Source organism: Perca flavescens, chromosome 14 (genome assembly GCF_004354835.1).
Source record: "Perca flavescens isolate YP-PL-M2 chromosome 14, PFLA_1.0, whole genome shotgun sequence".
NCBI lineage: Eukaryota > Metazoa > Chordata > Actinopteri > Perciformes > Percidae > Perca > Perca flavescens.
In genome coordinates this window covers 8,477,179-8,586,767 of record NC_041344.1, presented here as the reverse complement: position 1 = coordinate 8,586,767, position 109,589 = coordinate 8,477,179, and the positions used below count along the sequence as shown (strand labels likewise).

The 109,589-nt window shown below is 39.2% G+C and overlaps 11 protein-coding genes across 23 annotated transcripts; 7 read left to right on the top strand and 4 right to left on the bottom strand.

The window, feature by feature from the left end:
* Positions 1-703: 703 nt before the first annotated feature.
* Positions 704-15,610, bottom strand: daxx (death-domain associated protein). Of its 5 annotated transcripts, none has more exons than XR_003694274.1 (11): positions 15,019-15,610; positions 13,179-13,446; positions 11,910-12,341; positions 10,560-10,691; positions 10,328-10,444; positions 8,981-9,212; positions 6,542-6,711; positions 5,873-6,032; positions 4,664-5,236; positions 3,535-3,670; positions 704-2,692 (listed from the first exon to the last, which is right to left on the bottom strand). XR_003694274.1 is itself a non-coding variant. In XM_028597966.1 (10 exons), the coding sequence occupies exons 2-9, from the start codon at positions 13,422-13,424 to the stop codon at positions 4,704-4,706; spliced, it is 2,022 nt and encodes a 673-aa protein (XP_028453767.1). In that variant the 5' UTR covers positions 13,425-13,443; positions 15,019-15,610; the 3' UTR covers positions 3,533-3,670; positions 4,664-4,703. The 5 variants fall into 5 exon arrangements, 1 of the variants encoding a protein (XP_028453767.1); XR_003694273.1 differs by having other exon boundaries at positions 13,179-13,443; XR_003694276.1 differs by having other exon boundaries at positions 15,214-15,610.
* A 789-nt stretch (positions 15,611-16,399) lies between these two features.
* Positions 16,400-23,258, bottom strand: tapbp.1 (TAP binding protein (tapasin), tandem duplicate 1). Its single transcript, XM_028597967.1, has 8 exons — positions 22,849-23,258; positions 21,503-21,694; positions 19,975-20,223; positions 19,517-19,876; positions 18,787-19,110; positions 17,752-17,853; positions 17,456-17,484; positions 16,400-17,288 (listed from the first exon to the last, which is right to left on the bottom strand). The coding sequence occupies exons 1-8, from the start codon at positions 22,907-22,909 to the stop codon at positions 17,277-17,279; spliced, it is 1,329 nt and encodes a 442-aa protein (XP_028453768.1). The 5' UTR covers positions 22,910-23,258; the 3' UTR covers positions 16,400-17,276.
* A 3,424-nt stretch (positions 23,259-26,682) lies between these two features.
* Positions 26,683-36,034, top strand: LOC114568374 (class I histocompatibility antigen, F10 alpha chain). Its single transcript, XM_028597968.1, has 10 exons — positions 26,683-26,852; positions 27,827-28,093; positions 29,046-29,324; positions 29,647-29,949; positions 31,451-31,561; positions 31,785-31,802; positions 32,137-32,154; positions 33,025-33,075; positions 34,991-35,051; positions 35,130-36,034. Exons 1-10 carry the CDS (start codon positions 26,801-26,803, stop codon positions 35,137-35,139), a joined length of 1,170 nt encoding a protein of 389 aa, XP_028453769.1. The 5' UTR covers positions 26,683-26,800; the 3' UTR covers positions 35,140-36,034.
* A 1,769-nt stretch (positions 36,035-37,803) lies between these two features.
* On the top strand, positions 37,804-46,651 carry LOC114568375 (H-2 class I histocompatibility antigen, Q9 alpha chain). Of its 4 annotated transcripts, XR_003694277.1 has the most exons (8): positions 37,804-37,973; positions 41,066-41,332; positions 43,047-43,325; positions 43,833-44,135; positions 44,896-44,993; positions 45,453-45,470; positions 45,633-45,704; positions 46,620-46,651. XR_003694277.1 is itself a non-coding variant. In XM_028597971.1 (7 exons), the coding sequence occupies exons 1-7, from the start codon at positions 37,811-37,813 to the stop codon at positions 45,636-45,638; spliced, it is 1,131 nt and encodes a 376-aa protein (XP_028453772.1). In that variant the 5' UTR covers positions 37,804-37,810; the 3' UTR covers positions 45,639-45,942. The 4 variants fall into 4 exon arrangements, 3 of the variants coding, with proteins under 3 accessions (XP_028453772.1, XP_028453770.1, XP_028453773.1); XM_028597971.1 differs by lacking the exon at positions 46,620-46,651 and having other exon boundaries at positions 44,896-44,990; positions 45,633-45,942; XM_028597969.1 differs by lacking the exon at positions 46,620-46,651 and having other exon boundaries at positions 45,633-45,942.
* Positions 46,652-49,129: 2,478 nt separating this feature from the next.
* psmb8a (proteasome 20S subunit beta 8A) lies at positions 49,130-54,384 on the bottom strand. Its single transcript, XM_028597974.1, has 6 exons — positions 53,951-54,384; positions 53,436-53,577; positions 52,961-53,072; positions 52,233-52,362; positions 50,654-50,858; positions 49,130-49,669 (listed from the first exon to the last, which is right to left on the bottom strand). The coding sequence occupies exons 1-6, from the start codon at positions 54,098-54,100 to the stop codon at positions 49,581-49,583; spliced, it is 828 nt and encodes a 275-aa protein (XP_028453775.1). The 5' UTR covers positions 54,101-54,384; the 3' UTR covers positions 49,130-49,580.
* Positions 54,385-54,765: 381 nt separating this feature from the next.
* psmb13a (proteasome 20S subunit beta 13a) lies at positions 54,766-58,497 on the bottom strand. Its single transcript, XM_028597973.1, has 8 exons — positions 58,165-58,497; positions 57,827-57,914; positions 57,376-57,473; positions 56,701-56,841; positions 56,450-56,565; positions 56,029-56,087; positions 55,543-55,694; positions 54,766-55,168 (listed from the first exon to the last, which is right to left on the bottom strand). The coding sequence occupies exons 1-8, from the start codon at positions 58,224-58,226 to the stop codon at positions 55,057-55,059; spliced, it is 828 nt and encodes a 275-aa protein (XP_028453774.1). The 5' UTR covers positions 58,227-58,497; the 3' UTR covers positions 54,766-55,056.
* psmb12 (proteasome 20S subunit beta 12) lies at positions 58,063-61,722 on the top strand. Its single transcript, XM_028597975.1, has 6 exons — positions 58,063-58,358; positions 58,819-58,889; positions 59,728-59,859; positions 60,273-60,402; positions 60,476-60,620; positions 61,192-61,722. The coding sequence occupies exons 1-6, from the start codon at positions 58,311-58,313 to the stop codon at positions 61,317-61,319; spliced, it is 654 nt and encodes a 217-aa protein (XP_028453776.1). The 5' UTR covers positions 58,063-58,310; the 3' UTR covers positions 61,320-61,722.
* Positions 61,723-61,971: 249 nt separating this feature from the next.
* psmb9a (proteasome 20S subunit beta 9a) lies at positions 61,972-65,954 on the top strand. Its single transcript, XM_028597116.1, has 6 exons — positions 61,972-62,291; positions 62,529-62,596; positions 62,981-63,112; positions 64,017-64,146; positions 64,604-64,745; positions 64,930-65,954. The coding sequence occupies exons 1-6, from the start codon at positions 62,241-62,243 to the stop codon at positions 65,055-65,057; spliced, it is 651 nt and encodes a 216-aa protein (XP_028452917.1). The 5' UTR covers positions 61,972-62,240; the 3' UTR covers positions 65,058-65,954.
* A 221-nt stretch (positions 65,955-66,175) lies between these two features.
* Positions 66,176-72,268, top strand: tap2a (transporter associated with antigen processing, subunit type a). The gene is made up of 11 exons (XM_028597115.1): positions 66,176-66,765; positions 67,253-67,367; positions 67,475-67,605; positions 67,812-68,017; positions 68,367-68,564; positions 68,693-68,821; positions 69,130-69,318; positions 69,545-69,718; positions 70,212-70,371; positions 70,567-70,703; positions 71,637-72,268. The coding sequence occupies exons 1-11, from the start codon at positions 66,252-66,254 to the stop codon at positions 71,841-71,843; spliced, it is 2,160 nt and encodes a 719-aa protein (XP_028452916.1). The 5' UTR covers positions 66,176-66,251; the 3' UTR covers positions 71,844-72,268.
* A 13,595-nt stretch (positions 72,269-85,863) lies between these two features.
* On the top strand, positions 85,864-96,967 carry brd2a (bromodomain containing 2a). 5 transcript variants are annotated; one of them, XM_028597100.1, is made up of 12 exons: positions 85,864-86,151; positions 91,033-91,339; positions 91,595-91,732; positions 92,085-92,235; positions 92,394-92,590; positions 92,705-93,232; positions 93,633-93,761; positions 93,895-94,086; positions 94,195-94,457; positions 94,966-95,285; positions 95,488-95,616; positions 96,236-96,967. In XM_028597100.1, the coding sequence occupies exons 2-12, from the start codon at positions 91,061-91,063 to the stop codon at positions 96,361-96,363; spliced, it is 2,454 nt and encodes an 817-aa protein (XP_028452901.1). In that variant the 5' UTR covers positions 85,864-86,151; positions 91,033-91,060; the 3' UTR covers positions 96,364-96,967. The 5 variants fall into 5 exon arrangements, with proteins under 5 accessions (XP_028452901.1, XP_028452899.1, XP_028452898.1 ...); XM_028597098.1 differs by having other exon boundaries at positions 85,864-86,520; positions 96,239-96,967; XM_028597097.1 differs by having other exon boundaries at positions 85,864-86,520.
* A 4,325-nt stretch (positions 96,968-101,292) lies between these two features.
* Positions 101,293-108,971, top strand: hsd17b8 (hydroxysteroid (17-beta) dehydrogenase 8). Of its 2 annotated transcripts, none has more exons than XM_028597651.1 (9): positions 101,293-102,020; positions 103,270-103,472; positions 104,565-104,681; positions 105,486-105,581; positions 105,975-106,060; positions 106,722-106,794; positions 107,537-107,579; positions 108,667-108,741; positions 108,830-108,971. In XM_028597651.1, the coding sequence occupies exons 1-9, from the start codon at positions 101,975-101,977 to the stop codon at positions 108,847-108,849; spliced, it is 759 nt and encodes a 252-aa protein (XP_028453452.1). In that variant the 5' UTR covers positions 101,293-101,974; the 3' UTR covers positions 108,850-108,971. The 2 variants fall into 2 exon arrangements, with proteins under 2 accessions (XP_028453452.1, XP_028453451.1); XM_028597650.1 differs by having other exon boundaries at positions 106,722-106,806.
* Positions 108,972-109,589: the final 618 nt, after the last annotated feature.

The following is a 109,589-nucleotide window of genomic DNA, read 5'->3' as shown; positions in this document are numbered from 1 at the left end:
TTTGGTGCAAATGATGGATTTTGTCTGTCTCTAACCTCTGTTCAAGTCTAAAAAAAAAAAAAAAAAAAGAACATTTTTTCCAACAGAAGCTACGCAGGTTTAGGCCTGATTTTTAACTGTGCATGTTAAAGAGCATCTTCAGGGTCTAAATGCTCAAAGAAAATTGCAACAGCAACATTAATGCTATTAATTGGCAATACATAAATATTGCAATACGGCAAAAAAACTACAACTACAGATGCCACAATCCTACTTTTCCTTTCCTGATACCACAACTCAGGGTATCTGCTGATACCATGTACCAATATGATGCCAGACCCTCTTTTATCCAGATTTAAAAAAAAAAAAAAAAAACTGTTTACCTCACTGTTTGTAACACATCACAACATTTGTATCGTGTCAGGTAACATGAGGCCAAGGCTTGCTATGATCCCCCGCAATGTAATGAATGGAGCTGATAGTGGAAACACTGACATTTGTATTAACCTGCCAAAGAATTAATAGTCATGTTCAGTCCCATCATTAAGGCAGTATTGGTGCAATTTGTAGCTACAACTACAAATGTCGGTTGAAACAGCGGTGTGATCTGTGAGATTATCAACCTGAGGAGACGATTACAAAATGATTGGAATTAAATGAGTAAGAATAGCCAATTTATTCAGTTTAAGAACTAAGTCAAAATCCAAATCAGCAACCCACAGGCTGTATAAAAACATATCTTTTATTTATCAAAAATTAAGAAGAAAAATTTCACAGTGAATGATGGATCACTCCTCTGCATATATGAGGCCCGATAGATCATAGCTACATTCCAAGACTAGCCTACATTTTCGTGAAATTGAAAAGGCTTTTTACCCCCAAAATATAATTTTAACCTGTGGTACAATTAATAAAAATGGGATTCTGGAGGAAAAAAAAAGGTAAGACAGGATGAAAGTTGAGAAATTACCCTTCGACAAAAGACTTCTGTAACAGTGCTCAATTACAGAGGGACCAGCCAGACAACTAGTTATAATAAAAGGACGCATTAGACACTGGTCGGTCACACACACAAAAAAAAACTCTCAAATGCTAGAGATCTTAAGTGCAACACTATATTTAATAACTAGGAATAAATAAACTTTATTCTTAATGTAGAAACTATAACTAATGCCAAATTTATCTTAACATGAGGTGTATCGACAGGAGGGGACAGAAATTTAATAGCTGCCCCAACAACTCAGGAACATATTTTGTATGAAAGTGATTAATTGCAGGTCAGACTAACATTTCCTTCTAGTTATTACTCTCGGGTGTTTAGGATCCTTAACTGGGCCAGGTTTGGTTAAAACAAAGAAAATGGCATTGATGGTTTTGACTTTTGTTTGGATTTATACAAATAATTCCTGTGGGGAGTTGGGATTTGGGCTGGGCTTAAACTGGGGGGTAAATAAAAGTAGTTCTTGTAGCCGGGCAGAGGCAGAGGTCAGCGCCATTGGGACACAACTCTGTTTGAGATGCATTAAACAAGCTACTTCAATCCTAACTTCCGTTCTCTCTCTCTCTCTTTTTTTTTTTTTAAGCTATCTGGAAACTATCCAGCTATCCTGCAGCAGACAAAAGTCTGAATAAAAAATAGAAACATACTTTATTATTAGAAACCTGAAAATAGAAATACGTTTTTTGGAGGGGAAACATAAAAAAAAAGAAAACATTAAAAAACGTCAGGCTCCAATGTCACTGCTGCGGTCCACACGTTTCGCTGACAGTGGAGTACAAACCACCGCACAGCTCAGCGTCAACGCATCATAAATAGCGGGTAAAACAAAGTCCTCTCAAGATACCTTTACACAAACCACTACCTCCACTCTTTCCTTTATGAAAAGAAATGCATCTATAATACAGAAATGTAAACAAACTGGCAGTGAGCTAACGAAGCCCTTGCCAGTCGAGTGTCTGTGAAAACAAAACTCTCCCCTCCCCCTTCTGGGCCACGCGTCCGGCTGCACAGTACATGTTCTTGTTCTCAGGCACTGGGTTCTTACCTAAAATCACACTAACACACGTTCAAGTTGAGGGACAATCGCCCCAAGATAAGTGTTTTTAGCTCTGCGTTCGGAGAAGCACAAAAAAAAAAAAAAAAAAAAAAAAAAAAACATTTCAACGCTACGACCGACTGAAACGTTGCACTGACGGCAGGAAAACGCGGTGACGGAGCGTTTGCCTGCTTGGATCGTCCAATTAGTCATCTCTACCGCAAAAAGAGCGAGCCTTCCGAGGTCAACATCAGCCAACGTTTCTCTGGTCAGACTGAAAGGACTGCAGTGTTCTCTAAGGAACACAGCAGAAGAAGAAGACTCCTTGAATTTCCTCAAAAGATATGGTAATATGGAATCAAGTGACACGAGGTACATAATTAATTGTTGTCCCTGACTTCCACAGCCAAGAACAGCATTGTATTTTGTCAAAAATCATTTACTGTTAAGATCATGTTTATAACAGAAATTTCACAATTGTTGTTTGGGAAGAAAAAAAAAAAAAAAAAGTATGGATGCTTTTTTTCACTCTTCTTACGGTCCTTAGAAATGCATCCTCTCAGGAAACCGGATGTGGAAGAGTCTCGGAGTTCAGTGAGAGGTCAGAGGTAAAAAGGTTATTCTGAGTCCGACAGGATGATGATCTCATCAGGGTCACACTGGGTGGCCACGTTGACCTGGAAAACACACGCACAAATCTGAATTTATCACCATATAATTTGAATAATAAACAGGTGAGAAATGTGTTAAACTAAGTCTCGGAAGTAAAAATTTGTTTTAATAGTTATGAAAATTATATTTATTAAGAACAAAAGATACCACCACCATTATTTCATTTTATTCTTAATTTGAGGCCGTCTGGAGCACGCTCATAGGCTGAAACACATTTTATCTCCAATTCTGTTGTTTAAACTTTTTTTTTTCTTCCAGAAGGAAGCCTATTCGGAGCTGTCCTGGCTGTGAAAAAGCTCCTCGTTTGCTGTAAACTTTGGTGGAGAACGTCTACTTGTAGCAGGAAACAAGTTTGGGGTCGACAGGAAAATCTAATCTGCGTGAACATCAGTTTAAACTGATTAGTTTCTCTTTATAAAAAAAAAAAAAAAAAAAAAAAAAAGGGAGGGGTATTTTTTGGGTGAGAAATCAGTAAAAAACAAAAAAGAAGCCTCAAGTGAGTGACAATGTGATGCAAGATAAGATTTTTAATGAAAAATCACATTAATTAATGTAGTTGATGTGACCCAGATACGGCTGAGAAACACCTGTATAACATACTGTGCGAACAACCTGAGGAATTATATATTTTAGTAATATTATTCAGTTAAACACATTGTAAAAGGAGACACAGGGTTGTAAAAAAGATCAAGTCTAACTAATTAAGAGGTATGATTTTACAAATTGACACAATTGTAAAGTCAAGATCTGCACACCTGAAAGGACCAGATTAAGGTTTTAAAAAGTTGTCCCTACGTGCAGAAATATGCCATTTACACCAAAAATTCCTTTTTCTCTGTGCCCCCACCTTGTTTTTCTTTGGAGGCGGGGTCGACTGGGAGCTGCTGACCATTTCCTGGGTTGGCGTGTCTGCTCGAGTCGACTCTGCATGCTGCGGAGAATTGCAGCTGAAAACACCCATTTCCAGAGGGATATCTACCTCACTGGGGGGGGGGACGACAATGGTTGGATGCAGAGTGGGGTGGAGGGAGAAAGAGTTGAGGAGAGAATATAAGAGGTACAAGAAAATCAACAAAAACTGAATATGGTACAATGTATCCAAAGCAACAGAACTATTAATCAAAGTGTACCAGGGCTTTAACTAACTAGCCTCGATCTAGAACTGTTTTAAAGTGGCATTTCAAATTTGGACTTGCTATTTCTTGACTAGGGAGTCCCAGACTAAGATAAACAAACTTTAAAATCAACCTGATTTTAGTCTTTGTGTGTCAACACAGCACTAGGTTGAGGGTGCTGAAACCAAACTAAAAAGAGAACCAAAAGTCCATCATTTGACTTTTCCTCATTCCCTCCATTCTGCTACATCATACTCAAGTCTAGGGCTGCCAGCTCTTAGTCGATTGGTCGACTAATCGGTCGTTTTGGTCTTAGTCATTTTTTATGCTTATTCATGCTTAATTACTTATTTCCAATAAACTTCTGAGCACATTTATGGTAAACACAAGATTTAAAGTGGTGCTTTTGCAGGATTAATTACGGAGAAAAGAAAGTTTTACAGATGGTTAATTAACTACATTTATATTGTGCTTTTCTAGTCTTAACCACCTCTCAAAGCTCACAGCTCTGTCAATTAAATCAACTAATCGATTAGTCGACAAAATCGTATAAGTGTTAGTCGACTAAGAATTTCTTTAGTCGAGGACAGCCCTACTCAAGTCACACCATACACTGCAGCGTTTGCCTGGACTACTACGTAAACAGCGCCTGCTCATTTCTTTGTATTCATTTTTTATCTTACAGTTTTGAAGCTGGTTGAAGAACATTTTGGCCGATTATTTTCAGTTTACCAGCCATTAGTAGCTAGACCAAAAAGTTAATTTTAGACCCCGTTTGCATTACTCATATTCCCATCACAAGATCTTATAACGTATGTCACGTATTGTCGATGTCACGCAGCCAACAAAGCCTTCCGGTACCTGTCATGGATGAGCATGTGCTTTTGGGAGTTCCCTGGCGTTACTTCCCCCCTCTTCCTCTTCGTGCCCCTTGTGGCCTTGGGGCTGGGCGGCGGCGGCGGCGCGTTCCATTGGTGGTTTGTGTGTCACAGTTTTCTACCACGACTGCTGGCGACAGGGGCGGAGACACTCCATTGGCCGCTGGGGCAGAGACGACAGCGGCGGCAGAGTCCTTAGCGACGCTGCTGTTGCTCACCAGCATGACCGGAACGTGATTGGAGGAATCCACGGGCTCCTCCGATCCTGCAGGTTTACCATTAGACAACGGCGTCTGGGTGTCTGTCTGCGCTGGCTCCGATTGGCTGGGGCTCTGTCTAGGGGAGGGGAGGGCCGACAGCGGGGGGATTAGAGACTCGCTGTCATCAGAAAGAGGACTGAGTCCACTTGTGACTGGCTCCTCGTCCTCGTCTTTGCCGCTTCCTTCCTCCCCTGGAGAAACGCTTCTCGTCTGCTGATCCGTGGGATCCTCCTTGTTGGTGCCGTCGCATGCTGGTTCCGCCTCGTTGCTGTCGTCTTCATCGTTCTCATCATCGTCTATACAAAGGGGGAAATGAATGCAACGAATGAATGATTTTACCGATCAAGTGAGAGAAACTGCAACAGCATAACTCGTAATGAACACATGCAATAGGGCTGCACAATTAATTGCAATTTTATGGAAATCGCAATATGAACTAGTAAAGGCAAAATGTGTGTCAAACCATTCTAAAATAAAGTATTGTAGTGCTGCAGAGACATCGCGTCTACAAATCCTATCCTACTAAAAAAAAAAATCTGTTTGGTACAGATCCTCGCAAAAAAAAGAAAATCACACTTCAATCTTTTTTTATATATTTTTCAATAAAAATGAGAATAATGATACAAAAATGATCATTCCCTCCAATATCGTGAATCACAATATCAGTCAAAATAATCACAATTAGGTATTTTCCTCATATCGTGCAGCCCTAATATGCAACAGAGCTGCCCAGGAGATACTCCTCACCAATGGAGTCGTTCTAAATAAGACTCTTAATAACCCAATACCATCTAGAGAATCAGGTGTTCAAAACTAAACCAAAATATGTTTTAGAAACGTGCTGACATTTTTTTTTTACCAGTGGGAGGTTTAAGGTTTAGCAGTGGTTTAAAAAAACAAACAAACCGAAGAATGATTAACTCTGCTCTGACCTGGTCCATCCTGCTGCGTGCTGGCCTGGATTTCTTCCTCGATGTCTGGGTCTGATGATTCATCTTCTTCATCGTCATCCTCCTCTTCTTCTTCGTCCTCCACCTCCGCCGCCACGCCGTTCACATCTTTTTTTACTTCTCCGTTCTCTGATTTGTGGGCCTGGAAAAATATGGTCGGAGAGGAACAGATAGCCAGGGAAAGAGGAAGAGAATGAACAAAGAAGAAAACATAATTACCGTCGGGTCATACATTAATATTCGTAGCATACATCACATTCTGGTGTTAAGTGGAACTAAATCATGCTGCACTTCAATTTCCTGTTTTCCAGGAGAGAAAAAAAGGGTTTACGAGTTTTATCCAAGTCGTAACAGCCACCATTTTCCAAAAAATGATTGTTTCTTTTTTTCCTATCGTGTTTTTCCTTCATCTTCAAAGCAACTACTGGCTTACATTTATTCTGAGAGGTATGATTTATATATAAATTATACAATATTGTTGCGAGGAAATGCATTTGGAAGCTCAGATGGATCAAACTATTCTGCCACTACGGTGTAAGCATGTTTCGAGTGAAAGATCGGTCATTTAAGACCGATTCATACAGGAATAAACCCAAAAACAATGAAATACGCTGAAAGCAGAAGATGCCTGTGATGGCTTTCCTTTCATACCTCTTTCTCCTTGCCGTCTTTCTCCAGTCGTTTGGCCCGTTCGTGCTCCTCCGTGTCATCTTGTTTGACGGCAAACTTAGTGATGACCTCTTCCAGGCGGGACAGAGCCACTTCTCGGTTCGCCCGAAGCTTCCGCAGCAGCGAAGGGTCCGCCAGAGCCGGGTCCGTGGCTTCAGAGGGTGGGGGAGAAAAGAGAGGAGAGCAAAGGGTGAGTAAAAGAAGTGATATCACTACATTCCCGAGCTTAAAAAGGTGCAATATGTAATATATTTACTGTACTAAATCCAAAAACGACCACGATATGTCGCAGATATTAAGGTACCATGCTAAACTGAAATACTATGTTTTCTGACAACAATGCTAAAGACAGTTATTTTCTCCTTTGAAATTGACGGAACGTCGGTTTGTGTTTTGGCCTGTGTCAACTCGGCCCGTTCTGACAGCCGGGCCGAGTTGCCGGGGTTACCACGGCTACAAGGGACAAGCGTTTTCAGTCATTTCAACATTTTGTGTACTTTACATTACATGTTACATTACATGTCATTTAGCTGACGCTTTTATCCAAAGCGACTTACAATTGCTATATATCAGAGGCTACACACCTCTGGAGCAACTAGAGGTTAAGTGTCTTGCTCAGGGACACATTGGTTGATGTATCACAGTGGGAATTGAACCCTGATCTCCCACACCAAAAGGTAAGGGTCATATCCACTGCGCCATCACCACCCACTCACACTGAATTTTATAGAGCAACGTTACTTGAGTTAGTTACTCGCAAAACATTGAAGACACAGCCAGTGAAGTGATGCCGACTGGTCACGCCATAACTGCTAACGTTGGAGGACCAGGCAAGCCGCCACGGCTGTTTACAACGCGTAGCCTGTTCAGCGGCCGTAGCCGACTAATGGGGAGTAATTTTAAGCCAAGAGAGGGGGGCTGTAAATCGGTATAGAGGACCGGAAGTTTTGCTGTTTTTAGCGGTTGTTTCCGTAATTTTAAGCCAAGGAAGAGTGTCTGTCAGTGGGGTAGAGAGGATGGCGAGGTAGTGATGGTTTTCGTGGCCCTTGCCATAATTTTAGTCCGAGAAAGTGCGCTTGCCAGTTGGGTAGAGAGGACAGAGAGCTAGTTGTGTTTTTAGCGGCTGTTGCTGTAATTTTAAGCCGAAGAAGTGTGGCTGTCAGTCAGGTAGAGAGGACGGCGAGGTAGGGATGTTTTAGCAGTTGTCGCCGTAATTTTAAGCCGAGAATGGGTGGTTGTCAGCGGTGTACAGAGCTCTGCGTGAGCACGGGCTTTTATGACAACATAGCCAGCATCTAACGTTAGCTACTCCGCTGTGCTGTGGAGTAATGTCTGGCTATGTGAGACATGCGTCTGGCAACATTGATGGCGTGTTCTCAACCTGGCAACCTCCGAGGAGACGACGCTGTCCAGTATTTAGAATTTGGACTGCAGTAACTATTTTAAACGCTAGATGTCAGTATTACATATTGGCCCTTTAAGGTTACATCATTTTTACATTTTTGTATACAGGCTTTTGTATACTACCCGAAAGTATCCAAAAGTTGTTTAAATAAGAGAGCCAATGACTTGAGTGAAAAGGGGTTGTTAATCATTGCATTTATATAAAAGTAATTTAGGCACAGTGAGGAACTGAAAATGAGTAGCTGCAGTTTCAGCCTACAGCATCTCTCTCTGTGGACATTTTTTTTGGTATGATTCTGTATTAAACTGTTGTTTCTATTAGTTGGAAGAAACACTTTTAAACCCTTAAAGAACTGCCCTTAAAAAAGGTTTCTTTTCGTATGTTCAAACCAGAAAAAAATAAAAGGTTTCTGTTGATAACCTTAATATCTCAGACCCAAAAAAAAATAATAAAACAGTCAGGCGATTTTCTACAGGGTTGTGCCAGGGAGTGTCAATGAAACGGCCCATTTGTGTGATGTCCTGTTGTGTTATTTAACCCCCCCCTCCCAACAAAGCACAAGTAGCGAGACATAGCGAGTGCTTTGTTGTTGCAGGAAACATTCAGCTGTTACCCAAACTCCCGGGCAGTTCAGTGCTTGGGTTTCATTTTTTTTTTTTACCCTCATAGGGTTTTAAAACGTTCTTGTGGCAGTGATAGAGGCAGTGGTGTTTCCTGTTTACTGTACGGGATTCTCTCAAACCTGCCTCAAACGACAGCTCAAAACACAAATACAAGTCTGATCTTATGGTTACATGATTGGCCACCGCAGCGTGCCGTGGGGTCGCGTTTCTCCAGAAGTTGAGTTGGTCTCAACTTTTCGCCGCAGGCCCGCTGTGGTTTTTTGAGTGTCGTCCCCCCTGCAGCAACCCCCACCGCAGCCTAAACGCACTACCCCAATTTAAAATGAACGGAAAGCCCTGCGTTTTTTCCAGACCGTCGGACGGCAGACTCAGGCAGTCTGAACACGGCCTTACCAGGCTTGTAGGGGTCAGTGAGGCGCGAGCCGAAGTTGTACACCAGGTCCAGGTGACGTCTCTCCTGGATTTTGCTCCCGGTCTCCCTGAAAGCCTCCTGGGCGTACTGGTTCAGCTGTTTTCGGCTCAGGGACAGATTGTGGCGCTCATTGGCACGCAGCACCTGCTGGAGGATGTCTGGGTAATCTGGAGGGTTCCTCAGGGCCTCAGGACTGTTGATGAAACGCTCAATCTGACACGAGGAAGGAACGTGGGATATAGGATCAGGATCATATCAAACTCCCCTCACATAAACAAGTTTGTACTGTGCTCTGGGAATTTTTGTAAACCTAAATAAAAAAGTTCTAAAAATCCGGTTCATGCGAGATCAAGGTTAGAAAATGATCAACATCCAATACCAAGGGGAAAGATTGAGCTTGAAATCTTTGATTTCATTAAAGATAAATTAGCTAACACCGTAACAAAACCTGCATTTTATTATATTCAAGCATATGAGACGAGTAACGAGAAGACGTGAGTGAGTGAGAGGTGGCGGGGCTATGTGGGCACTGAAGCAGTGTGTGTGTGTGTGTGTGTGTGTGTGTGTGTGTGTGTGTGTGTGTGTGTGTGTGTGTGTGTGTCTCAACTCGATGTTGGTGAGAAGAGAGAGTAACGATAGTGCAGACAATGAGGATGTAAACAGTTTCATAATAATATGTATGTATCTTAAAATTGATATTTTTGACAACACTACTCCACACCAAGAAGCGCTCAAGATAGAGCTGGGCAATATATCGATATTATATAGATATTGTGATATGAGACTAAGTATCGTCTTAGATTTTGGATATTGTAATATGACACAAGTGTTGTCTTTTCCTGGTTTTAAGGCTACATTACTGTAAAGTTATTTCATTTTCTGAACTTACCAGACTGGTGTAACTGTTCTATTATTTGCCTTTACCCACTTAGTCATTATATCCACATTACTGATGATTATTTATCAAAAATCTCATATTTTGTGAAAGCACCAATAGTCAACACTACAATACCGTTGCGGTATCGATATTGAGGTATTTGGTCAAAAATATTTGATTTATATTTGATTTTCTCCATATCGCCGAGCCCTAGCTCAAGATATGCCTGAGAGGGTTAGAGGACATTACTGATATCTACTATGATATATATGTCTATGGGGTTAGAGTAATCCTACAGGAATTATATTGTAATTGTATAATTATTGTAGTCTGTGTTCATGTTGAGAATCAGATGTCAGGGCCCAGATAAAACAACGCAGTCCCACCATTAGTAAACACAACGCCAGTTTGTTACTCTCCAGGACACAAACAGTTAAAACAACTAGCTCACCTTCCTGTTGATCTCAGGATAGCGAGTGCCGCTGTAGTGGATCTTCTGCTCAATGACTCGGCCCGTTAGCGTGCTGCAGTTCTTTAGTTCACACAGCTTTTCATAAATCTTCATCATCTGGAAGAAAAGAAGGATGGGGCGGAAGAAGAGGTGTGACTAGGTGTCACACAAACTGGCGTTATGGTTGTTTTTGTGGAGTGGAGCCCCACGCCGCGTCAGATTCCCGTCTAACCTTGCGTTTGAGCTTGTGTTCCTGGATGTATAGGGAGTCCTCCGTTCCCAGGTCGTCTAAACTCAGCTCAGCCTGCTGCAGGCGGCAGATCTCGTCATTGTACACCTTCAGTAGGTTCTCCAGGTACGCTATCTGAGAGAAATTGATGAGACGTGTTGAGAAAAGACATGAAGGGTTAGGCGTGTTTGCCTAGAGAGATAAGTTGTGGGCTATAATAACCCTGCTTGTTCTTTACAGTCTTAAGTAGTACGTCAAGAATGAAAGGAAAAAAAAAATAATTTGTTGTAATGGGTTAAAGGTGCTCTAAGCGATGTTGAGTGATGTCACTTCTTGTTGATGTTCGAAATATTGTCAAACAAAACAGAGACTGGCTCGTCCCCCTCCCTCCCTCCTCCTCCTCATCCTGTGCTCTGCCCCTCTCTTCTGTGCTTCCGCGCACTAACCCCTCAACCCCCAACTCCTTCTTGTCGGTTATTGGCTGGAACACTGTTTGTTATGTTTGGTGGTGCAGGTTGGTGCAGTTTGTTTTTGTTGCCGTTTGTGGAGCCTGGGCTGTCTACAGAGACTGCTTTTTCTTTCTTTTTTACAGTGTGTTCAGGGGACAGGCAGCTAGCGGATAGTGAGGAGATGTTTGCTGTATGTGACAAAAAAAAAATTCTCGCCTAAAAAATGCGTGACATCGCTTAGAGCATCTTTAAGGGTTTCTAGGCTACCAAGAAAAACAGGAGACACCTTAGTGAGGTACTAACGACATAATGGCATTGGATAAATGAAACAAAATCTAAAAGAAAACACCTTTATGTGGACAAGAAAAACCGAGACCGCCCAGTAACTTGAATTGAAATGGGAGCATACCAATACTTACAACCTTTCCTTTTTCCTATTTATGTTTACAACTTTAAATCACTGACTCAATTTATAACGATGCATATTTTTGTAATATAATAAACACTGTTACACTTTTTGAAAGTAGTTCAGCTTGTGTCAAGCAATCCAACGGCACATTATACAACGTAAACAAAGACACGTTTTGTTGCCGGGGCCCTTTATGAAATGAGCAGTGGTGAAAGTTAAGAGAAAAACTTGACAGGCTTGTACAGCAGCTCTATAGATAATAAATAATAAATAATAATAATAAAAATAGCGTTTTGCCCTCCAGGCTCAGCGACAAAACTATGAATAACCGTGAGGTTATATTTTCATACCATTACATCCCTAATTAACACTGAGGAAACTTTAGAAAAGTGACATACAAATAACAGTTTTAATTATAAGAATCAGCAGCGTTATTTAAAGATCATTATCAGCCCAAAACAATACTAATCACATTTATTAGTGTTCAACACTGACCTGTTTCCTAGATGCCCTCTTGGCCTTTTTCTCTGCCTCCTCATTATTGCCATCCTGCAGCCCTGAGGTAGATGGCTTATCCTCCGCTGTCCTATTCACTCCTTCCTCTTCCTCAACCCTCTTAACTTCAGCCTCGTCTTTCCTTTTGAGCGTAGCAGAGACAGAACTTGACGATGAGGTAGAGGGCCCGGGGTTAACCTTGGTGAGGGTCAGCCTCCGCTTGGCTGCATGCTGCTTGAGTGCAGTGCACAGTTCACTGATGTAGACAAAGGTTTTGGAATGGTTGGCTTGGGCGCGAGTCAAACATCGGCCCAAGGTGTTCCTGAACTCCACGGACGTCAGATAGTCAGGGGAGGCCTTGTCGTGTTTGGTTTGGAGGAAGGTCAAGACCTCGGGGCACGTCTGGGTGAGAGCTGAGCAGTGTTCCACAAACTAGGAGAAAAAGAAAACAAGGATGAGAAGGCAAGGTGACGGCACATTGTGATTCAGGTGGCTCAAAGGCGTTTTTTGCCTCCAACGTCGCCTTCCAGGCAGCTAACCCTAACCCTAAACACAACCATTGCCGCGCTGCCTGGGAGGAGACGTTGGGGGCCAAAAAAACAACAAAGACCATTCAGGTGTTTCCCAGTTCACACCCAGTTACAATGTATTGTCAATATAATTACAACTCTGTGGTATTACGACCATTGTCAATAGTTAACATGTACGTTTGCACATCTACAAATACTTTATGGGGTCAGGTGCTGCTGCGTACAAAGATCAACGCAATGGAGAGCAAAAGGTATTAGCACACTGGAATAATTTCATGACTTCTTCAACACAAAGCGTTTAATTCCAGCGTGTATATTAATTTTGATTAGATACAGAAAAAACAAGGCTACCAGCCAAAGGAAAATATACTTTGGACTGGACATGTGCATTTTGTCTAGTGTTTAAGCAGAAAACCAACTATCATTTTGTCATATTTCTAAATAATAATCTTTTTGTGGAAGAGTACAAAAACCATGTTAAAGGACAATTCCGGCACAAAATGAACCTAGGCGTTCATAACATATGTGTACCGAGTCGACCATTCTCTGGGACGTTTTCATGCTAATCGAATGTGTCTCTAGCTTGAAAAGAGCTAGCGTAAACCGGTGATTAGCTTAACGGTTGACTCGGTACACGTATGTTATTAACCCCTAGGTTCATTTTGTGCCGGAATTGTCCTTTAAATGACCAACCACTTTGGACGAAACACTCCGTTTGTGCCCCTTAATATAAGCTCACCTCAGCGAACAACTTTTGATTCTCTGCCTGTAGAACATGAGTCTGCTTCTTCGCGGAGGCAAAAGGGGACTGGGTAATGTGGGTAGGGGCGGGCTGCGGAGCTTTGATCGCTGAGACACGTTTGGCTTGACTCTTAGAGGACGAGGCGGAGGTGGAGGCAGCAAAGGAGGGTTGAGGACTCTCCTCTTCGTCGTCATCGTCAAGGACTATGATCTTATCCGCCATCCAGGAAGGGGCAACTGCCATCCAAAAATGATGGTGCTTTCTGCTTTCAGAAGATACAAACAAACAAAAGAATGTCAATCAGGCCTGAACTGAAAGATCAAGTTGTCAAAAGAGCAGTAGGAAATCTAACAATATGAAGATTGGCAGTGTTCTGGTGAGACATAAGTGATGCTGTGGGTTCAATGATGACCAATCACTAATATATATTTTGTTTTAATAATCTAAATCTGTAACTAGAGCTGGGCAATATATCAATGTTATATTGATATCGTGATACGAGACTAGATATCGTCTTAGATTTTGGATATCGTAATATTGTGATATGACATAAGTGTTGTCTTTTCCTGGTTTTAAAGGCTGCATTACAGTAGAGTGATGTCATTTTCTGAACTTACCAGACTGTTGTAACTGTTCTATTATTTGCCTTTACCCACTTAGTCATTATATCCACTAGGGATGGGAATCACCAGAGGCCTCACGATTCCATATCATCACGATACTTATGTCACGATTGCAATATTCTGCAATATATTACCTTTTTTCCAACTTCAAATTTTTCCCAATTTCAAAATATGTCCCCAAAAGAAAACTTTGTTAACATCTGTTTTATCTAAAAAGATACATTTATCTGTCTGTTCATCTCACTTCAATTTTATTGCTGCAAAATGGGATTGTCAAGCAGACAGACTGACCAACACATATATCATAAAAGATCGATACTTGGCGTCTGTATATCGATACAGTATTGCCACAAAAAAATATCACGATACTATGCTGTATCGATTTTTTCCCCCCACCCCTAATATCCACATTACTGATGATTATTTATCAAAAATCTCATTGTGTAAATAGTTTTTGAAAGCACCAATAGTCAACACTATAATATCGTTGCGGTATCTATATCGAGGTATTTGGTAAAAATATCATGATATTTGATTTTCTCCATATCGCCCAGCCCTACTAGTACACTAAAGCTGTCATTAAATGTAGTGGAGTAAAAAGAAACAATATTGGATTTCAAGATGAAGAAGTGCAAAGTAGCATATAATGGAAATACTCAATACACACACCTCGACTTGTACTTAAGCATAGTACAGTATTACTTAAGTAACGATATTATTTCTAATATCACTAACGTTAAACCAAGAGTTCCCATACTTCCCGCCCATGTTGCTCCCCGGTATTAACACACTGAAACACGGCCATATGCTTGGGAATTCAGCCATGATGATCTAGCTAATACTGCTCCTTAATTCATGTTATGACGTCTGTGGTTTCAGAAATGAAAGTAATAGTCTGGCATCAATAAGGGAAAGAAAATAGTATTAGGATGTCTGTGGTTTCAGAAATGAAACTAGCAGTCTGGCATCAATAAGGGAAAGGGAATAGCGACCCGATCGAAGCTTAGAAGAAAGTCAAAAAGGCCACGTAAGTGTAACTTAATGTGGCAATAAACACCTTTTCGGATTCTGGTAACGTTAACAGATGGGGTTACATTAACTTAGCTACAGTTGGCAAATTAGCTAGACAAAAGCAATCGTTAAGAAATTAAGCGTTGCACTATCACACATTATGCCGCACTCACTCACTCACTCACTCACTCACACATACCCACCTCTTGTTTATCAGCTGTTTAACGTGACGAAAAGAGAGGGTAATGTTCCACCACGATGCAACATCAAAATTATGTTCTACTTAGCTGACGTTAGCATGAGCTGGCTAGTTAGCATTGTGACCGAAAAGTAAGCGAAGTAAGAAAATAACGAGACGTAAGAAAAGCCCGCATGTTGTTTTTTATGACATAATTTACTAGACAAACAAATCCGCGGTACCGTTTGAGCCCGTACTTTCAATCGCACAGACTTTCTGTCTACCAAACGATGCTTGTAAACTTCGCTATGCTATCGAGTGTTGGCCGAAACCTCTTTGTCGAAAGTGTACCCGCTAAAGTCATATCAGCACCAACGCCTCTTCTGATTGGTTGACGGATGGTTTACAGTCAGTAATGTCCTTAGTCATTGGGTGACTTGCTCTTCTTTTTCTTTGGGTTGTAACGGTGGCTGGCCAACCATCCTATAGGTGTATTTCCGCCGACTACTGGACTGGAGACCAGAACATAGAAATACTGTAGCTATACTTTAAAGTGGCAAGTCTTGAGATTTCAGTCCTTGTTGATTTGGAATTTCAGTTTGAGTGAAAACAGTGGAATTGAACTTGTTTGAGTTCAGCAGTCTGTAGCACAGCAACAGAACGCATCTCATTATATTTCCTTTTCACAGATGTAAACATAAACATTCTAAATTGACCCAAGTTGATTTCCTGTTGCAGTGTATGTGAATGGCATTACATCAACTGACAGGAAGTTAACAAGGGGCCAGGCTGTTGCCTAGCAATGGAATTCCATTAAAAAGGTCTGGAGTAATATTGTTGATACACAAGCTTCAAGTTTTCAGAATTGTGCGCATAGTTTTATTTGAACCATGTTGTTTTATTCTGTAAAGGAAAACAGAAGTCACCCTTAGTTTGAGTTTTACTTTGTTTGGTAATCAGATACAGTTCAATTTCAGAAACCTTCTGGCATGAAATAACAATTTCGCCAATGCATCAAAACACAATTTGTCTAACTATTCGGACATTAGGATACGCAATAACAGTAGCTAACATGAACATTACCACATCAAGATGATATTAATTATATATACTGTATATCTTGTGTAATTGTGTGTGTGTGAGTATGTTTATACCAGTGGTCCCTTTGTAATTTATTACTCTTAAACTTTGCAGTATGGTCATTAAGAAGAGCTGTATTTAGAAACATGTCAGCAAGTTAAAAACAAACCACCACAGCCACTACAGTCTGGTAAAATACTTCCATGTACAGTACATCAATCTAAAAAGCCACCTTTTCTGCATACTTCTATAAAAAAAATTGTTTCCAACAATGTGGCACACCAGCAGGCTTGACGATCATTAATAAAGCAGAAACGGAGGCAGCATGTTTTAAAAAATGTTTTTATTTTACTTCAAATGCATTCAGAAGTTATTACAGATTTTTCATGCAATAGAACTATGCTTTGTTTGTACCATTTCCTTCACACGTTTATTTTAGTTTAATTTTGCATTACGGGCTGTTAGAGAATCATTACTACCAAAACATAATGAGAGTAAAACCATGACACACAAACACACATTTTACAAAAAATGTCAGAATATACATAAATTATATTCTCTGTATTTACAAAAACAGGATTCAGCTCATGGGTTTGGACAGTTTAGTCTAATGTTAATTTTACTGTCCTGGGTCATAAAAAATAAAATTATTCTTTCTCTTTCTTAAACACACACACACACACACACACACACACACACACACACACGCATAAACAAAAGGGCTCATCTCTAGTCCTCAAAGATTGAAATATTTGGCTTGTACACGTAAGGGCAGCATCATATGGAAGCATTAGCATTTCCAACTTGAAACTGATATTTATTCACATTCCCATTTCAGAATTCCTCAAAGTTTCAGGCCATTTTCCAGTGTCCATGACAAGATACAGTATGTACACAATGGGAACCCAAAATGATATAACAAGCTATATCGCGTTAAAGTAAAAGAAATATCACAACAGACATGTTTAGACTGAGAAGAAGCCCCTTCAAAAAATGTTCACTGTTACACTAACAAAACAGTATGGATATCCCTACATATTATTACTATTTGCGAAAAATAGTGGAAATAACCTCTAACGCAAGCAAGCTCCTCTCTGGATCTGTGGAGGAAAAGAAATGACTCAAAAACCCCATCATCAAGATACCAAAACAGACAGGGTTGCTGGTTCGGTATCCCATCACAGCAGCTGACTTCATCATTCTTTACTTGTCTTTCTATAAGTGGAAAAAGTAGAAAGTAAGTAATGAGAGGAGACATGCACAAAAAACAAGAGCAGCTTCAGGGTTATAAAATAGAAGTGGACGCAGAAGTGGTACATTTATGTAAAACGTACAGAGATTCAGAATTATAAATTGTGTAGTATTTGAAAAAGTAACATTACCTTGTCTTGTTGACCAGCCCCATTGGAGCCTGTGTACAGTGAACAGACAAAAAAAGTCATATACAGAAATGAAAACTAAATTGAAATCTTAATGTATCTTCTTTAAATCAGTCAGCACAGCATTCATCAAGTACTGTATGTTTTTAAATCTTATTTAGTCTTAATGGTGAGATAGTATTGATCCTTCTTACTTCTTGCAGTTGTATATGATTAAACGGGTGCAGACAATTATTAATTTCATAAATTATTATTATTAGTGTCAGTAAACAAGGCATTTCTTCTGGATTATTTGTTACCTGAGCCGGTGCAGGTCCATGAGACAAACATGATAAGACCGTAGAGCACTAGTGCTACACCGACCATTGCCATTGAGTCCTCAATGGAGGGAGTACTGAACCCTGAAAAGAAAAAGAATAACATTTATAATTGATTCCCATTTATATGACTTTCATTTTTGTTGACAAGCTTGGTGAAAATAATTAATTTAACCTTGAAGCCATTAAAGTGATCCTTTGCCGATTTTAATCCAACTCTGTGTCATCAGTTTTTTTATTTATTTTTAAATCAGCTAAATATCTCTTATGCCCATTCATATGAGTATGATTTTTATTGGCTCACAGCATAAAATGGCAATAATCAACAAGTAACAGCATATGTCAGAAGAGACATACTGTAAATGATTTACATGATGATATTCAGCATGAAGGTGCGAAAATCCTGGTTAGCTGATTGGATAAATCTATGACCACCTATGTTGGTGATAGACGGGCCAAATCAACCAATCAGATAAAACTCTTGCTGAAACCAGTCGGGAGAAGAGCAAAAACATCTTCTCCTCCGAGAAAAGCCTCCAGTGCTGGTTTTTGCTCTTCTTTCAGTGAAGGAATACTTTCTAATTCGGATAAAACTTGCGCGATAGCTACGCTCATCTCATCCGTGGAAGCTGCCATGTTGTTTAGACTGAACAGTCGCTTCTCGTTGCGTGACACCTAAACCCGCCTCAAAACCAACGCTGATTGGTTGGTTGTTTGGCGAACGGCTCTAAATTTTCTTTATCTCAAGATGCCAAACTGATCTACGAATAGAAAACTGGAGATCGTGAGATCAGGACGGTCTCACAAGGCTATGTTATAGGGTGCTTTAACACACATGTATTTTAAGTTTTCCAAAGTATCATATGTAATCGAATACAGGGGTAGTTAATATGAAATGTTAACTTAATTAGATATTCAAGCAGGTCGAGACTTTCATTCAACATTGAAAAAAGTTCAACCCATTCAAACCCCATTACCAAGATCTCGATAAACGACAACACATTTCTTCCACATTACCAATGGCGTTGAGGGTCACGCTGGCCCGTCGTGTGCCTCCCAGATGGACAGCCACACAGGTGAGCTCCCCTCCTCTGCCCAGGTCCAGCTTAGTCGGGTCAAGCTCGAGCCGGCTGCTCTGGCTATAGGTCCCATCCCAGGCCTGCCTGTGGCCCGTGACGCTGCCTGATCCCAGAGGGCTGGACTTCCCATCTGCGCCTTTTAACTCCCAACTCAGTTCCAGGGAGAGGGGGGCAAAGCCGGACGCCTCGCACTCGACGGTAAAAGTCTGGCCAGGAGCAGTGAGGGGCAGAGGGGAGGGGTGGATGGAGAGGGATGGAGGTTCTGGGTAAAAGGAAAAAAAAGGGTAAAGGAGCAAAGAAAAGAGGAAGACAATGAGAGAAAGTTCATATAATAATCTGTAGTTTCCCAATTATATTTTACTATGTGCTCTTAATTTTTTTTTAACAATAATTAGTTTGTTTCAGTGTTGTTTGACAGCAGATACTAAACAATAGCAGGCTATATGTGACAGTGTATGAATGCTAACATGGACAGAGACTGATTAAAGGTACACTTGAGCACATTTCCTCCGTTTAGCATCATTTCCAGTCCCGACTCGAGTAATGCTTCAGAGAGTGAACATTCTCTGACAGCAGAGGACCAGGGTTAGAAAAATAATTTTACAATTAGCATTTTAAAGCATGCTCATCTTAAAACACACAACACAAAGTAAAATATTTTCCCTCACCTACAATCTCAAGCTCCACTGCCACCTGAGCCACAAGGTACGGCAGGTACACCGTACAGATATACATCCCGGAGTGATGCACTTTAGCCTCCTGCAGGATCAGAGACGCATTTCCCTTCTTGTGCAAACCCTCAAAGTCCAGTGTGGCCCCTTCCTCTCGTGTATCAGCCAAGCGGTCCGTCTTGCCGTCGTAAGCCAGAACCAATCGTCCGTCGCCTCTGAACTGGTAGCGCCACTCTACGGCAAAACCCGACCCAGATAAAGGGGAGGAGGGGTCAACCCAGAAGCTGCAATCCAGCAGCACTGGTTCCCCGAGTCTGGACTGCACTGAGACAGTTTTACTGGTCACAGTGAGAATTACTGAGGAGACAGAGAGGAGGAGAGAGTCAAACTGTCACATATGACTGAGATGAGATCAACATTTTTTTCCACATTGTCTGTGTCAATATAAACTTTACCATTGTGCTCTTTGGTTGCTGTGGGAGCACGCATGATAGTGGAAATGGCCAGCTCGTCATTGAGGCCCTGAAGGGCAGTTGAAAACCAATCAGCTTGCAGGTATGCGGGGCTTAAGGCGGAGTCTGTGAGTGGAGCAACCCATTTTAGGGTGGAGGGCTGCGGCAGGAAGGGGTTGATCTCACACTGGGGCTTCTGGACAGATCCTCTGGGAGGGTTCAGAGAGCGCTGGCACAGAGTGGCAGCTGGGTCTGAGGAAAGAGGAGTCAGAAGGGTAACATGGATACAGTGTTGTGGTCTAAGTAGATCACAGATGCTGGTTTTTCTTATATGTAAAAGAAATGGAATTTGACAAGAGAATGGTAGATTGATCTAAAGAGGGAGATGGTGAAGAGATAGATATTAGGCCTGATTAAAAAAAGATTTGATGAATTGAAATCACAATACTTTTTTTCTTTTATGATAAATACCTAATCAATTATGCTGACAAATTAGTTTAGTTTAAGCCTGGGAAAAAACATTATTTTATTAAATTTAAAAGAGAGATGTCAGTCTTTCCTAAAGTTAGATTCCGGACCAGGAACGGGTCGCAGACTTGTTTTTCTTGGGTCAACAATCAGCAGGGTAAAATGCATAACAATGCTATGATATGTGAATTTATTTTAAAATAGAAGAAGATTGTTATTTTTTGCTACGCTGGTCTGTTGAGCTCAGATTCTGTGTGCGGACTAGAGCTGGGCGATATGGAAAAAAATCTAATATCAAGATATTGTTGACCAAATACCTCAATACCGATATTGCAGCGATATTGTAGGGTTGACAATAGGTGCTTACAAAAACATATTTACAGAATGAGATTTTTGGTAAATAATCATCATTAATGTGTATATAATAACTAAGCGGGTAAAGGCAAATAATAGAAAAGCTAGAACAGTCTGGTAAATTCAAAAGATTACATCACTTTACTGTGATCCAGCCATTATAACCAGGGACAGAGAACACTTGTGTCATATCACGATATTACGATATCCAAAATCTAAGACGATATCCAGTCTCATATCAAGATATCGATACCATATCGATATATTGCCCAGCCCTGGTGCAGACCTGTTTTTTAAACTCTTAACACATTCACCTCTGTTTCAATAACTATTGTAAGGGTATCCTTATACTGGGATCAGGCCCAAAAGTCATACTGGGGCTCAACCACATGTGAATGTATGCAATTCAGAGAGACATCATGAAAAGTGCAATAATGCTCAGGTATAATAATGATTTTATGGACCAATAGCACTTACAGTATATATCAGTGAAGGCTTATAATTAACCTTAAACTACTGCTGGCTCTGAAATGTTACACATTTGCGTCACTGACTGTATACACACACAATGAACAACAGCATGTGGACAAACACTTGTACTTGCATGCAACATTATACAGAAAGCATTATTGCACACACTCATTCTCATTCACATCTAGATACAATGTGTGGTTACACATCCGGTTCAGTGTGTCATTTTTGAACTAACCGGTAATAAAGTAGACTCTGTCGGGGTTGATGTCGGATGGAGCCTGGCTGAAATCTGCACCGTGGCTGTGTGCGCCTGTTCTGATGTGAAGCAGGGATTTCTCCTGGCTCGTAGCTGCAGTTAAACCTCCTCCTCGTCCAGCTTTCTCCTGCACAAACCAGCACTCCAGCACTGGACAGCTACTGCTGCAGGCTAGACAACAGATTAAACAAGGAATTAAAAGTGTTTAGGGGGAAAACACTGTGAAACAGGAGCTTAATAATACAATTACACAATATTGTGATATTGTAGTAGATAGCATTGCGTATTCTTTAGTGACATTCCCCTAATATTTACCAATTAATCATAATTTTGTGTATCTAGTATTCTTCCAAAAACTTACAACGAAATAAATGTACTATAGTTGCATTAAATAAGGTATGATGCAGTAGTTAAATACAAAATACACAAGGAATTATGACTGACATTGAGTGTAAGGCCTTGTAGGAATTAAACTATGAGAAATAAAAATAAAAGTGCAAAGTGATTATTTTAGGTGCAACTAATACGTTGTGGTTGACTGCAGCGTTTCAGAGTTTTACTTTCATTTTTATTCTCTTGCTTTTTCATGTCAATGTTTGGACTTTAAACATGAATTCTGCTAAATGGGCAGTACCTATTCTGTAGAAAGTCTAAGAAGGTTCAGGCATGTTTTCCAATGTGTTTATGTATCTGTATTATTATGTATTTTAGTTGTCTCACTTGTATGAATTTTCTGAGGTAAAGACACCGTGAGTTTGTTTCCACTGTTGATGCTGGGTGGAACAGTTTCGGCCATGAGAGTGCGCTACTGCAATAGACACTTCACACCAAACTCCATTTAGAAATATACGTAATTTAACATAACCTATATTAGGCTAAAAGTATACGATGTATAGGAAATTACTTTAGAAATTATATTACACGACAGGATCCTATGCTAAATTCGGCATATATGTTTAATGAATTATCACATACAATAATTAATAGCCTGAGATCTTAAGTTAAATTGGACTCGTTTGGCACTGTGATCCTCCATTGTCAAATTATAAAATGTATTTGGATTTTCATGAAATATATAATAAATATTCTCCTAGTGTACTACAGCCTACAACATCACTTCATTTATATTCTTAAAATTTGCTTTCATATGCACATATAGGGTAGGCTACGGCATTTTCCCCACAGAGTTTTCAATAATTAGCCTAGGTCTACACGAGAAAAGGCGCATCCGTGCTACAGGTGCAGAACAACTCAACTGAGCCTTTTTCGTGTATTTGGACAGCAGCATAGTTTAATACCAACAATCGTCAGATAGGTAACCTTACCTTTAATAAAGCAGATTACGGCAACCAGGGACAGTTTGTAGATAGTAGAGAAGTCAGTCATGATTGTATGTCTTCCCTTTGCTGTCAGGTTATGTTAGTAAGCTACTCTTTGCTGCGATGGCACGAACAAAGTAGAGCTTATTGTTGGTTTTCCCCTTCAACTCCCGGGTTGATTTTAGTTTCACTTTCACTCAGTCCGTCAAGTCAGCCAGAAAAACATACTAATTCCGGTCACAGTTTCAAAATATCTCGGCCATAAGAGCGACGTCAAAAAATAAGTTAGGCTAGGTTATATCTGAAATTAAATTGACTGGAAACTCAAAGACAAACTCTTTATCAGAACTTGAAAGCAAACACTGCCTGAAATATTTCAACCGTAGTCTACAGAAGTTCTCCACTCTGACTCTGAAGGTAGATGGCGCCCTCTGCCGACTAAAAGGACCTGACTTGGTCTGTCTATGGTCTGAACTCGTGCCACTACTTTTATGTGTCCTTCCTTTGCTTCCTTGATCCATTAATCTGCTAAAGTTTTCCTGCGATTTACTACAACTACGATTGTTTAAAGAGTGTGCACAATGGTTTGTGTGCACCAGACTCCTTTAATCCAGAAAATGCAGATCAACATGTAGATGGACATGATGTCCATCTACATGTTGATCTGCATTTCAGAAAATGCATTTTCTGGATTAAAGGAGTCTGGTGCACACAAACCATTGTGCACACTCTTTAAACAATCGTACAGGCCTACTTTCAGAGGTCAGATGAGGACAAGAGAAACAGAAACAATGAACTAACTGTAGGCTACTTGAATGGACCACTCACACATACAATCATTGTTTTAATCTACCTCTTAGCAAGATGATGAGCTACCATCACTCAATTTAATAAAACACACCAGTGTCCTGACCCCAGAAGGTAATACTTGGGTATAGGCCCGGTTCTAAGCCAGTTAGGTAGCATGTGTTTAGTGCTTATTATATTTTGATTCAAATTTGGTTTTACGATAAGAACAACTTTTACATTCAAAATATTCACCAATTATGCTATTTTCCTTTTATACGGTGCAGTTTCTTGTACATTTAAAGCCAACTGGACACACTTTATTAATGACTTTTCAGTCTAACATCATTGAAGTTTTGCTGATGTTCATCTTTGATTATTTTTTTTGCAGAAAGTGTTTACTCTGACAACAGACGAATGTGGCAACTAGGAGGACCAGAAGCTTTGACAGCCTTGCAGGAACCAAAATGTGAAAATCATACAAGGTCTGTGTCACAAACACTAAAACGAAACCTAATAGACTCATCACGTGATTTACCAGAAATGGTACAGAGGGATGTGCTGTTGCTGCCCAGTGGAGGAGCTCTAACACTGTTCCTGAATAGAAATCTGAAAGTATAATATATATACAGCAGAAATAGAAACAGCAGCGTTTGGCAGGGTGGCATAAGGAAGGAGTTAATCAAGTTGCATTCTGGGAATGTTCTTTGTGACTTAAAGCTTCTGTCTGTTACAGATAATTAGTGTTATCTGGAGGATTTTATGCAATTCATAGCCCCAAATCAAAACATTTATCTTCCTATATTCTTGTATCTTTTTTACATTTCCATTGAGTAAAATAATAAGGTCTGTCTTAAGAATCGACTATTGATGCCTAATTTGTCCTGAAGTGACTGCCAGGTCAGAGTGAAAGAGTGCTTGTGCATCTGCCTTTTCAAAACAACAAAGGAATAGACACAAAATGTCACTACACAGGTGTTCTCAGAGTGAAGGGTGTGGCATGCTGTGGGCATTTTAGGAACTGTACAAAACCACACAGCACTGTGTCTTGCAGAACTTTGCTATATTTTGTTCAGTGTAAAAAAGGGAACAATCAATTATGATTATGAACCTTAAAGAAAATGCTCTTTGATTCCTTATTCTGCTGTGAGAAACATTACAATTGCAGATAATGCTTTGAAACACACAATTACTCATTGCACTTTATAAGCAGGAAAAAATGACTCAAAGTTTAATTCAGACAGAAGCTTCACTGACAAATGAACAGATTAAATAGCGAAATTACACTACCGGTTGTTCATTTAATCACCAGTTCTTTCAGTCCAGTTATGTTTGTGTAAATTCTTTGTTCATATACTCCACCAGTGAAAAATATGGGAGCAGCTACTTATGTGCATGTAACCCTAACTTCTTTAATCTAGACAGAGAATTTGGGTGTATGTGGTGATCTTAATGGTGTTTTGGAGGCTAAAAACAGTATCTCTGAATATTTAAAAAAAAAAAAAATTGAACACAAATGATTGTCCACTGGTGAAGTTTAAACCTTCATATAGGCTACCAAATGGTCAACAGTGGATGCTCCTCCAACACTAACTCTAGCATCACACTGTCTGTCCTGACTGCAGCACTAAGTCAAATTTGCAGATACTTGTACTTAACTTGAGTATTTCCATTTATTTCTTCTCCTCCACTACATTTCAGAGGGAAATATTATACATTTGAACAGCTTTAGTTCATTTTCAGGTTAAGATTTTACATTTAAAAAACATATGTTTATAAAAATACAACACATTGTCAGAGATTAAACCTGTGGTTCAGAACCTTTTTTTGGCCTGTGACATCTTACAAAGAAGCATTGTCGAGTGGCTTTAACTTAATAACACGGCCAACATCATAGCACTTCTTCATCTCTTAACTTCTCAGATGGCTTAATTTAAATAACTGTTCAAGGCTCACAGAGATAAAAGTATCCAATGTTGCAGAAAAAAGAATTAGAGAAACGTCCAAAAAATACGATACAAACATGCAGCATAACTTTGTTTATTCTTTTCCCATCTCCCATTTATCATCCCAGGATCCCCCAGACTTATATTGTAACCCTATGGAGGGGGACCAACCTCTAGGTTGGGAACCACTGGATTAAAACTACTTACTCTACATTATAAAGTAGATAAACAAACTACACATGGGCCAGCTGCAACAGTGAAATGCTGCTTGCACATTAGTGATGCATCAGTACTAACAGACTTCAGAATCAGAAAAGGATTTAATTTTGTATTTTATATTTAGTAAGTAACACTTACAAGGACTTGGGCTTGGTGGTTGGCACATACATAAACATATCAAACACACAAATATGTACAATATAACTGTTTAACATTAAGAAAGAAGAGGCTGGGTTAGTGCACAATGTGCAACAATGATGATGCATGTGCAAAAGTTCAGAATATATACTTGAAATGTCATATATCAGTCACCAGGGCTATAGTGAATATAGTTTTGATATAATTTTGATTCTTTTAATTAAGTATAGCATCTAAGTTCTTCTTCCACCACTGCTGATCAGTTTTTTAAATTTAATTTCTTCAGCTTTGATTACTCCATAGGTGTGTTCAGAACAAGTTGCAACATGAAACCTAGTTTGTACAACTTTGTCTTGTCTAACTGTCTGGATAGCTTGGTACAGTGTATTATGGTCAGGGAAGTCCAAATGATCTGTAAAGATAAAGAACATCTGTAAACATGTCTATGGTGAAGTTACTGTAAATAACATTATGAAAGCATATCGTAACATAATTGTGTTACAGTTATATACTGTCTTTACAAAACCTACACTTATTTGATGAAGTCACATTGAGGTTTATTATGATTATTATCCCATTGTGGTTATGCATGTATGTGTACATACACCTTGTGCTGTTTGTCTCTTGTTCTTAGATAGTCTTCTGGCTTAAGTTTCACTTTCCACTACAAACCTCTTCTCTTTAACTCCACCCAGTAACTGATGACGTTCAACCAATGTTGAATTCCAAATGGTCAGAATCCAACTACTGCGCATGTTTTAGTCACCGAAGCTGTGGAAACCTGGTGGAAGCGAGTCATGATCGTGGGGAATGATTTCAAATAATTTTACGTTTATTTTGTCCATAGTCTATCACTTTATCAAACCATAATGTATGCTATTGTTATTTTACTGCTGCTCCACTTCCACGATACATCTGCGGGTAAGTTTAAAACGTTTTGTAGTTATAATAGGCTAAACTTTGAAGATACTGCGTTGGCTGATGTCGCGTTAAAGCGGAACTAATCAAGAACTAGTCTGTTTTGGGGTTGTTGTAGGCCTTGCGTTTCTGGACAAGTTAGTTTATTTAGATTAATTGAGATAGGCCTTCATTAATTTATAACTAATCATAAGCAATAAAATATTATACTCATATATTTAGAGCTTATTTTACAGATAGCCTAAATGTTGTTTACCTGATGTCTCTAACCATTATCTAACTATCAACAAGTCTGTTGGGGCAATAACAAAGAAAGATGGCAGCTTGCTTTTTATGAAGATTCATGGATATTACTCAATATGTATAATGTAATGAATATAAAAGTAATAGGCCTAATGAAATTCCAATGTCCAAACAGTTTCAGTCCTTTACAAAAATATCTATCATGTGTAAAGTGAAAAAAATAATGTTCTGTGACACTTTGATAAACAATAGTTAGGCTACTTTTAATGTTGTAATGTAATAATAATAATAATAATAATATAAACTGGTCCATTTATTAACTGTATATAATATTTATAGTTTGACTTAAGATGGAAAATACGCAGCTTGTATTTTTTTATTTGATCACATTTGAAGATAAAGCCCTGTTTTGACTTTAGATCTGTTCTAGTGTACATCTGTATATAAAAATACCTGACAATCACTCTGGAAGTAAGAGAAGGTTTTTATTCTTGTGTTTTAAACTTGTTGGGTGTTTATTGATTACATTAATGACAGATTATGCCTTTAAGAAAACAATTTTGTATTACAGACCGGTATTATACTACAGATATATTATCTGTAGTGGGTTCTCATTTTTTGTCCTTTATAGTGCTTTTATAGTAAATGTTGTAGTAAAACTCTTATAAATGGCTTATATTATTGTACAAATGGCATTTCTAAATCCTGATATCATTGTATTAACTGTTTTACAGTGACTCACTCTCTGAAGAATTTCTACACTGCGTCTTCTGGAGTCCCAAACTTCCCAGAGTTTGTGGTTGTTGGATTGGTTGATGGCGTTGAGATAACTCACTATGACAGTAACACCTGGAGAACAGAACCCAAACAGGACTGGATGAGCAGAGTCACAGAAAAGGATCCTCACTACTGGCACACGCAGACTGAGATCTTGAAGGGTCACCAGCAGACCTTCAAAGCCAACATTGAAGTTGCAAAGCAGCGCTTCAACCAAACTGGAGGTTTGTTTATGTTTCACTTTCTACTGATAAAATGTTGTTTATATTTTCATCCTTTTATTTTAGTTAACACTAACCCTAACACACACACACTCTCACACACACACACACACACACACACACACACACACACACACACACTATAAATGAAAAAAATGATTAGTTTAAGCCCTAATTACCTCAAATTACCTAAAACTACATATTAGATTAGTTTAACTCTGCTGTGACTGACCACCGTGTGTTGGTTCATCCTATCAAGCCAACATCTGCAGCTGGAAACAGCTTTTGGTTGTGCTGAATGATTGGCTGCTGGATGGACCAATCAGGACACACCGACTGCCTCCCAGTCTCCATAATGGTCCTAATGGTCTGGTCTTATTCTCACCAGTTGTAGTGAAACAGAGCTGAACAGGACACAGTGTCCTGGCGGAGCAACTGGAGTCTAGTGACTAATCCTGGAAAAAATGTATAAATGACTCATTCTTGATAAAAGGTAAAAGAGCTGTGTGCGTGCGCATATTTGAATAATGTCAGGCTGTAAACGGGTTCGGGCTGTCAATCAAAATGTACTTGTCGGGCTCGGAACGAATTGTGTCGGGCTCGGGCCTTGTCGGGTCATCTCGGGCCTTGTCAGGCCTTACTTTTTTTTAAGATTTTTTTTGGGAATTTCTAGCCTTTATTTTTGACAGGACAGCTGAAGACATGAAAGGGGAGAGAAAGGGGGAAGTCGGGCCTAACTTTTAAGGACAGATTGCAGCTCTAAACCAGAATCGCACTGAGTCCACCAAAATAAGTTAAAGGAGGTGTAGATCCTCTGTTTTGGTGTCTGTGGATCAGTGTTTCTCCGTGGTGAAAATGGGAAATCAGCTGATAAGAGATGACTCATTCTCTCTCTCTCTCTCTCTCTCTCTCTCTCTCTCTCTCTCTCTCTCTCTCTCTCTCTTCTCTCTCTCAGGTTCTCACATTGCCCAGTGGATGTACGGCTGTGAGTGGGACAATGAGACTGAAGAGGTTAATGGATTTATGCAGTCTGGTTATGATGGAGAAGACTTCATATCATTTGACCTGAAGACAGAGTCATGGATCGCTCCACAACAACAGGCTGTCATCACCAAACACAAGTTTGATCATAACGACGCTCAGACAGCACAGTATAAACACTACCTGACCCAGGAGTGTCCTGAGTGGGGGAAGAAGTATGTGGACTATGGGAGGAGCTCTTTGCTGAGAAGAGGTAGAATCACATGACCTGATGGAGTTTATTGTAATTTCCCTTGCGGGATTAATAAAGTGTAAATTATTATTATTTATTATTAGTTTCATAGACTCAACACTGTTGCTGAAACAGTATTTTTTTTTGTAAATTACACATCTGTTGATCTCTGTCACATTTGTTATTTTCCTTCTTTATCTCATTATGACTCTCTTCTTCCATTTGCTAAATGTGTGTTAAAGTGGAATGATAGTAATAATCCAAATACGTTTTTAAAAATCAATAAAATCTCTCTCTCTCTCTCTCTCTCTCTCTCTCTATCTCTCTCTCTCTCTCTCTGCAGATCTTCCCTCAGTGTCTCTCCTCCAGAAGTCTCCCTCCTCTCCAGTCAGCTGCCACGCTACAGGTTTCTACCCTGACAGAGCCATGATGTTCTGGAGGAAAGATGGAGAGGAGCTTCATGAGGACGTGGACCTCGGAGAGATCCTCCCCAACCACGATGGATCCTTCCAGATGAGTGTTGACCTGGACCTTTCATCAGTCCCAGCTGGAGACTGGAGGAGGTACGACTGTGTGTTTCAGCTCGCTGGTATGAAGAAAGACATCATCACCAGACTGTACAAAGCAGAGATCAGGACAAACAGAGGTAAGACTGGAATCAGGTGGAGATGGCTAACACAAATGTAATTTGTTCTGTAGTTAATGAATGTTTTGTGCTGTATACATCTTCATTCTTATGGGCTTTCTGATTTGAACTGATGGACACCCCAAAAGAATTACATTCATTCTCGCCATTTTAAGTAATTTTACTGTTTTTTCATCACACAATGGACGTCATGCAAGAAACACTTGTACAAACAGATTTATATGAGTGATTTAAGAGAATTGGTGGCTGTGGTAAAAATTCTAATATCTAGGTGAGATCTGAAATAAGGCTTCATTCAACCAAGTCTTTTAAGTATTTATTCTTTGCGCAAAGAAGGTTCAGTTCATCATGAGAGTCTGAGAGAATGAACCAAGAGTCTAGGAGAATCACTTGCTTATAAACCCTCTACAAGCTGACAGCAATGGGGAGGGGGTAAAATGAACAGCCCTTCTGACTATCAGTCCATCTGACCTCTGACCCCCAAATCTGTGACCAAAATGGGAGGTAGAGTAAAGCCAGTCTCTGCACTTTAGATGAACAGAAGAACATAAAGTTAGGCTATAAAGTTAGATCCATACATCAAATAGGGGTAACAAGTTCACACAGCTTAAAACTAAAAAACAAGTCAGTAGTAAGTAAGATATGTTAATAGACATATATGTGATTTTCCATTACAGTGGCATTCACCAATCTTTCTTCCAGACCATCATCTACTGTAGTCTATACTATTCTGTTGTCTAGAATATCTCTGTGACTGTCCCATGACCACCTCTCATATTAGTTAAGAACCGTTTTGCTTTAGAAAAACATTATTTAGCATCTCATTTTATATCATTCCCTTTTTATTTCTGTCCCACTGTACACAGCTGTACTGTTGATATTTACTAACTGCTTCAGGTCTTCTAATAGCACTACACTAACACTGCTACAGTTGTTGCTGGTTTAAACAGGAGGACTTGGAGCTATGTGGTGTGAAATTCTTCTTTTTACTCTATGGTAACATTTTGTGAATTACATTTTCTCACAAGTAGAGCGGAACAAATTGTATGGTGATTTTAGATGCATCAATTAATGATTAAATCTCATGAACACAAACATCCCCATAAACAACTTGTGTTCATCAAGCTAAAACAAGCCATTTACAAGAAATGTGTCCAGTTAAGAGAGTTGGTGATTTTGAACACTTGTATGAGCAAACCTCTTGGAAAACAAGTGAGAGAGATTTAGGATAAAAATACAAAAAAATTCTTGCATTAAGGCCATTGACTGGTTTATTTCTGCTGCTTTTTGCTTAGCTTAGCTTAGCTTAGCTTTGTTAATTTAAAAAAAAAAGAGCTGGTTTTGCTAAAGTTGTGTCTGTATTTCCAAATGATTACTTCTGCAGTTATATAATTATATTTGTAATATATATATTATATTTATATAATAATAAAACAATGAAAGATTTTACTGTAATATATTTTTACAGAGACACACTTTAAAAAAAAATTCTGTTCAACAGAGAAGCCCACTGATGTGACCATCATAATGATCTCTGCTGCAGTGGCAGTGGTTGTTCTCATTCTCGTCCTCATCGCTGTGATTGGATTCATCATTTACAAAAAGAAGAATGGTGAGAGAACCAAAGATTTACACATTTGACTTTTCCAGTTCTTCCTTGATGTTAGTCTTGAGTAAATGTTTATCCAGATTAAAAAGTGAAACGAAAGTGATGAAATAAAATCTAAACAGAAATGTAGAAGGGATTTTATCCAACTTGAGTGAGTAGGAGGAAAATCAGTATCCTTGCATTTGCACTTTGACAACTGAAATAATTTGTCTTTTCGTTTTTACAGACAAATTTGCTCAACCGTGTAAGTACAACTTGTTTTTATAATATAATATTGTTATTAGATAAGAGTTGATACTCATTCATTTTGCTAAATTGAAACAAGGGTTAGTTCAAGGCACACCAAAATCTGAAGCAGCTACCAGTGAACAGTATAAGCGCATCATGATAATATGACCGAAGCTTTATTAGGTTAAAGAGTATAGGAAGTATAGGAAAATAATTAAAGACCTTAACAGAACTGTAAAAGGTATTTGTAACCAGTGTAAGTGAGTTGTAGTGAATGTTAGATTTAGTGGAGAAGAGATGTTTTGTCATTTGCAACTTTGGCATCTAAAAATCATGTCTTTATATTTCAGCTAAATCCTATCAACAAGGTCAGTACAACTTGTTTTTATTGTATTAAAATATTTGTTCTCTGGATAGATGCGTGTGTGTATATATACATTGAGTGCAAAAGTTAAACTATTTTTGATTCCTAATTCACCAAAATTTAAAGCGACTATGCCAACCACACATTCAAGTAAGCCTATTTTTTCAGCTACTACTGTCAGTAACTGCCTTTATTCTGAAGTCAGACTGAAGTGAGAGAAAAGATTCTGTGTTTTCAACTCTCATGACATTGAACTACAGAAAACCCACATTTAAATTTAAAAGTCAAAACTAAACTAAAATAATCATGTAACACTTCAGTCAGTATAACCTTGGGTGGAGGTAGGAAAATAGCTATGTTGTTCATGCTATTTAAGAATGTAATGGTAATTATAATTGAATTTAATGACTGAAATTGTAATGATACAAAGAAAATGCCTCACCGCACAACGCTGCCCCAAGGGGGTTCAGCTGCACTCTCTCCCACCAACACACAGGCTCAGGGTTCAATTTCTGTCTGTACAAGGCTTACAGTGTAGGTGGAAAAAAAGCATTGCCACAAACATTGGACTACTGTGCAAATTCAGAAAACTTCAATTGATACACCAAATATTTTATAACCACACCAGCTGTATTAGTGATTTTGACATTGACAAAAACCATAAAAATGTAGTTTGTTTTTTTCGAAGTGATGTTTAGTGGGGGAAAAGTGTTGTCCTGAGTTACATGAGTAATAACATAGATTTGTAACATTTGTATAGAGAATGTCATGATTCAAAGGTCTTTGGTTTCTAACGGTCACCCCAGAGCAGTTCAGCTGGTGTAGTTGAAGTAGTGTTGCCTTGTCACTGTTTTGTTTTGTTCTGTTTTTGTAGACAAGAAGACTTCACCTGACATTCCTCGTACAAGAACATTGAGCAACACAGGTTCATATCTGTCTGTCTGTCTGTCTGTCTGTCTGTCTGTCTTTATGTAGACATCTATCTAATAAATGTGTATATGTGTGTGTGTGTGTGTGTGTGTGTGTGTGTGTGTGTGTGTGTGTGTGTGTGTGTGTGTGTGTGTGTGTGTGTGTGTGTGTGTGTACGTGTGTGTGCCGTTCATCCCATCTATTTCACACTTGCTTTCCTGGGTACCCAATGAACTTGGGGTCTGGAATTTGGAGCAATTTGGACAGCTGGCTCTTCCGTGTCTACCCTTCACAATAAAGCTCCATGTTAAATTCACCCAGCATTTCGCTAAGAGGAAACTCAATAAAAAAACCTATTTCTACCCTTCACAAACCCATCCTTCACCTAACCCTAACGCTGGGTTTCCACAGGCAGCGTTTTTCAACTGAAACTCCGCTGTCTCGGTCACTATCAGCAGATTTCAAGCGGAATTGTGTCACCACAACATGATGCCGACCGTGAACACGTTTTGCAGACAATGAGTTGTTGGTGTGGATATATGTTTTCTCTCAGTTTATATCTGGCCTAACACAACTGTTTGGTAAGTGTTCTACTCTAGTCACACACTTTGCTGCTTAAAAAGTTGTGTTTAGTTTGAATAATGTCATATCACTAGCAACAAGCTAGTTGTCATTGCAACATTGCTAACATTACTACACAGTTTGCCTGTATAGCATGTGTGTATACACGGTAGAATATATTGGAAGGCACATTTGCAAGTCTGCCCTCTCATTGGCTCTTCACTTGGAGTCAACTTTGGTAGAGCGGGGAGAGCGGTGAACATCCGGGCACTTTTCTCGCCGTCAGCGGATTTTGCTCTTACCGCTTTTCTCATAGGGAAGAATTGAACCGCTTAGCTCTGCCGTTATTTCAGCTGCCTGTGGAAACCCAACGTAAAAGCCCAGCTTAAATTCACTCTGACCATTTTGCTTGGAGGAAACTCAATCAAAAGGGTTTTTTGATGACTCTAGATCATTTAGACACTATATCGTATTAGGTTGCTTGGAGCTGTAAATTTACCACTTCCTTCTCACTCAACCCTGGGTCCGGTTGTTCAAGTGTGCTGCTAACTTATAACACTAATAACATTACTGCCAGCAAAATACCCCTGCGAATCAAATCCATACTTCAACGTTAACACTCAAGCCACTAAGCCCGTTTGGAAATTAACACCTCTGCTGAAGTGTTAAATTTGTTAACGAAAGGCTATATCACGAGACAGCACCGCAGACATTAAACACTGACTCTGGCGATATCAACATGCAATATCGTTAACGAAAAAGACAACACTAAAATGTAGTTAAAGAAAAACCCTTTACTTGCCTTGCCTTCCACCTTTTCCCCCCTCTCTCTCTCTCTCTCTCTCTCTCTCTCTCCCTCTCCCCCCGCACACGCACACACTCACAGTCCGGAGCCAAAGCTGACTCTGTTTGTCCGACTCTGTACTCAGTCCGGTTCTGGTGGTTGATTAATGCAGATATTTGTTGATTGGCTCTCATTACGGGCAGGTTTGGGTGGTGCATGGCGCACCGTCCTAAGTCCATGAGGCAAATGTCTGTGATTACTCCACATTTTAATTGGGATTTTTCTTGACTAAATTCTGAATCTGCCACGTCTGTCAGGTAAATATGGCAGTACAATGTTTTTCTCTAAATTAGGAGTACACTGTAAGTCAGTAGTAGGCCATACAGTGTGGTTGCTAAGTGGTTTGGGGGCCTTCTCTAAGTAATTTAGCGGTACAATGGTTCTGGAGAAAGCTTCAAGCAGCAATACCACAATCTGCTCGTTCCAGACAGGCACATTTTGAATGGACACTGTACTAGTAATTATCAAATCCATTTCTGTCCTTCATGATTATTGTTAAAATGATTTTGTGTTTTGTTTTTCTCAGAGTCAGAGGATTCTTCAAGTGCTTCTTCTACAGTAAACAGCTACACAGAATTGCTCAAAAGGTAACTAATGGCTCTGTCTGTCTGAAATATCACCTGTATTAATGTACGTGAGAACTTACTATTTAATTGTCTGGGCAGTGGCCAGTGAAAGTGTGAAGAGGAGCATGAAGTCCACTTTGTAAGAAATTGGCAACATCAACAAAGTTTCTACACGATCTGTAATCCATACAGAAGGGCCACCTCACCAGCAAAATGGACGGAATTTCACTTATTTTATGTGGTTAAAAAAAGTGCAGTGCAGTGAGGTTTTAAAGCTACAATAATCCATATTTGTGTGGCAAAAACGTATCAAATGACAATGTGTAATGTGAAAGGTGTTACCTTTCACATTACACATTGTCACCAAGAATTAACATCAGTTCATGTTTATGGATAAATTCTGAACCGGAAAAAGGAGTGGTGCCACCACATTCAAAATTCGCAAAGTGACAGATTTGGGGTTGGGAATTTAATAGTAGAGGCTCATCGATTGGAATACAGAGAAAACAAATGTGAAAAATGAGTTGACAAATACAAATCACAAATATTCCAGAACATCAAGTGAGGATGATTATTTTTAAAGAGAAGTAAAACATGATAATAAAAACAATGAAAGCATCACAGCACTCATCCTACATACATAATAAAGAATTGTGTGTTCATCTAAAATAATCCACCATAGTTACAGTTTGATACTTCAGCTGTCAGGCTTTTCTGGTTCAATCAATATTGATAACACAAATGCAAATATACACATATGGAAACACAAATGTACACGCACATACATTCCATCTCCATACATCCACTCTTAGGGTGTGGCAGCGATATGATGATATATAAACCTTGAGATAACAGATATTTGTAGAGTTTTCTTTACTATTTCTAGTGAGAAAGTCATCCTTTGGTTCTCTGGTTGGGTCAGATCACCGGGGGCAACACTGCAAACAGAACACTAAATTTCTCACCCCTCTGCGCACACACACACACACACACACACACACACACACACAAAATAAAAACATCAGTACATTTGTTTTCCAGTTGTGTAAATAGTTTGTTTGTATATTTCTTTAAAATTGAAGATCTTGTTAATATCTATCTTTTGATCTGTTTTAAAACGTGGTATTTTTATTTTAGCTGAGATTCTAAAAGGGTTGTGGGATGTTTTTGGGCTTCTTGGCTCACGGATAGAAATGTTCTTAAAAATATTTTCTGCTAGTATTTTGAGAAAAATGTTTTCTCTCTTTGTTTTGTAAACATAAAGAAATGTAAGTGATACGTTTTGAATTAAGTAGCCTTGCTATTTTGTTTCATTTTCTATTGGTGTTTTGATTTTCAATAAAGTGCTCAATACTCAAAATGTCTGTCGTTTTGTAATTCCACAAACACATCTATGACTGTAGCTACAATTATATGAATATTGCCTGAATATTCACTATTGTCAAAGAGACTAAATTAATGTTTCTCTGACCTGTAGATGGTTAACTAAAGAGAGGGGGAATAAAAAATGATTTGGGGCACTTACGATTCTTTACAAAATTTCACATGACAAGATAACAAATGGGATGGTTTTGTTTGTTTCAGATCATTTTCTGAGTTTGTGATTGGTTTGTGTAGTAACCATGAATAATAATGTCTCAGATAAAGAAGTTAGAACAAAAGATCTGAGTTTTCTTATTATACGTGAAATATATAACATTTTATAAAATGCTTCAGCAACAATAAGTGAGGATGGAAAGAGAGTAGAAACAGCGCCAAAGCAAGAGCAAAATGAGAACCAGCATCAGGTGTTCAAACATCAACAGAGGTGTTCCATTTCTCTTGTTGGAGCAGTTTTCAGCATCCACAGCTCCAGATCAGTTCAGGAGCATTCAGCCTGTCACACACACATCACCTGATCTCATCTTTGGCTTTAAGAAACTCTTATATTATCTGATCTGTAGCTGACAGTGATCTCTGACCTCACAGAAGATGTAATACATGTCTGCACATTATATTACATCAGCCTACAGATCATTCTAGAAGATCTGAGCAGCAGAAGGTAGAATACTCCTTTCATATTTGAACACAGCTGAGAAACCAGAATAAAGCCCCGCATGTTTCCCCATCCTCTCACACAGGCTGAAATTATTTTTAATATTAATATTATATTAGTATATTAGATTATAAACAAGATAAGGGGAGACACTCATGAATAGGACAAAATAATGAACTAACAGATGTCAACATGAAACTTCCCCACTTAATTACTTACATTGAGACATATTTTTTTTATTACAAGTTTTCTGAGATGTTATGTTTAAATATGCAAATGATGCATTATCTTTTTTGGTGAATTTAGGAGAAATTTGCAGGTGCAAATAGACAAAGTTTACTAAAATAAACACCTAAATGTGTATTTTGTATGTTTTTTAAAGTCTTATTTCAATAGTCTGAAAGAAGACTAGAATAGAAGCAAAATAACCCAAAAACTAAAAATTGAAAAATGATGGTTTTGCTTGGGGTGTCTCCCCTAAGACGACACTGTATGAATTCAGGTGACACATTTTCTTTTCTTTTTTCACTGTGGATTGTAATAAACTAAACAAACACAATAAAGTTCCGCATGTCTCCCCCTCCTCTCACACAGGCTGAAATAACATAATTTTACTTTCTCTTTCGTTCCTAACCTCAGTGGGTCAGTTTCACCGAATAACAAGTGACGATGTTGCTCAGTCTAAATTCCTATTAGCCAGCGCTCCTCCTGGTTTTATCCTCAGTTGACCCCTTCTATGCTGTCTATGGTTGACTCTGGTGCTCGAGCTGGAAGGACGGTGTCCGTTTCTCCGGATAAACAAACAGAGAAGTCATTAATAAGTCTATCAAAGGTTCAGAAGAGACAGCTCACAATGAAGACCGGTCTTGTTCTGCTCCTCCTGGGACTCATACATGACGCCGCAGCAGGTCAGTTCGACTTTTTTTACTCTTTTTAAGTTGGTTGATTGTAAAAGAACAAATGCTGTATGTCTTTAGCCTACTTCTTTTGATATTCTTTGATAGTTCCAGCAGGACTTCTTTGCAGATAATATAAATAGCCTAAATAAAAAGACAAAACCCAAACAAACCCATTATCTTAAAGTCCACGTTAGTAAATCCTGTCTCTGTAACTCACTCTGATTGATCCCTATACATCTGTTAGGTAGTCACTGATGTTTGGCAATACAGGTCAGGGTATTAAAGGAGGCCGATAGGCTTCTGAAAAGGGCAGAAATGTAAACTATAAATCCTCCCAATTTTCATTCAACATCTTTTATTTCGACCATTATTTGATAATATCAGGAGTATTAAGACCGAAACTGTCTGACCGATCTTAATGTTAAAATGGCAGCATGACTCCGCAGAACAGCAGTCCGACTCACTAAAGAAATAACAAGTTAAAACAAAGTTTCATTTCATTTTTTTAACTTATTCATGAGCGTTTTATATTAAAATTGAGTTGTCATTAATTTATGAATTAATCATGATGCTATTTTACAAATTATGTAGGCTATATATATATATATATTCATTCATTAGTCATAATTAACACTTTTTGAAATTAATTAAAATTAATCCAGTGTTATTAATCATGATGTTTTTTGAGAAATTATTATGCATATTTTGACGTCACTATTTGATCTCCACACCTGTACAGGCTAAATAAATAAATAACAAATATTTAGAGAATCATTTAAAAAAATGTGAGCACAGAAAAACAGGGAAGGATAGAATAGATAGAATATCTATTTGTACATTAGATTGTTACACTGATAGTTTTTCTCACTATAAAATAAAAATTGCATCTCATAAAAACTAAATATTTGAAGCCATTCATCAAATAATTCCACAGTTTGACTCCACAAACTGAAACATGAATATAGTTGACTGAGTTTGAAGATAAATCCTCCATCCATATTATTAGCTGATATCATCTTATAGCAGATATATATTGGTATCAGTGGATATGTTGGCTGATGACAGGAAACAGTAAACTAGGTCTGAGCTCATTTAGAAACCGGGTCATCTTTACATAGTTTGTCCACCAGAGAGCACAAGTTGATCTTTAAACTGGGAAATGTTCTGATCAGTGTGGATCTGGGTCAAACTCATTATTTATGTCATGTATCCATATATATATTACCTGTTATATCGGATTTTAAAACTAAACTAAAAGTATTGATATCAGCCTCAAAGATCCAGCATCACCGAGCTCTACTGTTGTTTAAATATTTGATCTATTCATTTATTGATTCTGGGACAGATTTGTAAGAGATGTTTAGGTGACTAGTGGAGAATTGTAAAGAGCAGCTTTAGCCAAAAATGTGATCTGTGTGTTGATTGAGAGAGCAGAGGACAGTGGAGGATTCTGAAACAGACCATCCAAAACTCCCAGACAGACACCTGCAGAAAGTTGACTCTGTTGATCCTGAAAATAATGTCGAATAAAGTTTGAGAGTCAGGACTGAGAGAGAACAAACATCAGTTGATGGTGGAGGAAACGCTGGAGATGAATCCAGTCTAGAACTGATACTAATAGAAACTGAACACAATAACTACATGAGGAATAGAAAGATCTATTACTTTCTACAAAGAGAACTTTCTCAGATATCAAGTTTTGTCTGTTCACATTTTTATGAGATTGCCTTCAAATTCGGAAGATCTTTACTCATAATTGGTTATCAGAGATATTTAGAGTTACATTTAAATATGATTCTAAACTTAATATATAAACATAAAGATTAAAATAAGAAACTGAGTCAGATATTTATTTCTTGTTGGTATTCATACATCCCAAATTCCCAAACCCTCTGACAACAACAACATCCAAAATGTATAATCCATTCTTACTTGAATATGAAAAATTAAAGCAGGAAGAAAAGAGCAAAGAAACCCATTTCTGAACCATATAAAACGAAGTGCTGCAAGTTTTTTCTGTGCTTGCGACTTACAATGACTTACAAAGATACATAACAGCTACAAGTGTATGCACTATACATGATTTACCCTATTATACTTTATCGACAGGAATTGACAGGTCAAACAGCAAACAGCCAGCCACAAATAGTCTATAAACAAAGCACCAGGCTGTCTTTGAGATTTCACATGAACAACGGTTAAAGTTACCCAGGCTACCGAAGAATACCATAATTCCTCGGATCAATTAGACCTTAGCGACGCACCCCAAGCTATAAAAACTGATATTACGTTCTAGGGCTGCTCGATTATGGAAAAAAATATTATTTTGGTCAATATTGAAATCACGATTATTTAACACCATTACTCATTAACATTTGGATATAATGGATAGTGTCCAGGGTATAATCTGTTAGTGTCCTTTATCTCACAGAAAGAGTCTTTGGATCAGAATAAAATCAGTTTTACTACTGTGAGTCGGTTCAGCTTTACAGATATCACACATAACGTTACACAGCTAATGAACAGTTCCACAGACATAACACCGTGTGCATCTCACATCACATGTTCACTCACTATGTCCACTACTACTGTTATTACTAAACATTGTGCCAAAATATCAACAAAATGTCGCCGTCAGTTATTTGCTAGCTAACCTTAGGAAAAATCCAGCACATAGACGGTACCTTATTGTAACATTATGTGAAACAGGTGAGGGGGGCAAAGGCAGAGGGACCGCAGGGTTAACTAACTTTAGCTGTTCCCAGACAACTGAGTTGGTTTTGCCTTTTTTTGCTCACCAAACGCTGCTGCCATCTTTACTCGCGCTGATTTTTTAAATTCCAGCGGATGACATGCACACAACTTGCCTCCCTGACTGGCTTTGGGAGGGGCGGAGGGGCGGATGTGCGCGTGCGGATGCACGCATGCGCGTGTCATTCAGATCACAAGTCAAAATAAGAGTGTTCTTGCAAAACAGAATATGGCAAAATAATCGTTTTTTCTCGATTATACTATTTTGGTGATCGTTGGGAGCCAAAATCGAAATTGAAATCGAAATTCAAATAATTGCACAGCCATATTACATTCATATTTTCTTACAGTGACTCACTCTCTGAAGTATTTCTACACTGCGTCTTCTGGAGTCCCAAACTTCCCAGAGTATGTGATTGTTGGATTGGTTGATGACGTTGAGATGTTTCACTATGACAGCAACACCAAGAGAGCAGAACCCAAACAGGACTGGATGAACAGAGTCACAGAAGATGATCCTCAGTACTGGCAGAGGAACACTGGGAACGCTCTGGGTACCCAGCAGGCCTTCAAAGTCAGTATTGAAAATAATAAGCAGTACTTCAACCAAACTGGAGGTTTGTTTATGTTTCACTTTCTACTGATAAAATGTTGTTTATATGTTCATCCTTTTATTTTAGTAAACATGTTAACACACACACACACACACACACACACACACACACACACACACACACATTTTGCATTACAATACAAGACACACACTCAAGGACCAGTGACACGCAGCAGATCTTCACAATATCACTTACAAGCACAAAACAGTGAGCTGGTCCAGAAGAGCTCTCCTGCAGGAACCAGTTCATCCCAACAGTTTGACAAACACACAGCTGATAGAGGAACATTACTGCCTGGTTTCTTAAACTATGGAGCAGGGGCCTGTAAACAGGCCACAGGCTGCTTCTGCTGGGTCCTCAAATGAGAGGAGGAGCAGGAGGTTTTAATGAAGCTGCTGACAGGAGCGCATGCTGAATGTCTCCTTCACATCTCAGCTTTAAAAGGTTCAACAGGCACCACTCCACTGTACTGACCTCAGTCTGGACATCCCATATATATATATATATATATATATATATATATATATATATATATATATATATATATATAAACATTTCTAGTGCCGAAACAATCAGTCAGTTACTACATCTGGTGATTACAGAATATTGATTCATCATCAACAAGATCATTAGAATCAGATCATTATTTTAGTCTTTTATTAAAGGTATCCTATGCAACTTTTCCAGCTTCCAGCTTCTGCGTACGTTGCAGTTCCAATGAGACAACCTGTAGGGTGGACCGAAGCTGGATAAGTTGCATAGTACACCCTTTTAAAAATGTCAACAATTTTTTTTTTATTTTTATTTTTTTTAAGTTTTTGTCGCTTTTTCTGACACTTTTTTTTTTAAATTCATGGTAAATAAACCTAATTTATATAACGTTATACCACTTTTTTTGTTAAAAAAAAAGAAGCACACTGTTGAATGATTTGGACTAATAGTAAAGATCAGAGGATGTGGAGCGGGTCACAGAATTTCAAAGGTTAGTTTCAGGATTCTGTTTTGAAACCATTTCAATTATTTATTTTCAAATGCTATGAAAAAAATGGAATAAAACACCCACAATGCAATGGAAGTAATCATTCATTTGTTCAAAATGTCGTATGGGGTTCCATACGACGTACATCCAAGCATCCATTGTTATATTTTGGGGGCAGTTTGGTTGAAAGAAAGTCATATTTCTGTTTTCAAAATCGTAGAAAATGGGTCAGATTTGACCTGAGGACAAGACGAGGGTTATTAATATCATTTAATAATAAATAGTGTTGAGTGTTGATCAGACAGAAGAAACTATTAGAAGATTTCATCTCACACTCTCACAACTTCTGATCAACAGTTTTCAACATTTCATTTGACATTGTAAACAATTATTTTGATGTATCAACAAATACTCCTTACATAATCAATAATGACAAGAACTAACCCTAAATATTTAGCAGAACTACAGATTAGATTAGATTTAATTGACCACAGTGTGTCTATGTTGTAATAAACATAAAGTGATGAAACTATTAGTCAATAATCTATTAGTTGATTACAGACCTTTATAATGTAATAAATATGTAAATCTTTTATTAGAAGAAATGCAATGCAAATATGAGAATTTTGTTGCTTTTCTTTGTTTATATTTGTTTGGTTAATTGATTAATAAAAAATAATTGATAATGACACTCTCTCTCTCTCTCTCTCTCTCTCTCTCTCTCTCTCTCTCTCTCAGGTGCTCACATTTTCCAGTACATGTACGGCTGTGAATGGGATGATGAGACTGGAGAGGTTAATGGATTCGCTCAGTATGGTTATGATAGAGAAGACTTCATATCATTTGACCTGAAGACAGAGACATGGATCGCTCCAAAACACCAGGCTGTCATCACCAAACACAAGTGGGACAATGACAAAGCTTGGCTAGCTCAGAAAAAACTCTACCACACCCAGGAGTGTCCTGAGTGGGTGAAGAAGTATGTGGACTATGGGAGGAGCTCTCTGCTGAGAACAGGTAGAATCACATGACCTGATGGAGTTTAATGGACACAACAATGTTAACATTTCTTCTTGTGTTTCTAACCAACAGTAACATTACAATAAATATTAAACAACAGAGACCCACTTTGTCTCAGTTTACACACATTTTCTCTTTCTCTCATGTTCTCACTTCTCTTCATCTCTCTGCCTTGCTTTACTCTATTTTCTCTGTCGCTTTCTCCTTCACATTTATCAACACTCTTTTTCTTCATTTTCTCTTTTTTTCTGCCGTGTTTCTGTCTGTCTCAGTTTTTCTTTTTGCCTTTCTCTGTCTTTCTTACACCCACTGTCCTCCATTTGTAATCCATCTCACCTCTCCTTTTCATAGTTACACATCATAGTGAGAATTATTTGCATTGAATACATATTTATAGTGTATGTGTTACTAATATATTACATCAAATGAAATGATACTATTGATATAGGCTACAGTAAATATTAATAAAGGACCTCTGTCCTGGTCTTTGTCTTCACTCTGCAGATCTTCCCTCAGTGTCTCTCCTCCAGAAGTCTCCCTCCTCTCCAGTCAGCTGCCACGCTACAGGTTTCTACCCTGACAGAGCCATGATGTTCTGGAGGAAAGATGGAGAGGAGCTTCATGAGGACGTGGACCTCGGAGAGATCCTCCCCAACCACGATGGATCCTTCCAGATGAGTGTTGACCTGGACCTTTCATCAGTCCCAGCTGAAGACTGGAGGAGGTACGACTGTGTGTTTCATCTCTCTGGTGTGGAGGACGACATCGTCACCAAACTGGACAAAGCAGAGATCAGGACCAACAGAGGTGAGAATAAGATCAGATGTGATGAAGGAAATACACATTTAGTTTACTCTAACAGTCCTGTAGTTCATGTATTTTATGTGTTGGATGGGAAGTTTTGTTTCCTTAAATGGTTTTGTTGTCAGTTTCATCTAGTTTTTTATATATAACTTTAAGCTTTAGATCATTAAACTCCACCTCTGGACCTTGACAAGGGAATCAGCAAATCTTTTAATCATAACCTTTAATGTAAAGTAAAAGTTTGAAACTGCTTTAAAGGAATTCTCGTTGTCCACTATGTTGTTTTTGTGTTCTGCCTGTCCAACGTTTACTTAGCTTTAAATTTAAAGAAAAATGTCAATAATGAAACATACAACACACTATTTAATTTAAATCCTTATAATGTTTGTCACCTTTTTTTCAGACCTTGTCTTAGTTATTTTATTGTGTGACCACAGTTCAGAGATTATAGGCACTGTATTGATCAGTACATCAGTCAGAATAAAGTTTATTGGCCAAGTATGCTGACATTTAAAATGAGTTTGAATATGATTGTCAGTAGCTCTCATTGTGCCAAAAAACAACATTTGGGACAGAAACCGACAAGACAAAGCTGGATAGGGATAAACAAACAGATAGAGAGACAACTAGGGATAAGAATTCAAATCAACAACAGCAGAAGTATAAACCTCCAAACAGTGTCTGTATAGAGGATTGTGGTCTGGTTGATAAATGGATGTTCTTCTCTTCTAACCTTCTATTATTGTTGTTTTCTGCTCCACAGAGAAACCCGTTGACATGATCATCCCCATAGTCGCTGCAGGGGTTGTTCTGGCTCTCGTCCTCATAGCTGTGATCGGAGTCGTCATTTATAAAAAGGTGGTGAGGAAACAGGTTTAATAGAAACATTGTCTCCGTTTTTTCTCTCAATATTTTGATTTTAGACTTTGAGTTGATGTTTTCATTCAGATTACAAAAGTGAGATACATTTTACTTCCCAGAGACACACCAAAATCAGTTTTCCCGGACTGCATGAGTGCGAACATGCCATGAGAGGGATGAGTGAGCTCATAATTTTAAAGTCCTCTGTCATGCACAGATTTATTTATTGACCAGTGGACGAGTGAAGCACAATTTAAAAAGGAATCTTAAATCAGTAGGCGCTGTAAGACTCAGACCCAGTCTGGTGTTAATATGATGACAGCATGATGATGTCACTGAGAGATGATAGGAAAATAAATCATCTAAAAAAGACTTTGAAAAAAAAGAGTTTGAGTGAAGGTGAAAAAGTCATTTTTAACTGTAATAACCTTTTATAATACCTTTTTGTTTTTATTTCAGCAAAACGCCCCTTATCGCGTAAGTACAACCTGTTTTTCCTCTATTTTCTCTGACTTCACATCACTAAAATGTTTCTGGATTTTGTGCTGAAGAACTGTTTCCTACAGTGTTAGCTGTTTGTAAAACAGAGAGTCAGTTCAGAGCAGGATGTGGGCTAACAATGGGTTTCTGACCTTACAGATATGAACAACCCTGACGTCTTGGAGACACTGAATCCAGAGCCTAACTCCTAAACCCATCACCCTGCACACAGTGAGTAGTTTCTTACGGGACATGAACTATTATCAGCTGTTGTTAAACAGAGCTGCCTTAAACTCTGTGAAACCTTCTGGGATTGGTTCTTTATCCACTGGAAAACCTCTGGGACACTTTGGAGCTGTAAAGAACATCTCTGACTTTCTGTTGATTCTCCACAACAAAGGTCAAACTGTTTAATAAGAAGTGAAGTGAGATTATTAAGAGAAAGGCACAGATGCATTCATAAACATTCATGTCAGCAGATAAAGTGTAATATTAAAAAATCAAATATAACTTTTAGAAGAAAAGAAAAAAACGGGAAAGGCGGAGCAGTATAGCCTTTATGTCCCTTTGGCTAACGTATTTCAAGATGGAGCATGAATATGGATTGTCTACCCAAGCTCACACGAATGCATGTAAATTTCAAGCCAAAAAGAATACTTGGAATTGATGGTGGAGGTAAATATTCATATATTATATTTACATATATATAGTTTTGATTCAAAAACTGTAATTACCTCTGATAAAATATTTGTTTAAATGTGGGTTAATTTAAATGAGGATGATTATTTTGAAGAGGAGTAAAAACACAAAATTAAAATCAATGAAAGCATCCCAGCTCTCTTCATACATGATAAAGATCTGTGTCTGTCTAAGTTAAATCCTCCATAGTTACAGTTTGATACTTCTGCTGTTGGGCTTTTCTGGTTAAATCAATATTGGTAACATGTTAACACATTGGTTACACATACATACATCCCATCTCCATACATCCTAGGGTGTGGCAACGATATGATGATATAAACCTTGAGATAACAGATATTTGTCAGCCAGTAGAGTTTTCTTTCCTATTTCTAGTGAGAAATAAAGGTACTTTATTGTCACAGACACATAGCGAAATTCATTCATTCTCTGCATTTAACCCTCAAGGGAGCAGTGGGCAGCCATTTACAACACCCAACTCCAGATCTGAAGAACCTAGTACATGTTTTTGATGGTGGGGGAAACCGGAGCAAACATGGGGCGAACATACAAACTCCACACAGAAAGGCCCGGAACCTGGATTTGAACCTTCTCGCTGTGAGGCCACAGTGCTAACCATTGGGCCACCATCCTCTGGTTCTCTGGTTAGATCAGATCACTGGGGGCAACACTGCAAATCAGTCAGCAACATCCAGAAACATGCTGTAGATTAGACACCTGAAATGTCCCAGAGGTGTAAATGTTCTCTAGCTGTGATGTTTTCAGCTTCTCAGCTCACTGAAATGTTTGTGTAAATATATGTGCTAGTATTTTGGGACGAGGGACGTTTTCTCTCTTAGTTTTGTAAACCGAAAAGCGATGAATGTTGAATTAAGTTGCCTTGCTATTTCTTTCATTTTATATTGGTGTTTTCCTTTTAAATAAAGTGCCCAAAACTCCAAAGGTTTGTCTTTTTGTGAACATCTGTGACTGTAGCTATAATTATATGAATATTGCCTGAGTATCCACTAGTGTCACAGAGACTAAATGAATGTTTGTCTGACCTAAACTGGAGAGCCAGAAGAACAAAATAATTCTTTACAAATAACTAAAGGGGAATTTGACTTTTCACATGACAAGAAAACACATGGGATAACTGTTTGTTTCAGACTTTTTTTTATAAAACATGTCTGCATTCTCTCTCTCGTATCTCCTTTCTCTAATAATACATTAAAATGTTGTGTGTTTCTCACAGGAGGCATATAATCTTGTTTATGAAAAATAGAGCAAAATGTTTAAAACTACTGATGCCTATTACTTCCAATTTCTTATTGTATAGGTTTTTATTTGATTGTTTGTGTATAAAACTTGGCTGATCCACTCAGTTATGATTCAGGCTGCACATGTGGTGCTTTGGTTTTCCCCTGTAGAAAACCACAGACTGTAAATATTATATTTCTTGCTTTTATTGCTATTTTATTTTATTTGTGTTATTTTAGGACTCATTTTGCTCAGATTTTACTTGGGCCGTGCACTTAAATTTGTACAGCACTTTGGTCAACTGTGGTTGTTTTAAATGTGCTATATAAATAAACTTGACTAATTATTATTATTATATTCATATTTACAATCTATGGTTGAAACCTGTTGCACTAAAATCTGCCCGGTAACTGATGACATTACAGCGGACAGGAAATTCTCCAGTTCTGTGGCTCCTCCAAATCAATTCTATTTTTCTAGATAGATTAAATGTGCTGTAGGTTACACCTATAGTAAAGAATACCCAAAATACATGCTATATATCATTAATATAGGCCTGATAAAAATTTGTGTGGCCAAAAAATAAACTTTGTTTTTTTGTAGTCATATATTTAACTTCTAGCATCCTGTGAGCTTCACAGAGAAAACAAACACATCCTCACACTGTCATGGTTGTGTTTGTTCTGTTTCCTGTTTTATTTTGAACTCTGTCTTTTCTCCCTAGTCTTGTCTGGTTTTACTTCTTGCGTTGTGTTTTCCCGCCTTTTTTGATTGTTCTGCGCAGTCCTAATGTATTTCAACTGTTCTCCAGCCCTAGTGTCACCTGTTCCTCGTTTCCTCATTTACCCTGTGTATTTAGTATCTGTGTTTCCTTTGTGTCTTGTGGGATCATTACATTCTGTTTGCTGTCCTTTATGTTAGTTGTGGTGTTCCCAGTCGTTTATTTCCTTGCCTTCTGGAATAAAACTCTTTTTGAACTGCATTTGGGTCCAAGACTCATCGTCAACCTGACACACACACCCCTGTAAAGATAAAGTGGATTGACCTTTTTTCATGAAGCCCAAAAATACCTCAATTGGCTTGAGTTCTGCATGGAAACAGTTGACATCATCAAGTCTTTTGTTGCATTACTTACCGATATTAAACTTTAAACATTAAAGTAGCCTATACTGTATAATGAACCAAGCTTAAAAATACACATACATTTGTAAAAATACACAGTATTAAGATGAATATATCTGTGAGATACTGTAACAGTTATCAGTAATATGATAGCTTTAGAAATCTCACCAAACAGGTTTAGTTGCAAGATCTGGAAAGGTTTGGCACATCCTGTATGTTTGTGGTCACATTTCACCCGACGCCCAGCAATATTAAAAACAAGTTCTGTAATGTTCAGACGATGCATCTGAAATGTTTCTGATACAGAAACCAAATTGATTTACTACTTTGAAAGTGTGATGACAAGATCATATTGAAGAACTATGTTGTTCACAGTAAACAAGGACAGAGACATGAAGAATGGGAACATTATATTTTACACATCACCCACGAGTCAAAATGTATTATTATGAAGGCTGAAAATGCTGCTGTTTGAAAAAAATATTTATTCGCATTTTCAGTGATATACTGAATTACTCCCATGAGTTTTGCACGTGACACTTTATATCATGAAGCAACATAATGTCAGTCAGGTTAATCATTACAGGACAGAGCAGTGAGTTGAACAACAGTCTTTATTTGGAGCTGTGTCTTGTATATGTAAGAATATTTTAACAGGATGTCTGAGTAACACAAACCACCACTGTGGTGGTACAACCATGTAAGTATACACATACACAGCACCAGCATTACATAATATAAAGAAAAATAACTAAACAAACAGTCCTGCAAAGTTTAGCTTTATGTGTAGCTAAAGAAATGGTTTTACGTAGTATTTCATGGTCTGGCATTTCATCGATCCAAAATCAGAAATGGTCCACACACTCCCCTACACGCTCTGCTGTAAGACATAGTTGGGTCTTTCGTTTCCAAAATCAAATATTTCAATATATTTTCTCAAAAATATATTGAAATTGTTGCGAAAAGAAAGTTGCATTATTTTGGAAAGGGACGCATCAGTAGACGGTATTCAGAGGGCTGAGGTTGATCTGGGTTTAGGAGTCAAACTCAGAACATTCCCTTCCTGTAGCGGTGGATCAACTCTGATACGTCTTCCTTACACACCTTTATCCAGCCATCCTCCTGCATGTGGTACACTAGACACACACACACACACACACACACACACACACACACACACACACACACACACAAAAACACAGATGAGTACATACACACATTATAACTACAAATGTGCACAGACAAATATATAATTTTACCCTTTTCAAGTGCTTACAGACCACAGCTTTATATATTTAAGGACTATAACATTCTGTTTTTGCTTAATTAAAAAAAGAGAGACGGGGAAGGACATGCAACAAAGCTCCCCAGCCGAACATGAACTGGGTTGCGGTTTTAGTTCATAGCTAGGCTCATTACTTTGACATAATGTTGTTTTTATTTGGCAGCGTTCATTCATTTTATTTCTCGTTAGTTTTGTGCAGATGACACTTGTAACAGAGATGAAATGTGTGTAGGAGAGCCCTTATTTGTGAGATGTTTTGTGTCGTTTGGATTATAATTTCTTTTATTATCATAACTATTAATGTTTTTATGTCTTCCATGTTTCCGTGTCTGAGGGCCCTCTTGAGAACTACATGATGCATCTCAAGGAGTTTATCCTCAAATTAAAATGTTATTAAAACCATTGAGGATGATAGGAATGTCATTAGTTTTGAAGGTTTGATGATGGTGATACATTACAAGTCAGATGATCACCGAAGTGATTACACATCCTCCTGAGGGGGACATAAATGTGTGAACCAAGTTTCATGCTAATCCATCCAAAAGTTGTTGAGATATTTCACTGAAAACCAAAATGTAAACATCATGGTGGAACTATAGGGAAACTCAGAGGATCAATATAACCAGTAGGATTCATCCTGTAAGAAAAACGTCATGGCAAACCAACCTATAGTTGTTAAGATTTCAGTCTGGACCAAATAGGAGAGACTGACCCACTTTATACTTTTATACCCACAACCCTATCACTAGTGTGGCCAAAAAGAATGTCTTAAATAGAGACACAAAATAGACTTAAATGCAAAATCTAAAAGAAAACATTCTCAGAGTGTACTCACTGTTGACCACGCCTCCAGAATAGGCGTCCCTGTGTGTGGCGTGAGCGATGCCCCGACGGCCCAGTTCATACGCCTCCTCAACCGTCATGTCTTCCCGGTAACCGCTGTCCATCACACCGTAGGCGAAACTGCTGCCACAGCCGGTAGAGAACATTTGGCCAGAGAGACGCGTCGCATTCTCATCCACATAGTACAGACCAGGGCCCTGGGGAGCACACAGTCATTATATGGTCTGTAGGGGAAAGTCTTACATTTACATTTTTTCATTTACAACTTTTATTAACAGGCCACGGTTTCTGATAAGAATACAGCAGTATTTCCACATAGTGATGTGTCAATAATACCAGTAGTAGTCTTTGTGAGTAATGCTTTAGATTTAATGAGCTGCTTCATCAGTGATAAGATAATATAGACTTTATTAATCCAACACTGGGGAAATTCCAGTGAAGTCTGCAGGGTATGCTTGTATCTTCCAATTTTTTTCAGGATTGTATACTTGACTCTTAAAGAAATGATACTTTAATGTAATCATTTTGAGATGGCCAACTGGTGGTTTCAGAACCATATGGTACCTTTTATGTGTCATATTGACATTTAGTCAATATGACATGTTTTTGATTTGATATAATGTAAACAATGAAAACATTCCCTCTCTGTTTGAATCACTCTTTGTTAATTCCTTTTTTTGTACATTTTTATCTAAATGGTGTTTATGTTTTAATAGTTTTTACAATGATGAAGGCCACATGAATATACAGTATATAATGTAAATTATCGTCATTAATAGTAATTAGAAATAATGATAACACTCCTGTCGTGGTTGTGGTTCTCTTTTGTAGTTGTATTGTGTTAATGTAATCCTTGTTTCCTTGTTGTTTCCTGTCTCATGTGTTTCTGGATTATCTATATGTTTTACCATGTGTGTATGTTTTATGCTTCTGTTTCCTTTTACTTTGTAGTGTCTGTTTCTCTCTGTGTTGTATCTTGCTTTACTTCCTGCCTTGTGTGATTTCCCGTCTCTGTGATTGGCTGCCCGCCCTGCCCTGATGTTGTCCACCTGTTCTTCAGCCCTCATGTCACCTGTCTCTCGTTACTACCCTCATTACGTTGTGTATTTAGTCTCTGTGCTTTCTTTGTCTCTCGTCACATTGTTGTCTCCTCTCCCTGTTTGTTCCCTGCGTTTGTGCCTTCCTGGTTGTTTTGTCCTTCTGTGTCTTCTGTTTTTCTAGTGGGTTTTGGATTTAGTTATTTGGTGTTCGTTTTGCCTGCCTGCCTACCTGCCTGCCTTCAGGACACATTCAGTTTGTAAGCCTTTTTGTTTAATACAATCTTTTACTCTGCCTGCTGCCTCTGCATTTTTGGGTCCAAGCCTCACAGACCCTGACGACACCAGCATCACTTTTTTTTATAATACAGCCATATTACACTAACAGGAACAATAAAAGAGTCAAATTACATACATATCCAATCCCACCACTACACCCCCCTGGCTTGTACTGAAAACCACAACTTGGTAATGTTTTCAGTAAGACTCGCACACACATACACATCCACATCCACAACCACACACACAGCTCACCTCTTTGTCCCATCCACAGATCATGCTTCCCATAGAGAGGCCCATGCCTCTGTAACCCAGCATCATGTTACACAGCAGCTTGGAGGCTGCAGCCACAGAGATCCTCTGGTTGTTCCTCAGCCTGTACAGCCTGGATGAAATAATAAAACAAAGTACCAATACATTCATAAGCAAATCACTTGACAAATCAGTCAGTCCAGCAGGTGGTCCAGGTTGGCCTGAACTTTGGCTGCCAACACTGAAAATAGATATTCATGATACTCCTACTTTAATGCATGTTTTTCATTTAAAAAAACATTTGTGATAAAATGACAAATGTACTGTAAACCTGAATTAGCCTTATTAAAAGTAATTATGTTTTTTTTGTTTCACATTATAGGCCTCCATTCATACAGGACAGCTGAAGACATGAAAGGGGAGAGAGGGGGGAATGACATGCAGCAAAGGGTATGTTTTTCATTTCGGTTTTGATAAGTTATATAATACTGACTGCAACATGTATGTTTTCATATGAACTCCACATAGGAGTGGTCCCAGTTAGCCCAGGCGGGATTCACACGGGAAGTCACAATCCTAACCCCTGGACCTCTTTGTGTCACCCAAAAAGAATAAACTGAAGTCACAATCCTAACCCCTGGACCTCTTTGTGTCAACCAAAAAGAATAAACTGAAGGACAAAAGGGATTGGCTGACAATGGGACAAATATTCAAAACACTGAATAACAGACCTGCACTCTTTAGCCAGGAGTCTCTCCCAGTACTGGCAGTCTGCAGCGCTGCCCGACATGGTGCCCAGCAGGTACGGGTTGATCTCTATGACCTTGTTGACATCGTTGGATGCTGCAGAGCCGTGACACATTTGGGAGAAGGAGACATTCAGTGACCAAGATTATAGTTAGCAACTTGGTTACATTTGTTGACTTATTTACATTTTTGTGACCATTTAGTTCACAGTCCCTACATTTTACATTTCAAAGCTCCCCACCCCCTTGAGACCTTTGTTCCTAAAGTTGATGGGAGTGTTTTTTATATATATATTTTTTAATTATATATGATGGTTGGTCAATATGACTGACTGGGTCATAGTCTGTCAGAATAAACTTTTCCCACATGTTGCCCAATATTCTGTTTAGTTCCATCTTTTCTAATATTTTCCAGGTCAAATAACATTTTCTCCATACTTTTCTTGGCATGCGCATTTACCTAAATAACGGCCAGCTGAGGCTCTGGAGTCCACAGCCACGATGACTCCATGTCTGAACTTGAAGGCCAGGGTGGTCGTACCGTGGTTCAGGTCTATGGACACACCTCCATCACGGTTACAGGATTTGAGAAACCCGGAAGGCTAAAAGAAATCAAAGAAGGGATCTCAGTGGGACGCAACATGCGTAATAGCCATTGTAATAGCACTGTGTGTGTGTGTGTGTGTGTGTGTGTGTGTGTGTGTGTGTGTGTGTGTGTGTGTTTACGTGCGCGTGTTTGCGTTAGAACACAAGAGTGAAATATCTATCATATTCTAATATCCTTTGACAATAACTCGGGATGGTTAAGATAAATGCATCATATAAAGTTTCTTAAGACGCAAACCTGCACCACACACTAACCACAGACGCGTAAAATAACTTGGACTACCGCGTCTGACGCGTCATGCTTGTGGCAGTTATACCGGATAAGATTCAGTGCAGTTGCTTACCAAAATTTGGTGAAATAATACTCACGTCTACACCCAGAGGAACAGCAAATTCTTGAGTTTTGGTCCCGAAACTGTAGTGGTTGGTTCGGTCGAAGAGATGCGTCTGTCCTGCCGGAAGAATCTGCCCACGGAGTTCAGAATAAGGCTTAAAACCAGTTACTTGTAAAAGAGCCATTATGTATCAAAGTGTACTGACTATATTCTAAATATATTCTATACTTTAGGGTTAAGGTTTCCAAAATGACGAAGGCGACTAACAATGCGTCAAGGATAATTTCCTTGTACGTGACGCGAAGAATTCGAAAGTGAAAGGGTTTCAATTAAAAACTAGTTCATTGTCCTGCCCTCTGAAAAAAATATCATTCAAAATAAGTCAGCAACACAAAATGTGTGCGCAACTATTATTCAATATATTTGGCCAATCCTTGCTGTGTTTAGTAACTTAAAAAGTTCATTGATCAAAATAAAAAATAACCAAGACTCCATAAATAAAAAAAGATGGCTCAAAACCCGCATAAACCAATAGGAGAGCACTATATTTGACTCGTCATCAGTTTCTAAGCGGAAAAGCATCACTCAGGTTTGGTAAAGCCAGCAGAGGTTTGCATTTTTCATTTTTCATCAGGCTATAGAAATACACAATCTAATGCAGTTCAGTTAATGACAAGTTAACGATGTATTATGACATATAAATTAACATAATATGCAGCCGCTTATAAGCCTTTCTGTTTACTGGGTCTGTTATCATCAGCTGTTTGGGGCCATCAAATATTACAGTTAGTAAATAATTAGGTTACAAAACATGAAAATGAATTAAGCAACAGGGGTCAAATAGAATTTAATTCAATGATTTTCCTTTATTTTTATTTTTTAAAACATGTTACAGTCTTTATGGCCTAGCAGTGTCTCTGCTTACTGTAGTAACCCGTTAAGTATTTCTAAACTATTTCACATCACAGTGAAGCATAGCAGCAGAGTAGAAACCATGATTACAATGTTAATCACGTGTCTGAGATGTTTCACTACTTATATATAAAAACTGGTGAATGAAAATGTAATCAAATTAAAGACGTTTTAATTTTGCTGCTAATTGTTGTGGTGTTATATGGTGTGATTCTGCGTTGTCGTGGCTCAGGCTGTATCCATCCGCTGCATGGACTCCTGCACAACCTCCAGCTTTAAGCGGACTACTTTCTCTGTCAGAACCGGTGTTGTGCCTGGACGGTATTTGTATTTAGTTTTCCTAGGAGAGAGGAAGAGAGATAGATTTAACAAATGTGGAGTTAACCCATGTTTGACACTGAATCAGAAAACCTAGGCACTATAAATGTACTGCTGTGTCTTTACATGGCTGAAGCTTGATCAATTAAAGTTTGGTTTTATAGACCAAGCTTGAAGTTCAATTGTGTTTAAAGTGATTACTTGTTTATAAATTAGGTCACAATTCAGCACATACAAAGTTAATGCATAGTCCCACTGCCAGGGACAGACTAAAGGTATTCACTACTCAATGAGAATGAAATTTCATTTGCAGACATGTTTTGACATAAAATGTCTTCTTTTAAGAATCTGTCCAGAGAGCACATCTTAAATGAAGTCCTACTCATGCTGGCCTACCTGTTGTCTTTGTACTCTGACACCTGGTAGGGTCTGATGTAGTCCACTCCTTGTCTGGTGATGACGCAGATGTCGATGTTGTTGCCTGAGCCGAGGTCACTCATGATGCCCGCGTGGATGGCGAGACGCACCAGCTCCTTCGCCTCCTCCAGCTGAGACAGTTCAGAGGAATCAGGGAAATGAAGGAGAGAGGGACAAACAGCGGCATACAGAACATGAAGGAGAAGGGGCACTCATCATTTTAAAAATCCACCTGCAGTAAATTCCCAATGCCTACACAATCTTTCAGTTTTTTTATTTGGTAATAGATCCAATTCAACTGGAGGACAACAAATGACATTTTCTCAACTGTTTACATAATCTAGAAGCTTATTTGACCAACAGCCCTGCCGCATTCAATTAAAGATGCCAAAAAGTACCTGGAATAATGATCACGACTAATGTTCATTATCACAATACGTTACAACAACTGTCCAGGTGGCATACCTCCATGTCGTGTTTGAAGCCATCCTCTAGAATCCCGAGAGCAGCCAGATCACCAGATCCTGCATGGACACAAAGTGAAGTCAGACAAAACACACTGGATGTAGTCTGAGTGAATAAAATGCATAACTGCAGCTAATTAAAATGTATAATTTATAGTGGTAAAATGTAGAATAATAAAGTCGTAATCTCTTTCCTATAACACAGAACGTGTTTTGATATGTTCTGGCACTGATAGTTCATCTATATAAAGTATTGTATGTATTTTATACACAAAATAACACATTATAACATTACGAACAAGGCCCAGGTGGTAATAGCCAACACGACGCATCACAGAAACTTCAACAACAAAGAATCTAAAAAAACGGATGTCACAGTAACAGTACTGCCAACACTTATAGAACAGAGTTAGGTCACATACCCATTGAAAGGTAAGGCACCTTATTTACACTCCCATAAGGCCCCACAGTGTACAGATGGTTCCCAGTGCAATCTACTCCTCCCAGTATAAGATTGGCACCAATTTGGCCACGATACCTGAGGGGGTACAAAGATCAAAACAGGGGGAGCCTGATTAACACCACAGTTATTTTAATGGACTGTGAGTTTAACAAATGTTTCATTAATTCACACACCTCTACATACAGGTACATGTGCGTGTGCAATACAAACCTGTACAACATATCCTGTAGTATGCTGACGGCCATGACAACACGAGGGTTCCTCCCGCTGTTCAGAGAGAAGATGGTCAGGTTGGAGGAGAGAATATCTGTGGTCTTCTCTGTATCTGCTGCTGTTCCTGCTCCACAACAACTACGGAGAGAAAAAATTAAACATTAATTTGGAAGTCAGAGAGGGAAAGATTAATGAGAAGAGAAGGAGAGAAAAGTTAAATGATGGTTTCTTTCTTCAGCGACTATTTCCCTTCAACAAGAAATCCAGCATACAAAGGACAGATCGACGAATGTCTTCTTACACAGCAGCCTCAACAGCCCAGAATGCAATGCAACCACAACTTGCATCTTGGGGCAATCTGTCATCGGCAGCATGTCACTTTGTTTAAGGCTCTCTTCAGTAGATTTTGAACATAAAGTCACCACAGGACTGTTTACTTTCCAGCCATAACTGTTCTTATGTGGCAAACCTTAATGCTTAATACAACATCACTGTAGGGCATTCTGGGATATGTAGGAAATCACAAGTAAAGGAGGCAGTTTATGGTGAAATGTGCAGCCACCAAAAAGAAAATTGCACTTAATTGCAAAACAACTGGAATCGCATTGGACATCATAGACTGATTATGATGAGAGTATTTTAAAGCTACATTTCTCCGCTCATTAGACTTACTATATATTTGGAGCAATGTAATGGATCTTTGCGCACATCTTGTCGGCCACCACTTCACTGGAGGTAGCTCTTGTGTCTGCTCCCAGCACCACCCCATCCTGCACACACACACACACACACAGATTCATTGGGGTATTAGTTTATTGTGCACATTTTATACAACTACCCTTTGGTTGCCTTTGGGCAAAGCATTAAAATCGCAGCTGGTCCAGTGTGAAAATGTGTGGAATGGACATTCATTTCATTTGTTGTTATCAAAGTTATGTATTGTGGCAGTGCACGTGTGAACTGGAACTTTATAAAAAACTTTTCCTGTTGTGTTCAGTGATGCACTGATGGAAGGAGAAAGAAAAAACTATGTAAATAATATAATTTATAGTTCATGGACTAAAGTAACTGTTTTTGGTTCATTCATATTTTACAAGTGCGGTATAAACAGCTTTATACTCACCTTGAACACCACTCCTGCTATGGTGGTGCCTGTTTTCATAGGTTTAGGTGTCTGTCCTCCATCAAAAAGACCCTCTAATGCAGCATTTCTACAGAGATGGAGAGAGAGAGGGATGAGGGGGTAAAAGGGGGTCAACTGATGAATATATGTTATAGATATAATAGAGAACACAACATCACTATATTGTTTCACTGATTGAAGTGATAAACAACCAGGAAAAAGTTACTTTCGCTTTTGATCCCGGTGAAAGCTCAGTGTAACCGACAGTTTAATTTGATTGATTTTTTTTCATTATTGATACAGTCTGCTATTGTGAAAACATACAAAAAAGCTCATACCTTGACGTGTTGTCGAAATTAAACCCAGGTGCAGGAGTTTCGAAGACATTTGATAGCGCCATACTGGGTCTGACTGCGACTTCTCTGCGCGTCTCAATGCGCCTGAGCGTCGCCTCTCCTTCTTCTCTTTCGGTTTTGGAGTGAAAATGGAGAAACGCTGCACGGACTCACAAGTCAAAGGAGTCAGCACAGGGGTGAGTAAATCCGGACCGGTTCACTTATATTTATCTACTGAAGCAGCACCAAAGATATTAAGCGAAAACTGATCGATAACTGATGATTTCGCGAATGAACAGGTGATGATGTACGTGAATAGTAACCAAACACGAAGTGAAAAGACATCGACTGGACATTTCATGTGTTTTATTATCAGTTGGCCTATATTGGTTACATGTTAGCTCTGAAGTTTAATTTTTACATTTCCTTAAAAGTATCGACTGGCTAAACTTTCATTTTCAGTTAATATCCTCTAAAAAACAATTCCTTCTCAGAACTCTAAATCCCAGAATTCATAGCTATATTCAGTCTGCTGAATGGACACGAAGCCATAATCAATAATACATGTCTGTGATGCTGTATAACTTAGTGTTGTACTTGTTTGGCTTAATACATCCACACACCAACAACCACACTCTGTTGTCTCTCCTCCCGCAGACCACCATCCTGGCTGCTACTTTTGATGGAGGGGTCGTGATTGGGTCAGATTCCAGGGCTTCCATTGGAGGGTGAGGGTGTTGTGACATTACACTGAAGTTGCTTCGTTGTTGAACAGATTAATAAAGAAGAGGGACTGCTTTATAACATTCATGATACAAAATAAAATCTACAAATTCAAGGATACAAAGGAACAAAACTCTGAAATAGGGGGATGTGTTGAACAATGTATTATACAGATAGGCTACTTTTTACTTCTGCTACACAATTCAGAGGGAAATATTGTACTTTTTTCATTTTTCGACAGCTAGTTACTTTACAAATTAGGATTTTGCATAAATACAGTAACAAACAGTAAGCTTATAAAATATAATGCATAAAGGTGTATAAGCTGTAATGTATAAACTACATAACAGTATATCAAACAATTAAAATGAACTCCAGCTCAATTTACTGTACATCAGTAAAATGCTGCTTACACAGGAATAATAATCCACTTATAAACTACATCAAATTATAACAGTTATAGGGGACATTTGTCTTCATTAAGTACTTTTACGATTGAAACACTGAGTACATTTTGAATACTTTTACTTATGTAACATTTAATACAAGACTCTTAAGTTTGCATTCAGTGTTGGAAACAAGGACATTTAGAAGTGTTCATTTAGAAATCTTAACCTGAATGAGAGGGTTGTGTATTATTTGGCTGAATGGTGAATAGTCAGTAACTACATTATTGTTTTGGAAGCATGTGCAGGACCTTAATGTATTATGATGATGAGGTTATTGTCTTATTCATAGCACTTCTAGTCAGAGCCAGTCAGAGCTGCAAATATGTATGTAGTCTATCTGAAAAGTCTCTGTGCACCATGGCTATGTTCATCCTCTCTTTGTCTCTCTTTTCAGGGAATATGTATCATCGAAGACAATCAACAAGGTGATTCAGGTTCATGACCGGATCTTCAGCTGCATTGCTGGCTCACTCGCAGATGCTCAGGCCGTCACCAAGGCTGCAAAGTTCCACCTGTCCTTCCACAGGTGCCAAACACTCACATGAATACATTGGCACATATTAGCACGCACACACACACAGACAGATATGTTCATCTCATTTTTACTTTAAGAAATAAGGTTTTATTAATCCCACTGCTTATTTGGGTTATTTTCATTCTTCTATGGCTCCCAGGCGAAGACAGTTATACACAGTTGTGTGCATGCAAACTAACACATACCCTGCATGCTTTAACAGTCTCAGACACACACACACACACACACACACACACACACACACACACACACACACACACACACACACACACACACACACGCAGTAATTTGAGAATCCAAAACAATACATACAATGTTATGTGGAATAAAAAATAAAATACTATTTTACTTTTAACAGCACAAACTTAAAAAGTTGATCTTTCTCGATCCCTCCTAATCCATAGTGTCCAGATGGAGACCCCTCCGCTGGTGATAGCAGCAGCCTCGGTGCTAAAAGAACTGTGTTACAAAAACAAAGACGAGCTGCAGGCCGGCTTCATCACAGCAGGTTGGGACAGGAAGAATGGACCACAGGTAGGTCGTGGTTGCGAGATACTCCACCTTTCAGCATATAGCTGCATTACTGATAATCTCCATCCTTCTCCAGGTGTACGTCGTGTCTCTAGGCGGGATGTTAATCAGTCAGCCAGTGACCATCGGTGGCTCAGGCAGCACTTACATCTACGGCTATGTTGACGCCAAATACAAACCCAACATGAGCAAAGAGGAATGCCTACAGTTTGCAACTAATGGTACTGTTGTATTATTTTATTATGTAGCCTACCCAAATCTAAATAAGTTTGTACCTGTTTTGTCAGGAAGTTTATACCAGGATTTGAGAATGTTTTTTGGGGGAAATTTGGTTTGTGATTCTCACAAACTTAATGATTATGTACAAGAGTGTATCAGAAAATGAGAAAAGATGTGCACAATGATACGCTGCTTACAGTCTTCAGCAGCATACAGAGATTTCTCAGTTGTAAACTGAAATTAGAGGTTGGATTTATTTTCCGTGAGAAGAGTTTAGACTTTAATCAGAAGAGGAGGTTATTCAGTATTCAAGGATCTGCAGTGTTGTATATTTTTATTACAAGAAGGCTTTTATTTGCACTTAAGGAAATATAACATTGTTGTTGACTCAGTAGTTGTAGTTGTAGCTGTATAAATGTTACAAACGTAATGTCTTTGGTTTTTTATCTCCTGCTTTTTGTTCCTATATTCCTATATTCCTCCTCTCCTCTCCTCTCCTCTCCTCTCCTCCTCCTCTCCTCTCCTCTCCTCTCCTCTCCTCTCCTCTCCTCTCCTCTGTCCCTGTGCTCACAGCTCTTGCTCTGGCCATGGGCAGAGACAACGTCAGCGGGGGCGTGGCTCACCTGGTGGTGGTCACGGAGAGCGGGGTGGAGCATGTGGTTGTTCCTGGTGACAAGCTGCCTAAGTTCCATGATGAATAAAATAAAATTTGGATTTAAAAAAAAAAGTAATTCTTTGAAATCCTTGAAGTACAATTTAATCACTAATTTGCTTTGTATAGGACTGGGGTGTTACAGAATATACAAACGCACGCCTAAAGGACAAGTCAGACACATGAAAGATGAGTTAGTTGCCTGCTAATGGGAAACTTGTGAATGTGGAAATAGTTGTGTAAAAACTTTTGCATCTTAGATGCAGACTAGGTTATACAAAATCTATACCAAACTACAAAACTACTATTACAGCTTTTAATAGATAAATATTTCCATTATAAGATTCGCTCTGCTTTGTTCTGGGTCCAAATGACGTTTTGTGTGTTTTTTTTAAATGTTTTTTTGAAACGGCAAAATATGTGAAATAAAAATTTAAAATTCTAAAACCTCATCTTTCTTCATCTCTCTTTCTTTATTTGAGCTCTGTGCGTCAAAAATAAAGGCTTTTCATGGATTTGGGATGTTTTCTGTAAATTACTGTTTTTGCCCCATCATTCTTGAAGGGTTTTAAAATGTAATGTCTATTTAGTGTCGTGCCAATTGAATGACTTTATGGTCCACGCAATTAAACAGTTATGCCACCACAGAGTAGCCTAGACAATCCTCACTGATTTTGAAATGTGCGCACTTTTCAGTGACACGTTTGAAATCGCCTACTGGTGAAGAGCTGATCGCAGAGGAGGGACAATGTAACTTTCAATTTCGATTTAATTCACGAAAACATGGAGTCCGCCTGATCTGTGACCAAAGTCGTCGAAAACTGTTTGAGATTTTTAAAGAAGGGTTTCGACAACGAGAAAACTTTATAAAACCGGGACTGCTCGGCTCGACTGAGCCTTTCGGTTTCCGTCCCTGGCAGACAGATATATACGGCCATTGTTGTTACCGGAGTCTCAGCAGAGCATCAGCATGTTGGAAGAAACGGGGCCCGAGTGGTTGTCTGAGGAGGTGAAAACTGGAGTAAGTAGAATATATTTAAATGTTTGAGACAGTTGATGGTCTGTATGTGCGCAGTTCTGATAACCTGTGGATTGGGCTAAATTAAATGCGGAATTGACAGGTGTGTGTGTGTGTGTGTGTGTGTGTGTGTGTGTGTGTGTGTGTGTGTGTGTGTGTGTGTGTGTGTGTGTGTATGTGTGCGTGCGTGTGTGCGTAAAATGAATGATAAATAGCCATTGTTTTTATCTGTGTCCGTAGACGACCATCATAGCCATAGAGTTTAATGGAGGGGTCGTGCTGGGGTCTGATTCTCGAGTGTCTGCAGGGTAAGTTTGTGCGTGCGTGTGTGCACGCGCGTGTGTATTAATGCACTGCAGTGTCCACTTGTATCTGCATAGTTGACACCCGGGATTCTTTAGCTTCTCACGCATAATGACCCCGATATCCTCCCACCTCTTCATCTTTCCTTACATGCAGAATATCTTGCTTTTTTGGATTAGATTAGATGCATTTTTTTAACATTATTGTCATTGTACAGATAAACAATTACATTAAGTTAATCATCTTACCAGAAGTGCAGACGGGTAGATAAATAAGCATAAATAGTGATAATATATAAATAAACTAAAAATGAATATGCTAAGATGTAAATGCAAATATATACAGTATGAAAAACCCACAATGCTCTCCCTCTCCGTTCCTCCATCCAGGGACTCAGTGGTGAACAGGGTGATGAACAAGCTGTCCCCCCTCCATGACAAGATCTACTGTGCTCTGTCGGGCTCTGCAGCAGACGCTCAGACCATCGCTGAGATGGTCAACTACCAGCTCGACGTCCACAGGTAAATACACACGCAAAGAAGAGCCCATACAATGAGCAAGGACTATTTTGCACAGTTTATGCATTCATATAATTGCTCAGCTAATAGTGTCCCTTAATGGTGTAAAGATGGTTCCTGAGAAATTCTGAATACAATATAAAAACTCCAATGAGTGAAATGTTTTGGCTTTAAAAGTTTAACATTCATCAACAAGTTTCTGTGTTTTTCTTTCTATTTTTATGGGAGACACTGTATCCTGTTACTGTTACAATATGTTTGTATGCCTCTGCGCCGGTGACCGCCGTGGCCGAAGCCATTATATCCCGTCCCATTCTTTTGAACGCAATATCTCAGGAACCCCTGGAGAGAAATTCTTTAAATTTGGCACAAACGTACTGAAATCATGGATGAACTGATTAGATATTGTTGGTCGGAGGTCAAGGTCACTGTGACCTCACAAAATGCATTTTTTCCCATAACTCAAGAATTCCTACGCTTATTATGACAACATAATATTTAAGACAGAATGTCTAATAGGGTAAAATGATTAAGTGATGACATTTCACATACAAAAGGTCAAAGGTCAACTTCACTGTGGCATCGTAATGCAAAAGTTATGTTCTGGCCATTATTCAACGCCATAACTCAGGAACAGAACGGGAAAATGATACTGAATTGAATCTTTGGTGCCCACCTTGAAACTGTGGTGATTGTATAGAGGTTGCCAGGTTGAAGATGTGTGTGCAGCATCCACGTATAGCCAAAAAATACATTTACCTTTTTTTTTTTTTATTCCTTCAATGTCTTCACTTCATATATTATATGAGTCTGGACAGACATGGATGTAACGGCAACTTGATTGGTTGGCGGAGACATACAAACACTAAGTGGTGAGGCTATTTTTTTTTCTGTTTTCCTCCGTCAGTCTTGAGATAGACGAGGATCCCCAGGTCCGCTCAGCTGCCACTCTGGTGAGGAACATCTCGTACAAGTACAAGGAGGAGCTGTCGGCGCATCTCATCGTGGCCGGCTGGGACAGGAAAGATAAAGGACAGGTCAGTACACATGTTGTTGGCTGCAGACTGGAATGAAAAATAATGTTAAAAGTAGGAGTATGCATGAGCATTTCAAAAAAAGGCAAGGTGCTGAGCCAAAAAGTGAGAAGATCATGAAATAAACAAATAGCTTGCACAATGTTAGGCTCCAATATCCACTTATTTATTACACCTAGGTGATGTTTTTGAGAACTGCTCCTAATCAGATTAAAGATGACAGTGCTGGCATCTTGAACATCTCTTTTTTTTGTTTATGTCATCTGAAAGATTGTTAGAAAAATAATGTTCATAATGTCAAAATGAATGTCTTTAACTTCTGCTAAAGTGACCTTGATGGAGGCTTTGAATAAAAGATCTTATCCAACAAACACACCTGATGTTATTGGTGTTCATACAGAATGAATGACATTATGGTCTGTCTGTCTGATCTGTCCCCGTGCCCTTTGACCTCTCCCAGGTGTTTGCAACCCTGAATGGTCTCCTGACGAGGCAACCTTTTGCAGTCGGTGGCTCTGGCAGCTCATATGTTTATGGGTTTGTTGATGCTGAATATCGTAAGGGCATGAACAAGGAGGAGTGCCAGCAGTTTGTTGTCAACAGTAAGTGTTTTTTTTGTCAGACATATTGTGGGATGATGAAAGAGAAACCAGCCCTTTGCTGACTCTTGTACTGGCTGCTGAAAAGAGCTAACTATTCTAAAATGTCATGTTATATAAAGTATTTTTTCCTATTAAATCGTTCCTCACCTTTCTCATCCCTTCTCTCTTTGTCTTTCTCTTGTAGCTCTCTCTTTGGCAATGAACCGTGATGGCTCCAGTGGCGGCGTGGCCTATATTGTCTCCATTGATGAACACGGCACAGAAGAGAAAGTTATTCTAGGGAATGACTTACCAACCTTCTTTGATCAGTGATACATGTCGTTTTTTTTTCATCCCTATTTTGCTGAGCCACTGTAGTGCAGGTTACAATGACGTATTTGTTTTGCTCCCAATAGTCATTATTGCACACACTTTTTGGTTCAGCTGTCAACTAATTCAGCTTAAAAATATAAAAATACTTTTTGCATTGTTCTATGATTCCCATTTAAAAGCTGCTCACTCCCTCAGATCATCATATAAAGCAGACTAAGTTTGTGGCTCATCATTAGGGACTTTGAAATATAACAAAGAAGAAGGATGACGGAAAACATTTTGTGAGCTCTGTCCCTTCACCAAGTTCAGGACAGCTTTACAGAGGTATATGTGGAAATTGCCCATGTGTCTATCAAATGGTCTCTAGCCATCAGGTCACTTCCTTCTCTTAAACTTGTTGCTAGACCAATTTTTCAGTCCATATGGCTCCAGTTTGTGTTTTAATTGTCCTGAGTGGCAAAGCAAATGAAAGTAAATGCACCTTCGTTTCACAAAACCTGAAGAACCCCCCACAGTCTGTATATTAACAGTCTAGGAGAACCCCTGACATTCCTTTATCCTCACTAGTCCCACAGAAACACGCCCACACTTTCTCCAACAGCAGCAGCAGTTGTCTGTCAGGTATTCAGTCTGACAACCTATCAGCAAAAAGTGAAAGTCAAATTTGTTGCACAACCAGAAGATTATGTCTCCCTTTTATTCTGACAAGAGTGTTTTTAGATTAAGATACTTATTGATGGTTTGTCACCTGCCTACAGGATTTGCCTGAATATAATTAAAAGCATGATTAAATTGACATACATTGTGAAAATACACTAACATGGCATAGCAAAACATGATTTAATGTCAATTGTGGGAAATTTTTAAATAATTAAAGGCCATGCGTTGAAAGATTCACTTTTTGGTTTCTGTTTTATGAGAATGCTGACACTTGATGTTATAACAGCAGTTTTCATCCAGGTGGTTAATTAGGAGGAAGAAGAAGAAGATGACGTTACAAATAAGTCTTAAACTGAGGGATTATCATGTGTAACCTCAGTTTAGGAATCCTAAATTGTCCATATTCAAAGTTCTCAGTTCTGTGCGGTTCAGGGAAGCCCCTGGTTTTGCCAGAAAATGAAACTGAAAGTGGATACTAGAACACTGGTCTGGCGGCGACAGAGCAGGTCATACGAGGACGAGTGTTGCTGTGAAATGGCAGGCAATACAACTTCAGTAACCCGCAGAACACTTGCTTTAATTTTATCAGTTTGCGTCGACCTCTCCTTGTTTTACGCATCGGGATGTGTAGTGACGCACAGCGTGTTTGGACATGTTGCGAGTCTCTGGGTTTCTGCGGCTCTCCGGTGTTTGGCACTCATTGCTGTAACTCTGCTCATCCTCGGAGACCTCAGCCCGTTGCTGGTTCGTATTATAACGGCGCACAGTCTGCTGCCCGCGGTGTTTGAGACCGGAGCCAACGCTCTCTACCATGAGGAGACACAATGTGGCATGTTGGCGGATATGCGCTGCTGGCTGATGTGTACCGGAGCGTCGCTGGCCGGTGCACTGTTTTGGGAAGTCATCATCCCGGACACTGACGATGCTGCCGCCGGTAAAGAGAAGAAGCAGAAAGCCAGAGTGCTGTTTATGAGAGTCCTCCACCTGTACAAACCCGACTATCTGCTGCTGCTTGGAGGACTTGTGTTCTTGACGCTGGCTGTTTTGTGTAAGTACAGCAGAGGATGATGATGATGATGATGATGATGATGATGATGAGTTCAATAGTAAATAGATGCTATGAAAATGGAAGATTGATAATGGTCAATTATCAACAACACAATTGAAAGCACTATATAATATAATAACATAATTTGCATTTTTTACATTTGAGTCTCAATGTTGGAATACAAACTCCAGTCAGTTTTAAGGCTTAACAAACATATTTAAATATATTAATATTATATTAATATATATTTTTATGCACACTGCTGAAGAGCTGCTAAACAGATTGTTATTGTACTCTGCGTGAGCACAACGACAATAGAGTTATATCTATCTATCTATCTATCTATCTATCTATCTATCTATCTCTCTCTTGGGATACACAGGACCACATTCACAATGATGACAACCTTATGTTGATATTCATGGCTGATGTATTTTCATCTCTCTGTGTGTGTCTGATTATGTATCACCTGTGTGTCTCTTCTCAGGTGAAATGTTCATCCCGTTCTACACTGGGAGAGTCATTGACATCCTCAGCAGTCAGTACCAACCAAATGAATTCATATCTGCACTCCTCTTCATGGGCCTGTACTCTCTGGGAAGGTATGGGGTAATGTCTTTTACCTTCGCATTCATCCTCCAGCATGTGTCTGTGGCTGAAAGTTACTAGGCCTATCTAACTGACTCTCTCTTTGATTGATATATATCAGCTCTGTAAGTGCAGGCTGCAGAGGGGGGCTCCTACTTTGTGCCATCAGTGGCTACACATGCAGAGTGAAAGTCAAGCTGTTTGGGGCTTTGACCAAACAGGAAATTGGATTCTTTGAGACCACAAAAACAGGTAAGGCTCTTATTATATAACGTGCAAATACACTGTATTAATAATGACAAGGAAGGTCAGATTGGACAATATAGATCAATCTAAACAACAATACAGAACAAGACAAGAGAAGATAAACTAAAAAAAGACAGATTATAGCAGGACATACGAGGATGTAACAGGACATACTGGACTGATGATCATTTCTATTCATTTTTTCTGTGTAGGTGAAATCACGTCCAGGTTGTCTAAAGACACCACCTTGATGGGAAGAACAGTGGCTCTGAACGTCAATGTGCTGCTGAGGACATTCATCAAGACACTGGGCATGATCTCCCTGATGATGAATCTTTCATGGAAGCTCACATTCCTCGTATTAATGGAGACGCCTATCACTGGCCTCATTCAGAACATCTATGACACACACTACCAGGTAAAAGGAAGATTCATATGTTTATGATATCCATTACCAATAAACTATGTTAGGCATTTTAACTGATTAAACAATCATTCATTTAAAGTGATTTTGCATATAGATCCTTATGTCTTTCAAAAATCAAATGGCGCTCAGAAAGAGAAAACTAATATTTAAACAATTGTTGTGCCTATCTTCTGTGACTCTAATGCCAATAGTTTTTTTTAGACGTTTAATCAGATTAAAATGTTGTTGTTTTTTCTGCCCCCAATGTTCAGGGCTCGGGTTTGTCCTTACTTATATAAAAAATTAGCTGAGGTAGTAACATAGAAAAATCAAAGAATTGTCCTTTTTATTCCGTCCTTAGCGGCTAACCCTGGCAGTGCAGGACTCAATGGCCCTGGCTAATGAAGTTGCGAATGAGGTATTGTCTGGTATTCATGTTGTCCGGAGCTTCAACACAGAGAAACATGAGGCCCGTCGCTATGATGACCGCTTGATGGACACACACAATATCAAGACCCGTCGGGACACTGTCAGGGCTGTTTACCTACTCGCACGGAGGGTGAGAAGTTTGTAATTTTTGGTAGATTATTTTTTTTTTTAATTCATAGAGCCTAGTGTTGATCATATCATTGTTTATAATCCCATTTAACAGTTGTTGTTCCCCGGTGTGTGCATGTGTGTCTATAGATGACAGGGTTGGGCATGCAGGTCTTTATGTTATACTACGGCAGGCTGTTCATCCGGAGTGGACAGATGACAACTGGCAACCTGGTTTCCTTCATCCTCTACCAATCAGACCTTGGAGACAACATCAGGGTATACTACTGCTCTGTTTTAATAAGCAATCACATACACTTTACTCATTGTTAAAAGATAATAGAAAGAAGAAAGAAATATTTTGAGATTGCTTTCAAAAGAAGAGTAAAGAATGGGGCTTTCATGTTCTCAGCAAGTATATCCCATTGGCTCATTTAGCTTTTAAGCATACCGTGCCTATCCTACACTTTTCTAAATACATGAGTGCTGGCAAAAATATTTCCATTTACCATACTGCTACTCTGACTCTATAAATGAAAACATGTGTTATTAAGTAATCAGTTTTATGACATTATGACATCTTCCAGACAATCGCCTACATCTTTGGCGACATGCTGAACTCGGTAGGTGCTGCTGGGAAAGTGTTTGAGTACCTGGACCGAAAACCTCAGGTCAGCATGGATGGAACACTCAAACCTGATCAACTGACGGGAAACATCAGCTTCCGCCATCTTAATTTTGCCTATCCTGCGTGCCCAAACAAAACAGTGCTGCAGGTGAGGTCTGACCGGCAGGTAGACAAGAGTAATTCTCTGTTTGAATTTGGACATTTCATAAAACAAAGTTTGAAAAGAATATTGGAAACTATAGAAAGTGACAAACAAAAGGGCATTATTTAACAGGTTTTCCCTCCCAAGTATTTACAGCTACCTATAAACTATATATGTATAGTAAACCACAGACACTTGATTTTCTGTGTTCATGGTTATCTTCTTGTTTCAGGACTTTTCTTTGGAGCTGAAGTCAGGTCAGATGACGGCACTGGTGGGTCCATCTGGAAAAGGAAAAAGCACCTGTGCGAGTCTGCTTGAGCGATTCTATGAGCAGCAGAGTGGAGAAATCCTATTGGACAATAAACCACTGAAATCCTATGACCACCGTTTCCTTCACAAGAAGGTAATTCATCATTACTGCTTTTTCGGATGATGTGCACACTCTCTTCTTCCTCTCTCGTCTGTTATCTGTGTTTAAATTGTTTTTCAAATAGTCAAACAGTCCTACGGGGAGAAATCTATTGTGAAAGCATCATAGATAATACTTTTTTGGGGGATTTTTGGATTAATTTTGTGTCCGTAACAGGAGTGTCCGTAAACATAACTGAAAAGGTATTGGTAATTTTTTGCCAGGACATTATTGTTTTTTCTACAGATGTTTTTCTTACAGGTTGGGGTATACACACTAGATAAATGCATAATGTTCATGGCCTTTCTTTGTGAGCTAATAAGTGAGATAATAATATTATTTAATTAAGACCATGAAGGTGTTAGTAGTAGTTGTATCATATTCATTATATATCTAAATGTGTCCAAAGATTTGAGTGTGAATTTTGCTTTTATATGTATAACATGAGTTATTCATTCAGTCAAGCTGATGAGAGTGTTTTTAACAGATTTCAGTGGTGAGCCAGGGGCCTGTGCTCTTCTCCGGCTCCATCAGAGACAACATCGCCTACGGGCTTGATGAATGCTCATTGGATGAGATCCAGAAAGCGGCACGCAAAGCCAACGCCCATGAGTTTATTATGCAGCTGGAAAAAGGCTACGATACAGGTAACGTTTTTACCCTTTGTGCTGTTTTACATGTCTGAATGCCTGTATAGAAACCTGCTTTGCAAGATGTTTTACTTTTTATTTAGTTATCTTAAACATTTATGTAGATTCAATTTGTGTATAATGGGGTCTTTTGGGGGGTTGGTGCTCAGCATACCTCTAGGACGTTATGATTTTATAATATCCATTTCTCAGAGGTGGGTGAGCGTGGCGGCCAGTTGTCTGAGAGCGAGAAGCAGAGGATCGCCATTGCTCGAGCTCTGGTCAGACAACCACAGGTCCTCATTCTGGATGAAATAACCAGCTCTCTGGATGCAGAGAGTGAAAACAAGGTAATAAAGTCACAACTTTTAACACAGTGGAATAGTGAGTTAAATGTGGATGATGACCTGAAGACTCTTCATCACCAGAGGGGAATACATTCTGAATGGTTGTCTGCAGGTGTTCACCTTTGGCCTCAAAAATAGGTGCTAGTATTTCATAGATACAGGAAGTGCTGCACACGTGTAAAAATGTGCTCTCATATCATTCATTGCTCAGTTAATCAAGAATTGAGAATTACCCTATAAACCAAGCAATATAAAGTACATGCCTTCCTTAGAGTTTCCAGGAGGATAATCAAGCTCGAGAAGGAACAAAACTTGCTTCAGAAAAGATTAATGAGCTGTGCTTCCTTTAAAAGTGTGTCCACCTAGCTCCAAAGCATTTAGGCTACATGTGAACATTGATATTGCTGAATTAGGCCTACATGTGGGATAGTTACAGAGGTATTGTGCAGGCCAATTGTCTTTCACTGCTCAATAGAAAAGTCGAACAACAAACTATATACAGTATTTTATGCCCAATCTTGAAGAAATGTGATATAATCCATCTGATAAGTAACATAATTAAGCCTGTTTGTTGACTTCTTGGTTACTAGTCTTGCATGCATGCTCTGTGTACTGACAGCATATATTCATTCTCAGTAAATGTGTTGCGTCCTTCATTTGTGCAATTTTAGTCCTTCAAACGAGCACTATAGTATTTATGTTTCTGAACGAGCTACTGAAGTGCAAAGCTGCATATGTAGGTATGGTGAAATTATGTAACTCCTTGTTTACTCTTTTTTTTTTTTTTTTTATATATATATATATATATATATATATATATATATATATATATATATATATATATATATATATATATATATCCCTTAACAAATCAAAATTAAATCTTAATGATTCTTCTGAAATAATATATATTTCTGTAAATTTGACTCTGCACAGATTCAGCAGGCCCTGGCTAGTTGTCGCAACCAGACCCTGCTGGTGATCGCTCACAAGCTGAAGACCATCGAGAGGGCAGATCAGATCGTTGTGATCGGAGACGGCAGAGTTGAGGAGCGAGGGACTCACCAGCAGCTGATGGACAGGAAGGGGAGCTACTACAAACTGAGAGAGCAGCTCTTCACCGAGGGAAAGTCACCACAGTGACACGCTGCTGTCACTGAGCTGATGCTGCAGCGCCATGTTTTCTGTGAGAGAAATGTTCTGCTGTGCTGCACGTGTTGGACAGCAGGACCAACAGCAGCTAACCTGATACAAATGGAACCTGGAGTTTATGTAAATATTTTTTTTTATAAATAGGTATATTGAAAATGAAAGAATATAGATGAATGTTAGTTTTTTCCAGAAATGTATGTATTCTGTAACGTGCTAAAAAGCACCTTCTTAAGTTTAGAAGTATACTTCTGTTCTTATTTATTTTGCTGACGGTTGGAATTACATTAGATATTGTAAATTAATTAAATTAAATTAAATGTACAACTGACATAATGATGGATGGATATATGTCCACTATATATTCCATTTCATGTCCTTATTTTTGGTAACAATGAATTAAAGTTTGACAGCACACAGTTGACGCCGTAAACCTTCATTTATGATCAGAGGGGGCAAAGGTTGACTCATGGGTATGTCCCAAATAAAAGATTGATCAACAGCATCCAACATTTTAGATCATAGTCAATGACCTCAGTTGATCCCTGCTAGAACGTGAAAACCATATCTGAATGTTTTCGATTATGTTTTTCAAGCCTTGTGCCACATATCTATTAAGTCTTTTCACCAAACACATTCATAGGACAAATTAAAATGCAAATAAAGACAAATATTTCATGTTCTATGCAAGGATTTGCATTTAGTTTAGCTTTCATTTCCACTGTGAGAATTCAGAGTGTGAGTTTTATACAGGCCCAGTTGGCTTGGTGAGATTCATACAGTACTGTGGGATGAAAAGACATCACTTAAAAATGACTCAAATTAAACTACTCAAATATTAATGAGCATGTTAGTTGTGAATGTGTTAAACTGGTTAAACGTGAGAGGCCTTTGAGTTTTTCTAATCACATATCAGTGTCTGTTGTGTCTTTTATATTCTGGTTAAGCCACTTGACTGCACGTTGATGCAGTGCATCAAAGCTTGGTGTGGTGGGGGTTGGTTTTTATTGTTTGAGCCGTCCTGTAAAGTCCCTGACTACCAACGTGTTTTCTTTCTGTCAGTGAGGCTTTATGGAAAGTTGCCAAACACCAAAGGTACAGTGGAGTGATATACGGCATTATGTCAAAACACCAACTCCCTCTATCGAGAAAGATCAGGCTCGGCTTATACAACACACAGTATGTCACGATTTTGTCAAGATGTCTGTGCAGCCACAAAATGGTGACTGAAGTCACGTGACACAGACGAGTTAGTTAGAGTTGGAAATATGGAGACGTGAAAAGTAGACCCAAACTGCAGGACACTTTGGCATTAGTATGTTACACTAAAACAGCTCTATGTATTATTTATCAATACAATATTTAAAACATTTCATTTTCAAGAAATGTTTGTCCCTATACTTTGCTTGCATGGCCTATGTCTCCTAACTTTAGATTAATTTGTTTTCATGTTTTAACATTTAATGAAGGAGTACATGCTTCTCTATGGGTAAAATGTTTACTGTTGGTACTTTTAAACTTTTTTAAATCACCTTGATGAATTAATAAAAATGTGTGGTGGTCCGGCTGAAAAAACTAAAACAAATCTATTCATCATTGTTCTTAAAGAAACGGACAGTTCGGAGATCTGGCAGAGTGACTCATCAGGAAACTTGTTAGCTTGCTTTCTATCAGCAATTGTGTGCCGACTGCAGGTTTCAAAGGCATAAGCCAACAGTTGCCGCCATCTTAGGGTGAGAACTTTAAAAACCTGAACACAAAATGGCTGACAGCGTGCATAGAAAGTTAGAAAATGTAAGGTAATAAAGCAAATAAAAGATCATTCAAATGATACTGTGGTATAATAGAAATGACATGTGCATCCTCAAACCTCAGTGTGCAGCTATACATTTATGTGTGTGTATGTGAATTTGGATGTGCATATGTGGCGAGAAGCTTTTGCCTAACCAGTTCAGCACCATATCTGCCAAGCTGGAAAGTCCCTTCTATCTTTCTTTCACTTTCTTTCTTCACTGTATTGTGTAATCAGTGGCGGTTTGACTCAGCCAAACCACGGCAAGGCCCAAGGTCTTGTGACTGAAAGCTTTCTGGTTTTACCTCTCTACCTTTCTGCAGCTTCTGGTGATTATTTTCAGCAGTTGTCACAGTGAAATAGTTGATATGATAAAAACACCTGCCACACAGCCTGACATATGGCAAAAACTGATCCATGTTCCTCTGTAATGACTTTGTTACCATTTAGGCATTTGACTGATGACCCCATCCAGAGCAACAGTTTGTAGTTTGGTTTTGGTTTTGTAGTCTTCACTGAGGATACTTTAACAGAACAGTTGGCTGTGGATGAAGATTTAATGACGTTTGTGTTAATCAAACTTGTGCCCTTATTACAGGATATCTTTTCCTTCCAACAGGTCCTGTAAAATATTTTAGATCAGGTTTTTATCCTACAAATATTCAGTGGTGGGAGAAGTATTCAGATTATTTACCAAAGCAATAGTACTGATACAACAGTGTGGAAATACTCCAAGGGGTCACAAGCAAAAATGTTGGAAATCACTAGTCTAATCTTTATAATAATTTATGAACTGATTTTTTGTTTTTCATATAAAATATTTGTATCTGTTAAGTAACTAGTAACTATATCTGTAGCTGTAATGTAGTAAAAAGTGCAATATTTATATAAGAAATGTAGTGGAGTAGACGTATAAAGCAGCATAAACAACTTTTCATTTTAAACCTATTGTATATTTAGTATTGTATTTTCTGTCCCTGACACACTTTGGTTGATTGGTACAATCACCAACACAGAAGAACTAAAGTGCAAATCATTTTAAGAAGAGAAAGAGCCACTTGAGAGATTCGCTTCACATAATACTTGCTTCGCTTCTCCTCCTTAAATCAAAAGTAATGAAGGAACTGATGCAGCAAGAAGCAAAACAGAAATGATACAGATGTAGCTTTTTTTCCCACACTTCATCTCATTTAGTTTGGCAGATGATTGACAGATGAGTTTAAATAGCTTAGAATAGAATAAAATAGACAGGGGACCCATATTGCTGTAGTACTGTTTAGTTTGAGGTAAAAATAACTATTCATCAACAGTGTGTGGCCTTGACCAACTGCCACTTTGCTCATTTGAAAGCCATGATGTCTCTCTCTCTCTCATGGGTGGGCCAAATTCTCTGGGCGGGCAAAGCCGAGAAAGGAGAGGTAACCTTTCCCCTTATGACCTCATAAGGAGAAGATTCCAGATCGGTCCATCTGAGCTTTCATTTTCTCAAAGGCAGAGCAGGATACCCAGGGCTCGGTTTACACCTATCGCCATTTCTAGCCACTTGGGGACCATAGGCAGGCTGGGGGAACGCATATTAATTTAAAAAAAAAACTCATAAAGTGACATTTTCATGCCATGGGACCTTTAATGATAAAGACAAAGCATTCAATCAAACACACATCACATGATCAGTTGAGGGAAGTCCCGCCTTATGAACAAAGGTAATACTAAAACACTGATCTGGTGTCAGTTTTAGACTTCGGAGAACAAATATGGGCAACAACAAACTGATCTTCTGTCAACTAATAAAAAAACATGTCAACCCTGAGCTGTGATCAAGCCTTTAAAGCAGAGTAACAGCGCTCCAGTGGTTGTAGTCGGCACTTTTACCAACAGTCATGTGATTTCTTGGAAACGGTCTGTTTGGTAGATTGGTAAAAGTTAGGGGCATCTGAGAAGGCAGCAAAAGGTGGAACCATTGATCTTGGCTGCCATCTAGTGACAGCAACAAAACACTAATAATAAAAAGCACCCCTAACACATAAACCACCATGGGTTGTGAAGTGGTTATCAGTGTCATGTAGCTGTATTTTCAGTTCTTTATAGGTTTTGTGTTGTGGGAGATCTTGTGATGTGTGCAGATTCACAGGAAACCACAAGCTTCAGCTTGTAACAGATAGGTGACAGTGAAGAGCCACATGGATGTTGACAGAGATCAATTTCTCTGGTTAAAGACTCAGCACTGTGGTTTATTTTAGCTTGTACGGGTCACCAGACATACTGGATAAGATCTGTATCAGAAGGTTTAAAATACAGAGCCGTTCTCATCTTGTTCTTAGACTCTTCCACAGGGACAGAAAACTGTCAGCTTGAGGGGATTGTATGGATTGAAGCAGCTGAATTTCAGCTACAAGACAGTCTTTCTAACCCCCACACTGTGTTATGAATAAATTAATAATTTAACAGTGATTCAGAGGTTTACGCTTACACCAGGCCAGTCAGATTCTCAGTGTGTCAGGAGCAATATGGTGGGAGGGTGACATAATTTACTACAAACAGAGTTGTGATAACAGCAGTAGTAAGAGCAACAGCACCCCAAGTGCTTATCTCAGGCACTTTCACCATGCAACCAGACAACCATGTGATTTCCTGGAACTCCTCAGTCTGGTGATCTGGCTCTTTTGCAAAAGGAATTTATAAAAGATCTTGAGTGCCCCCAAGCGGGATAAAATATGAAATTGATTAAATGTGTTTATTGAATACATTATTGAATCCTAGGGTGTAATTTCCACTGGGGACAGAGGGGACTGGATTTCGAAATCCTCCTCCACACACACTTTCAAATTCCTTTGATATTTTATTTATAAGTCTCAGCGATCAGCCCCTATTTTAAACAATAAAAAAAGTAAAGGACATATTTTTTTCTTATAAATAGTTAAGTGCTATTCTTTCTGGAATTGTTTATCATTAATTGATGATCAACTGAATTATTTCCTGGATTTTGTATCACAATAGTCCCTATGTATGTGGATGTAGAAATTGTCAGGTTTGGAGACTGGCAGTGAAGATAGCGAGGGAAACCGGGTTTGAGGTAGGCAGGAGACTGGTGTAGAGATGACTGGGTCCCAGGTCTGGTAACTGCTGAAGGTGAGTATTCTTCTAGAACACGGAAACAGACAAGTTAAATCAACATATAAACCTCTATGTATTAGGCCTACCTACAGAAATACCGTCCATTGCGAACCCATTTTTGCAAAGGAAAATAGGCCCTATGTTTGTGAGTTTTTATTTTATTTATTTTTTAAGATTATTTTGGTAGGTTTTTCCCTTTATTTGATAGTGGATAGACAGGAAAGGGGTAGAGAAAGAGAGGGGATGATAAGTAGCAAAGGACTCAGCCTACATAGGGCGCATGCTCTTCCTGGTTAAGCTAAAGGCCGCCCCCCTATGTTTGTGAGAGAGAGTGTGTGTGTGTGTGTGTGTGTGTGTGTGTGTGTGTGTGTGTGTGTGTGTGTGTGTGTGAGAACAGGAAAGCACTTTGAGTAGGCCTAAAGTAGCCTACAGCTTTATAAATGCAGTCCACATTGAACATGCAGAAAATGATGCATCATACGTCAAACTATGTCAATTTTATGTAATACATCATACATATATTATCAAATATACCTCATGCAAAGTATAAATTCCACGCAACTTCCCAACGTCCTCAAAAGTCTGTGTTTACCATCCATTGTTTTGATTGAGAGACCCCTAGCGGCAGAGAGCCGAAGTCATATGAACGGTAGTGAACGGGGAGAAGCAAATTATTTTTTGATCCCGTTTGAATTGAGCCATGGATTACAAATATGATGTTCATGAATTTAAAAGATAATTTTTCAACTGAAGAAAGTCTCAGTTAGCCGTAAGTTTGTCATATGACCACTTAGTTTTGTGTGAAACTGCTCAGTGAACTACATCTCCCAGTGAACTACATCTCCCAGTAAACTACATCTCCCAGTGAACTACATCTCCCGTCTCACACAATTTACGTCACCTAGCCTGATGCTCGGCTTACTTGCTACCTAGCTAGCTTAGCTCTGTTCCACAACACATGTAACATTATCTTAACTGCTGGGTTTTATCCAAGGGGGTAAGCTTAGCTTCAGAACTCGAACCTCCGATGGCCATTTTGTTGCTACGAAGCGATCACCTCTTGTTAGCATTCCACTGACCGCCTTTTTTTTACATCTGAAGCGTTTAAAGACTCTATTTGTCCGTTGTTTATTTCTAAAGAAACACGACCTTGTACCTCACGTTATGGCTCCGTAGCAGACGTTTTTGTAAAAATAAGCTAACGATTGTGTCATAACCAAGTGACTTACTGTCGCACAGTAGAGGAATTACCGTATAGTACAGGAGAAGCTCACAGGCAGTTTCGACTTACATTAGCTGTTTAGTTTTAATTACTACTGTTAACTAGCATGTTAGTTAGCAATAATTAGCCTGTGCTTATGTTATCTCCTTACATATACCTACGCTCTCCGTCTCTGTAAGATTGGGAATGATTGAGATTTCTCTTGGCACAGCTACCAGAAGACTTACAACTTTCAGACACATTGCTCACGTCACATTTACGTTGTCTCTGTCAGTTGGAGGCTGCGCAGTAAAGCAAGAGATCACCGGAAAAGTGCTTCTAATAGCCTTCACTGGTCTCCGTCCAGAGCAACGGGGTCTATTGGTCCATTATATATATGTCAATGGTTTTATCCAGTCAAGTGTTTTCAGCAGATAAGCAAAAGAACAAGCGAGATCCTCTGATCATTAGAGTAACGTTACATCCCCGGTACGATACACACAGACATCGTAGCTTCAGCGAGACATCATCCATGAGACATTGAAGTGTGTAGTCTTTCTAATTACGCCCCTCAGACGCCGGCCCTCTGAGGGCTGTCACCATTCATTTTGGCTGACCTGACATGTTCAGTCGGAGGCAGGGCAGTCGGGACTCACCCGGAAATGGCGAGTGGAATGAGCGTGACTAGAGACTCTCAAAATCTGACGAAAATCGTTTAAACTGACCTTTGTTGATCTGAAATGAAGCAACTGCATGACACACACACACACACACACACACACACACACACACACACACACACACACACACACACACACGGCCTATTTCTCACTTAAAATGTTTTCAGAAACATGTTTCAGTGAACTAATTTAGTACAATCATTGACATATATAAAATGGACAAAAATGGACGGAGACCAGTGAATGCTGTGGTTAGCGCAGCCTCCAACTGAGAAGAGAAACGTGTCTGAAAGTTCAATCATTCTCAATCATTACAGAGAGACGGAGAGTCTAGGTATATGTAAGGAGATAACATAAGCACAGGCTAATTATTGCTAACTAACATGCTAGTTAACATTAGTAATTAAACCTAAACAGCTAATATAAGTCGAAACTGCCTGCGAGCTTCTCCTGTACTATACGGTAATTCCTCTACTGTGCGACAGTAAGTCACTTGGTTATGACACAATCGTTAGCTTATTTTTACAAAAACGTCTGCTACGGAGCCATAACGTGAGGTACAAGGTAATGAAGCCTTTTATACATTTTCGTGTTTCTTTAGAAATAAACAACGGAAAAATAGAGTCTTTAAACGCTTCAGATGTAAAGTTATTCGCAGTCAAGTGACGTAAAAAAAAAATGGCGGTCAGTGTAATGCTAACAAGAGGTGATCGCTTTGTAGCAACAAAGTGGCGCCATCGGAGGTTCACGTTCTGAAGTGAAGCTTACCCCCTTGAGTACGAGATCGTATTCTGAACAAGCCGCCATGACAGAGAAAACAGACCCATGTGACGTGTTCGTCCAATCAGCTGCAACTTTTAATTTTTTGGGCAACAACACAGATTAGCGCCACCTGCTGTTATGGAGACGTATTACGTCTCGTCTCTTCGGTGTGTTCTCAGGCACTTTTTGGTCCAACTCAGGGAGACTGATCAGTCCGACTGGCTTTTCTGCCGACGGTCGACCGTCTGGTTGGTGTGTAACCGCCTTTATGGACCAACTCAGAGAGACTGATCAGTCCGACTGGCTTTTCTGGTTGGTGTGTAACCGCCTTAAGTGCTTTGGCTTGTGACACAGAGTGATAGGCCTACCGGTTTAGCTCATGATACATCCAAAGTAGACTAAGTTACCGTATGCAACACTGGAAATGCAACGATGCATCTGTATTCTCTTATTGTAAATGAATGATTTTCTGTCTGAGCAAAATATTCATCGTGACTACAAGACCTCCCGGTAACGCTAACTAAGCGTTCTCTTAATACATCCATGTAACTAAGCAATACAGTGCATTACACAGCACCATAAAGAAAAGACTTTTACAACAGCAGGTGTGGTAAAAACACTACAACTTTTGTCCAAAGTGGCCAGTAGAATCAACTCAAACAGAAACAGAAGTGAAGTACATATACTTCACTTTAAAATCCATGTTTTTGTGGGTGCTCCATTGCACCAAATGGCAATATTCTAATTAGAATATAAAATAACAATAAAGAAAAAAAAAATTTGTTGCACAGGTGGAAGTATACACATGTGTTTTTATTGAATGCAAGTATAGGTCTTTGTAGACTTTTAATGTAATTTCAGTTCACATTTGACTTTACGGTATGCACATGTTTGTGCGTATGTATTTAATAACTTGTGATTTATATTCTGTTATTTAACAGAAGGATAATATAGAGTACCTGATGGTGTGTGTAGACGCCACAAGAAACCACAGACTGGTAAGTGAGATAAAGCTGCTGTGAACTCATTGGACCAAATCATCCACAAAAGTTAAACAGAGACGTAACATGACCTCTACACAGCACCTGTAGAGGACTACACCAGGATTGATTGATTGATGATTGATTGATGATTGATTTATTGATTTATTGATTTATTGATTTATTGATACAATCTGTGTAAAAAGTAAGTGTAATTTTGTACTAAAAACACATAAGTAAGTTGTAAAACAATGTTGTTAAATTGTAATCTGCAATAATAATAAGTCATGTTTTCATTAGTTCTGCAATAATAATAAGTCATGTTTTCATTAGTTCTGTAACGGCCACATGGTGAGAAATAATAACCTGTTAAACTAATGTAACTTAGTTTAAAAAGAGCACTGCATAAACACTGTCATTGTTATGATTCTGTCAGAATAAATACACTGAGGTATCTATTATAGGCCACTATTCATTCAGTTGCTTTGATTACAAAGTCCTACACTAACAGCGCTGATGCAGTCTAAATTACGTTTATATAATTTATTAATTGCATGCAACATTTTTCAATTCAACTAAAAACTTCATATGAAACAATCTACCAGTGGCCACCAGATGGAGACATAACACAACATATTTCAATAACCTTAAGGGCAGTGGCCTGGAGTGGCCAATAGATGGCACATTAAAATAGTAATCGAGCCTGGTAACTTACTGAATTTAGATCTTACACACAATTTTTTTGCTGAAAATGACAATATTATAATACAATAAATATTCTTATAGAACCATTTTAGGCGGTCAGTATAATCTATACCATTTAGGCAGATGTTCTTACCTCATGCTACAGTATTACTAGCTAGGACTTATCCCCAATAAGAAGCTCATCCTTAATTAAAAGCTATCTTAATTCCAGTAGAATGTTCAGATTATCTTTTTTCTTGGAAGCAGTATTTTACACTGTCGGCTAAATCCTGTTCCAATCGACAGCAGGTTGGTGCACCTGGTTCATATTTTATTTTAAGGATTTTCATCCTAAAAAAGAAAGCTGCATCATATACAGGGAATTAGGCTACTTCCTCTATACTGACATTGACTAGTTAGTTGCAGTACATAAATACAACCTCAAATCAGCTTAAAACACTACTGTTGAAATGTAAAATATACTCCTAAAAGTGAACAGTTATATAATATAATATAATGTAATATAATTATATAATATAATATGTGTTATTACATATTCAAACTTTACTATACCTTTACTACTACTACTTGTTAAAAATGTATTTCCATACAGCTTTATTACTATTTTGTGGCTTTTCAAACTCCAAAATGCATATATGTGGGCTTACTAAATGATGTAGGAAGTAATGTGCACAATATGCAAGAATTTGAAGTGAATGGACTGAAGTTGTTTAAAAAATATATACTTTAATTTATTGCAACAAATTCATGAATCAGTACAACTACAAATGTCAAATATCTTAATATTTGCACCTGGTGATACAACAAAAAAAAAAAAAAACGTAACTACATGAATATATTACTTTCTATTCCACACACCTGGTTTAAGATCTGGGGTGATTGAACTCTTGAGTCTTCTGTATCTTTGGATTTTTTGTGCGCACTGTGTTTGTCTATAGGCTTGTTAATTTGTTCTCCCAAGATCTGACTCTGGGCATTTGTAAATCATCTTGTTAATCTGAGTGTAAGTCATTTCTTAATGAATGAATAATGAATGAAAAACATGAATTAATTCGCAAAATTACTGTTCAGAATAACTATTCTGTTTGCAAAGAGCAGCCACTCCTCTTCCGTATCATCTCACCTTTGCTCTTGTAGCTTTCAAACTAAAACAAATTAACCAGTCTTGATATAAACTTTCAACCAGTTACAGACTTTGAATGGTTTCCTCCTTGATGTTTTGCACATTGTCCTGCAGGAAGAGATAAACAGGCGGAGCCCAGCTGAGCCCAGCTGTTTTGCATGAACAGTCCCCCCCCCCCGTCTCTTTCTCTCTCTCTCTATCTCACTTTTCGCTGTCTTGCACTTCCTTGCGTATTCCTCCCTCCTTCTTTTCTTACCTTTTATTTTTTCCACTTTCTTTTTTTTGATGCTATTGTGGATATTATTGGCATAAAAACTTTATATACTCAATATTTTGACCAAAAACTGGAAACAACATTATACACCCTTCTAACAAAACTACAAGGGCCCAGAGACATATGTTCCAAAAAAAGATTACACATATGGGATTAGGAAACATGTTAATCATAATCTTATTTCATGCCAATGATCATCTTTGTTGTTTTCATCTGTACCAGTATTAAGCATGTCATGTCCTGTAGCTGGTTTGTGTGGTGCACAGTTGCTGCCTAAATGCAATCACATTATAAATACATTGTGCGTACTTAATTCACTGGCTACAGCATTGATAACCTTTTTATTTTATAGATCTGCTCTATCCACCAAGTTAACCTTCTGGAGGAGAAGGCCATCATCCATTGAAATGGAAATCCCTCACCTCCTTGTTCTGATCCCTTTTTTGAGAGTATAATGAAGTGTTCCTACTCAGATTCACACATTTACAACTCATTTTGCATGACTGCATAATTAAGCAGCGGCTGTTTTCCTAGACTGAGATAGTTACCTACTTGGAAACATGCTGCCCATGAGCTTTGGTTTTTAAAATAGATCTCCACTCTTCATCTCTATCCATCCCATATTGCCTGATAAGAAGCATAATTTCTAAATCACATTAAGCTGAGCAAAGGGAGCAGAGAAACAGGATGACACTTAAAACTTATAATGCCTTTTATAGTAAGATACATTGTGTCTAACAGTAACATGAGCAAAAGACAACTTTAATTGTGCTTTTCTACTAATTTATGGCACATTGCCCATCTCTTATTTATAGCCCAAAACAGGATATGACCACTGTTCTGCAAATGCAAACAGCATCATGCAAAGTCCACTTTATGAAAGCAAGCAATTTATCTGTTACCAAACCTTTTCTTAAAACACAAACTCCAGTATGGGAGAGGTGCCCTGTTGGCATTATTTTATTAGTGTAGTCACATTATAATGAGGTATCAAGTAATGTGACCTTTGATATTTTTAAAATGTAATAATACTTAGGGGTGTCAGACTGGGGGGAAATATAGGACAGAGTATACAGGCTCTATGTGAGAAGGGTCCACAAAGATATCAAAATGAATACCTTTGGAAAATTACATATCTCCGGGGTGGGATGTACATGGTGCAGAATTTTGGGCTACTGCATGTCTCTTATAATACTACATGGTACCAAGTAGGGCTGCTTATACTACAAATGCAGTCACGATGCTGTAATGCTCTTTTGAAGATTAGATAAGTCACAAAAATACATATGGCTGCTGTTTTAAAGGAAAAGGAGACTTTCATAATAAAATGGGATTTTTTTTGGAAATGTGTTTTTCTGACTCAGTATAATTATAAACGCAAAGTGGAAAAAGAGAAAGTAGAGATTTTTGCACAACATAAGGAAGGACAATACAGATGTGTTTTTGAATACAGGTCTTGCGAAGCAAACAAAAACGGATGTTAATGAAATAGCTGGGATTGGAAAGATCAACATGCTGGTAACAAATACTGTGATTTAATGTACAAAACAATTTCATGAACTGCGATAATGTGAGTAGCACTGTTGATAGTGAGTGTGTGGGTGTGCATCTGTGTGGGAGACATGAAAGTCTGCATGCTTGCAATTGACAATTTTACAGAGAAAATGTGCTGTAGAGACGGCAGCACAACCTACTGAATAGGAATGATGCACAGTGCTCTTCTGTATTTGAAAACTGCATGCTTGCATCAGTTGTCAAAGGGACTGTTGTTGCTAAGGAAGGCTTGCCCGCCATAAGAGGAAGTATACAATGTGATCATGTTCTCTTAATACATCAATGTTTGACACTCAGAATATATTTATTTTGTCACACACACACCAGGCTTATGCAAACAGCATAAAAGCAATCTGTGATCCTGGAGTTTGGCTGTCAATGCTGAACCAGTTTACAGTAGATTTGTAAAACTCTGGTAACCTATTATTGAGGAGGACCGAGGCGTTGTGAGGGAGAGAGCTTCCTTGGCAACCATTTCTGGACTGATTGTCATCATGTGACAGGTTGATGCAGCCAAGCCTGAAAAAACCTGAGAGAGAGAGAAAGAGAGAGAGAGAGAGAGAGAGAGAGAGAGAGAGAGCATGATGAGTCAGAGTAGGCTGATTCTGATGTAATCCACCAACCCCTCCCTTCTTCCAATTACCCTTCCTACATGGCTGTTGGTAGATAGGCCGGAGCTTGGCGCCCTACAAATTATAGCAACATACCGCTAACACAACGTATTGTGCATTTAATCTAGTTTCAGATGAGCAATGTTTGGCTTGCCTAAACTTTTGGTTCATGGTAATCATAGGCCTACTTCTTTCTTTTTTAGAACATCATAATAGAAATAGAGAATCAATCAAAAATGAGTCTTAATGTCATTTAAGACAAATATATATTTAACTATACATTCAATCCTATTCAGTTATAATTAAATTCATATATTATAAATACTTTACATGTTCCCAGAGGAAGCCTGAAACTAAGATTTCCATTGGCAATTAATTAAATTGTTGACAATGTATAACTTCAAACTTGAAATTTCTATAGTCCATCATGTTACCTTAAAATTACTACACAACAGCTGTTTATTGCTGTGTGTGATATATAGGCTATGCCATACATATCCAACAATAATTAAGTTTGTATGCAAAGAAAATCACAGGTATAACAAGAATCTAAGACATAAGACATTAAAGGTGCAAGTTAAGATATAAGGATACAATATATAGCCTAACATAATAAAATGTGAAATAAAGAATTAAATTTGGAGAAGACAGTAATTGTAAATGAGTAAGCTAAATGTAAACATTAATAGGCCTAGGCTATAGGCTATATGCATAATGAGAAGCGATATAGGGCTCAAGAGTTCAGAAGTTTTATGGCCAAGAAGTTGTCCCTGAACGTGGAGGTGTGGGACCGGGTGCTTTTTGATTGCTTTATATAGTAAGTGAGCTCAGTAGCAAATGAAAACACAAAAATTACCTATCAGATTAACTCAGTCGAATGACCATCTGGAACAGCTTTGTTGGTTAAGTTTTCAAGTGAATTAAATGAGAAACATTTAGTTTTTCTTAATAAGGCATTTAAATTAGAGATTTCACCAATTTGTGGTTTACTAGAAACGTAGGTTGAGATTTTCATCACACTATAGCTGCATTCACGGACAGTTGCACTTGTTATTGTGTGTTTCATGCACACAACCTGAGGCCAATGTTCCTGCTTTAATTTGGAAACCAAAACTCGTCCGTTCGTCTGCAGCTGAATCCCACCTCCTTTCAAGGGAGCACGGCATTCATCTTATGAAAAAAAAAGCGAAGCTGCTCTTGGATCAGCCTCTTGCATTCTGCATTGTTGGCAAAGCGTCTTCATGGCAGGGACGCATGCGCAATGCTTCGTGTTGGTTGCAACATATCTGAGCTGGACAGCAATCGTCATCTGGAGAAACAGAAACCCCGACATTTCTAACACTTTTGGGACAAACTGAGAAACTACACATCAAATGTTAAGGATTATGCGACCATATACGGAGTACAATAGAGGAAGTTTGGGAAATAGCACAATAAATCATACAAAACTCGTTTTCGTCACGTGGTCAAGCCTGACCAATCGGAGCAAGCCAAATGCAGCGGAAAGTATGCTCTTTGTTCGGATATTTTGGCAACTTTATTCCTAAATCTGAGCTTAATACTTTGTATAAAGCACAGGGTGGGCATATGGAGGTGACGTTTTTATGGGAAAAGACCCGCTGCGGATACGTTTTATTGCGTTTTTTTTGTGGGATGCCACGTGTCGAAGTTTTGATAAACCGTGTGTTCAGCCTTATTTATCACATGACTCCCCTCCCCCATCCAGTGCAGGGAATGGGGAAGAAGGCGGACATGTTTGAGGGAAATGTGTTGGTTAAAAAGTATCGAGGTGGAAGACGAGAAGATTTATTCAAGAAAGGCTTCGCATTATTTTGGGATTTACCAGTCGACATTTGTATTTATTTTGAATTCAAGGTTTTTATGTCATACTTAAAAAAAAAAAATTTTGTCTGATGGATGATTAACTTTCCCTTTGTTCCGTTATGTTTTTACAGCATAATGTTTTTGAAAACTTTAATAGGCTATTTAATATTGCAGCGACCTAGTGTTATTTTACATAGTGTATTTGAGTGACATTGTGGGGTATTTGCAACCTTGGTGTGGGGGATGGGCGCATGTGGTTAGGTAACCATTTTGTGTGGTTGTTGAATTTGTAGCTCGTTGGTCGTTCTTAAAGATCATAAGTTTTGTAAAGATCTACCAATTCTGTTCTTGTGTGTTTTATGGTTTTGATTTAATCTATTTTAAGAACTTTCAAAGGCTAGGTATGGTTTTTGTATTTTAAAACCTGTACCATACAAGATTAATTGAAGTTTCGATTTCCTAATGCTTTAATTAATGCGATATTTAGATTGTCTTTTTAGTTTTGGTTGGGCAAAAGCAGTGTAAACGTTACTTTGATCAATGTAATCTGAGGTCAGAGAGGGAAACTGCTGTGTCATTCAGTGATTCATACTAATGACCCTGTCTAGGTGTGGTCGTTTTATTATTCGTTCAAGTATAAGTAAATAAGCTGAGCTATAGCCTCGTTGTTTTACACTCATTGTCAGCGTGGACTTTATCCTCCTTAACGTTACTGCTTTGGTGTTTGTGAGCCATGGAGGCCTTGTTTGTCTGTGTCCTCTAAAATGGTGCCCTTTTACTCCAGCAGACGAACGCAACTTATTTAACTTGTGTTTGTACGCCCAACATGTAGCCTTTTCTGTGTTTGAGGCGATGTTTTACCTTGCCAATTGTAAATAATTCTATTATAATAGGCTATGTCATTGTACTTAAAAATGGCGGCTGTGGGCCTTTTCTGGAAGTGCGTGCGGATATTCTGGTAAGCAGAGAGCTCGTGGGGACTTGGGAGAGGCTCTTGAGGGATACGCGTGACCCGCTCGAAGAACCAATAGGCGTCTTGGTATTTACCCTGGAAGCCCGCGTTACAACCTTATTGACCAATCCCCGCCGTCGCTTTGCACTAGTTGACGTAATGTAATATGATAAGAGGGGTGGCAGTTTCGGTGCCCTCTCTTTTTGTAAAGGATTAAATGGAGGAGCCAGTTACAGACAGCATATCTGTATACTGAATATGCTGGGCCAATAGTATTGTGCAATTCCCTTGACGGACAGTAAAAACTTGCTTATAGGTTGGCCCGAAAGATTGTCAGTGAAGTCTCGGTATCTAGGGGTGTGGTGACTTTGACGGACATAGTACGTAGCGAATAGGAACTAAGAGGGCGTGGACAGGCTGAGGTGGTCTATCCAATAGGGTGAATGCTCGGTCTATAAAAGAACGGGTGTAGGCGCATCGTCGCCATTTCAGCGAAGCAGATTAAAGGAGTTCACCGTGGCGGGGAGCGGAGAGAACTGACGAACAGAGACGGATCCAGGTCCAGGTCCGAGTCTAGCTAAAAACTGAATCCGGATCCATCCTGATGGATATGGCAGTTAACCCGCTCCTTGACAGGTATCTACCGGTAAAATTGACTCTCAGCTTTCCATCAGAGGGAATATTGTAAACATTTCTCTTGAGTTTTTTTTCCAAAATATCGTTGCTGACAGCCTGTGTTTGCTGTAATACAAATGGAAGAGGGAAACGGACAGCGAATGTGCTGCAGGAAGAAGTTGTCGCGTTGTTAAAAGGGATTAGAAGAGAAATTCATGTTAAGGAAATAAAATGGGTTTGTGGGTTGTAAAAAGCTGCGACTGTTGTTCGCACTATGCCGGCGCCATCTTCGGAGCGCCTCTGCCTTTGGCCGCCCTCTCCCGCTGCCTGGCAGTTGCTAGCTTCGCTAGCATTAGCGTCAGACGCGAGCTTTCCCCTCGACCGGAGTGTCTTGTTTATTCATTATTATAATGGGATAAACATTTGTATGTCAGCTAACATAGTTGAAGTACATTTTTATTAACGTTATGTAGCTATGCCGGCGGCTAACAACAACAATACCACACAACAGTTGACCACCATGAGCTAAGATACAGTAAGCCAGATAACGTTAAGAGGCAGAGGTGGGCGCTTGGTGGGCGCTTGCGACGGTTATTTGTGTGTGTTTGTGCTTCGCTTTGTTTGTTATTGTATCCATGTGACGGACAGGGGTTGTTGTGATCACTGGTACGACAACATTGCTTTAACATTATAAGGGTTAACGCAGCTATCCATGTGTCCCGGGTGTTTCAGTTGGTTGCCTGGTTACATTGCTAAATGTCACTTAGCCCAAGCTAGGTAGCAACTGTTCATTTAGTTTTATATAATATATAATTTTTAACGGAACTCCACTGTACTTAAGTATCAATAGCCTTGTTTTTTTTTTTTTTTTTCTTGGGCACCATATCCAATTTTACTTTTTTTTTTTTTAATCCGTTATACAGCTAACATAAAACTGTTTAGTGTTGTTAATGTTGTACATGATTATTTTCCTTTAAATAATAAAGTACACTAACTGTCAAATGTGTTTCCAAAAGTTGTATCATTCAAAACGAATTGCCTTATAAAAAAAAAAAAAAAAAAACCGCCATTTCTGCATATCTAATGTAAAATTTCAACTGCATTGGCAGCTAAGTTTATCCTTAATTTTCTTCTAAATTTTGTACAGTAGGGTGGAATAGTGAAACACCATTAAGTTATACACCCGCCCCCATGGGGCCCCTTACTTACAGCATGATGCAAACAGTAATACTTGCACACTTTTAAATCAGTGTTTCAATGTTATATAGGCTTTTAGTATACAGACAAAAGTATTGTGTTATGAACTTGTAAGGATACTTTAATAATGTAAACAATAAAACCGGCACTAAGTACAATCAGCTTTAGGAAATGATTTCCCGGCAGATGACCCCCACTTGTTCCTCGATCAACTTTGTTTTGCATTGTCAGGTCAGCGGAGATGTGATATGGTGAGTTCATGTTATTGATGACGGAGGGAGTTCTGGTATTTATGTGAAGGGAAATGCAATGTGTGAATGCAGTGGTAGCACACAAGAAGAACATAGCAGCAGCCAGGAGCAGTGTCTGACATCAGGGTTCAAATAACTTAATTTTTTTGGACACCAGTCAAATGGCTAGTGAATGTTAAATTTTACCAGCCACTCAATAGATTACCAATGTTTTTGGGCGGGGGAATGAGTGAAACAAATCTACAAGCCACTTGCGTATATTGTATTATTTTACCAGCATTTGGCTGTGTGCTAAATTTGAACTCTGTCTGGCATCCTGGAGTATTTGCAGCACTCCAGCAATTCTGTCTAAAATAAAGTGGAAAGGGGGATATTTGGATACACATTTTTAAGAGATGTTAATAGGCATGCAGGCTTAGGCTTTGACTTTAGAAATCTTAGCATTGTTGAAAGGGCGCAGTCTTCTCACGGTAGTGTAAAACTCCACCCTGGGAAGTTTAAATTGCATATGATTGGTACAACACCAGTCTCTGTCATCCTAGGACTAAAAGAAGATGAGCTTTTTACTCCTTAACAGACCAGGTGACCATATGCTGGAAGTGTGTGTTATCTGTGGTGTTAAAACCTCTAACTGCAGCTGATAAGTTACCAGGAACTCCATCTGCTGCTGAATTAACATTAAGTTGTAGGGGCCTACATACATACTTCGGAGTGACTTCATTTTTGTGTGTACAACACGGCAGTGTGTTAACTTCAGAGTTTAGAGATCATTACTAATGGATATTTCTGTTGGAAAAAATACAGTCCAGTCATTCTTGTAACATGCCAGCTAAAACACCCGCAATCCTTTTTTTTGACATTTTTTTCTACATGGAAATAGGGTGCAGTTTCTGTCTGTAATCAGTGCTGTTTACGTCTGGTAAAGAGGAGGAAGTGGTAGTCATGGCTGTTTGGCTGGGACCGGCATTCAGCGGGAGTAAATTCCAAGTCATCCTGTTGTGTGCTTGCTAACGCTAAGGACGTATGACTGTGCCTTGTAAAGGGGATTTAAACGATTGTATATTCATATAAGCAGGCTTAATCAAGTTTGATAGGATAGCATAAAATGTATGCCAACAAGAGGACACTAATTATGTCAGGATGACACAATTAGATGATTATATTAATCCCAAGATTTATGGGACTGAATATACGGCATATTTCTTTCTGCTTATAATGGGAGAATAGAACCTTTACACTTCATCAGGATTTTTTGGAGGAGTTAAAAGTTATGGATACATTGCTAAAAAATAGTCTGTATAAAATCTTGTCACCACTTCTGCAAATGAAGGCAGTGGACCTGGCTCCCTTTTTACAGGCAGAATAGTAGTTTTTGCTGTTACAAGTCAACAATATGATGATTTTGTTGAGTTGCAGAGTAAACCTTGTTTAGCTTGGGAAGCTAGCAAATAAACATAGTATGCATTTTCTAACCACATGTCGACCGTGGCCTCATAACAACTTCTGACAACTGCCAAATAGTTAATTGGTCTTTCAACTGCTCTACAGCTCCCATGTCGGGCTTGACGTTGGCATAATGGGAGTCACAACCATGGACCAGGGTTCTGGCACGGCCGGAAAACGCATCAGAAAACCTTCACTGCTCTATGAGGGATTTGAGAGTCCTGGGATGCCCCCCCTCAGTCATATGACCCCTTCAGGGCCCCCACAGCCACCAGTGAGGGACCCCAGCCGACAGGGGAGGATGACCAACCAACTTCAGTTCCTACAGAAAGTCTTGCTCAAGTCTTTGTGGAGGCACCACTTTGCCTGGCCCTTTCATGAACCTGTGGATGCGGCCAAGCTCAACCTACCTGTGAGTGTGAATACAAGAAATTGTACATTATCTTTCTTCTGTCTATAGGAGGGACCAATCTTATTTCCCAGAAACAACCTTATGACTTAGCACAAAATGAAATAACGTCACCATCACTGTTAGTAATAAAACATCTAGATTCCATCCATTTCACATCATCAGTCCCTCCAGCCACAGGCTTATAGTAAAAAAAAATCTATTTCATTTTTGGACATCTCTTCCTATTGTGTCTAACTTGTCTCTGTCTCCCTCCAGGACTATCATAAGATCATCAAAATTCCCATGGATATGGGCACCATTAAGAAGAGACTAGAAAATAACTACTACCGCTGTGCCAGTGAGTGCATGCAGGACTTCAACACCATGTTTACCAATTGCTACATTTATAACAAGGTAAGAGTGTGTGTGTCTGTCTGTCTGAAAAAAGTGAGCCTAAGACATCCTGGCAAGACGATGTTTAATGCCAGCCACTATTAGTAGCCTGGACATATGGTGAACGTGCTAATTTTCATATGATTTTTATAGAAATGGTAATTTAAAAAAAACCCCGAACCAAATGAAACCAGTGACGTATAACCTTAACATGAATTGTTCAGATACAAAATGCTATGAAAGTGAAGCCATCATTTTAAAGTATTGGGAAATCTTGTCATTTTTACTTTTATACAAGTGTGTTATTGACTTTGACTGCTAAAAACATCTTTCTACTGTGGTAACCATTTTGCTGAACTGTTCTCCTCTGCAGCCTACAGATGACATAGTCCTGATGGCTCAGTCTCTGGAGAAGGCTTTCCTGCAGAAAGTGGCTCAGATGCCCCAGGAGGAGCTAGAGCTGGCTGCTCCCCCTCCACGGATCAAACCAACCAAACCTGGCAAAAAAGGCAGAGGAAATGCAAGTGAGTACTGGCTGCAAGCAGGCTAATACAGACATGTAAAGTCTGCAATCATCGTACATGCAGTACAAACGTACTCTTTCTAAAGGCAAATGCATGTATGAGCACAACCTATTTTACTAAATATTTGTTTTTCTGAATCCTTGCCCTCTCTCTGCCAGTCTCTGGAGGAGTGACTACAGCTCATCAGGTCCCAGCTGTTTCCCAGTCGGCGTACTCCCCTCCCACCCCGGAAACGCCTGACTCCATCCTCTCCACCCCCCAGACACATCACACCAAGAGTCTGCCCCTTATTCTTACAACTGAACAAAGCATCCCTACAATCGCTGGTCTGCCTCCAACACAACCCACCGCTAAGGTAATTTATGCAATAAACAGCTTTAGTTAAAACGTAACAGTATTGTGAAAATAATAATAATGAAGACCACAGACTAAACACCGTTCTCCGGTTCACCCTCTCTGCGTCTCACAGAAAAAGGGTGTGAAGAGGAAAGCAGACACAACCACCCCAACCACTGTAGCCATGCCCATCATGAGCACCATGGCCGTCAGCGGCATCAGCATGGGGCTAGGCGGTGGGCACGACTCCCCGCTAACCCTCACTTCTTTGGGGGTGGACCACAACTCCAGCCTGGGGATGAACCAAGGCCATAACCTCAGCCAGGGCATGAGCTTAGGTATGGGCATGGGAATGGGCATGGGTATGGGCTGTGGAACAATTATGATGGGTACCAAAGCTGGGGGTGGCAGGAGAGGAGTGAGCGGACGAGCCATCAAGCCTCCCAAGAAGGATTTACCAGATTCCATGGTGCCACCGCCGGTGCGTCGCAGCAAGCTGAACCCTCAGCTGCGCTACTGCAACGGGGTCCTGAAGGATCTGCTGTCAAAGAAGCACGCAGGGTACGCCTGGCCATTCTACAAGCCTGTCGACGCCTCGTTGCTCGGTCTCCACGACTACCACGACATCATAAAGCAGCCCATGGACCTCAGCACCATCAAGGTACTTGCTTTAGGAACACACACACACACAACTGTCAACATTTATCAGAACAGAGGAGCAGGTTGTTGCTGTTCTCTGGTCTTGCTGCACTGAATTGAAGTATAGAATGAAAACCATGTAGACTGACATATTGTTAATCCTACCATGGATGTTAAGGTTAGCCATATACACTTAATATTTACATCCTATGTAGCCCTCCTTCACTTTCTTTTCAGGTATATTTTCTCTGATTGAGAATGAGTGTTTACTTTAAGGTGTGGCCTAGTTTTAATTTGCCAAATTAATTAAAATTGATAGTTCCAGTGACACCAGACAATGGGGCAGACACCTTTTTTTTTTTTTTTTCTTTTTCTAAAATACAGTATGTGACTAAAATCTCTAATTCTCTCATTGTTTTTAGCGGAAGATGGACGGCAGAGAATATCGTGACGCCCAGCAGTTCTCTGCTGATGTCAGGCTGATGTTCTCAAACTGCTACAAGTACAACCCCCCAGATCATGATGTGGTTGGCATGGCCAGAAAACTGCAGGTAATGTACCTATTCCAGTGATACAATTCAATATAGTTTTTATTTATTTTATAGTATTATTGAATTCTACTACTAGTGTCTCCTGTTTTTGTTTTTAAACTGGTTCACTTACATACTGCTTACCCCTTTTTAGGATGTCTTTGAGTTCTGCTTTGCTAAGATGCCAGACGAGGCTCCAAGACCCCCTAGCTCCTCGTCTTCTTCCTCCTCCTCTTCATCGTCATCGGAGAGTGAGCTCAGCAGTGAAAGTGAGGAGAGCGAGAGCAGCCCCAGCTCTGACTCTGAGGAGGAGAGGGCAAACCGACTGGCAGAACTGCAGGAACAGGTTTGTACTACAGTGTGTGCACACACAAAATATAATTTCTATTATGTTGTCTGCTGTATTTGCTCCTCGGGATTTAATTCGCACATCTGTCTCTCTTTTTCCCTTCAGCTAAAAGCGGTACATGAGCAGCTCACAGCACTCTCACAGGGCCCCATCGTCAAACCTAAGAAAAAGAAAGAGAAGAAGGACAAGAAAAAAAAGAAAAAGGTAGAAAAAGAGAAGCATCGGAAGATAGAGGAAGAGGTGACACCTGTTAGACCGCCCAAGACCCCCAAGATCACAAAGACTCCAAAACCCAAGAGCAACCGAGGAACGCCCGTTCCTGTGGTGCCGGTCAAGAAGGCACCGAGCAAGAAAAACAACAAGAGCAAGTGAGTACTCTTCACATTTTGTCCAGTGGGTCTGTGGTGCATGCTCTGTCTGCTCAGACATGTGGAAGATGCATTTAGCAAGAAGCCCCAAAAGGGCTGCGCTGCAGCACAAAGTCAGACAGATGGCTACATGTTGTGAGATTGTCGTGTAAAATAAGTATTGTAAGTAAAATGTACATAATGTAGTTTAGTTTATTGGTTTATGGTCCCCGTGGGCATTTTTGACAACATAACGACAAGAAAACAAGACAAAAAAGACCGTAACATGTAATAAAAAGTTTGAAGTATACTGCTGCTGACATTAAAAGACCTCAATGTCCTTAAAAAGAACATTCTTTGTCAGTCCATATGTCCCATTTAAGTTTGTGGTCGACCAATCACACAGGATGCATTGCTTCCCAGCAGTTTCTAATGCTCTTATGTTTTGCCTAATCATATTGTGGGTTCAAACAGACCATCGTCAGTCGTCTTTTAACAGTCTCTCCCTCCATGTCCTTCTCTCCATCAGAACCAAAAAGGGCGGCATGACGTTTAGCATGCCTCCGCCGGTCCCCGAGCCCATAGTGAGTCATTACGACTCCGATGAGGAGGAGGAGACGGCACCAATGTCATACGATGAGAAGCGTCAACTCAGCCTGGACATCAACAAGCTGCCCGGCGAGAAGCTGGGCCGCGTTGTCTATATCATCCAATCACGCGAGCCCTCGCTCAGAGACACCAACCCGGAGGAAATCGAGATCGACTTTGAGACCCTGAAGCCATCAACGCTGCGGGAGCTGGAGAGATACGTCATGACGTGTCTGAGGAAGAAACCTCGAAAGCCATATGGTTAGTAGAAGAGATGATGAAATAATTAGTTTTATGCCAGTTATGCAAATTACTTTTTTTTTTTTTTTTTTTTTTTTTTTTTTTTAGATGAAAATGTTCATGCTATCTTCAACAGAGCTTTGTGGTGTTGGGGATTTGTAGATCTTTGATAACGTAGTACAGTAGCCCCCATCTCATGGCTACTGTTATTGTCTGTTTGCAGCAAGTAAAAACAACATTGCTGGCAAATCTCGGGAGGAGATCACTCTGGAGAAACAGATGGAGCTGGAGAGAAGGCTGATGGACGTCAGTGGTCAGCTCAACTCTGGAAAGAAGCCCGCTAAGACCAAACGTAAGTCCTCCAGACTGCTGTCTGGAACGGTTAGTGTTGGGCGCCCAGATAGCTCAGTTGGTAGAGCGGGCGCCCATATATAGAGGATTACTCCTCGACGCAGCGGCCACGGGTTAGACTCCGACCTGCGGCCCTTTGCTGCATGTCATTCCCCCTCTCTCCCCCTTTCATTTCTTCAGCTGTCCTGTCAATAAAGGCCTAAAAAATGCCCAAAAAATAATATAAAAAAAAAAAAGTTAGTGTTAAGGCTGAAAATCTTAATATAAATGGTGATTAAAAGCTTCCACATTTTCAAAAATAAACTGCAAGGTGGCGGAAATGTCAGAAATCTGTAATGTTTTGCACACAAAAAAATGTAGTGCCTGGTGTTTTTTTGTTGTTTATTTATTCAACATTTAATTACAAGCTCTTATTTTTTTACCCTGGGATTCTTTTGGTCCAAAATTAAAGTTTAAATAAAGTAATTTGTTAAAGATCAACAAAAATAGCTTTTAATAAGACGTTTCGACATGTTGTATCGTCGGTCTTTTTGTTTTTATAAGATTAGTGCAGCATCCTCCTGTTGTGATATTGAAAGTTTCAAGTTGCGTTGTCTAAAAATGTGTTCTCTTATCTCCAGCAGAGAAACCGGCAACAGAGCAGCACAACCAGCCGTCACGTCTCAGCGCCAGTAGCTCCTCCTCAGACTCTTCCTCATCCTCCTCTTCCTCCTCATCCTCAGACACAAGCGAATCAGACTCTGGCTGAGAGGCCCAGGGTTGTCCGTACGAAAGGGTCACGTTAGGGACCCTCGGGTGTTTTCGCTTCCCACTGAGTGGACTGAGCTGCAGTAGAGCTACTGACTACTGACGATGGAGCTGCAGAAGGGATGAGAGCGAGAGGGACCAGCACTAGGCAGAACTGGTCCAACTCCACGAGAGAGAGAGAGATGGGGCTTTCCCTGCGCTCGGCTCATTCATCCAATCCTGCCCTGGACACACGCGTTGAGAATGGATGGATAACTGGAGGTTCTCAGTGAAGTCCTGCTGTTCTCTGGAGAACTGGCCTTGTTGGGCAGAGCGAGGGATGCTCCATCTCCTGCAAAAAAAAACTAAAATAGGAGATGAGCGATGCATGCGTTGGAGGGATAAGGGTGCTAGAGCCAGAATCTGTCTTATTTCTGGAGATAATTTCCCTTCTTCTTGTGCTCCCTGTCTTTATGCTGTATAGATACGGTGTACAGTTATATAAATATCTATTTTTCTTTTATAAAGAAGCATTTTATGGAGCTAATTTATTCCCTCATGGGAAAGATGAACAGGTGTGGGTGGAGTTTTTGTTTGTGTGTGTGTGTGTGTGTGTGTGTGTGTGTGGTGTGTGTGTGTGTGTGTTTGTGTGTGTGTGTGTGTGTGTGTGTGTGTGTGTGTGTGTGTGTGTGTGTGTGTGTGTGTGTGTGTGTGTGTGTGTGTGTGTGTGTGTGTGTGTGTGTGTGTGTGTGTGTGTGTGTGTGTGTGTGTGTGTGTGTGTGTGTGTGTGTGTGTGTGTGTGTGTCAGTCATAGTTTGACGCAGGCGTTGAAAATCAGTGTGTGCACATGCAAAAGCACCTTGGTTCAGTAGAATACAGAATGCATGCAATACTCTGCATACTCGTGTACTACTTTACTGCATTGTGTACTCCTGTACTTGTCTGAAAGGGTCGGCCACTGTACAGAATGTACAAATGTGACCGTTACACATCAGTTTATACAAACATATATCTGTTCCCATGTGTGCTGTCTTTTTTTTTTTTTTTTTTTTTTTTTTTTTTTTTCATCCATCTCAATTTCTCTGTAAACATGTTGCTTTTTTTTCCTTCTTGTGACCAATCTGCTAATAAATAGTGAGGACGTTTCTTGTCAACTCACCCGTGCCCAAATCACATCTTTGTTCTTTTGATTTCTTTTTCCGGGGTTGAGGTTCACATCGACTTATGTCCCAAAACATCTGGTGAGATTTGAGTTTTTAAGTGGCAAGAAAAGGTTTTGCTGGTTCTTCAACGTAGGTGGAGCATTTTGGGTTGGTTTTTGGGCCATCTCCTCTTACAGCACCATAGTGTCCCAAAAGCAGAACTGCTTTATCTTTATAACCATTTGGCCTTTGAGATCTGTGGCAGCTTCCATGTTTTTATTCTCTGTATTAACTGAGGTTTGTGTAAGAGTAAGTTGACTTATCTGTGTGATTTAACACCGTTAGTAATATCAGGTTGGGAGGTTCTCACCAGCAACATTTGTTTGTTTGTTTGTTTGTTTACGGTGAGATTTTCTCTTCTTTAGCCTCTCGTGCAGTTAAACCACCATCTTTACTTTTAGAAAAGCAACGTGGCTAGTGAAAACGTGAAAGTGGCTTTCTGAATTTTGGGATCCAGCAGCCAGTTTAGACAAAAAGATATTAGAGGTTAATGTTGTTAGTAATAACAATGTGTGTTTGCTGGTACGACTAAACAACTTTGTGATTTAGGTAAGGTGTGTTATTTTTGTCCTTTTTAAAATCGCCTGTGGCTTGAGATTGGAGTATTGTATGTTTTTAAACTTGATTATTTATTTAGATGGAATTTGAATGGAGATTTCTTTCTTTTTTTCTTTCTTTTTTTCACATTATTGAAAGTAATGAAATTAGAGTCTATAAAAATATGCACAAATTAAGTGTCCGGATTGTAAAAGTGTACATATTTACAGTTTCAATCATCGAGCATGTTTTTAGTTTTTCCTTCAGGAACTTTGTTGAGCTTTTTTTTCATTCAGCAAAGTTTTTGGGGGGCTTCTGTTATAAAACAAAATACTCCAGTTTGTCAGTCTTACTTTTCCGAAGTTTGTCAGAAATCTAAATGCCTCTGTACTTGACTCCATTTCATCTGAACATCTGTACATAAATAAACTCTGACATGTTCATCTTTTCACTGACTGGGGGGAATTTCATTTACAGATTTTAAGAACATTTACTGAACTTGTGCAAATCTAAGAATGGGGATGTTTTAAAAGTTTTCTAATTCAATGGACACAGTAATTCACTTTTTTTTAATACAATTAATTTAATTCATAACTTGCAGTGACTCTCCTATGATGTAAATAGTTTCTTCAGAACGTCTAAAATGATGTTTAGATGAATGTAAAAGCTCACGCTGCTTTCTATCACATATGACTAATTTGTGTTTTGTAGTTCTGATGGACAATCGTTTAAAATGCTGATGCGTCAGTATTTTATGCCTACAGTGACTGATTAAGCTTGGATGGTTCCTTCAACTCCACTTCCCCTCATACCCCCCCCCCACACACACACACACACCCCCACACCCCACACCCCAATCATTTCAGTGAAGAAAGAAACGGTTTCCAACACCCCCCCATCTCTCTCTCTGTTGTTGGTATGGTAAGAAGCTACAATGATGTCACACCTGATCCTTCCTGTAATTCCTGCACAGCCCGTCCTGACCTTCCCCCATTTGTTTCCAGGACTGCTGTCACACATACAGTACCTACAGTACCTGTATGACGGGGGGGGGGGACATCCCAGACATGTGTTGGACGGCTGTTGGAGCAAAAGAAAACAAAGAAAATGCAGATCAAACGTGCTGTTTTCTAACACTTGCAGTGATTAAAAAGAGAAAACCTGCACTTCATCTTTTCATGGGCATTCTGTAGTCATAGTTAGGCCAATATTTATTTAATTTTATTTCATTGGTTTATTTGATAGGGACCATGCATATTTATGAACATTGTTGTATAAAAAACACCATGTAAATGTGCCAGAATTAGTAAAAATAATAATAATGCACCTGTCCCTAGGCAGGTAACATAAGACTAACATATAGACAGTCAGCAGCCATACAGCATTCATTCACTATAAATGAAAAGGTACACATAATGGTGACCTATACGTTGACAAAACAAAAATAAAGGATGATAAAGACATTTTTCATCCACCTCTATACTGCATTCAGTTTAACAGTGAAAGTGTATGGGTGATGAAATGTGTGACAGTTAAAAGTGAGGAGTAGCCACTGTTTTAAGTGAGTTTTAAAGGGGTTGAATGTATGACCCTCTCTTATTGGTGATGTATCATTATAGGATTGTCGCCCCGGAATTGCCATATGTATCGTGATATTATCGGTACAGTAAGCCATACATTGTATGGTGAGTGCTTACTTTTTATAAAGTCCTATTCCAAGATAATACTGTGCAAATCATGATGACACACACAAAAAGAAGATCAGCTCTGGGCAACAACAGAAGCAGAACTTTCCTGTTCTGCAGAAAAGTACAGCAGAGTTCAGCCACTGAGGTTTTAGTGACAACTACATTACTGCCAAATTTCTGCTTCATGCAACTTGTGAATAAATGGATAAGTAGTTAATATATTTGTTTTATTATAGCCACTTAATTAAAAACAAACAAAGAAAAGACGGCAGTAATAATAAAACAAGACACATGTATGAATAAAACAAACTCGTCATCAGGATACATTTTGCTTTTAAATGATGATGAACTAGAATAAGAAAAATTTCAAAGATATAGCTGGCAAGCGAGCATGTAATCAGATCCGCATTATGCCCTCTGGTGGTCACAGTGCGCTACTACAGTGCCTTGTGTCACCTTAGACACAGCTACATAGTGATACTTCTGGTGAACACTTTCAAAATAAAAAGAAACGAGAAAGCTGTAGTTACGCACTGTGTCCACCGGAGGGCGGTGTTCTTAAACCCAGTCCAAGCGCTAAAGCAGACACAATAGCATATTAAGACTAGTTTGTTGTATATGATATATTTATAGAAGAGTATGGAGTTTAGGAATTATAAAAACCCACCATATAAGGGAAACCACAGCGGTTGTGTTATGTATAACAGTTTTGACAAACCATGAGTTTTATATGCCCTCTTGTGGCCACAATGAGTAACTACAACATTACTGTAATATTGTAATATTAAAGCAGATTCACTCACATCTAATGGACTCTTCCATCATCATCAACAACAACAACAACAACAACAACAACAACAACAACAACAAGTTCAGTCAACTAGTATGCATTTAATACGTGAACATTTTCAAGTTAGGTAAAGTAATTTGATTTTCTTAAAACTAATCAGTGAGCTAATTTAATCCCTGATCCAGGACCTTTATATTATTCGCAGGATGTAGTTTTATCATCTACTCCATGAAAACAGGCGGCCAGCCCAGGGCGTCTTCTGTTTTGAGACTATAAATTGACCGTCAATTCTATTATCTATGTTTCGGAGCCTTCTTGCTAGCTAGGCGATGTGTACTGTCATGGTCTGTTGTAGAAGAAAGTAATAGTACACTACTGCGCTGTCTGGTATGACGTTTTAATTTGAGTGTTTACCGTATGCAGTCAAGGCAGACACAATAACATAGTTATACGTCCGGTGCCGTCAACACTGTCAAAATAAAGGCCTTTAAAAAGCCCCCGTGTCCCATGATGCCTTGCGTGCACTATGGATGTGATTTCCGGTTCGAAGTAAACAAACCGAACGGCACGACGAAGATCTAGCTAATAGCTAATTAGCTAACGATGTGGAAACACAACCTCACGCAGCTCAAGCGTACATTATATATGAGGACTTATTTTCCTACTTAGTCAAAATTAGTTTTTGCGCCTGATTCTTAGCCGCCATGCGACAAAGTAACAGCAAACACGTGAGTCCGTTAACTGAAACATCAGAGGCCCGTTTCAGAAAGCAGGTTTAGTGAAAAATCTAAGTTTGTAAATCTTTAGTTTCCTAGTCAGGGTAAATTAAATCAGAATTCAGGGTTAGACTCAGAGTTTGTTAAATCTCCTTCCTGAAACGGGCCCCAGACGAGTCAGATTATCATTATTGACGTTTAATTCTTTCAAATAGTGAAATCTGCTCCAGGAACACTTGTAGTCTTAATGGCGTTAAGTACTGTTTACGTTAGCTTTCTTGCTAGATGCCTGGTTGTAACAATAACCTCGTGTTAATCAATCAGAGTGCCCAACACAGCTGTCTTTGAAAGTCAGAAATGAGGAAAATATATTCATGACATGAAAGGTTTGTTAACCCATTTCTGTTCCATCTCCATTGAGTGTCTACCAATGTGTAGATCAGTGTTTTACACCACTGCTATCAAGCCAGAAACAATGACATAGTTAACGTCCGGTAAACCCCTTTCAAAATAAAACGAACAGTAGGCGTAAAAAAAACGAGCTGTTTGCGATTAATGATTTTCACAGATGATATTGTCGTTACATATTCACCATGTTGCAGTGCACGTGCATACATAAAGGCAGAATATCTGCGTGAGTCAAATTTAGTAATAGCATTAGAGGTAACAAACGGATGCTAATCTAGGAAACCAACCCATCATGGCGGCTGCCACAAGGCTTATATCAAGGTTGACGCTGGTCACTGGTACGTTTATATTTGACCATAATGCATCGTTCAGTGTCCGTGTGTATAGCCCAGGTAAATAAACACAACGGGGAAAAGCGTTCGGGAAGTTTCTTTTTGCAGAATATTGTCTTAAACGTTTGTCGTCGATCAGTCAGCTGTCCCGTTGAAGCCAACTACCGCTTGCTAAAGCACTAATGTTAACTCTTTAGTAACCTTGTCAAAGATTGGTAAAGTAATGGTTGTTTCTACTGACTCACAACTAGTGAGCGAACATTTGGGTTTAACGTTAAAGTTAAATCTTAGCAAAAAAGTAGCACCACCATATGGATCAGGTCTGATTCTTTTCAAGCATTTGAAAGTAAAACTTCTGACGTTACATTGGCTCTAAATTATATATAATATTAATTACAGCTTTTATATAAATGTCTGGAAAAAGTGGAACATGTGAGTCTAAATCTGCATTCGTCTTGTTTTGTCTGACTAGCAGCAGTCCAACCATAGACTGCATATTCATATTATATTCATTATATTAATATTTACAGTCTATGAGTCAAACACCCAAAGATATTCACTTCTATAATAATCTATAACACAGCGACGCAGCAACTGGTTACTGATTCTGTTTAGATAAAAGACTAAAATAGTCAAATGACTACATTCGTTTTCTAATTGATTAATTTATTTCAGCTCTAATGCAAATTATAAAGCTTTAATTTGTCCTCTTCTATTTCCAACAGCAGACCATGAAAGCTAATGCTTTTTGGGATACAAAAAAAAAAAAAAAAGTAGCATTCATTTGAGTTTTGGTCACCGTAACTTCAGTTTGCATGGAGGCAGAGTGACAACACAGATACAGTACAAAGACACATAATGGATCGGTATGATTCAATTCAATGTTATTTGTAGTATCAAATCATAACAAGAGTTATCTCGAGACACTTTACAGATAGAGTAGGTCTAGACCACACACTAGACCCAACCATTCCAGTGATTAATTATAGTTAAAACAGTAAATGTTGAAGACTTAAGGAAAGAGATGCGAATGGATGTTACTTGCACATGGAGGGCTTGTCAGATGGAGAAAAGATGACTTTGATTGACCTGCTTCCTAACAAATCTATCCAGAGAGGAACTCCTGGCACTCAGTCTGTCCTCTGAATCAGGGAATCCCTCATGAATTCACGACACATGCTACAATGTTTTGGTCAACACACGCTGTCCTGCTCAGTTGTCACTCTCCTCCCCCACCCCCACCCCACCCCCCCAGGAGGAGGCAGTGGGATTGGACGGGCGGTGTGTCAGCGCTTGGCCTCTGAGGGCGCCTCCGTGGTGGTCGCTGACATCAGCGAGGAGTCGGCCAATGAGACCCTGGGGAGCCTGCCGAGTGACCTCAGGGGGCAGGCACACCGGGCGGCTGTGGTGGACGTGTCGTCAAAAGAGAGTGTAAAGAAGCTGATCACAAGTATACAGGTGTGTGGGTCAGACCGAACATTCAATTCATAAGAGTCTGTACCTTTTGGAGACCAGAGCCTTCAGTGTTGCAGCCCCGTTCCTCTGGAACACCCTCCCTGCAGATATTCGAAATGCTACATCCCTGGACATTTAAAAAAACTCCCGAAACACCTCTTGTTTACTACAGCCTCCCTTAGTATAGCCACTGTCATTCTGTAAGGTGTCCTTGGGTTTCATGAAAAGCGCTATATAAATAAAAGTTCTTATTATAAGCCCTATTCACACGGGACAGGTATTACCAGGGGACCTTATGTGATTTAGAAATGCCCCCCCCCACCTCTGTATTTTTTGCGGCACATTCACAAGGGATAAGTGAAGTCTGTACTTTAATCTAATTTACTGACATTATTTCCTACTTTTAACCCACAGCCAATACAACTCTATGTTTAATAATAATAATTCGCTGTGAATTTTTAATAGACAAACTACAGACATGGCAGATTGGCATTGGATTCTGATCACAGACGACTAGGGCTGCAACTAAAGACTATTTTCGTTGTCGATTGTTTTCTCGATTAATCGATTAGTTGTTTGGTCAGAAAATGGTAAAATAAACACACTCAAAGACACTGATTAGTGTCTTGTTTTTTCTACAACCCAAAGAAATTCAGTGTGATGTCACAGAAGAGTGAAGAAACTAGAACATGTTCACATTTTAAGAAGGTGGAATCAGAGAATTTTGACTTTGTTTTTCATTAAAAAAAATTACTCAAACCAATTCATTGATTATCAAAATAGTTGCTGATTAATTTAATGGACTTTATTGTCATTCTACAAGCTTGAAGTGTGTACAAACGGAATTTGCAGTAATAGTTGACAACTAATTGATTAATCAAATAATCTTTGTAATAATTGCAGAGATCGTCTGTAGAGTTTCAAATTGCTGGAGGTCCCCAGGTTACACTAGTCCCTTGCGATTAGAGTTATGTATAATGTGCATTATTTTCTGAGAAATACATACCTTTTACTCTCTTGATATGTTAAAATGCTGCAGGGACTATTACCTATTTTCTTCCCCCCCTCTAACTTTTCTGTTCCCTTCCTCTGCAGACTCAGTACTTTCAGCCTCCCTCAGTGTGTGTGAACGCAGCCGGCATCACCCAGGACGACTTCCTGCTCAACATGGACGAGGATCATTTTGACAAAGTCATCCAGGTCAACCTGAAGGTATGCAGCGGGGACACCCGGGGGGCCCGTGACACCCGGGGGCCAAACCACCACGCTTAGCTGAGAGCGTAGTGGGTTATCCAGCTATCTTTGGCTCAACTCTGGTTTTCTGGTATCAAGAAGCTAGCTTGCTTTTAACTGAGGCAGATCACCATGGGATCTATCACCTATGCTACAGGTTAACTCCAGAGAATCAGATCAAAACCTGTCAACAGCCAATCAGTTCGCTGGAAACATTCCTGTAGGATCCTGACAGGAACAAAAGTACCGACTTTGAAGTGACAAATATTAAAGAGCAATAGATATTTCTATAGGTCAGTATAAACATTTTGATATTTCAGAGAGCTTTAAAAAAAACATTCAGGCATATTTTGTGACACTAAATATAATGACAATGAAAGCTGTTAGACCTACATGCTTTTAAACAATTTTTTTCCATCACTACAGCTCGGAATAAGATGAGGCGACTTTGTGATGAGAAGTGGAGATAAAAAGTAAACTCTGTTGTCTTTTATTAGAAATCTAAAAGACACACTGTTAATTAGCTCCCATAATTATTAATGCAATATTAATCAGTTGGACCTCTTCTCCTCTCTGCAGCAGAAACACATTATTTTTCAAGTTGTGCTGCATTGTATAATTATAATAGCTTGTTTGTCATCAGAAAGTCCTGGCTCAGCCTGCACCTCTGTCTTTCTGTTATGTGAAATACTGAAAGGTAGCGCTGCATATTAAATGAAGACGAGAGAACAGAACGGTGTGAAGTGATTTATTGAGTCAGCTTTCCTTTTGCATCTCTCCCAGGGTTCATTCTTGGTCATTCAGGCTGTCGCTCAGGCTCTGGTCGCCTGTGGAGCACCCAAAGGATCCATCGTTACTGTGGGCAGCATCGTGGGAAAGGTGAGATACCAGCAGGCCTTGCAGGCACATGACCTCTATTTTACAGTTTTAATATTTAGCTGAAGCTCTAAATGTTTTTATCCAGAAAGGCGGTGTGATAGTGGGATTGTTCCCAACTGTTAAAGTTAGCGGTATTAACCTTTACTTAGCAACATTTCTCAAAGCATAAGATACAAGAACAAACAGATATATATTTTTATTCTAAAACAACACAATATGAATGTCAAAGTTGGTTTGAAAGCCAACACATTTCAGGAGCCGGTAAATGAGTTGTTGAGTCCTCTGTGAAAGTATCTGGTGGCTGATTTGAATTCCGGCTGTTACCTAAAAAACCTACAGTGAGACAGCACTTAATGCACTGAATCCTTGTGTCTGTGTGGTTGATGTTTGTAGGTGGGAAACATTGGACAGGCCAATTACGCTGCCTCTAAAGCAGGAGTGGAGGGTTTAACAAGGACCGCTGCCAAAGAGCTCAGCAGGTGAGAAGAGCCCGATGCAACACTAAAGGACTGATCATTCGGCTCCCGTCGGTCCAAAAAGTGCCTCGGAACACACCGAAGCGATGCCGACTTGAGCGTACGTTCAAGACGTAATACGTCCCTGTACGTAATCTGTATTGTCGCCCAAAAAATGACACCCAGAAATGACGAACGCGTCACGTGGGTCTCGCTTCTCCCGAATTTCAAAGCCGACTATAATGGTGGCTCGTTTCGGAATACGATCTCGTATTTTACTAAAATAGTTCACCGAAACGTGTTTCTAAAAACATTTTGAGGGAGAAATAGGCCGTGCAGTTGCTGAATCTGTCTGTTTTTTTTCGTCAGATTTTGAGAGGCGTTCGTAAAAGCTAATCCTGCTCATCAAGTGTTTTAACATAAGTGCACTGATTCGCTAGTCAAGAGCTAGAACTCCACCAATCAGATTGGTCATTGAGTCCGACCGCCCACTGGCCCATTCAACAAGTCAAATCGGCCCAAGTTAAAGCCGACGGCACTGAACGCACCAAACCGACTCGAGTCACCGACCTCGCCAGACTCTCCGACGTACGATAATCGGGTTGGTGTGTCAGCGCCTTTACTCATCAGAGTCTAAGTTTTTGGAATACAACAAAGATTTGCGTTTCCTTCTCTTTTCCTCCAGGTTTGGGATTCGGTGTAATTGTGTGCTGCCAGGTTTCATATCGACTCCGATGACGGATAAAGTTCCAGAGAAGGTTATTAGCAAGGTACAGCACGCGCACGGCTACACACAGATACACACAGATACACACACATACAGTACCACTTCATCTATCAGGAGTGAAAACATGACTCGGGTCTAAACTGCTGCAGTAATATTCTGACCGCTAAATGCCAGGCTGTTTGATTGATATTTTGTGCATTTTTGATAAGTAAATCTATTTAAATAAATTTAAATATGTACCAAACACAAATTATTTAAGCACGTAAGGCTACATGGAAATTAGTGGGTGTGAATTAAAGTCAAAGTAAAATGTTATTATTTATACATAACCTTTTATATAGCACTTTGCAAGACGGATAGATTTTTGTTGCAGCAGATGTATCAACAACAAAATGGCGAAAACAAGAATTTTGCCTTCAGTATAAACTAGCTCCCAAATGGAAAGCTGCTCACTGGGAGTTCAGTGGATTTACCTGAGACACTGAAATGAATCATGAATCTTTAAGCAGCACAAATGAACCTTTGTTCTGTCTGCTGAAGTCTTGGTGGTGGAGAGGTTTAAGCCACAACAAATAAAACGAAGACCTTCTGCGTTGCTAAATATTACCAAGTGTCGGTGAGGTTTTTTGGGGGGATTTGGTTGATTTGACCCTTTTTAATATAATCTCCAACCAAATAAAACCTTTGACAGATGACCCTGACTCTCCGTTCCTGTCATCAAACAGTGCTGTCCTCCTTCGCTCTGTTCAGTGTCGGGTTTTTGTGTGTTTCAGATGAAGTCCTTGGTGCCTCTGGGAAGAATGGGTGAACCTGCAGGTCAGTGAAGACGCATGTTTAACATCACTCTGATTTGTGTTCACTGCAGTCCTTTATTCTCCATTTTGTAGATATTTATAATGGACTGACTTTAAATGAAAGTCATTACATAACTAGAATCTAAACGGGTCGTTCTTAGGGCGTTTTCACACTCGGTCCGTTTCAGCCCTCCATGAGAACTCAGAACTATTAGTCAGCATTCCTTGCGCATATGTGAACACTTCTAAGGGACTCGGACCCCTCCGAAACAAACCAAACTCCGACCTGCTGGGGAAGTGGTCTGAGTATGGTTTGCTTCAATTCCGCGTTGCGGTTCTCTTCATCTGTATATTGGGTTACACTTTACTTGAAGGTATCTACATAAGAGTGACATGACGCTGTCATGAACGTGTCCTAAACATTATAAACAAGTCATATGCGTTTATGACATAACGCTTCGCGGTTTTTGTCATGACAAGTTAGGGTTAGGGTTAGAGTTACGGTTAGGGCCAATGTATTTGCCAATGTAATTTAGCCCTGAGGCCCCATCAGAGCTGAAGTGGACCAGGAAGAGAACTGAGTCCTCTTTCACGTAAACTGACAATGTGAACACAAAGAGAACTGAGTCCCTTTTCTGTTGGTTCACTTTTTGGTCAACTTTAAGAGGACTGAGTTTGGTTCGTTGAAAGAGGACTATATATGAAAACACCCTTATTGTCTCAGCTAAAAAAGATTTTCCTGGGGCGACCTCTAGATCCCCCCGTAAGAGCATTCGCCCCATGTTGGCTGAGTCCTGCAGCGGCACAGGGTTCGAGTCCAACCTGCTGCCTTTTGCTGCTTGTCATTCCCCATCTCTCTCCCCCTTTCATCTCTATCCACTTTCAAAATAAAAGGAAAAGCCCCAAAAAATTATCTTTAAAAATATAATTTCCTTTCTCTCCATTACTTCACCACACCGTTGATCCTTGTCACCTCCCTTCAGTGTTTGTCCTGTACAGTGAAATTAAGTAAAGGTACATGGATTGTACGTTGTCTACATGTGTGTCTGGCATGCTCAGTTTCTAAAACCTGATCACACTGTTGACTTGTCCTTTTTGTTCTCCTCCAGAGGTTGCTGATGTTTGTGCCTTTCTAGCTTCAGATGATTCTCGATACATCACCGGAGCCAGTGTCGAAGTGACAGGTATAGTGTGATTAAATTCTCTGACAGTAAATTCTGGGAAATAATTTATTTTCATCATGCTCAAACTGTGTCTGTTTCTTTTTTTTAGGAGGACTTTTCATTGGATAAATCTGATGAAGACCAATGGGAGGCCAGTTCCTTCGTTGTTAACTTAATTTTTCAATGATCCTACGGTTGTATTCGACATACAACATGTTATAAACTGTGCCAATAAACACTTGTTTGTAATATTTCTGTGCAGAATTTTGTATTTTAATTTGAAAGTTCAAGATTAAAACTATTTTACTCAACCCTTGAGATGTCTGTAAAGCCCTACACATTCTTTCCTGACCCATCCTAAATTATTATTTTAAAAAATAATTTATGACTAAAACAAATAATTTAGGACTGACTTTTTTTCCGACTTTTTCAACAGATTATGACTTTTTACTACATACTACTAACTATACTATGAATTTTTCTTTTTTTCGGCATACTATACTTGACTTTTATGAGGGTTTTTTTATGGTTTTTTTATGGCTTTACATTGCATTTTTTCGACATACTATGACTTTTTATGACTTTTTCAACATACTATACAATTTTTATCACTTGACATACTATGATTTCTTATGACTTTTTTCGACATACTGTACTATGACTTTTATGTGACTTGTCGATGTACTATACTATGACATTTTTTAAACATACTGTTGGATGACTTCTTTATGACATACTATACTATGACATTTTAATAACTTTTTGACACAATACTGTGACTTTTTATGACTTTTTTGCCATACTATACTATTACTTTTTTATGACTTTTTCAGACATACAATACTATGACTATGACTTTTTTCTACATA

Bases quoted from the DNA above. Each gene is read 5' to 3' on its own strand.
- daxx (XM_028597966.1), bottom strand. From the start codon at position 13,424: ATGGCAGTTGCCCCTTCCTGGATGGCGGATAAGATCATAGTCCTTGAC. The intron at 10,445-10,559 runs GTTAGACGGGAA...CTTTTCTTCCAG, and splicing joins AACACAAGCTCAAACGCAAG to ATGATGAAGATTTATGAAAA. The intron at 6,033-6,541 runs GTATGAAAGGAA...ATATTTTTCCAG, and splicing joins AAGACGGCAAGGAGAAAGAG to GCCCACAAATCAGAGAACGG.
- tapbp.1 (XM_028597967.1), bottom strand. From the start codon at position 22,909: ATGACTGACTTCTCTACTATCTACAAACTGTCCCTGGTTGCCGTAATC. The intron at 20,224-21,502 runs GTTAGTTCAAAA...CTCTTTCCTCAG, and splicing joins CAGAGTCTACTTTATTACCG to ACCCAGCTGCCACTCTGTGC. The intron at 17,854-18,786 runs GTAATGTGGAAG...TTTTCTTTTCAG, and splicing joins CGTGACCCTCAACGCCATTG to GGTTCAGTACTCCCTCCATT.
- LOC114568374 (XM_028597968.1), top strand. From the start codon at position 26,801: ATGTATGCTATTGTTATTTTACTGCTGCTCCACTTCCACGATACATCT. The intron at 26,853-27,826 runs GTAAGTTTAAAA...ACTGTTTTACAG, and splicing joins CTTCCACGATACATCTGCGG to TGACTCACTCTCTGAAGAAT. The intron at 29,950-31,450 runs GTAAGACTGGAA...TCTGTTCAACAG, and splicing joins AGAGATCAGGACAAACAGAG to AGAAGCCCACTGATGTGACC.
- LOC114568375 (XM_028597969.1), top strand. From the start codon at position 37,811: ATGGTTGACTCTGGTGCTCGAGCTGGAAGGACGGTGTCCGTTTCTCCG. The intron at 41,333-43,046 runs GTTTGTTTATGT...TCTCTCTCTCAG, and splicing joins GTACTTCAACCAAACTGGAG to GTGCTCACATTTTCCAGTAC. The intron at 44,136-44,895 runs GTGAGAATAAGA...TCTGCTCCACAG, and splicing joins AGAGATCAGGACCAACAGAG to AGAAACCCGTTGACATGATC.
- psmb8a (XM_028597974.1), bottom strand. From the start codon at position 54,100: ATGGCTCTTTTACAAGTAACTGGTTTTAAGCCTTATTCTGAACTCCGT. The intron at 50,859-52,232 runs GTGAGCTGTGTG...TGTGCTCCCCAG, and splicing joins TCTGTGGATGGGACAAAGAG to GGCCCTGGTCTGTACTATGT. The intron at 49,670-50,653 runs GTGAGTACACTC...GTGTGTGTCTAG, and splicing joins TTCTGGAGGCGTGGTCAACA to TGTACCACATGCAGGAGGAT.
- psmb13a (XM_028597973.1), bottom strand. From the start codon at position 58,226: ATGGCGCTATCAAATGTCTTCGAAACTCCTGCACCTGGGTTTAATTTC. The intron at 57,474-57,826 runs GTGAGTATAAAG...GTGTGTGTGCAG, and splicing joins TAGCAGGAGTGGTGTTCAAG to GATGGGGTGGTGCTGGGAGC. The intron at 56,088-56,449 runs GTATGTGACCTA...GTGTCCATGCAG, and splicing joins GGTGCCTTACCTTTCAATGG to GATCTGGTGATCTGGCTGCT.
- psmb12 (XM_028597975.1), top strand. From the start codon at position 58,311: ATGGAGAAACGCTGCACGGACTCACAAGTCAAAGGAGTCAGCACAGGG. The intron at 58,359-58,818 runs GTGAGTAAATCC...CTCCTCCCGCAG, and splicing joins TCAAAGGAGTCAGCACAGGG to ACCACCATCCTGGCTGCTAC. The intron at 60,621-61,191 runs GTACTGTTGTAT...CTGTGCTCACAG, and splicing joins CCTACAGTTTGCAACTAATG to CTCTTGCTCTGGCCATGGGC.
- psmb9a (XM_028597116.1), top strand. From the start codon at position 62,241: ATGTTGGAAGAAACGGGGCCCGAGTGGTTGTCTGAGGAGGTGAAAACT. The intron at 63,113-64,016 runs GTAAATACACAC...TTCCTCCGTCAG, and splicing joins TACCAGCTCGACGTCCACAG to TCTTGAGATAGACGAGGATC. The intron at 64,147-64,603 runs GTCAGTACACAT...GACCTCTCCCAG, and splicing joins ACAGGAAAGATAAAGGACAG to GTGTTTGCAACCCTGAATGG.
- tap2a (XM_028597115.1), top strand. From the start codon at position 66,252: ATGGCAGGCAATACAACTTCAGTAACCCGCAGAACACTTGCTTTAATT. The intron at 67,368-67,474 runs GTATGGGGTAAT...GATATATATCAG, and splicing joins GGCCTGTACTCTCTGGGAAG to CTCTGTAAGTGCAGGCTGCA. The intron at 69,319-69,544 runs GTGAGGTCTGAC...TTCTTGTTTCAG, and splicing joins CAAACAAAACAGTGCTGCAG to GACTTTTCTTTGGAGCTGAA.
- brd2a (XM_028597097.1), top strand. From the start codon at position 86,411: ATGTGTTGGTTAAAAAGTATCGAGGTGGAAGACGAGAAGATTTATTCA. The intron at 92,591-92,704 runs GTAATTTATGCA...TGCGTCTCACAG, and splicing joins CAACACAACCCACCGCTAAG to AAAAAGGGTGTGAAGAGGAA. The intron at 95,286-95,487 runs GTTAGTAGAAGA...GTCTGTTTGCAG, and splicing joins GAAACCTCGAAAGCCATATG to CAAGTAAAAACAACATTGCT.
- hsd17b8 (XM_028597650.1), top strand. From the start codon at position 101,975: ATGGCGGCTGCCACAAGGCTTATATCAAGGTTGACGCTGGTCACTG. The intron at 106,061-106,721 runs GTGAGAAGAGCC...CTTTTCCTCCAG, and splicing joins GCTGCCAAAGAGCTCAGCAG to GTTTGGGATTCGGTGTAATT. The intron at 108,742-108,829 runs GTATAGTGTGAT...TCTTTTTTTTAG, and splicing joins AGCCAGTGTCGAAGTGACAG to GAGGACTTTTCATTGGATAA.